The 125,758-nt window shown below is 41.1% G+C and overlaps 3 protein-coding genes across 4 annotated transcripts in view; 1 reads left to right on the forward strand and 2 right to left on the reverse strand.

Annotated features, from left to right (window-relative positions):
• Positions 1-5,506, forward strand: part of LOC140200070 (dicarboxylate carrier UCP2-like) — a 17,057-nt gene extending 11,551 nt beyond the window's left edge. Inside the window, exons 5-8 of the mRNA XM_072262799.1 lie at positions 485-682; positions 2,953-3,054; positions 4,357-4,537; positions 4,982-5,506. Coding sequence (XP_072118900.1) covers positions 485-682; positions 2,953-3,054; positions 4,357-4,537; positions 4,982-5,096 — 596 coding nt within the window. The 3' untranslated portion in view covers positions 5,097-5,506. The remainder of the gene's footprint in view (positions 1-484; positions 683-2,952; positions 3,055-4,356; positions 4,538-4,981) is intronic.
• Positions 5,507-12,261: 6,755 nt separating this feature from the next.
• On the reverse strand, positions 12,262-67,485 carry dnajb13 (DnaJ heat shock protein family (Hsp40) member B13). Of its 2 annotated transcripts, XR_011886554.1 has the most exons (9): positions 67,349-67,485; positions 64,338-64,441; positions 58,925-59,086; positions 42,557-42,711; positions 35,792-35,905; positions 26,454-26,567; positions 22,403-22,479; positions 16,898-17,421; positions 12,262-13,327 (listed from the first exon to the last, which is right to left on the reverse strand). XR_011886554.1 is itself a non-coding variant. In XM_072262800.1 (8 exons), the coding sequence occupies exons 1-8, from the start codon at positions 67,414-67,416 to the stop codon at positions 17,268-17,270; spliced, it is 948 nt and encodes a 315-aa protein (XP_072118901.1). In that variant the 5' UTR covers positions 67,417-67,485; the 3' UTR covers positions 15,812-17,267. The 2 variants fall into 2 exon arrangements, 1 of the variants encoding a protein (XP_072118901.1); XM_072262800.1 differs by lacking the exon at positions 12,262-13,327 and having other exon boundaries at positions 15,812-17,421.
• A 12,829-nt stretch (positions 67,486-80,314) lies between these two features.
• Positions 80,315-113,246, reverse strand: LOC140200072 (proteasomal ATPase-associated factor 1-like). The gene is made up of 12 exons (XM_072262802.1): positions 113,185-113,246; positions 113,031-113,071; positions 106,656-106,759; positions 106,455-106,544; positions 101,727-101,825; positions 100,856-101,006; positions 96,012-96,206; positions 88,917-89,008; positions 87,370-87,485; positions 85,972-86,054; positions 81,071-81,153; positions 80,315-80,782 (listed from the first exon to the last, which is right to left on the reverse strand). Exons 1-12 carry the CDS (start codon positions 113,232-113,234, stop codon positions 80,705-80,707), a joined length of 1,182 nt encoding a protein of 393 aa, XP_072118903.1. The 5' UTR covers positions 113,235-113,246; the 3' UTR covers positions 80,315-80,704.
• Between the last annotated feature and the right edge of the window lie 12,512 nt (positions 113,247-125,758).

The following is a 125,758-nucleotide window of genomic DNA, read 5'->3' on the forward strand; positions in this document are numbered from 1 at the left end:
CAGTATTTCTTTATTTGATCACCAGAAGGGGGGAGAAAACCAGAACTGTGGAGATGAGAGATTCTGCAGATGATGGAAATCCAGAGTAACACACCAAATACTGAAGGAACTCAGCAGGCCAGGCAGTATCTATGGAGAGGAATACAGAGCCAACTTTTCTGGCCAAGGCCCTTCATCTCCGCATGAAACACTTTCATTTTATTCCTTTCCAAAGATGCTGCCTGACCAGAACTGAGTCTGAACAGTGACTCAGACTGATTCTAAAATTGGAATAAATTGGTTTATCGTCATATGTACTGAGGGACAGCAGTGTTCATAAAGATGCTACAGTGAGGGTCACCATATTGCCAGTAATTGACAATGCTGATCAAATAAATGTACTTGCATTTTAAAATTTAGTATGCTTTAATCTACCTACGTAAAGCACAGTACAGGTTCTTGGTCCTCCAGTGACTAGTGTTTAATATGCGGATGATTACTCTAGATGTTGGCATTGGTAGCCGCCTGCTTGCTGGCTGCACTACAGGAGCCATGGCTGTGGCATTTGCCCAGCCGACCGATGTGGTGAAAGTGAGGTTTCAAGCACAAGCAAGTATATCTGGTCCAAACAGACGATACAATGGAACCATTGAAGCCTACAAGACCATCGCCAAAGAGGAAGGAATTCGGGGGCTATGGAAGGGTTTGTACTTTTATTTGGAGTTGCATTGAATTGTGTTTGATCCAAGACTCTTAAGTTGTTAGCTTACAGAATTGTAATTTGATTAATAAACTTGAAAATCTTTGCACGAGAGTAGACAGTGGGTGACATGCTGCCATTTTAATTGAAATTGAAATGTGCTGCTTAATTGGTTTTAGTGAAACACCATTTTGTAAGATGGTCAAGTGATTGAAGAGTGGATTTTTTTGGGTGGTTTTTTGAATCCTGTTGTAGCTATTTGTGAATCTGTTTCTATAATCGGCACAACTTTTCCAAGTGTAATATAAAGTTTAATTTAATATGCATGTCATCATACAGCCCTGAGATTCATTTTATTGCAATTAAAATTTAATCCAATAACCATAATAGAATCAATGGAAGACCACACGAAAGGACGGACAGACAACCAGTGTACAAAAGATGACAAATTGTGCAAACACAAAGAAGAAATATTGAGAACTTGAGACAAAAGAGTCTTTGAAAATGAGTCCCTAGGTTGCGGAAACAGTTCATTAATGGGGCGAGTGAAGTTATCCCTTGGTTCAAGAGCCCGATGGTTGAGGGGTAATAACTGTTCCAGAACCTGGTGCTGGCAGCCTTGATACTCCTGCACCGCCTTCCTGAAGGCAGCACTGTAAAGAAATCATGACCTGGGTAATGGGTGTCCATGATGGATGCTGCTTTCCTGTTACAATGCTCCATGTAGATGTGCTCAAAGGGGGAGGGGAGGGCTTTACCTGTGATGGCCTGGGCCAAATCCACTACTTTTTGCAGGAACAGGAACAGAACCTACACATGAAGTAGCTGAAATGAAAAGATTCCTACAACATTTTACAGACAATAAGACAATGGGGCAGAATTGGGCTTTTCAGCCTATTGAGTTTGCTCTGGGATTCCATGGCTGACTATTATCCCTCTCAACCCCATTCTGTGCCTTCTCCTCATTCCCATAGTAGCTTGTCCTCCACAGCTATTGGTAGCAACAGATTCACCATTCTCTGGATCCTCCTCCTCCTTTGTTCTCAGGGCATCCTTCTATCCTGTCTGCACCCACTATGGGAACATCTTCTCCAGAGCTGCTCCATCTAGGCCTTTTCAATATTCGATAGGGTATTTGCATTTAAGATGTGAATTGTTGATAACTGGCAGTAAGAGTCAAATTGGATCCTGTTCAAGGCTATGGCTCCTCATAATTTCTGTAAACCTTAGAGTACAGATTTGGAGCTAACTTTCAAGTTTTTAAAGAACATTTCCCATAGTATTATTGTCCCATCTAAATTTATGACAAGATCCACCTCCTGGGATTACACATCACTACATAATGGAGAGGGTTCAAAGGAGGTTCATGAGAATTATTCCAGGATTGAAAGGATTAATGTATGAGGAGCATTTGATGGCTCTGGGCCTATATTTGCTGAAGTTTAGAAGAATGAGGGGAATCTCATTGAAACCTTTAGGATATTGAAAGGTCTAGGTAGGGTAGAACAGAAGATATTTCCTATAATGGGGGTGTTTTGGACCAAAGGGCCAGCTTCAGAATAGAAGGGTGTCCCTTTAGTATAGATAAGGAAACATCATGTGAACTAAATGAGTTGCAAATTCTACATTGTGCACCAGTTCAGGATAAATTTCTTGAGGTGCCTCAGGAAAACCGTCCTTTGCTCTCAATGTTCCTGAGCTCTGGCAAGTGGGTCGTGAATCTGTGGAATTCATTACCACAGGTGGCCATAGAAGCCAAGTCATTGAGCATATTTAATTTGGATGTTGATAGTTCCTTGATAAGTAAAGGCATCAAAGGGAGAAGGCTAGAGAATGGGGTTGGGAGAAAATATCAACCATGATGAAAAGGTGGAGCAGACTCAATGGGCTGAGTGGCCAAATTCTGATCCTTTGTCTTATGACCTCTGTTTGGGTATGAGCTATCATTGTGAATTACTATCACTACATTTTGAATTATTTAAGAATTACAGGAAAATCAAATTATTTACACCCACAAAATTTCATTCTTGTAAAATCTTGTGATCTAATTGAGGACATTTAAAAGAAGCACACAGTTTGAGAACCTTTAACTTTTGTATGACTTGTCTAACATTAGAAATGTTCCCCATTAATGTTTTGTTCAAATTCATCTTTCTATTCCTACTTTCTGCCAGCCCCGTGAGAAAAGTAGAGTTTAGCTGCTAAAATAGGATATTTGTGCAGATGAAGAGAGAAACTACATGGATAATTAACATTACACGTTACTTCCTTAGGTACTCTACCAAATATTGCCCGTAATGCCATTGTGAACTGCACAGAACTTGTGACATACGATCTGATCAAGGATCTGTTGATAAAGAATGGTCTTTTGACTGGTAAGTGATGGGTGATTTGTTCTTGAATGAAAATTTGTACATTAGAATATGAAAAAATTACTGAATTTTCAAGGCCAAGGAGAAACTTTAAATTGGTAAAGAGTCTAATCAATTCCAGGAAAAAGAGATAATAAGCTTTTCTTGCATGTAATTTGCATTGAAATTGCCCTCTAAAGACTACATAAATTGTAAAGGACTCAATTTATTTCTATTATTAGAATTGATATGGGAGCATTCTCAACTAGCTCCAGTTCAGTGGATGTAGAACGTATGTAAACATTGTGGTTTTCCTATATTGGAGGTATAATTAAAAATGAGTAAATAGAAAGAAGCCCAGATTACTATGTCTGTATTGGTTTTGCCATTAACTCCACCCTTGCAAATGTGTAACCGGGCTTTCTAGGCTCTACTCACTTGGGTTTCCAGTCAGCAAGCACACAATTCTATGCTTCATTTCAAGGAGTCTCACTCCACCACTTATTTCTTCCATGTTGCTTTACACCCTACTCTTGCATCACATTACTCTACATCCAGATGAGAAGTACTGACAACTAATTTCCAGAATGACCATAATTAGAACATAGAATAGTACAGCACAGTACAGGCCCTTCGGCCCACAATGTTGTGCCGACCCTCAAACCCTGCCTCCCATATAAGCCCCCACCTTAAATTCCTCCATATACCTGTCTAGTAGTCTCTTAAACTTCACTAGTGTATCTGCCTCCGCCACTGACTCAGGCGGTGCTTTCCACGCACCAACCACTGAGTTTTAAAAACAAACGTTCCTCTAATATCCCCCTTGAACTTCCCACCCCTTACCTTAAAGCCATGTCCTCTTGTATTGAGCAGTGGTGCCCTGGGGAAGAGGTGCTGGCTATCCACTCTATCTATTCCTCTTATTATCTTGTATACCTCTATCATGTCTCCTCTCATCCTCCTCCTCTCCAAAGAGTAAAGCCCTAGCTCCCTTAATCTCTGATCATAATCCATACTCTCTAAACCAAGGCAGCATCCTGGTAAATCTCTGTACCCTTTCCAATGCTTCCACATCCTTCCTATAGTGAGGCGAACAGAACTGGACACAGTAAGTATCTTTAAAATGAATGTTGTATTGTGATTATAAAAAGTATCAATTGTTATGATGATCATTGAAAATAACTTGCTGATTTTTTAAAATTTTTTTTTATATAAAGGGGTTTGGCATACTATTTTGTGAAATATTTTGACATAAGCTCGAGTCCCAACAATCCAGGTCATCCTGATATTAGTGCAGGAACCAATGTTTTAATGTCTCTCTTACAGATAACCTTCCGTGTCACTTCTCTTCTGCTATTGGTGCTGGATTCTGCACAACTCTTATTGCTTCACCTGTTGATGTAGTGAAGACAAGATACATGAACTCTGCCCCTGGCCAGTACAACAGTGCCTTAAACTGTGCAGTTACCATGTTTACGAAAGAAGGTTTCACAGCTTTCTATAAAGGGTGAGTGCTTGTGTCTGGAATTTCCAATACTGCAAATATTATCTTGCAGCTGCAATGAAGAGAACCTTATTTTTAAAAAAACACAACAACAAATTTAAACGTCTTCAGTATTTTGCTTTTTGTGTTGCTGGTATTTCAATTGTTTGTGTTCTTTGGGAAGATGCACACTCGTGAGATTAAAAACTGGGACGGCATGAAGTGGAGGGTGGCTATATGGACCAATCATCTTGAAACCTGAGTTCGTTCTTCAGTTACTTCCCATTTTGTGGTTGGGAAAATTGCATGACTTCATCTGAATCCCATATCATAGCAACCATAGCAAATTTTTGCAAAGGTCACAGTGTCATTTTGAAACACATTTTAATAACTTGCTATATGTCATTGTAATGTGACACTCTTCAGAGTCAGCTGACTCTATAATCTTGTGTAATTGTTTCCTTTCAGATTTATGCCGTCATTTCTACGCCTGGGTTCATGGAACATAGTGATGTTTATTACTTATGAACAGCTGAAACGAGCTATGATGGTTGCCACACTTTCTAGAGAATCTTCTCTGTAAACAAAAATGCATAGTCTTTGCTTGAAATAATTTTAAATCTAACATTCTGTTGTGATATTTATTATTCTGGATTTTCCATATTGTAAGGCACTGTCTATTTCATTCCTTTAAGGAGCTACTTAAAGCTTGCTTTACAAGGGACCATGTACACTATGGAATTGTCTCAACTGTTATTTATCTCCTCCACTACTAACTAACTAAGAAACATTGATTTGTTGCATTATGTAACCTGGGTAGATTGGAAGAAATCAATTTTATTAATAAACTTTTTTATTAAAAATTGTGTAGCAATAGGAAAATTTGTGGTTTAAAAAGTATTAGGTACAAGATTTGGAATGCAAATCATTTTATTAAATGTCTTTTTTTACAAAATTAGATCTCTGAACTTCCGTTAAATCAATAAAGCTAACTCATGTTTAAAATGTGTTTTTTTTTAAATGGATTTGAGGTTTGAGTCTTCGATTTGAAGCTTGGTAGAGGTCAATTTCAAGATGCGCATCTCCTTTCACTGAGCGGTGTCTCCTGAAATATGGATCTTTGTATCAGGAAATGGTGCTGTGGCAGGCCAAGTTGGTAAAGGTCCTTTCCTGGATATAGTGCCTATAAAACACATTCACCCATTCCTTAGAAGTTTTTATGTTTCATTGTTTTACAACAGTGACTCACGTGGATTTAACTTGACTTTTTTGACAGATCAACAGAAAAAGATTCCTTTGTCAATGTGAAAATAGATCTCTATGAAGTGATCCAAATTAATTACAAATTAAAAACAATAATTGATTGCTTAAGTATTCACCCCAAAAGTTTTTGAAAAGAGCAAGTCAGGATCTGGATACAAGAAAATTTCCCTGTCATTGAATATCCCTGAATAAGTACAGTTAAGCCAATCATGAGTTGTAAAGAATATGGCACAATTGTAAATCTGCCTAGTTTAGGCTGTCCTTAAACTGAATCTTCGTCTAAGAAGAGGACTAGGGAGGGAAGCCACCAAGAGACCTCTGACAACTCTAGAGGAATTACAAGCTGCAGTGGCTGAAATGGGAGAGACTGCACATAAAACAACTGTTACCTGGGTGCTTCACCAGTTGCAGCTTTATAGGAGAGAGACAAAGCCACTGTAAGAGAGGGAGCCTCACATGAAATCTCAACTAGAGTTTGCCAGAAGGCATGTGGGAGACTCTGAAGTCAGCTGGAAGAAGGTTCTATGGTCTGATGAAACCAAAATTGTGCTTTTTGACCATCAGATGAAATGTCATGTTTGGCGTAAACTAAACACAGCACATCAAAAATACACAGCATGGTGGTGGAAGCATCATGCTATGCAGCAGGCCCTGGAAGGCTTGTGAAGGTAGAGGGTAAAATGAATGCAGCAAAATACAGAAATCCTGTAGGGAAAAACTGATGCAGTCTCCAAAAGAGCTGCAACTTGGGTGATCTGTTTCCCAGCAAGGCAATGACCACAGGCATAAAGCTACACAGGAATAGCTTGAAAACAACAAAGTTAATGATCTGGTGTGGCCAAGTCAAAATCCAGACCTCAATCCAATTGAGAATTTGTGGCTGGACTTGAAAAAAGGTTATTTTTTCACAATCCCCATGCAATCTGACAGAGTTTGAGCAGTTTTGTGAAGAAGAATGGGGAAAATTTGCAGTGCCCAGATGTGCAAAGCTGAGAGACCTATTTGTAGACTCAATCAAGGCTGTAATTGCTGCCAAAGGTGCATCTACTAAATACTGACTTGAAGGTGGTGAGTAATTATGCAATCAATTATTTTGTTTTATATTTGTAATTAATTTAGATCACTTTGTAGAGATTTGTTTTCACTTTGACACAAGTCTTTTTCTGTTGATCAGTGTCAAAAAAGTCAAATTAATTCTATTGTGATTCAATATGTAAAACAAACTTACAAGGGTGGTGAATACTTTTTATAGGCACTGTATTTTCTGGCATGCACATTAATGAAGGAGTCAATGACTTGGAGATCCGTCTCCAAGTGCAACTGTTATCTGCAAGCTGTAGCTTAATGACCTTGGATTGGGAGTAGAGTTGATGGTTGGAACATTGCCCATTTCTCCTGTAAATGGCCTCCATTCCAATGAAAAACTCTTGGAGGTGGTAAAATATTCCATTAAGCAAGATTAAAAAGAACTATATCAGGGTTGTTTGTGGTGGGGTTTGGTCTCTTGGACCTTGTTAGTTTTAAATATAGTTTGTATATTATGGCCAGATCTAAGTATTTAAACAGTGGTGGATAACTCTTACCAGAGCCAGTTGTGGTCTGAGGTAGGCTAGACATGATCACATTGAATGGCAAAGTAGGCTTGAGGGCTTGTCTGTTCCTGCTCCTTCCTATGCCTCCATTTAACTTATCTAGAAAGTGGTTACAATCTGAAACTGTAAATGGCACTGAGTAATTTCAATGCTAATAAATCATTTATCCATCTGTACATGGGATGAACTGAAGAGATGGTACTGTACTGTATGCATTTTAATATGCCTTTATAACCATGGAAATAATCAGTGTCATCCTTAAATTATTCCAGGCCAACAAAAAACAAACAGTGAGAACAGCCTTGCTGAAAGAAAATCAATTAGATAAACTCTGAAGTTCAATAATGCTTCCTTTGATTGTTCACAGTTGAAAACAGTAAACTACCAGCTCCAGTCTGTGATTGATTAAATTTTCACTTGGTGCACAAAAAGGATCTAACTGGGTACGGAAATAAAAACCAGAATCATGAGCCACATCTATTGCCATAAAAACCCAGCATGGGGCATCATTGGACAATTCCTGCCAATTGTTTGGTTTAAAAACTCAAAGGCCATAAAGAATCTCAAATCAAATGGGCAGAAATACTGAAAGAATTCAACAAGTGCAGCAACATAAAAATGAACTATTGATGGTTCAGGTTGAATAACCCGTTTTGTTTTTGTTCCACACAGGCTGCTGAACTGGCTAAAATCTTCCAGCATTACTGATTTTACTTCTTGCTTCAAATTCCAGCATCTGCAGTCACATTTCCAATGTACATTTTTTCTAGAATTTCACCAGTTATGAGAAGACTGAATAAATCTGTTCTTGATATATTTAATGATTTTGATTGGATGCTGATTTACTTCAAAAAATTTTTACTCTTTGATTTGAACCATAAGTTTCTTTTCAGTAGAAAATGCACATTTGTCAATCTGCATAAGTTGCTGGTCTGACCGGAACTCCACGGATCAATACAGAACAGCAAAATTGTGCTCACCCTGTAACCTAACCCTTCCCTCCCATATAGCTCTCCCAATTTTGTTTTCATGTATGTGCCTGTCTAGGTTTCTTAAATATCCCTAATGTACTTGCCTCTACCATCACCCCAGCAGTGTGTTCCATGCCTTCTGTTGGGAGAGGTGGACATAAGGGGTGTGTGTGTGTGGCCTGAGATCTCTTCCCTCCTTTGACCCCCAACCCCCATCACCAGTACTTTCCTTCCAATACCTTTAAGATATTACCCTGAGTATTAACTAGTTCTACCCTGGGCAAAAGTTTCTGGCTATCCACTCTGTGCCTCTCATACACCTCTAGCAGGTGACCTTCCATCCTCCTCTCCAAAGAGAAAAGCACTAAACAAGAACTAACTGAAATTGCACCTACTGTTAGGGAAATTTGGTATCAATTTGTCTTGAATATTAATTGGAGATTTTGTATGAATTGCTGTACTGGTAGGGCTGCTAGTGTGCAAGGATGTTATGCAAGCTGATTTGGCAGATTGTAATGTCAGTTAATGTATAGTGATTATTATACAACATTAGCAGACCTCAATACAGTTGAAGCCTTATGTTCATATATGGAGAATTTCATTTTCAGCACCACTTGAACCAACTTAACTTTTTAAAAAGATATAAATTATTGCCAGTTTTCTAATGATTAAAACAAAGGAGAGTTCATTCCGGAAGCAATATTTGGTCTTTGCAAAACTATTACAATGCATTATAGTATGGTCTGACATCAAACTGCAGCAAATCCCTGTTGGTCCAAACTTTGGAGCTTTGGTAGCCATTCTTCTTGGTCTTCAATACAGCAAAGATGCTGAGATGAGGGTTTGCAGACTGTTAGGAAAAAGACAACTAACAGCCTACCCTACAGCCATCTCAGTTTGTTAACACTTCAAATGGCTTTATGCATAACAGCTGTTCTTCGAACAGTTTCTACACAGACTTAAGTGAGCATCAATACTTGAAAGCAAAAAGAAACTAGATACTGGAGATCTGAAATAAAAACACCAGAGATACTCAGGTCTGATGGTATCCTTTATTTTACTACTGCAGGAGATTTTGTGTGAGATGACAGTGCACCTCTGCCACTTGTAGTAGTCCGTTACTGAGGCAGAACAGTGTCAACAATGGCAGAAATGATTTGGGGCCATTAATTTGTATTTACTGTAAGTCTCAAACGGCTGGTGCCCGGATCATTAGCACTACTTTGCAATTTGTAACACACCACTGTATTAGGAGAAAATTTGGATTAATCTTTTTTTTCCTCCTGAAAGTAAACAGTGGGCAGGATGAATGTGTGGATGAGTGCAGGCCCTTGGATAGTGCAAAGACCCAATGACTCGTTTTTGCAGTGTCAATTAAATTTAAAGGGATTACATCCTTGAGTGGTCTGTCACCAAATCTGGAAGATTACAGTAGTTGTCTGATGTCTGGAATGTGTTACAACTGTGTGAGCTTTAATAATCTTGTATCTTTCAATAGTCTTCAATTGCCATACATCTTTGAGCCACGTTGGCAGGAAAAAGGCCTAGCCTCCAACATCTTTGGTTCTTGACTCTGTACCAAAGTTTGCGGGCAACCAGAAAATATTCAATCAATGAAAGGCACTTGCAAGCTAACCAAGCAGACCATCGGTGTTCTAAAACAACACTACTGTTGTTGACAGTGCCGCAAGGCTTTACAAAGGCATAGTTTATTGTATCTTCCATAACCCATGATAAATGCAGGCTCATCCTTGCCAGCAGCTGTGGATCAAAAGAAGGAAAGGAGTAAAACTCAGCAGTCTTACTGGCTGAGCAGATTTTAGTTTCAATAAATAGAGTCCTAATCCCTCATTCCATTGGTTCCTGTTTTAACTACTTCTGTTGTGAATTATTGTAATAGTAGTTAAGGAACACAAATTAAAAATCTAAATTACATTTATACATTGAACTATGATGAAATCTGTGTGATTTTTAATTTAATCATTCCTTTAATGCTTGTGATCCACACAACTTTATCAATCTTAAAGCTCACACGTTCTGGAGTATAGCATGGCAGCTGGAAAGCTACTGTTATGCAGTGAAAGAGGTGACCTTGAACCATAAAATTCATCCTCTGACAACACTCTCACCATGAGCCCTGGCTGTGTTAATTGGCTGGCTAAAAGATCATAGGAAAGGCAGAGGGGTAGGGGTGGGAGTTTAAAGATAATGTTTTGGGAATGGACAGCAATCTCGTAGATCTAAGTGCGTACCTCAGGCTGCCTCTGGAACACAGGTTGCAAGACTGCTAGCTTCTCCAATCCCCAAATCCAAACCTTGATTAGCATGTTAAATGGCTTCTGCCAGTGATGCAAAAGAAATTGAGACTTTGATCATCAGGTACTACATGATGGTTGTGTCTGCAAATTTTGAACTTGATGTGAAGGATTGTGAAGGATGGAATCCCATCCTTCTGCGTGTGCCAATGGCCATTTGATTACTAACTTAATTGGTTTTGCACAAAATTGTGGGCCAGAGGGTCTTCTTGTGCTGTACTGTTCTATGGTATTTGGTTATTAGTCTATTGTTGTCACACGTACTGAGGTATAGTAAAACACTTTGTTCTACGTGGCATTTATATCAATAATTTCAAAACACAAGTAGATAAGGTAGCACAAGGGAAACAGTAACAAAACGCAGAAGACGTTACAGTCACAGAGAAAGTGAAGTGCAGGTAGATAAAAAGATGCAAGTGCCAAGAAGAAGTATATTGTGAGGTTAAGAGATCATCTTCCTCACAGAGGAGATCTGTTCAATAGTCTTGTAACAGCAGGATAGAAACTCTCTTTTACTGCATCCAGAGTGTGTGCCTTTGAGAACATATCAGGCATATCCAAACCAAAAACTGTGCATGAACCAATAATCATAGTCTGCTGAGAGCTAGATCTGTGGCTTTCAAGACTAGTGATTCAGAACTATATGAGAAGTCTCGGTACAAAATGGCAGAAGGCCATTTTTAGAGCAAACGTCAATTCTCTTTGAAATTAGAGGTGGAATTAGTTGCATATCAGCTCTGGCAGGGTCTGCAGGCCTGGTGAAACCTAACAGCATAAATGGCAGTGATGCTTCACTCCCAGACGAGCTCAGTGCTTTTTATGCTCACTTTGAAAGGGAAAATAATACACCTGAGCGAATCGCTGCAGCTTCTGGTGACTCTGTCACCTCTGTCTCGGAGCCCAACATCAGAACATCTTTCAAGAGGGTGAACCCTCACAAGGCGCCAGGCCTGATAGTGTACCTAGTAGGGCATTGAAAACCTGTGCCAGCTAACAGGCAGGAGTGTTCTAAGGACATCTTTAGTCTCTCACTGCTGCAGGCAGAGGTTTCCATCTGCTTCAAAAGGGCTACAGACATACCAGTACCCAACAAGAGCAGGGTGAGCTGCCTCAATGGTGATCACCCAGTTACACCCATATCTACTGTGATGAAGCGCTTTGAGAGGTTGGTCATGGCCAAGATCAACTCCTGCCTAAGCAAGGACCTGGACCCACTGCAATTTGCCTATGATCACAACAGGTCTACAGCAAATGCAATCTCACTGGCTTTCCACTGGGCCATGGATCACTAGACAATTACAATTCCCGTGTCAGGCTGTTGTTTGATTACAGCTCAGTGTTCAACACAATCATACTCCCTCTACTAATCAACAATCTCTAAAACCTGGGCCCCTAGCTTCTTTTGCAACTGGATCCTTGACTTCTTCATTAGGTCCACGGTCATTGCAGATTGGAAATAACATCTCTTCCTCACTGACAATCGACATTGGCGTGCCTCAAGAATGCATGCTTAGCCCACTGCTCCACCCTCTACACCCATGAACATGTGGCTAGGCACATCTCAAATGCCATCTGTAAAATTGTTAGCAGAATTTCAGATGATGACGGGGAGGCATACAGGAGTGAGACAGGTCAGCTAGCTGAGTGATATCGCAAAAACAACCTTGCACTCAATGTCAGTAAGACCAAGGAATTGATTGTGGACCTCAGGAAGGGGAAGTTGAAGGTGCACACATTGGTCCTCATCAAGGTGAACAGTTTCAAATTCCTGGGATTCAACTTATCTGAAGATCTATCCTGGGCCCAATATTTTGATGCAATTAATTACAAGGAAGGCACAGCAATGGCTATATTCCATAAGGAGTTAGAGGAGATTTGGTATGTCACTAAAGACTCACAGATTTCTACAGATGTACTGTGGAGAGCATTCTAACTGGATGCACCATCTGGGATGGAGAGGCCATTGCAAAGGATTGGAAAGAGCTGCAGAAAGCTGCCTGCTCCATCATGGACCCCAGCTTCCCCAACATCCAGAACATCTTCAAAAGGCACTGCTTCAAAAAGGTAGCATCCGTCATTAAGGGCCCGCATCACCCAGGGTATGCCCTCTTCTCATTGCCACCATCAAAGAGGTGGTACAGGAGCCTGAAGACACACACTTAACGCTTTAGGTATAGCTTCTTCCTCCCTGCCTTAGATTTCTGAATGGACGTTGATCCCATGTACACTATCTCACTAACTTTCTTTTTTTGCACTAATTTATTTTTTATATATAGACAGTGGATTCCGGTTAACTGGGACAAATAGGGACGAGTATATCCTGGCCCAGTTAAGCAGCTGCCCCAATTAGCTGATGTTTTCACAGAAATAGTTAAAAAAGGTATAAAAAAGATAAACTACCATTTAATTGAGTAACAATTTATGTGTTTAAATGAAATACAGAACAAATTAGAACACTGAATACTACTACAGCACTATAAAACTGTGTATTAATTTGTTCCCTATAGTTATTGAGGGAGGAATTTTCGCCAGTTGCATCCTCCAAATCTTCATTTTCATTGTAACATTCAGGATGGCTGTTGATACCTTTAAATTCTTTATAGCTGAAGTAGTGAAATCATTTCATTTTCACCAGTGGCCGTTTCTGGCATCTCTAAGCCTGAATGCTTGGAACTGTAGATTGGAGACGAAAATAGCATACAATAAACTACATTAGGCCTCACTGACGTCTTATACAATTTCAACATAACATCCCAACTTCTGTACTCAGTACATTGATTTATGAAGGCCAACATGCCAAAAGCTTTCTTTATGACTCTATCAACCTGTGATGCCACTTTCAAGGAATTATGGATCTGTATTCCAAGATCCCCCTGTTCTACCGCACTCCTCAGAGCCCTACCATTCACTGTGTAAGACCTATCCTGGTTGGTCCTCCCAAAGTGGAATACCTTACACTCATCTACATTAAATTCCATCTTCCATTTCTCAGCCCATTTTTCCAGCAGGTCTAGATGCTGCTGCAAACTTTGATAGTCTTCCTTGCTATTCACTACATCCCCAATCTTGGTGTCATCCACCAATCTGGTGATCCAGTTTAACGGTTTGTCATCCAGATTGTTGATATAGAGTGGATGACAAACAACAACAGACTCAGCACCGATCCCTGTGCCACACCACTAGTCACAGCCCTCTAGTCAGAGAGGCAACCATCTACAACCACTCCTATGCTTCATTTGCGAGCCAATGTCTAATCTAATTTACTATCTCATCTTGAATGCAAAGCAACTGGACCTTCTTGACCTACCTCCAATGAGGAGCCTTGCTGAAGTCCACATAGACAGCATTCACTGCCTTGCGTTCATCAACTTTCCTGATAACCCTATAAGATTGGTTAGACATAACTTACTACACACAAAGCCATGTTGACTATCCTTAATCATTGCCTGTGTATACGAATATCTGGACCCTTAGAAAACCTTCCAATAATTTTCCCACTATTAATGTTAGGTTCACTGGCCTATAATTTCCTGGCTTATCCTTAGAGCCTTTCTTAAACAATGGAATAACATTAACTATCCTCCAATCCTCAGGCACCTCATCCATGGCAAAGGATGTTTTAAATAACTCTGCTAGGGCCCTGCAATTTTTGCACTAGCTTACCACAGCGACCAAGGGAACACATTATCAGGCCCTGGGGTTTATCTACCCTAATTTACATCAAGACAGCAAATACCTTCTCCTCTGTAGTCTGTATAGGGTCCATGAACTCAGTTTTGATCTACGGACTTGGTATTTGTCTCTTGAGTAAATACAGATGCAAAATATCCATTAAGATCTCTCCCATCTTTCAACCCTATGCATAGATTACCACTCTAATCTTCCAGAGGACCAATTTTGTCCCTTGCTATCCTTTTGCTCTTACTATATCTGCAGAAGCCCTTAGCATCCTGCTTCATGTTGCCTGCTTGAGCAACCACTTGTCTTGCTTTGCCCTCCTGATTTCCTTCATAAGTATTCTCTCACATTTCTTATACTTCGCAAGTACCTCATTTGTTTCTTCCTACCTTTACCTGCTATGGACCTCCTTCTTTTTCTTAACCAGGGCCTCAATATCTCTCAAAAACCAAGTTTCCATAAACTTGTTATCCTCACCTTTTATTCTGACAGGAACATACAAACTTTATACTCTCAAAATTTCACTTTAGAAGGCCTCCCACTTACCAAGTACACCTTTGCCAGAAAACAACCTATTCCAATTAACACTTGCCAGATTCTTAATGATACCATCAAAATTGTCCTTTCTCCAATTTAGAATCCCAACCCGAGGACCAGACCTATCCTTTTCCATAATTACCTTGAATAAATGGCATTACAATCACTAGGTACAAAGTGTTCCCCTATACAAACTACCTTGCTCTGTTTCATTCCTGAATAGGAGATCTGGTATTGCACCCTCTCTAGCTGGGACTTCTATGTACTGGTTAAGGAAACTTTCCTGAACACATTTGACAAACTTCCCCATCCAGCCCTTTTACAGTATGGGAGTCCCAGTTCAATATGCGGAAAGTTGAAATCACCTACTATCACAGCCTTATGTTTCCTGCAACAGTCTGTGATCTCCCTACAAATTTGCTCCTCTAAATCCTGCAGACTGTTGGGTGGTCAATAATACAATCTCATTAACATGGTCATACCTTTCTTATTTCTCAGCTCTACCCATAAAGCCTCTCCAGATGAGCTCTCTGGTCTGTCCTGATTGAGCACTGCTGTGATATTTTCCCTGACTAGTAATGTCACCCCTCCCCTTTTAATCCCACCTGCTTTATCATGTCAAAAATAATACAACCCTGGAACCCTGAGCTGCCAATCCTGCTCCTCCTGCAACCAAGTCTCACTAATGGCTAAGATGCCACAAATTCCATGTGCTGATCCATGCTCTAAGCTCATCCACCTTTCCTGCAATATTCCTTGCATTCAAATATATGCAGCTCAGAATATTAGTCCCACCATGCTTAACCTTTTGATTTCTGACCTTGTACATGACTTAACAACATCTTTCTCCACAAACATTCTGCTATCTGTTCTAGCACTCTGGTTCCCATCCCCCTGCAACTCTAGTGCATATCCCACCCCCACCCCCACCCCCTGCTCCCATCCGTGCAGCACTAACAAACCTTCCTGCTAGGATATTAGTCCCCCTCCAGTTCAGGTGCAAACTGATCTTTCTGTACAGATCCCACCTTTCCTGGAAGAGAGCCCACTGAACTCAAAATTAGAAGGCTTCCCTCTTGCACCAACTCCTTAGTCAAGTGTTAAACTGTATGATCTTCCTATTTCTGGCCTCACTAGCACATGGCATGGGTAGCAATCCTGAGATCAAACCCTGGAGGTCCCATCCTTAAACTTTGCACCTAACCTCCTAAAGTCACTTTGGAAGTCCTTGTCACCCATCCTACCAATATCATTGGTACCAACGTCAACTACAGCCTTTGGTTGCTCAACCTCCTTGGACTTGATCTGAAGTTTCTCTGACCCTGGCACCCAGGAGGTAACAAACCATCTGGGAATCTCATTCTCATCCACAGTACCTCCTTTCTGTTCCTCTAACCAATGTATCCCCTATCACTCCAGCTCACCTCTTTCCTTCCCTTCCCTTCAGAGCCACAGATCCAGACTCAGTGGCAGAGACACGCTCGCTGCGACTTCTCCCTGGTTCGCTCCTCCAACAGTATCCAAAGCAATATACTAATTATTGAAGGGAATGGCCACAGGGGTACTCTGCACATTCTGCCTCATCCCTTTCCTTCTCCTGACAGTCGCTCAGGTACCTGTCTCCTACAACTTAGGGTTTCATCCAAGACTTCACCTGAATTCTCTGCACTGGAATTAGCAATTGCTCCCTCTGCAGAATTGACATTTGGACCACTTGTGACTGGTGACTCACTGCTGTATATCCCACTTCTAACTAACTACAAAAGTTTCAGTTTCTAAGTCTGTGCATGTGTGAGGTCAAGTCCAGGATGTCTTCAGCTTTATTCATTTACGTAGACACTGATCCCTGGTCAAGTGACAATCTCAAAAGACTTAAGGACAAGAAAGATAGGTCAAGGATGGTGATAGTGGTTGGGCTGGTGTGAAAGGGGTTAGAAACATGAGATACACAAGGTGTAGTCTGTAAATCAGAAGAAATTGTGTTATATGGGCAAAATGGGGATTGAGAGAAAATTATTATGAGCCTACCATCGTTTTCAATGGCCACTGAAGAGGTCATAATGATCAGTCTCTTCTCAGAAGAACGAGCACTTTCCAACAAGATCCAATGAAATATTCACTGAACATGAGCACATTGTCAATTCATCCAAAGGCATGCAGTATGAAATGTGCTTTGCAATCCTCAGTTATTTGACATTATTACTTGGAGGAAAAATTTACAAACTATAAACAAATAGGAAACTTTGTTTTGGTAATAATTTTGCTTAAAATTTATAAATACACATTGTAATTTAGTGGTATAATATAATTATTCATCTACATATCAATACTTAAGAATGGATAAACATTTCTCCCTGTACTGACATGCAAATAACTGTTCTTCTTGCCATGTTGACCTTTAAACTTGCAATGCTCGATTAATCAGTTTCTTCTTTGCCGGTGTGAGTTTATCTGGAAATTTGATATCAAACTGGATGATGAGATTTCCTTTTTTTAATGGATCTTTGGATAAAGGCATTCCTTCTCCTGGGACTACCTTGGTGTATTTAGGACTGTGGGAAGAAAAAAGATGAGTTACCAGAAACAGAGTACATTTTCTATAAGTTCAAGAGCAGAGTCCACAGTTCTATACAAAAATCTACTAAATATTAAATTTGGAAATGGGGGTAATTATAAGAGATGTCTCTTTCTTAAGTTGGGTGGTTAAATTTAAAATATTTATTGCTAATTCCTTACAACAAGGGCTGATTCAGTTTTTTTGGATGTTTTGTCAGCATAAATGCAAAATAATTTTGCCAACACAGGAAATAACTAATAAGGATTCCAATATGGATTAGTGCTTCTTCTGAGAGCTAGTTAGAGATGCTGGTGCAGGTACTGTATTGTTGTTACTGTATTTAGAGATCCATCATTCCTTGAAAGGGGTGTCACAGGTAGACAGGGTCATAAGGAAAGCTTTTGGCACATTGGCTTCCATAAATCAAAGTACTGAATACGGGATTCAGGTGTTATGTTGAAATTGTATAAGACGTTGGCAAGGCCTAATTTTGAGTATTGTGTGCAGTTTTAGAGTTATAGGCTCATAGAAAGTACATCACAGAAACAGGCCCTTTGGCCCATCTAGTCCTCGCCAACTATTCTAGCTGCCTACACCCATCAACCTGCTCCGGAACTATAGCCTTCCATTCCCATCTACAGTGGAGCAACTCTGTAGAATTTGCTACATCTCTGCATAAATATGACCTAAAATGTGATCAGATCTTCATGCAAGTCCTAAACCTAAAGAGAACCCAATTAAATAAATAACACAAAAAACATTACACTTGTTCATTTACTTATTGAGAGAAATGATCCAATATCATATGTGTTTGTTGGAAAAAGTATGTGAACCTCTGGGGTAATGCTTTCTACAAAAGCTATTTGGAGTCAGGTGTCCCAATCAATGAGATGAGTTTGGAGGTATGAGTTGTAGAGGTGCCCTGCCCTATAAAAAAGACACACAAAGTCAGGTTACTGCCAGAGCACTGCTCTTCTCAAGAGAGATCTGTTTATGTGCATCATGCCTCAAAACAACTTTCAGAAGATTTTAGAAGAATTGTAGAGATCCATGAAGCTGGAAAAGGCTACAAGAGCATTTCTAAAGACCTGAGTGTTCATCAGTCCACAGTAAGAGAAATTGTCTACAAATGGAAGTAGTTCAGTACTGTTGCTACTCTGCTAGGAGCAGGTGCCTTGCAAAGATCACACCAAGAGCACAAGGTGCAATGCTGAAGGAGGTGAAAAAGAACCCAGGGCAGCAGCAAAAGACCTGCAGAAATCTCTAGAACTTGCTAAAGTCTCTGTTCATGTTTCCACTATAAGAAAAACACTGGACAAGAATGGTGTTCATGGAAGGACACCACAGAGGAAACCACTGCTCTCCAAAAACACATTGCTGCACGTCTCAAGTTTGCAAAAGACCACCTAGATATTCCACAATGCTTCTGGTTCAATGTTCTGTGGACAGATGAGACAAAAATTGAACTTTTTGGCAGAAATAAGGAAATGGCTGAGGCTTTGAATGACTATTTTGTATTGGTCTTCATGGTGGAGGACGTATCTAACATGCCAAAGAGAGATGCTATGAATGTAATGGGATGTGAAGACCTCAATACAAAAGTTACCACTAAAGAGATAGTGCTGAGCAAACTTGTGGGCCTAAAGATAGACAAGCTCCCTGGTCCTGATGGAATACATCCCAGGGTACTGAAAGAAATGGCAGAAATTATAGTGGTGATGATTTACCAAAATTCTCTGGACTCTGGGCAGGTCCCAGCGGATTGGAAGATGGCGAATGTCACACCACTGTTCAAAAAAGGATGTAGGCGAAAGGCAGGTAACTATCGCTCAGTTAGTTTAACATCTGTAGTTGGGAAAATGCTTGAAGCTACCATTAATGGAGAATGGTTAGACATGACCTACCATGCATGAAGCCGTGCTGATATCCTTAATCAGTCCATGTCTATCCAAATACTTATATATCTGATCCCTTAGAATACCTTCCAATAACTTTCCCACTACTGATATCAGGCTCACTGGCCTATAATTTCCTAGTTTATTTTTACAGCCTTTCTTAAACAGCGGAACAACATTATCTATTCTCCAATTCTCTGGTACCTCATCTACCTACAGCAAAGATGCAAATAAAATTGAAAGTCTGCAGGGAAAATTTACAAGGATGTTGCTGGGACTTCAGGACCCAAATTGAATAGGTTAGGGCTTTAATCCCTAGAGTGTAGAAGAATGAGGGTAGATTTGATAGAGGTATACAAAATCATAAGGGGTATATAAAGGGTAAATGCAAGCAGGCTTTTTCAACTGGGGTTGGGTGAGACTAGAACGATAGGTCATAGCTTCAGGGTGAAAGGTGAAATTTTAAGAGGAACATGAGGGGAAACTTCTTCACTCAGAGAGTGGTGAGAGTGTGGAATGAGCTGCAAGCACAAGCGATGGATGTGGTGTGATTTCAACACTTAAGAGACATTTGGTTAAGTATATGGATGAGAGGGGTACGGAGGGCTCTGGTCCAGTGCAAATTGATGGGACTAGGCAGACTAATGGTACGGCATGGGCTGAGGGGTCTGTATCTGTGCTGTAATTTTCTATGAGTAGTCATCAACAAGTGTAGGAGGAAACTCCAGTGCTGAGGTATGTAGTTGGCATTCAGCATTGGAGACTGCTTGAAGTGATAATACTGGAAAGAATGCAATCCAGACTATGCCACTAAAGACCAGAGACAGTTTTTAGGATTTGAGCAGAGGAATAACATATGTAAAGAAGTAGAAATGTTAGAGAGAGAAGTAGTACCACAGTAGAGAGCAGCAGGCTAAGAAATATTACGAACAATATGAAGATTGGCTCAGAATGTTTGTATAAAAACATGCAAAGTGTAGATAATAAACTGTGGTGTAAATGGACATGAGACAATGAAGTAAAAATGATTAGGGCAGGGTGCTTAATATTTGGATACATTTTCAATAAGTATATGTAAACAATAATGGGAGGTGCGAGGCAGAATCCATTTATTAGAGCTGAAAAGCAAATATGATCATGCCACAAGCACCATTCTGACATTAAGCCTTCAAACATTAAGAGAAGAGAGGGGGAGTGGGGCGGGGGTAGAGAGAAAAGCAAATTTGTAAGGTGGTTATACAGATGTACAAAACTATGGAGTGGTAAATCTGAGGGTCAAGAGCCAATGTTACAGTAAAGAGAAAGGACTTTCCAAAATATAGAACTTTCTTGGTCAGTATGTTGTTGGAAGGAGGAGGAGGAATAGGGCCAAAAACAACTCTTGGGTAAGAGCGAACATCATAAGTTTTAGAATGATGATGGAGAATGGCAAGGAACAATCTGAAGCTGAATTCAAACTGACTGAGAGCTAAATTCAATGGGATGAGAGTGAATCTAGCCAAGAAAGGAAAGAAGGAAAAACCAGCACAGAAAAAATAGGAAAGGAAATGTGGGAGAAGATGCTCCAAGTAGAGTATACAGACATTTCTACTGGAGAGAAAGGGAACTAAAGCCAGGCCTACTAGCATTACAATTGTGAAATGCCTCTTCAAGAAAGGGCATGCTATAGTTACTGCATATTACTATAGTTATAATAATCATGGAAAAGATTAAAAGATAGGTTTGAGGCAAGCCATCACAGTTTTGTAAAAGACAGTTCACATTTGACTAATCAAGTTAAATATGTTGACAAATTAATATGGAAGAATGATGATTGAATGGTGTAGATGTTTAATACATTGATTTTCAAAACCATTTAAAAGAGAAGCACATAAAAGGCTAGTTATCAAAATTGAGCCCTATGGAATAAAATGGTCAGCATCAGCTTTAATAAGCAATTAGTTTATTAAATTGGGTCTCATCAGCAAGAACAATGAGTCAGCATACAGAGAGGAGGTGCAGCGGCTAACAGACTGGTGCAGAGCAACAAAACAAAAGAGATGGTTGTCGACTTCAGGAGGACACGGAGCCACCACTCTCTGCTGAACATCAACGACTCCTCCGTAGGGATCGTTAAGAGCACCAAATTTCTTGGTGTTCACCTGGCAGAGAATCTCACTTGGTCCCTCAACACCAGCTCCATAGCAAAGAAAGCCCAGCAGCGTCTCTACTTTCTGCAAAGGCTGAGAAAAGTCCATCTCCCACCCCCCCATCCTCACTACATTCTACAGAGGTTGTACTGAGAGCATCCTGAGCAGCTGCATCACTGCCTGGTTCAGAAATTGCACCATCTCGGATCGCAAGACCCTGCAGCGGATAGTGAGGTCAGTTGAGAAGGTCATCAGGGTCTCTCTTCCCGCCATTACAGACATTTACACCACACACTGCATCCATAAAGCAAACAGCATTATGAAGGACCCCACGCACCCCTCATACAAACTCTTCTCCCTCCTGCCATCTGGCAAAAGGCACCGAAATATTCGGGCTCTCACAACCAGATTATGCAACAGTTTCTTCCCCCAAGCCATCAGACTCCTCAATACCCAGAGCCTGGACTGACACCAACCTACTGCCCTCTACTGTGCATATTGTCTTGTTTATTATTTATTGTAATGCCTGCACTGTTTTGTGCACTTTATGCAGTCCTGGGTAGGTCTGTAGTCTAGTGTAGTTTTTGTATTGTTCATGTCGCACCATGGTCCTTAAAAACTTTGTCTCGTTTTTACTGTGTACTGTACCAGCAGTTATGATCGAAATAACAATAAAAAGTGACTTGACTTGACTTGACTAGTTTAAGGGCAGGAAACTGTGTGTTAGGGTAAATGTCAATTTTCAGATTGGAGATTCATATGCAATGGTGTTCCCCAAGGGTCCAGTTAGCCTATTTTGATAAATGGGATTGACTTGCAAATTGAAATACAATGAAATTTCAAAATTGAGGTGCAGTAAACAGTCTGAAGGGCACCAATCAATTGCAACAATAAACAGATTGGCAAGAAAAGACATACAATTGGCCAACAATTAAACAGAGTAAATACTTACTGGACAATGTCATTGACTGGAATGCTGAGAAACCTGTCATCTAGAGTCTCAATTTCCACAGTGTAACCTGTTAAAGCCTAAAATCCAAATTTACCAAGAATTATTATGATTTATGAATTGCACAAAAGCTCAAATCATAAAAATATGTATTATTCAACTGTTGATATATTCATTGGTAAATTAAAAATTTTCTCTTTTTTATGAATTGAAGTTGTTTTACCTGTTGGAGCATCAGAATCGGGGTTATTATCACTGCCTTATATGACATGGCATTTGTTGCTTTGCTGTAGCAGTACAGTACAGACATAAAATTACTATCAATTACAAAATAAATAAATGGTGCAAATAAAAGAATAATGAGATAGCGTTGTTGGGTTCGTGGACCATTCAGAAATCTGAAGGCAGAGGGGGAGGAGCTGATCCTATAACGCTGAGCGTGGGTCCTCAGGCTCCCACACTCCCTGTGGTAGTAACGTGAAGGCGGTACATCCCAGATGGTGGGAGCCCTTCATGATGGACGCTGCCTTCTTAGGGCACCACCTCTTGAAGATGTTCTTGACAGTGGAGATGGTTACGCTCATAGAATCTACAACCTTCTACAGCCTCTTGCGATTCTGTGAATTGGAGCCTCCATACCGGGCTTTAATACAACCATTTAGAATGGTCTCCACATGCATTTACATGAAATTTGCAGGAGTCTTTGGTATAATAACAAATTGCTTTAAACTACTAACATTGTAGAGCCACTGAATTGCCTTCTTTGTGATTACGTCAATGTGCTGGGCACAGGACAGCTCCTCCGAGATGTTGTCACTCAGGAGACTTGTTCACCCTTTCCACCGTTGACCCCTGAATGTGGAATGGTGCATGCTCTCTTGACTTCCCCTTCCTGAAGTCCACAATCTTGTCTTCCTGACATTGAGTGCGAGGTTGATCTTGCACAAAACCAGCTGATCTACCTCACTCCTGTAAGCTTCCTCGTGGTCTTCTGAGATTTTGCCAAGAACAGTGGAGTCCTCTGCAAATTTACAGATGGTACTTGAGCTGTGCTTAGCCACACAGTCATGAGCGTAGAGCAGCAGGCTCCCTGAAATGTGCCTGTGTTGACTGTTAGTGAGGACAAGTTATCTATACTGACAGTAGTCTCATGTACTGTTCCATGGACAGTATAGCTTCTTGATCTATGCCTCATCAGTAAAAACCGGCAGATATTTAACAGTAGTGGCCGCAGCTGAACTTGATCCTGTTCTCATATAACATTTATAGATCCCTGATTTCTAGAAGGATTGCAAGGCAAGTATCAGGGAGCTCTGATTTTTTTTTTGCTCTCTTCGCTAATCTAGGGCCATTTGCATTAAAATTATATAAATACATAAAAGTATTTCTGTAAATGTAATGATTCATTCAGCAGTGGTAGAATACCTGGTTTGTTCTTCCATTGTGCTTCTCACATGGGGACCTCTAGCTCTCAGTCAGATTATTAATAGAAGCAGATCAAATGCACCATCCCAGCACCAAATTAAGAGTTCAAATCAATCCATTTATCTCATAGATATTCCATTCATTTGACAAAGCACATATAAATTTAAAATTTTACATTGGACTTTTTAAAAATAGAATTCTAAGTAGTTTCAAAGAACTTACATTTCTTAAAATAGGATATAAAAGAGCATCATTAATAATTCATAATCTATAGAGAATCAGGAAAATCCAATCTCCAATTTGCTGATGCTGGTCTTTACTAAGCTAGTGAACTTCAAACATGATTGATAATGGGAGATTTCAGTTGACCTCAGTGTCTTAAAGTGAAGAGAGTTTTGTTGAGCAAAGGAAAATACCAGCCAGGATTTTTGACATGACCAATATTTTATAATCCCATGTTGGGCCACATAAAGAGAAAACACTGGAACTAATTAACAGGTCTGGTGGCTTCTGTGAAAAAGGATTATTACTTCAGATTCACGCAAACACGAGGAAATCTGCAGATGCTGGAAATTCAAGCAACACACACAAAATACTGGTGGAACGCAGCAGGCCAGGCAGCATCCACAGGAGGAGGTACAGTCGACGTTTTGGGCCGATAGAAAATTTGTGGGCAGAACTGAAAAAGTGTGTGTGAGCAAGGAGGCCTACAAACCTGACTCAGTTACAGCAGTTCTGTCTGGAGGCATGGAACAAAATTCCAGCAACATACTGTGAGAAGCTTGTGGAAGGCTATCCAAATGTTTAACCCAAGTTAATCAATTTAAAGGCAATTCTACCAAATACTAACAAAGTGTATGTAAACTTCAGATCCACTGGGAAAGTGATGAAAGAAATAAAAGCTGAAATAAATCATTCTCTCTACTATTATTCTGACATTTCACATTCCTAAAATAAAGTAGTGATCCTAACTGACCTAAGGCAGTGAATGTTTTCTAGGATTAAATGTCAGGAATTGTGAAAAACTGAGCTTAAATGTATTTGGCTAAAATGTATGTAAACTTCTGACTTCAACTGTATGTCAATTGATATGTTAATGCCCAGGAATTTAAAGCTGCAACTTGAGTTAGTTGGGGCCTAGACTCACTCAGCCAGGTAGCAGAGTGAGTTTGATCCTTATCTTGAATCTTCAGTCACAGCTTCCTGATTATTACTCTATGTCATCAGAAGGAACTGGGTGGTGATGTCACCAGTAATTTCTTGTGAGGAAAATGTATGTGTCATGGGGATTCTTGGCCATACCACCATGACTTTTCTTGGTTTTACAGGTGTCCCATATCAAGTTCCAACTGTTCAAACAGTTTTTATTTCAGGTATAGAAATTACAGTACAATTGTAGATGGACACCAACCCTATTTCTCATGGACTACACTACTTCAATAGGACAGTTGTAGCTATGAGGCCTGGAGGCTGTTGGGCTTGCAGAGCTATAATAATTAATCGCAGCTATGAGAACTGCACAGAAGCAAGTGAAATGAGTGACCAAGATGGAGCATAATCTGGCTCATTAGGTCTGGTGTTTGTATTACTGAACAAAGTCAATGAGTTTCCATATGATTAACCTAAAGCTTTCTGAAGATCACAAAATACCCATCTGATATGAATTCCATCACCAACTTTCTAATATCTTCAAAATATTGAATCAAGTTGGAAAAATGGGACATACTCTTTTAGAAGCTGTATCAGAATTCCCAAATGATTTTTTTCTGAATGTCATCATAAGTACCCACTAACACTTTTTAGTACCCTCCAAGAGGATCACAACCTTGTCCTGGTTTCAAGGCTTGCATTCTCAATGACCCAGACAGCAATGCTGGCCAGAGACAGAGCCTTATGCTTCAGCCCTTGGTAGGGTCATCCGTGCCAAAAAGGTCAAAATGTAGAGGCCAGACTAAGAGTGGTTCATCAGTAATTCAGATCCAGGGGTTCCACTCAGGGCTAACAACACTGACTGGTCAAACAAAACTGTAACGGAAGCAGCAACGAAGAATCAAGACCTTCATTGCTGCCCTAAACGCCAGGAGTGCAATAAGTAAGTACGTACTTACTAGTACAGGCCAAAATCAAATTATTGGTTTAATTTTAATATTTGTCAGGTTGTCATTAGGAAAGTTTGAACAGGTAGGTTAGTATCTGCTGGAGTTTAAACAGCAAGAAGGGATTTAATTGAAAAGTTAAGTACCTGATAGGTCTGGACAGGAAGAATGTGCAGAAAATGTTTACTCTTGAAGCTTTTGAAGCTCAAGGTGACAGTTTTTTTTCTTTCTGGTGGTCATGATAATTTGGAACTATCTTCCTTAAAGGGCAGTGGAAGCAAAGTTTTTGGATATTTTTAAGGCAGATATATAGGCTGTTGAAAAGCACGGAGGTGAAGGCAGACTGAGTTGAACGTGTGATTAGTCATAATGACTCTGGCATGAAGAATTGTGTGGCTTTCATCTGATCCTAATTTTTTACGTTCCTGGTTTTGTTTGTGCTTTTATACTTTGGCAGAGTAGACTCAGAGGGCCAAATGGTGTAATTCTGCTCCAATGTCTAATGGTCTTACATACCTACAGCTTGCACATACCTTTGCCAACTCTATAGGAGCATTGTAAATGAGATCATTTTTGTCACGGCAGAACCATGGGTGTGGTTTCTCTTTCACAACAAATATTATGTCTGACGGAATATTATTTGGACCCTGCATGAAACAAAAGTAATAAATCTCATTAACGATTGCGAATTAGCAGTTAAATTTCTTAGTACTTACAAGCATCATTCAAGGAATCATTGTTTATAACTTTTAACAATTAAAGTAGACATATTTTATATTATCATATAACCAACTTAGAAACATGGGTCACTGAGGCAAATAACATTGACGTTTGATTGCCAGAATATAAGAGAATCAGAATAAGAATCAGGTTTAATCTCACTGGCAGATGTTATGAAATTTGTTTTATGCCAGAAGTACAGTGCAATACACAATAAAATGCTATATATTACAATAAGAATTATTATATACAAAATAAGCTGTTCCCAGATTTGGAACCTGACCCGGATCTGGGCCATACCCTCCAAATATCCGGACCTGCCTCTCGGTTTTTTTGCACTACCTTACTTTCCATTTTCTATTTATGAGAGCGGGAAGCGCAGAATCAAATATCGCTGTGATGATTGTACGTTCTAGTATCAATTGTTTGGCGACAATAAAGTATAAAGTAGTGTAGAAAGAAAGCAAAATAAAGAAAAAAATAGTGAGGTAGTTTACATGGATTCATTGTCCATTCAGAATTCTGATGACAGAGGGGAAGAAGCTGTTCCTAAAACATTGAGTGTGTGTCTTCAGGCTCCTGTACCTCCTCTTAGATGGTAGCAATGAGAAGAGGGCATATCTTGGGTGATGAGGGTCCTTAATGATGGATGTTGACTTTTTGATGCAGCGCCTTTTGAAGTGTCCTCAATGTTAGGGAGGCTCGTGCCCATGATGGAGCTCCCAATACAGCCTCCTTTACATTGGTGAGAACCATCGTAAATTGGGGGACTGCTTCCTCGAGCACTTCCGCTTCATCCACCACAAGCAGAACTTCCCGGTGGCCAAATATTTGAAATTTGACACGATGGTCCATGGTCTCCTCTTGTGCCCAGATGAGGTCAGCCTCAGGGTAGGGGAGGAACACCTTACATTCTGTCTGGGTAGCCTCCAACCTGATGATATGAATATCGATTTCTCCCTCTGCTTAAAAAAAAATCCCCCCCATTCCTCTATTCCCCACTCTGACTGTTGTTTTAGCTCTTCTCATCTGCCTATCACTTCCCACTGGGTCCTCTCCTCCTTCCCTTTTTCCTATTGTCCACTTTCCCCTCGTATCAGATTCTTTCTTCTCTAGCCCTTGACTTTTCCCATCCACCTGGCTTCACCCATCACCTTCTAGCTAGTCTCCATCCCCTCCATCCCCAACCTTTTTATTCTGCTATCTTCCCCTTCCTTCTCAGTCCTGAAGATGGGTCTCGGCCCAATGGGTGCTCCTGACATGCTGAGTTCCTCCAGCATTTTGTGTGATGCTTTTGGAGTTGGACGAGTTTGCAAATTCCTGCAGCTCTTGCCAATCCTTGGTAGTGATATGGATGTAACCTTCCAGTGATATAGATGGATATTGATATGGGCTTGCACAGCATCTCTGATGGTAATGTTCCACAAACCATGTAATATGTTTCATGAGGAAATCTGCAGACGCTGGAATTTCAAGCAACGCACACAAAAAATGCTGGTGAACGCAGCAGGCCAGGCAGCATCTATAGGAAGAGATACAGTCGACGTTTCGGGTCAAGACCCTTCGTCAGGACTAACTGAAAGAAGAGATAGTAAGAGATTTGAAAGTGGGAGGGGGAGATCCGAAAAGATAGGAGGAGACAGGAGGGGGAGGGATGGAGCTAAGAGCTGGAAAGTTGATTGACGAAAGGGATATGAGGCTGGAGAAGGGAGTAATACGTTTGATGTTTTTACTGTTACTGTTGGCTTTTTGCCTTCTTAAATGATTCCACTTAAAAGTAGCTAAAACTATTAGGCCAGATTTTCCAAAGTGAAGATCACTGTCTGTACTTGGTGCTTGATTTCCTTTAACTTATATTTGGAATCTAGAAGGAAGACCTTGGTGCCTTAATCAGTTCTGCAAGTGAGCGGCAAGATCTGAATGAAAGAAGACACCTGTAAATTGGTCAAGATTCAAGTTATTTATCACTTGTACATCAAAACACACAGTGAATTGCTGTGTTCGTGTTAACAACTAACACACTCGAGGGTGTGCTGTGGGCAGCCTGCAGATGGCACCACCCATTCCAATGCCAACATAGCATGCCCATAATGCTTGGCAGAACAACACAAAACACAACAAAACAGAACATAACAAGCAACAAAACAACAACAGCAAAGCAAGTCCCATTCCTCCCTCCCATACACACACGAACACAGTCCTCCAATCCCAGGACAGGCTGTCTTCAGACTCAAGTGGATTCGGACTAAGACACAGAGATACGCAGATTCGGGCTCCAGCCAAAGGGCCTCGGTCTCCAGACCGTTAATTTCGACTCTCAAGCCTCAGTCCTCGGTATCAATCCCAGGACCCGCTAATCATCCAATGAACTCTGGTCTCACTGATTCACAAACCCAAAGGATCATTGGACCCCATGCCTCCTGTCCACATGGAACATTGACTGCATAATCTGCTGACAACTCACTGGCCCTGGGAGGAGCATCCACCACCCTTGTCCATGCTGGTCTGCCAGCTCGACATCCGACCACAGATGACCCACATCTACATTGCTGACCTTCGAACAAGGAGCAGAGGTTTAGACTCCAGCCTGACCTCTAATTCCCCCCATGTTCCTGTTCCTAAACCCTAAGCTGATTCTTAACTCCTCTCCAAAAAAGAACCAAAAAAATAACAATTCTATCTGAGCTGCGACCTTGTTGGAGATCACAGCTCAGCGCCATCTTGGAAAGCCAGGCAGAAGCCGAGCATCTAGACTATCTCAGAAATGCTACTGTTATGTTTTGTAGCTCCAAACATTAAACTAATCAAAAGAAGATAAACAAGGGAGCCCGACAGATGGATGTAAACTTAGTTCTTTTAAATTTTTGGAGAGGCGCGCTAATGGCATGGTGCCATGGTGATGTGTGCCATTAGTGTACTTTTACATATAACACATAATGAATTAAACTGCAAAGAATCCTTAATCAGACAATAAATTTACAATGTTACTGAAATATTAAATACACAACACTCCTCCCTAACTCAATATAGAATATACCTCAACTTTTTTATATATGTACAGTATACACAGTGTACTATATACAAGGAGAAGGCAGAAGAATGCGGTTAAGGGAGATAATGAATCAGCCACGATGGAATGATGAAGCAGACTCAATGGGCCAAATGGCCTAATTCAGGTTTTGTGGTCTTATCTTCTAACTGAATTACTCATACCTATTCTGCCATTCAATGCTCACTAAACTTTATTTCAATTCCATCCATGTATCCATTCCCCTTAATAACTTTGTCTAACAAAAAACTTAAACAGTCTCAGAGTTAAAATTACTAATTGATTTAATGTGTGCTACTCTTTTTTTTTGCACTATTTGAATCCTCAGTTATTGTATGATTCATCTGAAATGGTTAAGGCAATGGTAGAGCATGAAAATTACTTACTTAATATTTCTGATGGTGGCAAGCCAGTCATCATAAACACACTCTAAAATTCTGCCTAGGTTATTGCAGGCCTGGAACTGAGAGCCCCTGTCTCTCATCATCAGCATAAACTGAAGTGAAATAGAGTCAGTGAAGGATACTGGCATGTGATGAATGGGTTATGACTGCTGCCAGGAAATTGGGCAGACAGTTCCAAGTTCGGTGAACCAGCTGGATGTTGAGGGAATTGAATCTTCATTCACTTTCAGTTCATACTGAAACTGATCTTGCTGGTTGGGGCCGAGGATTCAGCGGCATGCAGTGCAATCTATAACTCTCCACATCCGGGAAAAGTCCTCTATAGGTAACGCCAGGGCTCTCATTTTTCACCTCACTGAATTCACAGGGAGAATTGTTTAGCTTTGCTTTCTAGAGTAGAAAGCTTTGGTTACCTCCCTGACACAGCAGTGGAGTGAAAACTGAGCTGTAAATGACATCACCTGCTGCAGCCTGAGATTGTGGAATTAGCATTAGATCCCACACTAATGAGGGGAAAGGAGAAAACTGATAGAGATCACAAAAGAGAAAGGAAAGAAAAATAAGCAAAAATGCAAAATTTATTTAAAAAGATGTATGTTAAATATTACAATGCCTTGATGTAGCATAAGAAAAAGGAAACCATGAGTTGCAGTTGGCCATGAATTCCAGCTAACACATCAGATGAATATGAATGTAAGGTTCCTTGCAACTCAGTCACATGACTGGCTAGCTGAGTGCCTACTAAGGATGAATATCAATAAGAGCCTCAAGTTTGAGGCAGATGTAACTGGCATTAGAGTTAGCTGACACTTTAAATAACTATGTTAGGAATGGATAACTTCCCTTAAGGCTGCAAAATCACTCTGTTCATTTTCACTGCATTCTAATCTGTGGAAAAAAATATATATGATCTATCTCATACACAACAGATCAACCTGTGAACAGACGTTTAAAGTATAAGCAGGCATGTATTTTCAAGTTTAAAAAATTGTAAATATAAGTTGATTAAATCTGGTGTACTGTTCTGCAGCCCTTATTTAGTGTTGTTACTGAGCAATCAGCATAAAGCTAGAAATAAAATCAGTGACTTGATTGCACCCATTTTTTGTGAGAATGTATGAATAGGGAGAGGCACTCAGTTCAAATCTTTATTGTTATTCAGTATGAGCATGGTTGATTTGCCCAGCCCTTATATATTCTCTTCTTTGTCATTTCATTAAAGCTCTCAATTTCTTATCCTTAAAGAAACTAACTCTTCCTTTTTAAATAGCTCCAATGATCTCTCTTTGGATTAGAGTGTTCCAGAGATTCAGCAGTCTCTGCAAGAAGTTCTTTTGCACTTTGTCTTTAAATGATCACACCTTAATCATGGAAATATGCCTCCTTGTTTGAGACTCTCACTAATGGAAACATTTCAACATCTGCATTATCTTATGTCATCAGGATCTTATATACCTCAATATGGGTCACCTCTCATTTTTCTAAACCCCAAAGAATATCAATTCAATTTATTTTGCTGTTTATGAAAGAACAATCCTCCCTTCCCAGGAACTAGCCTAGTGCATCTCTTTTGAAATTGTAACAAAACTTCCCAATTTCTAAACTCCAACCCTCTTGCAATAAATGCCAACATGGCTTCCTAATGAATTGCTGCACCTTTCTGCCAACCTTTTGCAATTCATTCACAAGAACACCTAGAGCACTTTGTACTTTGCTCATCTGTAATCTTCCCCCATTAGCTAATAGTCTTACCAAAGTGCATGATCTGACATTTTCCCACATTAGACTCCATTTGCCAAGTTTTCACCCACTTACTCAACATCCTGTTGCAGAGTTTAAATATTCTCATTGTAAAATGCCCTCTCACCTATTTCTGTGTCATTGGCAAACTTACACTTTGCTCTTCTTTCACGTCTTTACTGTAAGTTGTAAATAAATGAGTGAATAATGAAACTGGTCCTTGGGTCACTTCAATAGTTATGTCTTTCCAACTCTCCCTAACCAATGGTCAATCCATGCTAACACAATTCCCCAAATACCATATGCTGTTCTCTCGTGCCACAGCCTTTCATGTACTAGCTTGTCAAGTGTCCTCTGATAGCTATTGGCTTTACTTTGTGCATGTGTGTGTGGTTGTGTGTGGGTGGGGGGGTTACATCCTCAAAGAACTCAAGCAACTTTGTAAAAATATAATTTACTTTTCATAAAACCATGTGGATGATATCAACCTTCATGAAATGACAAGCCATTTCTTCTTTAATTATAGACCCAGTACCTTGCTAATAACAGACATTAAACTAGCGGTCCTATTTTTGTCTCACTCTTTTCATGAACATTGGAGTCACGTTTGCAGTTTTCAATCTACTGATACTTCCCCGGAATTTTGAATAACTTCAACAAATCCTTGGAACCATTTCCTTCGTACCCCTCAGGTGCAGGCCATTGTGAACTGGGAGCTTGTCTGTCCATTAGTTTTTCCAAAGCAGATGACCCCTTTATGAACTGGGTGTTGCATTTCTAGAAACGGTCTGTAATGCAGTTTTCTCATAACATTTTATCTTTTTCACAAAAATTCCATGAGAGTGAATTTTATTCAGCATTTCAAGTTTTTGGTTAATAATTTTGTGAATGCTATAAGAGCAATTTCATTTTTTGAATGGCCATAATGAAGGGGGCTGTTTGTACCATGAACCTTGCAATAGTGATTTTACAAGTTCCTCAGTACTGTTTTAAACTAGGCCATCAGATATCTTTGGGATATTTCTGGAGTCTTCTACTGTGAAGACTGATGTAAATTCTTAATTTAACTTATCTGTTAGTTCCTTTTTTCCTGTTATTAATTTCCAAGTCTCACTCTCTAAGGGTTGCACACTAACTCAGTCAACCACTTATTTTCTGCAATAATTTTAGTACTGTCATTGGCAACATAGGATCCAGAACCATAGACAACAAAATAGCTTTTTAATTTTCCTTCTCTCCTAGCACCTTGTGAAACCTGCTACAACCATCCTAACTGGTACATGACTTCATTGCACTTAAGCCCGAGTTAAGCCTTGGATATTGACCTCTTATACACCATTTACAAGCTAAACACTGAATTGACAAAATAAGATCTTCATGCCTAAATATAGCTCAGAATTCTTGTAGGCAAAAATTAAAAGATCTACTTCTTTCCTGGGCGTAGAATTTTTAATATAACTCACAACTATATTTGGCGATCTCAAAGTATTGGCAGGCAGGAAAGGAATAACTGTCAACTACAGGCTAAAAATCTTTAAAAATAATTTGCCATTTGCTGCTTTCTCAAAAGCCAGATAGCTTTAAGAAAACAAGTTTTAAAAAAAATAATAATAGTTCTACCTTCTAGTGTCAGGTTATAACATGCTAATACTGCTGCTTCATGCAGGTAGTCATTGGATCAGCAAAGTACAACTGATAGAAATTTAGGTAGATTACATCATTATCATCTCAATCTTTTCCAATATTATACACTCAGTGGCCACTTTATTAGGTACACCCACTTGTTAATGCAAGTATCTAATCAGCCAATCATATAGCTGGTTCCTTAAGGTTGTTATAACCAGGGGTTGTGATGGGGGAAACAAACTCCCACTACCTATTAAATGCTCCCAATAGTATGTGCCTCAAATAGCTTCTGATAACCATGATCAGCTCCTGGCCTTCACACGTGGCTTAGCTACAAAGCCTGGTGGAACCATTTCTACTGACAGGAGAAGGGGCAAAGGCAGGTTAGTGGTGCCTTACTTGAAAAAGGATATACTGGCTTTGGAGATAGCACAGAGGAGGTTCACCAGGTAGAAGCCAGAAATGGGGGGGTTAGACTATGAGGAAAGATTGAGCCATCTGGAACTGAACTTGGTGGGATTCAGAAGAATGAGAAGAGATCTTATAGAAACATATAAAATTATGAAAGGGATAGAAAAGACAGGCAGGAAAGTTGTTTCCACTGGTAGGTGAGACTAGAACTAGGGGACACAGCCTCAAGATTTGGCAGAGTAGATTTAGGACAGAGATGGGGAGGAACTACTTTTCCCAGAGAGTGGTGAATCTGTGGAATTCTCTGCATAATAAAGCAGTGGAGGCTACCTCAGTAAATATATTTAAGACCAGGTTGGATAGAAGTTTGCATAGTTTGGGAATTAAGGGTTATGGGGAAAAGGTAGGTAGGTAGGTGGAGATGAGTCCATGGCCAGATCAGCCATGATTCTATTGAATGGCAGAGCAGGCTCGACAGACCAGATGGCCGACTCCTGCTCATATTTCTTGTGTTATTAACACTAGTCGCTTTGGGAAGATGGGGCTTGTCAACCATGGTTGGCAGCTCATTGAGAACAGGAAAACTCTGATCTAAAACCTCTACAGTCTTGCGACTATACCCTCTCATGGGAAGGCTTTAGGAATAAACCCTGAGGGAAAAATCCAGAGCTTGAGTTCCTAAGGCAGTCCGTTGAGGTCAACATTGACAGGCAACTGCTATGACAATGCTGGTACCAAACTGTACCAGTCTCTGCCGTTCCTTTGGGTTCTTTAGATGCGTGAAAAGGGAGAGCTTGCTCCATGGGAAACAGCTTGCTCTCCATATTGTAGTGACCAAGCTTGTGTATCTAGACAACTAGGATGCAACACCCGTGGTCAACCCTAACCAACGGAGGCCTCCCTCAATCATGTGGCAGTAACTCGATACATAAAAGCATGCAGACATGGGCAAGAGGTTCAGTTGTTCACTCAAACATCAGAATTGAGGAAAAATATGATCTACCTAAATTTGACCATGGAATGATTATTGATGCCAGATGGGGCGATTTGAGTATCTCAGAAACCACAGATCTCCTGGGATTTTCACGCACAACAGTCTTTCGAGTTTACAGAGAACAGCGTGATAAAGAAAAGTCATCCAGTGAGGGCTTAAATACCTTGTTAATGATGGAAGTCAGTGGAGAATGGCCAGGTTGGTTCAAGCTGACAGGAAAGGTGACAGTAACTCAAATAACCACATATTACAACAGTGGTGTGCTGAAAAGCATCTCTGAATGCACAGTGTCAAATCTTGAACTGGATGGGCAACAGCAGCAGAAGACCATGATGATAAACCTCCTGTACTTAATAAAGTGGCCACTGAGTGTTTGTGGTTGCTGGGAAAGGGATAGAATTTAAATGTGTTGAAATTAATTTTCAGTGCAGCTTTAAAAATATAATAAATAAACCAAAAATCTATTCCTAATCTTGAGAAAGGGAATGCTGTAAAGTGGGAAGAATTTCTGAAAGACGTTTCCTCGGATCATGCATAAAGCTAGCACTGTTCTTTCAACGTGGTTCTCCAGCCAGAAGTTAGCCTGCTTAACAGTTTAGACTTTCAATTGTGTAAAGAATATTCTGAATGAAGTAGGTTGCTATGGATGTGAGCTACTGGAAGGAGACTGTGGCGTCTAATACACAATTTAAGAGGTTAGGTTTCAATGATGTGAGTTCATGAAAGAGGAGAGGGATGTAGTGCATGCCTTTTCAGTAAAATCTTCCCTCTCCTTTCTATACCCGCATTATATCTGGAAGTGGGGTGAAGGGGAGGGGCGGATGGAAATGGATTGGGTATCAAGACTCGGTCTTTAAAGTTTCAAGATCTTATTCCAATTTGCTTTTCCTAGCCAGCAATTTTTATTTTCAATTACACTCCAAGTACCTGGTCTCCTTCATTTGGGAATGTGATTTTGGTTCCTGACAACCAGCCTGGTTTAACTTGAATGGTTAGAATCTTATCCTTAATGCTTGAAGTGTGACCATCTTCATTCATAACCTGTTTAATGATAACAAACAGAATGAATTGTAATTTAACATAAAATTATTAAAATAAAATTCTAATCAATTCAGTTAGAAAGTAAATGTGCCCAGACCTACATAAAAAATCAACTTATTTATGGAGGAAATGGTTAAGTGTTTAAGATTTTATGCTGTGTTTCTGCATGTTAAGACACTTATTCCTTCACTGAATGTGAGCGTCATTGGCAAAGCCAACACTTAACCCCTTTCCCTTCCAAACTTGAGAAGATAGTGGCAACCAAAGTTTTTTTTTTGTGTGTTACAGATTGTGTAGTGATGATCTAGCAACAACAAAGGTACACTGATAGATTTCTAAACCAGGATAACATGTGACTACAACGGAGGTCATAGGTAATGCTGCTCCCATGTAGCCCTACTTCTAGGCAATAGAAGTTATATTTTCGAAAAATGCTACTGAAGGATCCTTGCAAATTTCTGAAATGTATTTTGCATTGCACTTGTCATTTGTCAGTACACAATAAACAATCTTGAATCTTGAATATGGTGTGGTTTGCAGTGAAGGCCCATCAGTGGTGGAGGGGTTGAATGTTTAGGGTAGTAATAGGGTGCCAATCATGCAGGTTGCTTTCATGTGGATGGTGTTGCATGGAAACTTGTAAATGGTGAAAAAGCTTTGAAGAATCAGGTTAGGAATCACTCACCGTAAATAACCCATTCTCTGACAAAGTATTATGTCACAGGTTTTTAATGTTGTTATAATCACATTTTTGGAGACCACCTAGAGTGTTGATGTTAGCAAAATTGGCAATGGAAATGCTGTTAGATGCCAAGGAAGGAATTATACACTTTGTTGGTGGATTTTTTTATATTCAGGTTTTGGATGTTGGCATCACTAGTAATGCCAACTCCTTGCTCATCCTTACTTGTCCTTGAAATAATGGTAGTGAGCTGCTGCCTTAAACTCCTCTTGAGTATGAGTTTAGATGGGGAGTTCCATCATTTAGACCTAGTATGAATGAATACCTAAGATAATTCCAAGCACGATGATATACAATTTGGAGAGGAACTGCAGGTGGTGGTGCTTACGTGCACATGCTGCTCTTGCTGATAGAAATCAAGCTTGGAACCTGCCGTCAGATAAGCTTCCACGAGTAACTGGAGTGCATTTTGGATTGTTATACACAGCGGCCATAATGCATCAATGGTGGAGGGAATGAGTGTTTAAGGTGGTAGATGGGAAAAACAAAATGTGTGAAGTTGTCATTACTTGGGAGCTGGTACTTGGGGAAACTGAAAGGTCTGAAGGTAGTAAATCACCTAGACCAGATGATATACATCCCAGGGTTTTGAAAGAGACTTTGGAGGCATTAGTAGTGATCTTTCAAAAATCGATTGATTCTGGCATGGTTCCAGAGGAATGGAAAATTGCAAATGTCACTCCACTCTTCAAGAAGGGAGAGAGGCAGAAGAAAGGATATAGGCCAGTTAGTCTGACCTCAGTGGTTAGGAGGATGTTGGAGTCAATTGTTAAGGATACTCGAAACTCGGGGTACTTCGAAACACATGATAAAATAGGCTGAAGTCAGCATGGTTTCCTCAAGCGAAAATCTTGCCTGACAAATCTGTTGGAATTCTTTGAAGAAATAACAGGTAGGACAGACAAAGGAGAATCGGTGGATATGGTGTACTTGTACTTGCAGAAGGCCTTTGAAAAGGTGCCACACATGAGGCTGTTTAACAAGGTAAGAGCCCATAGTATTACAGGAAGGAGACTAGCATGGATAGCTTGTTGGCTGATTGGCAGGAGGCAAAGAGTGGGAATAAAGGGAACCTTTTCTGGTTGGCTGCCACTGAGTAGTGGTGTTCCACAGGGCATTGCTTTGAGGAAGTAGAGAGGTTACAGAAGGACTTAGACAGATTAGGAGAATGGGTGAAGAAGTGACAGATAGAATAGTGTCGGGAAGTGTATGATCATGCACTTTGTCAGAAGAAATGAAAAGATTAACTATTTTCTAAATGGAGAGAAAGTACAAAAAACTGAGGTGCAAAGAGACTTGGGAGTCCATGTGCAGAATTCCCTAAAGGTTAATTTGCAGGTTGAGTCAGTGGTGAGTAGGGCAAATTCGATGTTAGCATTCTTTTTGAGAGGATTAGAATATAAAAGCAAAGATGTAATGCCGAGGCTTTATAAAGCAGTGTTAAGCCATCACTTGGAGTATTGTGAGTAGTTTTGGGCCCCTTATCTAAGAAAGAATGTGCTAATACTGGAGACAGTTCAAAGGAGCTTCATGAAAATGATTTTGGGATGGAAAGGCTTGTCATATGAGCGTTTGATGGCGCTGGGCCTCTACTCACTGGGATTCAGAAGAATGAAGGGTGACCTCATTGAAACCTGTCGAATGTTGAAAGACCTCCACAGAGTGAAATTGGAGAGGATGTTTCCTATGGTGGGAGAGTTTAAGATCAGAGGGCACAGCCTCAAAACAGAAGGGCATCCTACTACAACAGAGATGAGGAGGAATTTCTTTAGCCAGAGAGAGGTGGAGAGTCAGCTTTGGCGGCCTAGTCATCGGCTATACTTAAGGTAGATGTTGATAGATTCTTGAGTAGTCAGGACATGAAAGGATACAGGGAGAAGGCAGGAGATTGGGGCTGAGAGGGATTAGCCATGATGAAATGGCAGAGCAGCCATGATGAAATGGCGGCGCAGCCTCAATGGATCAAGTGGCCTCATTCTGCTCCACTATCTTATTTCCTTATGGAAGGATGAGAAATTTTATCTTTTTTATGGACAGGAGCTATCTGGGGAATTTTCCACATTGTCATGTTGATGTGACTATTGTAGTTGTATTGAAAGAATCTGGCTACAGGCACAAATCCTCACCACTACAGCCAAAATGTTAATGAGGCAAACAGCTTTTGGAGTATTCAATGCATGCAGCTGTTTCATGATCTTGAACAGACTGAACTAAATTGGCTGAAGATTGGCATCCAAGATGGGTGGAACCTTGGAAAATGGCCAAGATGGATCACTCACTCATGGATGAGGAGTGTTACAAACATTTCAAGCTCATCTTTTGCTTTCTGTGTGCAGCTCTGTGATTATTCAGAACAAGAATGTTCATCGATCTTCATCTTTTCATTAGATCTGTAATGTTGCTTCTACAGTTAAGCATGCACGTAGTTTATGCTGTAGTTTTTCTTGATTGACACCTTCGGGTGATCCTGGCATGCTCTTACAATCACCATGGTTGGTGTGTAATGATGGAGTGAGGATTATGTTGGTTTATGAACTCATACAAGAACATGAAACAATAAGAGAATGTAACAGCAAAAGGCCATAGAACCTCAAATCTGTTCTATTAATCAATATCATGATTGATCCTCTGTCTTGTGCAATATGCCACCTATCATCTTATTCTCATAAAAGTTGCTGGTGAATGCAGCAGGCCAGGCAGCATCTCTAGGAAGAGGTGCAGTCGACGTTTCAGGCCAAGACCCTTTGCCAGTCCTGACGAAGGGTCTCGGCCTGAAATGTCGACTGCACCTCTTCCTACAGATGCTGCCTGGCCTGCTGCGTCACCAGCAACTTTTATGTGTGTTGCTTGAATTTCCAGCATCTGCAGAATTCCTGTTGTTATCATCTTATTCTGTTGCATTGCAGCATTTTGGTAAAACTATCTTGGTAGTTCAAAGGTGAGGAGGCTGATAATAGGGCAAAATTGCAGTCAACAGGATGAGCTGCAATGTAAAAGGTGGACAAAATCAAAAAGGGTAAATACAGGACTAAAGATGTTATATTTGAATGTGCACAGTGTATGCAATAAGGTAGATGAACTTGTAGCACAGTTACAGATTGCCACTTATGATGTTCTAGGCATCACTGAATCGTGGCTGAAAGAAGATTATAGCAGGGAGCTTAATGTCCAAGGATACACATTGTATCGAAAGGACAGGCAGGAAGGCAGAGGGGTGGCATTATTCTGTTTGTGAAAAATGAAATCAAATCATTAGAAGGAGGTAACATAAGGTCGGAAGGCATTGAATCATTGTGGATAAAGTTAAGGAAATGCAAGGGTAAAAAGACCCAGATGGGAGTTATACACAGACCCCCAAACAGTAGTAAGGATGTGGTCTACAAATTACAACAGCAGATAGAAAATGTCAAAAAGGCAATGTTACAATGGTCATGGGGGATTTCAATATGCAGGTAGATTGGGAATATCAGGTTGGTGCTGTATTTGAAGAGGGAGAAATTTCTAGAATGTCTATGAGATGGCTTTTTAGAGCAGCTCATGGTTGAGCCCACTAGGGGATCAGCTATTCTGGACTGGGTGTTCGGCAATGAACGGGAATTGATTGGAGAGTTTAAGGTAAAAGATCTTGTAGTGGAAAATAATCATAATATGATCACATTCACCCTGAAATTTGAGAAGGAGAAACTGAAGTCAGATGTATCAGTATTACAGTGGAGTAAAGGGAATTACAGAGGTAAGAGAGAGGAATTGACCAGAATTGAATGGAAAACAACAGTGGCAGGGATGATGGCAGAGCAGCAATACCTGGAATTTCTGGAAGCAATTTGGAAAACACAAGATATATACATATCAAAAAGAAAGAAGTATTCTAAAAGCAAGATGACTCAATTGTGGCTAACAAGAGAAATCAAAGCCACCATTATATAGGCCAATTAGTCTGACCTCAGTGGTTGGGAAGATGTTGGAATCGATTGTTAAGGATATAGTTTCTGGGTACTTGAAAGCATATGTCATCAGCATTGTTTCCTCAAGGGAAAATCTTGCCTGAGAAATCTGTTGGAATTCTTTGAAGAAATAACAAGCAGGAGAGACAAAGGAGAGTCAGTTGATTTTGTGTATTTGAATTTTCAGAAGGCCTTTGATAAGGCGCCACACACAAGGCTGCTTAAAACATTGTGAGTCCACGGTATGGCAGGAAGGATTCTAGCAAGGATAAAACAATGTCAGATTGTCAGGAGGCAAAGAGTGGGAATAAGCAGAGCCTTTTTCTGGTTGGCTGCTGGTGACTGGTGGTGTTCCTTAGGGGTCTGTGTTGGGACCGTTTCTTTTTACATTATAGGGTAATGATTTGGATGATGGAATTGATGTCTTTGTTGCAAAGTTTGCAGACAATACGAAGATAGGTGGAGGGGCAGGTAGGTTTGAAGAAGTAGAGAGGCTACAGAAGGACTTAAGGCAGATTAGGATAATGGGCAAAGAAGTGGCAGATGGAATACAATGTCAGGAAGTGTATAGTCAAGCACTTCAGAAGAAGAAATGAAAAGGTTAACTATGTTCTAAATGCAGAGAAAATACACAAAAAAAAAAATGAGGCACAAAGGTATTTGGGATTCCTTGTGCAGGATTCCCTGAAGGTTAATTTGCAGGTTGAGTCTGTGGTGAGGAAGGCAAATGCAATGTTAGCATTCATTTCAAGAGTGTTAGAATATAAAAGCAAGGATGTAATTCTGAGACTTTATAAAGCACTAGTGAGGCCTCACTTGGAGTATTGTGAGCAGTTTTGGGCCCCCTATCTTGGAAAGATTGTGCTGAAATTGGAGAGGGTTCAAAGGAGGTTCACAAAAAAAATTCCAAGATTGAACGGTTTGTGATATGAAGAGCGTTTGACAGCTCTGGGCCTGTATTCATTAGAATTCAGAAGAATGAGGGGTCACCTCATTGAAACCTATCGAACGGTGAAAGGCCCTGGTAGAGTGGATGTGGAGAAGATTTTTCAAGGAGTTTAGGACCAGAGGATATAGCCTCAGAACAGAGGGGCGTCCTTTTAGAACAGAGATGAGGAGGAATTTCTTTAGGTGGAAAGTGGTGAATCTGTGGAATATGTTATCTCATTCAGCTATGGAGGCCAAGTCTTTATGTATATTTATGGCAGAGGTTGATAGATTTTTGATTAGTCAGGGCATGAAGGAATACGGGGAGAAGGCAGGAGATTGGGGCTGAGAGGAAAATTGGATCAGTGATGATGAAATGGCAGAGCAGACTTGATGGGCCAAATTACCTAGTTCTGTTCCTATATCTTATGGTATTATGTCAGGATTCATATTCATATCTCTAGATGATTAGTCCAAGCTCTTAAATGAACAGAAACATTGTTACCATTTTTTTAAAATCAAACAAGCTTTTCCAGAAATATTTTCAGTCTGTTTACCAAGGCTGAAAAAGTCACTAGATGCTTATAGGCATAGGGATAGGAAGGATCTTTGAAGATGGGCTACACCTGGGGACAACTTGAAAGACTGGCCCAGGATAGAGGACTCTAGTAGGATATTGTCGATGATTTATGCCGCTGGAGAGGTGACAGGCTTAAGAAAAAGGGGAGGCCATAGTTTCTCCTTGGAATAGACAGCTTACATGTTGCCATAGCTATTTTGTTTTCACTGGAAGTAATAGTTCTAACTAGATAATGAAAAGTACAATATGTACTTTATACATCTCATTTCTGGTATGAATTAAAGGAAACAAAATCCAAAGACTTAGTGAATTAAGTATAACCCATTTCAAAACTTACCTGCAATATCTGAAGTTAAATTTCATCAATGCTGAGGTTATTGAACACAACTGTGTCAATAGATGACAGTCCCATAAATTTTCAATGATCATGCTAATTCAATGAATTAAGAGTACTGTACCCTGCGTGAGATTTTGATCTTTTTCAAACATCCATGATACAAATCTTCCAAAGATAAATGCAACTCCCGTTCAATAGGAGGATCCTGTTTCTTAACTCCACGTCCTCGTAATCCTCCAAATCCCAGATTTATCTCTGCTTTCGTGTCAAAAAAATCTGCAATGAAAGTAAAGTGTGGAATGTGGACATGTGGAACTGAAACAGAGAACCATAGGTGCTTATTTTAATAAACACACATAAAAGTTGCTGGTGAACGCAGCAGGCCAGGCAGCATCTCTAGGAAGAGGTGCAGTTGACGTTTCAGGCCGAGACCCTTCGTCAGGACTAACTGAAGGGAGTAAGGGATTTGAAAGTTGGAGGGGGAGGGTGAGATCCAAAATGATAGGAGAAGACAGGAGGGGGAGGGATGGAGCCAAGAGCTGGACAGGTGACTGGCAAAAGGGATATGAGAGGATCATGGGACAGGAGGTCCGGAAAGAAAGACAAGGAGAGGGGGGGACCCAGAGGATGGGCAAGGGGTATATTCAGAGGGACAGAGGGAGAAAAAGGAGAGTGAGAGAAAGAATGTGTGTATAAAAATAAGTAACAGATGGGGTACGACGGGGAGGTGGGGCATTAGCAGAAGTTAGAGAAGTCGATGTTCATGCCATCAGGTTGGAGGCTACCCAGACGAAATATAAGGTGTTGTTCCTCCAACCTGAGTGTGGCTTCATCTTTACAGTAGAGGAGGCCGTGGATAGACATGTCAGAATGGGAATGGGATGTGGAATTAAAATGTGTGGCCACTGGGAGATCCCGCTTTCTCTGGCGGACAGAGCGTAGGTGTTCAGCAAAGCGGTCTCCCAGTCTGCGTCGGGTCTCGCCAATATATAAAAGGCCACATCGGGAGCACCGGACGCAGTATATCACCCCAGCCGACTCACAGGTGAAGTGTTGCCTCACCTGGAAGGACTGTTTGGGGCCCTGAATGGTGGTAAGGGAGGAAGTGTAAGGGCATGTGTAGCACTTGTTCCGCTTACACGGTTTGTTGTTTGTTGTTGTTGTGCTTACTTTAATTTTGTGTTTCTGCCCAGCAACAAAGTGGGAAGAATGTCTGGGAAAATGACAACACTTGTCACATGTTTTTATTGTATAATGAAAGCCATCCTAATTGTGAAAAAACATGGCACCATAAAGAATATTTTTGTACTAATACGCTGCATTCTGTCAGTAAATCTTCACTAATTCAATTCACTTGCTCTTCACTTAAAAATGTTTGGATATTACCAGATATTTACAGTACTCCAAACAACTGTTTCCTTAGTGGAGTTTTTTCCAGCACCTCTGAAAATCTAAAGGATTTATTTTTGAATCATAGAGTTATAGAGATTAATAGCACAATAAAATATATATTACTCATGGAATCCATGCTCATCAAAATGAACTTGCCTTCCTAATCACACTTCCAGTGTCACATTCATAGCCTACTAGATTACATCTCATCAAGTACTTCTTAAGTCAACGCAAGTTTCTGCTCTTACCACCATGAGCTCCAGACCCTTATTATTCGAGGACTGAATGAATTTTTTCCTCAATAATGATCTTACTCCTCTATTAATAACCATAAATCTAAGCCCTCTTGTTATTTTCCCTGGTCATAGAATTTTACAACACAGAGACAGGTCCTTTAGTCTACCATATCCATGCTGAGCAACAATTACCCATCTGTACTAATCCCATTCACTAAGTCTGATGAGAAGAGGTTGAGTAAGCTAGGGCTTTTTCTTTGGACAGAAGGATGACTAAAGGTGACTTGATCGTGGTATACATGATGAAAAAAGGCACAGATAGAGTGGACAGCCAGAGACATTTTCCCAGGGCAGAAATGGCTAATACGAGGGAGCATAGCTTTAAAGTTTTTTGGAGGAAAGAATAGAGGGGAATGTCAGAGGTAGGTCTGCAGTATGCACTGCTAGAGGTGGTGTAGAAGCAGATACATTAGGGACATTTAAAAGATTCTTAGATAGACATATAAATGAAAGAAAATAGAGAACTATGTAGGAGGGAAAGGTTATATTGATCTTAGAGTAGGTTAAAGGGTCAGCACAACATCGTGGACTGAAGGGCCTGTACTGTGCTGTAATGTTCTTTGTTCTATATTCATTTGGCCTGTATCTTTCCATACCTTGGTGATTCAAGTGCTTGTCCAAATACCTAAAATAAGTTAAGTCTTAATCTGCAAGACTTACAGTCATGTACAATTTATGTGGACATACTGATATTTCTACAACCTCCATGTTTAAATTAGAAAATATTTGATTTTAAATATTCATATTAAATCCAATATTGCCAATTCCAGACTCTGTAGTTTAGGGCATAAAACAAATTGTTTATTTTTGATGTATTAAACCTTCTAGCTAAGAATCTAGCATGATTTCCCTTGGTTCCAATATTACTAGGACCATTAGTGGATAAGGTTCCACTGCCCATTCCCATTCTGACATGTTAGTCCATGGACTACTCTACTGCCACAATGAAGCCACTGTCAAATTGGAAAAACAACACCCTATATTCCTATTGGTTAGTCTCAACCTGACAGCATGAACATCAATTTCTCTAACTTCTGGTAATTTCTGCCCCCTTCTCCTTCTCTCTTTTTCCATTCCCCATTCCGTTTCCCCTCTTCCTCTTCTCCTCACCTCCCACTGGCGCCCCTCTTTCTTCCTTTCTCCTGTGGTCTACTCTCCATTCCCATCAGATTCCTTCTTCTTCAGCACTTTACCTCTTCAACCTAACACCTCCCACCTTATTTCATCCCCCTCCCCCAATCCACCTTCACCCTCAACTGGCTTCATGCATCACCTCCACACACACAAAATGCTGGAGAAACTCAGCAAGCCGGGCAGCATCTATGGAAAAAAGTACAGTTGACGTTCCAGCCTGAGAATCTTCGGCAGGACTGAGGAAGCATTTTGTGTGTGTTGCTTAGATTTCCGGCATCTGCAGATTTTCCATTGTTTGTTCACGTATCACCTTCCAGCTTTTCTTCTCCTCCCACTACCTTCTTATTCTAGCTTCTCTTTTCCTTTCCAGTCCTGATGAAGAGTGCCCACATCTAGTGAGGATGATTAACTACCATAAACCTGATAGCAGTTTTCCTGGTGGCTCAGCCTGAAATACTGACTTTTGATTGATGTTGCCTGCCCTGCAAGATTCCTCCAGCATTGTGTGTGTGTGTGTGTGTGTGTGTGTGTGTGTGTGTTACTCTGGATCTGCAGGATCTCCTGTGTTATTATTAGGGGATAGAATCTTGGAGAATACTCTTAAATGAATGCTTCCTAGGAAAGTGCAAAACTTAGGATCCCCTCGGGATGGTTGGTGCAAAAGACAAAGGAGATGGTGCCACCTGCTTCTAATGTTTATAGTGGTTAACAATGTGGTAGTTGATGGGTAATCCATTATGAAAAAGCAGACAATCAAGCAGAACAGAGAGTCCATATGATATGTTGCCAAGGTGAAGGACATCTCAAACTAGTTTGATCTGATATCAGAGCGAGGGAAAGAGCCAATTATTGTTATATTTGTTGGAACAAATAGTGCACAAAAGCACGAGGAGTAACATTTTAAAAAGAGGCATTATTATTTACATCTTAGTCTGTTTTCACTCTGATTTTATGGAATCCAGGGTTACCTGTGACATGACAACAGATGTGGCAAGAAAGGCCCGAAGGTGCAGATGGGTGAGTGGTTTATGAGGCAATGTTTAGAAAGGTCTCTTGTGTATATCCAACCCACGGTTCTCAATACTATCCCAAATGATTCCTCTCCATTTCAAGGACCAGGGATTTCCATGAGTCACTGAGATAAATCTAATCTTATCTTATGTTATCTATGTTGCTTTTTTTTCCAAGGAAGTTTTGACCACACCCTTGAATCCTTGCCTCCATTTGCCTGTTAATTACTCTCCATTGACAGAGCTTGGAATAGAATACCTGTTTCAGGAATCAGGTGTTGGGCCTGCCCAATGTGGCAGAGTGTAATTAGTGCCATAAGGCTGCAATTATAATCTCTATATTATTACTCAATTCATGTGCAACTTGGCATGGGATAAACAGATTATGAAGGAGGATGTATAGCTGAAGGAACTGTATAGGAAAGGTTTCCATTCTATGGGAAATGGGTACCACTACTGGGACAGCAAGAACTGGGCCATGAACTAGAACTGGCCAATTTCATCTGAATTATCCAACTTCCAAGAAGAAGTAATATGTTTAAATTAGAAATAGGCTACGCAAACGTGAAGTGGGTTATTCACAGTTGTTACGTGCCCATTTTTGCCTGAAAAGAGTATTAATGAGGAAAACGATGTATATTTTTCTATCATGTAAACAAAATTTTTAACCAGTTTTATGGTAGTTAATCATTCTCACTAGATGTGGGCAACACTTGGAAAGCTTGCTTTTGTCCAATCCTTTTTGCCAGGATAGAGCCTCAGAGAGGGTAACATCCAGGAACTTGAAGCCTCCTGGGTCCTAGGAGCCTCCAACTTCCTCCCAACCCGACCTTCTCCTCTGGTGCCAACAACTCTCTTTCCCTCTCTAATGCCAGCTCTAATCCTTGCTGTGTTTTCACCATACCCTCTGACTATCCCTCTCTGAGCTGAAATGTTCTGTCCTCAGTAAGGGGCTTACTTTTGTCTACCTTCGCCCGCACCTCAGTGAGTTTCATGCCCACTATGATGCTGAGCTCTTCTTCCATCACACCCGTTTCTGAGCTCACTTCTTTGGCAAGAATTCCACGCACTGCACCAATGACCCTTATTCCCACCTCCAACCTTCCTCCTCTTCTTAGATACCCTGCTCTGGTTCTTTTTAACTCAAATTGCTGCTGAGACATCAACCGTCTCAACTTCAGCATTCCTTTCTCATCTTCAAACCTTACCCCTTCTGAGTTCACTGACCTCTTACTCTCTCCACACCAATCTCGACCTTACATCAAACCCACAGACAAAGGAAGTGCTGTTATATTGTAGAGAACTGACCCCTACTTTGCTGAGTCCAGGTGGCAACTCTCTGACACATCCTCATATCTACCCCTTGAAGAGGACCCCACTCTGACCATCAGTAAACTGTCTCTGACAGCATTACTGACTTCATCAACTCTGGAGAACTCCCTTTCACTGCCACCAAACTCAAAGTTTCCTTTACCTCCTTCTGCTCGCTTCTACCTCCTACCCAAGATCCACAAACCTGACTGTCTGGGTATGCCCATTGTCTCTGCTGCTCATCCCCCAGTGAACTCATGTCGTCCTACCTCAACTCCATTCTATCCCACTTGGTTCAGTACCTTCCCACCTACACCTCAATCTCCTCAGTAACGTTCAATTCCCTGGGCTTGACCGCTTTATTTTCACCATAGATGTCCAGTCTCTATACACTTACCCCATCAAGAAGGCCTTAAAGCTCCTTACTTCTTTCTCAATAAGAGAACCAACCAGTTCTCCTCTACCACCACCCTCCTCCATCTGGCAGAATTGATTCTCAGCCTCAACAACTTCTCCTTCAGCTCCTCCCACTTTCTCCAGACTCGAGGGGTAGCCGTGGGCACCCGCATAGTCCCCATCAATGCCTGCCTTTTCGTTGCCTACGCAGAACAGTCCATATTTCAAGCTTTCCCCAGTAATGCTCTCCAACTCTTCCTCTGCTACATTGATGATTGCATTGGTGCTGCTTCACGCACCCACACTCAGCTCGCAAATTTCATCAACTTTGCCTCCAACTTCCACCCTGCCCTTAAATTCACTTGGTCCATTTCAGACACCTTCCCCCCCTTTCTCGATCTCTCTGTCTCCCTCTCTGGAGCCAAACTATCAACCGAAATACTTTATAATCCTTTCAATTCCCACGGTTATCTTGTCTATATTTCTTCCCACACTGTATCCTGTAAAAATGCTACTCACTTTTCTTAGGTCCTTCGTCTCCACCTCATCTGTTCCCAGGATACAGCCTTCCATTCCAGGGCATCAAATATGTCCTCCTTCATCAAAGAAAGGTGTTTCCCTTCCTTCATTATTGATGCCACCCTCACCTGCATCTCCTCCATTTCCTGAACATCTACTCTCACCCGATCTTCCTGCTGACTTAACAGTGATCCTCTTATTCTTCCCTATCAGCCATGAGCCTCTGCACACAGCACATCATTCTGTGCAACTTCCATTATCTCCAAAGGGATCCTACCACCAGGTATATTTTTATTCTCCCCCCCCCCCCCCCCACCATATCTCTACTTTCTGCAGGGATCACTCTCCGTGATTCCCTTGTCCATTTGTCCCTCCCCATTAATCTCCCTTCCAGCACTCATTGCTGCAAGCAGTCAACGTACTACACCTGCCCATTCACCTCCTCCATCACCTCTACTTGGTGCCCCAAACAGCCCTTCACCTGTGAGTCTGCTGGGGTCATCTACTGGGTTTGGTGCTCCCAATACAGCCTCCTCTACATTGGTGAGACCCGTCATAAACTGAGGGACCGCTTCATGGAGCGCCTCCACTCCATCTGCCAAAAGTGGAACTTCCCAGTGACCAAACATTTTAATTCCCATTTACATTCCCATTCCTGTTCCAACATGTCAGTCCATGGCCTCCTCTTTAACCATGATGAGGTGGAGCAGCACCTTAAACCTGAAGGCATGAATAATGATTTCTCCTTCTGGTAAAAAAAAATCCCTCCCCCTCCCCTCTTCTTCCATTCCCCACTCTGGCCTCTTACTTCTCATCTATCACCTCCATCTGGATCACCACCTCCTTCCCTTTCTTTTAAGGTCCACTCTCGTCTCCTACCAGATCCTTCCTCTCCAGCCATTTACTTTTCCTACCCAACTGGCTTCACTTCACCAATCACCTTCTAGCTATCCTCCTTCCCCTCCTCCCACCTTTCTTAATTCTGGCATCCCCCCCCCCCACCTTCCTTTCTAATTCTGAAAAATGGTCTTGGCCTGAAATATCAACTCTTTATTTATTTCCATATACGCTGTGTGACCTGCTGAGAGTTGATTCTAGCAATGACCAACCTCTCAAAGCACTTCATCACAGTAGATGTGAGTGCTACAGGGAGGCAGTCATTGAATTAGCTTACCATGGCAAGGTGATGTCTTTAATGGATGGTGATTTGAATTTGCATCTAATAATAACTGCACAATTTTGTTCTTCAGGAATATACTTGGACACTTTAGAGAGAACGAAAAGAATTAAAGGAATGGATAATTGGCAAAGATGGAAGAATAAAGTAAGGTTTTTAGAAGTTTTTAAAGCAGAAACTACAGTGGTTTGGAAATTTGTAGCTTCAGTCTTCTCATTGTTCCCTATGCAAAACATTGACCAATTCTCATATTCAGAAGCAATCGCACTACAAAGGTTCACTACTGCCTTCAGAGTGCCAAAATTGCCTTTAATCATCTGAGGAAAAGTATATTTGATGGTCTCCTTTCAAGCACTGACAACATTATAGGAAAATTCATCAAATCCATGGTTAGATAAGGGAACCACTGTTGATGTTCTCTATCAGGCTGACATTGCCAGCATTGCCCTAGACCTGCAGAGCACATCATTTGCATTTCAATGTCAGTCTGCTGAAAAATGCTGTCCCTTAAGAATCCCATCACTGTCAGAGAATTGTAGGTGGGTAGAAAGGGCAATTCTCAGAACTCCATGTAAAAGTATAACATCCCCTCCTACTGGTAGGACTCCCCAGTTCATCAGCGCTCACAATGAAGATACAACATTCAGATGATGTTGGATCCAACTGTTTAGCTGAATTTTTTTGCAGTTTAACAATTCATTATCCACTTGTATTTTAAGTAATTCTTGTACGCGTATAACAACTTAATATGCTTTTAGTGGTTATACAAAGTATAATTCTGGAAAGCTCTGGAAGTTTCTTTGTTCTGCATTATTTGAATAAGTGCTTTCTACAAATCTTATCTACAAATTTTAATGGCATTTCCCTTATCTCTGCAGTATAAAAATAGCTGACCGTAGGGCAATGCCATTCTAAATCTCAGTTCTTTTGTCTCTTTGCTCAACAGGCCTCTATCACTGTCCATTTAAAATTTTCCTTTGTTCTATTAATGCTTAATAAAATGATTGAGAAACAACGAATTTTGTGTCTCTTTCCTGATTTCAGAAAGAACCTTGAATTGAAACGTCAGAATTCAACAATGGCATTTTGAATCTTACATCCAGTAGTAGAAGCCATATAAAAGGTACAAGGAATGCATCACCTCCCAATCTACACATCCACCTGCCCCGTTAAGTACCTTCTATTCCACCTTCAGGAGTGTCTATTGGTCCCATATTAACTTTATTGGCTATCTCAGAAACTGCAGAGCTGGACTGGACAGTCAGTCCTGAGGGACTGCTTAATCAGGTGTGAAAGAAACATTGATTTTAATGGTGTTTTACACCTTGACATCAAGAATCTAAGTCTTTCAAACACCTTCTGTAATGTTAAGAACTCTGCTGTATATATCAAATGAATGCCAACTGTGGTTGAAGACATGGATACATGAATTTCTCTAAATAGTTCTAAGTGCTCCTTTTTTGGTTATTTTATAGCAGCATCTGAGATTTCTAATGGTTCCAATCAAGGTTCAGTTAAAATGTATATAGAAAATTCATCATCCATTAAAATGTAACTACTTTTACTAAAATTATTTTATCACATGTCAACTGGGGCTACAGTAGGCCAGCACTGAAATGGTTCATCTGAGTTGCAACAGAGTTCTACACTTTATCTCGAAATAAAATAAAGTAATTTGGGTCATATGAAAGGACTTGTAAGCAGAACAGTCATCGTTTGTTTTTAATTTTGAAATTTTTAATTTTATTAGTTAAGCTTGGTAATCTTCAGAACACGCTGTGCCAGATTTTGCTAGACAGCTAATGGTGTTCCAGTAACGCAAATTATCAACAGTTCACTAAGCAACCAGAAACTTGAAATGTGTAAGGCATGCCCTGTGAATTGTCAATCCCAACAAATTTTAATTAATTTTCCATAACTTTGTAGAAGTACCATCTCTAATTTGCTCCACGATTTGCCTGAATTGTAGCACCTGCACGATAATTATACTTTAAATTCACCATAGGTATGTTTAGTCACTAACATTGTAAGCATGATATTTGTACAAAAGTAAGTTTCATTAAAAATATGAAACCAACATGATAATTGTTTAGAATTGCAAATCAATCTACCCAACTCACAAAATGAATAAACATGTAATCTCTTATTTGATACATTCTTTCAAAATATGACTATTTTGATATAAAAATATTTTCATTTTTAACAAATGTCACTTTTTATATCCTTTCTATTACTTTGATGTTTGATTCTAGGTTGGATTTTGCCACATTTTTTTTGTCAACCTTTCAATTCTTCCACAATCTATTTCTTCCTAGTTAAATCTCAATGGTTAAAAATATGCACTACTAGTCTCATTGTTTAGATTCCATTAAATAATGTATTCACTATATATTGTCAGCTTATTTTTCCAGTAATGCAATTTTTTAAAAGTTTAACTAAATGGATATAAGGCAAAATACTTCCCTCTAGTAAAATCTGAGCTGAAAAATTGATGTCAATAATAAATATTAATTATTATTAAATAATTTAAGTAATAAATAATTTAAATATGCATTTAGCAGCAGCACTTTTAAGCTGCAGGAGCTCTGATAAATTAGAAAGTCTCTTATCAAGCTGATGGATACATTATTACACCTGGCCAAAACTGATTTTCTGTCCATAATTTCTATGTAACAATTCTTGTGCACTTTTCTAAAAAGAGAAATTGCCTTGCTTTTACTTGGAGAAGCTGCCTCAGTTTAATTCCTCTTTACACAGTCTTTACCCAGTCTTTTTTTATTGAGTCAATTACCATCCAACCATCCCTGCTACCTCCAAATCATGGTAACAGTTTTACCAAACTTTTTTTTTATATTAATGAATGAAAAGTGAAATGTATTTTGCAGTTAGTAAGTAATTTAGTAAGGTAAAGCTTAAAAGACAAAGTTAAGTTGTGGATAACGCTGGATGTTAAGATGTTGGTAATGCTGGACGCTATCAGGAGCAGTGATTTACAAAGTGTATAAAAGAGAGGGGCATACTTACGCTGGGTGATGTACTAACTCCAATATAAAGGACAATGGCTGGTCATATCACAGGTTAATAGTAACAATAAGTTGTTATAAGTTAAGGTTTCCTAATAATGGAATGCTGTCTAAGTTGCATGCCATCTTGGTCAATGTCTCCCATCCACTAAATAATGTACTGGGTGGGCACAGGAGTACATTCAGCCAGAGACTCATTCCACCGAGATGCAGCACAGAGCGTCATAGGAAGTCATTCCTGCCTGTGGCCATCAAACTTTACAACTCCTCCCTTGGAGGATCAGACACCCTGAGCCGATAGGCTGGTCCTAGACTTATTTCATAATTTACCGGCATAATTTACATATTACCATTTAACTATTTATGGTTCTATTACTATATTATTTATGGTGCAACTGTAACGAAAACCAATTTCCCCCTGGGATCAATAAAGTATGACTATGACTAATACATAATTCACTAATTCTGATGGTGACCATTTGTGTTCTGCCGCTATATTTGAAGTCTGTCATAAAGAAATGTTATAAGAACTTAAGAACATATTAACCTTTAAATTATGTATTTGTATCAGATTTGGCTGGCCTAAAACAACAATATGTAGAACATATTTATAGAGTTTTCTTACAACCCAGGAGGCCTACCGAGTCTACGTACACTTTTACAGCATCCCTCTCAGTCCTATCACCCGATGTATTTTCTTATCGCTGTTCACATAGTCATCAGCTTTTCCCATTCTGCTGTTATCCACCTACACACAAAATAATCTAGAGTAGCCAATCTTTGAGGTTGAGAAGAAACCAGAGTGCTGAAGGAAGCCCTCATGATTACAGAGAGAATGTACAAGTTCGACACAGATAGCACAGGTCAGGACCAAAGATGGGTCACTGAATCAGTGAAACGGTAGCACTACGGCTGGGCTTCTGTACCACCCCCAATGATGACTTATCAGAGTCTATTTACCATTGTAAACTGCCACGTCAACATTTCCTGCAAATCATCTGTCACCTTGTAGTTACAGAAGGTGGCCACAAGGTAGCCCTATAAAGGCACTTCATAAGGTGCACCTTCAGATCCAACATCAATATTCCATAACCTGCAAATGCTCAACAACTGACTGTGAATAACATTACTGCCACACTGCTATTATACCATTAAAGTACTGCCTTTAAGTTAGAAATACTGGACTGGAATTGTTCCAATTCCACCCTCACTCCTTCTGAACGCTCTGCTCTCCACTCCCTCCACACCAATCCTAACCTTACTATAAAACCCGCCGATAAGGGGGTTGCCGTTGTAGGCTGGTGTACTGGCCACTACCTTGCCGAGGCACAGCGCCAACTCGCTGATACCTCCTCTTATTTACCCCTTGATCGTGACTCCACTAAGGAGCATCAGGCCATTGTCTCTCACACCATCACTGACTTTATCAGCTCTGGGGATCTCCCATCCACTGCCACCAACCTCACAGTCCCCACACCCCACACTTCCTGTTTCTACCTCCTACCCAAGATCCACAAACCTGCCTGTCCAGGTAGACCCATTGTTTCAGCTTGCTCCTGCCCCAACAAACTTATTTCTGCATACCTCGACACTGTTTTATCCCCCCTTGTTCAATTCCTTCCCACCTATGTTCATGACACTTCTCACGCTCTGAATTTTTTCAATGATTTTAAGTTCCCTGGCCCCACCGCTTTATTTTCATCATGGATGTCCAATCCCCATATACCTTCATCCCCCACCAGGAAGGTCTCAAAGCTCTCTGCTTCTTTTTGTATTCCGGACCTAACCAGTTCCCCTCTACCACCACTCTCCTCTGTCTAGCGGAATTAGTCCTTACCCTTAATAATTTCTCCTTTGGCACCTCCCACTTCCTCCAAACTAAAGGTGTAGCCATGGGCACCCGTATGGGCCCCAGCTATGCCTGCCTTTTTGTTGGCTTTGTGGACAATCCATGTTCCAAGCCAATACTAGTATCTGTCCCCCACTTTTCCTTCACTACATCGACAACTGCATTGGTGCTGCTTCCTGCATGCATGCTGAGCTAGTTGACTTCATTAACTTTGCCTCCAACTTTCACCCTGCCCTCAAATTTACCTGGTCCATTTCCAACACCTCCCTCCCCTTTCTTGATCTTTCTGTCTCTATCTCTGGAGACAGCTTATCTACTGATGTCTACTATAAGCCTACTGACTCTCACAGCTACCTGGACTACTCCTCTTCCCACCTTATCTCTTGCAAAAATGCTATTCCCTTCTTGCAATTCCTCCGTCTCCGCCGCATCTGCTCTCAGGATGAGGCTTTTCATTCCAGGACAAAGGAGATGTCTTTCTTTTTTAAAGAAAGGGGCATCCCTTCCTCCACCATCAACTCTGCTCTCAAACGCATCTCCCCCATTTCACGCACATCTACTCTCACCCCATCCTCCCACCACCCCACTAGGAATAGGGTTCCCCTTGCCCTCACCTACCACCCCACCAGCCTCGGGGTCCAACATATTATTCTCCGTAACTTCCGCCACCTCCAACGGGATCCCACCACTAAGCACATCTTTCCCTCACCCCCTCTTTCTGCTTTCCACAGGGATCGCTCCCTAGGCGACTCCTTTGTCCATTCGTGCCCCCCCCATCCCTTCCCACTGATCTCCCTCCCGGCACTTATCCTTGTGAGCAGAACAAGTGCTACACATGCCCTTACACTTCCTCCCTCACCACCATTCAGGGCCCCAAACAGTCCTTCCAGGTGAGGCGACACTTCACCTGTGAGTCGGATGGTGTGATATACTGCATCCGGTGCTCCCATTGCGGCCTTCTATATATCGGCGAGACCCAACGCAGACTGGGAGACTATTTCACTGAACACCTACGCTCTGTCCGCCAGAGAAAGCAGGATCTCCCAGTGGCCACACATTTTAATTCGATGTCCCATTCCTATTTTGATATGTCCATCCATGGCCTCCTCTATTGTCAAGATGAAGCCACACTCAGGTTGAAGGAACAACACCTTATATTCCATCTGGGTAGCTTCCAACCTGATGGCATGAACATTGACTTCTCTAACATCCGTTAATGCCCCTCCTCCCCTTCTTAGCCCATCCCATATTTATTTATTTTTTTTTATATTTTCCCCTTTCTTTCTTTCTCTCTTTTTCTCCCTCTGTCCCTCTCACTCTATCTTCCTGTGGTGCTCCCCTTCCCCTTTTTCTCCCTAGGCCTCCCGTCCCATGATCCCCTCCTCTCTCCAGCCTTGTATCCCTTTTGCCGATCAATTTTCCAGTTCTTAGCCCCAGCCCTCCCCCTCCCACTTTCTAATCTCTTACTATCTCTTTCTTCAGTTAGTCCTAACGAAGGGCCTCGGCCCGAAACGTCGACTGTACCTCTTCCTATAGATGCTGCCTGGCCTGCTGCGTTCCACCAGCATTTTGTGCGTGTTGCTGGTAGTATGAATGCCAGCTTTGGGTCAGTGGTTGTACTGATTTTTCTGAGTCAAAAAGTTATTAATTCATCCTATTCTTGAAACTTCAGTAAGGGCTACAGTATCAGCAGACCCTCTTTTGAATTTATTGTGAAGCTGAGACCCTACCTGCTTTTTTTTAGGTATGTATAAAAGGTCCCAGTACTCAACTATGTCTCAAGGTTTGGAAAAGTTGAGAGAGAAATTCTCAGGCCTGTGATACAAAGGGCCTTGCTGTGAAGAATCAAACCAGAAGGATTACTTTAGTTAAGCCAACACTGTTTTAGTTCAGGATTAGAATTCAATGATAAGAGGTATAGATCAAGTGGACAGTCAGAGATATTTTCCCAGTGCAGAAATGGCTAATACAAGGGGGCATAATTTTAAGGTGATTGGAGGAAAGTATAGTGGGGATGTCAGGGGTAAGTTTTTTTTTACATAGAGAGTGGTGCATGCATTGAAAACGCTGCCAGCATACTGGTAGAGGCAGGGGCATTTAAGGAACTCTTAGGTAGGCATATGGGTGATAGAAAAATGGAGGGCTATGTTGGGGGTCAGGGTTAGATTGATCTTGGCATATATTAAAAGGCTGGCACAACATCATGGACTGAAGGATCTGTAATGTGCTGAAATGTTCTATGTTCTAAGTTGGCTCATTGCTGATAGCAAGGTCTATTAAAGTTCTATACTAATAATGATATTGTATCAAAAGACAAGTAAGAAATAAAACAGCATTTTTGTCATATCTTGCATGATATTAAATGATCTGGTTTCAAAAAGAAGGTTGATAGTCAGTGAGCTAATATCAGGGAGTAATATTGTCCCTTTTGTTATTAATTAATATATTTATCTGAAGTAAAAAGAGAGTAGCTCTCTATCTATGGCCTTCTGCACCGCTAGAAAGTGGTTTACAGCAAACTTAATTTAAGAACAGCACTTCATTTTCCATGGCAGTGTTCCAGATTCGATACTGAATTTTGCAATTTAATGAAGTTCAAATTTAATTGTCATTTAACAATACACATGAAAACAGTCAAACGAAACAGCATTCCTAGGTGCAAAACACAGTACCCATAGTCACACACTGCACATACAGCACATATAATTACAATAGTACTAAAACATGCAGTCACAAAAATAGTAAGTCCCTGAATATCATGGCCTGTAGATTGATGGTACATGGGATGTTGTCCTGGAGCCACGTTTCTGCAAGAACAAGTACGCAGCAGTTCCTCATCACATGCTGGTACAGGCACAGGCGAACACAATGTAGTTGTCTTCCACCAAGCGAACACCAGAGAGCAGCACTGATGGGAGGTGCCAGCCTCCAGCCCAGCCATGCCACACCACCTCTGGCATTTCCTCCCCTGGGCAGCTGCAATAGGTGAACCCATGGCATGAGGGTCTGGTCTGCACAACAACCTATGCCATCGGTCTCTCCAATGTGCGAGACTTGGCAGTATTCTACATTACCAATGTCCAGCAGAGTCTTGGATCACCAGAAAAATGTCCAAGACAATCATTTGCACCATTTGTTGGACTGTGCACTACCTCTGCATACTGTTTCCTCCTTAGGTGGCTATATCAGGCAACATGGTACACACCGTCTAGTTCCACTGCTATCGAGCAACTCACTGAAGGGATATACCTGAAGTACTTGATGTACTTAATATCCAGCAGTGCCTTGCAATCATAAAAAAAAATGGTAAAGGACGAACAATTACACTTTTGTTTGGACCCCGAGAGGCTGCTACAACCGAGTGCGCTACCATCTTACCAGAATTCAGGTAACTCCTTTCTGTCTGCATCTGAACTGGCATATTCCGCTGCAGGCTATCAGTCTGTAATATTGACAAGTTTCTGCGCTCTCCACTAGCTTGACCTGACCTGCTTCGTATTTCGAATTGCTCTGCATTTCACTGCATTTACACTCCTTTGCCTGTATTCTAACTTCCCTCTCTAACCTATCAACTAGATAAGAGCTTATCCCAAAAGCAACATTAGCCTAATCTTGTCATTGTTACTTCCATTATCATATATATCTCTCTCCTCTGCTCTGCAACTTAAAACTAATGCGTTTTCCCATTTCTGACAAGTCTTCGACCTGAAGTGTTATCTCTGTTCATCCTTCCATCAATGCCTTCAGACCTGTAGAGTGCTTCCAGAATTTTCTGATTTTTAAAGCAACTATTTTTAATTATTCTATTCAAGACCCACGTTGTTTTATTTGCCCAGTAGTATTATGTATCTGATCTTTAAATTTACTTGAAGACTGAGCTTGGTTTTTCTCTCCAAAGAAGCCTACTGTACATTTCCATAATTTCCCCTTTTTATTTCTGACTTTCATTATCCACTGTATTTTGCTTTCATAAACATATGGGTAAGATTGTTGCAGGAATGCTCAAATGGAAAAGGGAAATAGACTGATATAAGGTAACTTATTATCCAGCATATTAAAATAACAAATTAGAAGTCAAGGATGTAGTGATCAAGTTACACAGTACCCTGAAAACCACATATAATTCTAGTTGTTGAGTCACAACGGAGGCATTCAAGACTTGAGGCTGTCCTCTGTGGTCTATTGTCAACATCTGAGACATGAAGAATTTCTGGAGAAATATACTTTAGCATTTGTTTTCACAGATTGGCAGTCTTTGGCATTATTTTCCAGCTGGCATGTGTAAACAGGCAGGTTGTTCATGACCCAACAGATAGAAACAACGTTATGCTCTGAGTTAATATCACTTTTCACATTGTTATTAAAATATTTCACAGAAATACCTGCAAATGGATTATCTCCACCAAAGAAATCTCTGAAGATTTTGTTGGCATTGCCGTGAAAGGTATATCCTGTTGTCCAAGCTCCTGTTTCACCAAATTCAGAAGGAATGCCTCCCTTCAAGCCCTCTTCACCAAATTTGTCATAAGTAGCTTTTTTCCTTACTGGAAAAAAAGGATATGAAGAGATTTGTTATGTCAATAAAAACACTCAAAAACTTCTATAGATGTACCATGGAGAGCATTCTGACAGGCTGCATCACTGTATGGTATGGGGGAGGGGGTTACTGCACAGGACCAAAAGAAGCTGCAGAGGGTTGTAAATTTAGTCGGCTCCATCTTGGGTACAAGCCTACAAAGTACCCAGGACATCTTCAGGGAGCAGTGTCTTAGAAAGGCAGCATCCATTATTAAGGACCTCAGCACCCAGGGCATACCCTTTTCTCACTGTTACCATCAGGTAGGAGGTACAGAAGCCTGAAGGCACATACTCAGCGATTCAGGAACAGCTTCTTCCTCTCTGCCATCAGATTCCTGAATGGACGTTGAATCTTTGGACACTACCTCACTTTTTTAGTATATATTATTTCTTTTTGCATGGTTTTTAATCTATTCAAGATATGTATACTGTAATTGATTTATTTATTTATTATCTTTTTCTTCTTCTACAAAGTATGCATTGAACTGTGGCTGCTAAGTTAGCAAATTTCACGACACATGCCAGTGATAATAAACCTGATTCCGATATTTCTCAGTTTATTTGGATTTCTAAGTACCAAAAAAAAGCTTAAAATTCCAATGGAATTATTTATAAGATTCCATTTTAGCTTAACCATGGTGGTGAGTTACCCATGTAGACAGAATTTGATCCATATCCTGGTGTTTCCACAAATGAACCACATTAATGTATTTTCACTTAATAGATATCTGTAATTATCAAGATTATTGTTCAAAGGCAGAGCTTAGACATCAACTAAAAGTTATGGTTTAGAAGATGGTATTTAAGTTAGACTGCAATAGGGCTAAAAATTCTGTAACAATTAAGCTTTCAAAGATAAAAACACATTAATTTTATGCAAACACGAGGAAATCTGTAGATGCTGGAATTTCAAGCAACACACATAAAAAATGTTGGTGAACGCAGCAGGCCAGGCAGCATCTATAGGAAGAGGTACAGTCGACGTTTTGGGCCGAGACCCTTCGTTAGGACAAACTGAAAGAAGAAATAGTAAGAGATTTGAAAGTGGGAGGGGGAGGGGGAATCCAAAATGATAGGAGAAGACAGGAGGGGAAGCGATGGAGCCAAGAGCTGGACAGGTGATTGGCAAAAGGGATATGAGAGGATCATGGGACGGGAGGCCTAGGGAGAAAGAAAGGGGGAGGGGCGAAGCCCAGAGGATGGGCAAGGAGTATAGTGAGAGGGACTGAGGGAGAAAAAGGAGAGGGAGAAAAAAATAATAAATAAATAACGGATGGGGTACGAAGAGGAGGTGGGGCATTAACAGAAGTTAGAGAAGTCAATGTTCATGCCAATTAATTTTATTTTAGGAGATTCTTATGACATTGCAGCAATTATTGGGGTTAAGGGCTGGTCACAAAACCGTGCAACTCGACTATGAAAACTTTTCCAGCAAATTCCAGATTTGTAAGGAAGAAATTGCTGCTATTATCAAGCTTGTGTTCTTATGACCTGAGTCATTAATTTTTTCTTTTTCCACAGACGTTGCCTGACTTTCTGAGTTTTTCCAGCATTTTCTGTACTTATTTCAGATTGCACATCTGCAATTTTTCTGATTTTCATTTAAATTTAGGATGCTGGGTCTTTGTCAGCCTAAGATGGGCATGCGTGTAGCCTTTGCCAATATTGACAGCACCTACAGGAGATATTATCACCTGTAGCATCTATCACCAAGGGATATTCAGGATATGCTCTCTTCTCACTACTACCACCAGGCAATGGGTACAGATCCTAAAGTCCCATACCACCATGTTCAGGAAGAGCTACTTTCATACAAGTTCTTGAACAGACCAATAAATCCCTAATCACATCTCAGCTACAGAACATTACAAACAACAGGAATTCTGCAGATGCTGGAAATTCAAGCAACACACATCAAAGTTGCTGGTGAGATGCTGCCTGGCCTGCTGCATTCACCAGCAACTTTGATGTGCGTTGACAGAAGATTACAAACTACCTTTTGCACTACCATTGACTTGTCTCTGTGTCATTAAGACTAATGACTCATTTTGCAGGCTTATTTCTCTTCACTGCTTGTTATAATTTATATTCTGTGTGTTGTCTGCATATACAGTCTTGTGATGTTATTCATTGTATCTGTATGTCACCAAATTACATACATGACAATAAATAATTGATTTGTCTTGACCAACTAGGGCCATTAACTTGCAGCAACAAAGCAGACAAGTCAAAAATTCTAAAACAAGAGAAGATCTGCAGGTGCTGGAAATCCTGATGAAGGGTTTCGGCCCGATATGTCGACTGTTTACTCTTTTCCACAGATGCTGCCTGGCCTTCTGAGCTTGTTGCTAAGTCAGAAATTCTTATCAAGGCCCGAGCAGCACAGACATTTTAAAGATGAAAACATAATTCTTGGTTACTTGAGGCTCCTCTATTAACTTCATGCACCCAATTTTATGAACGATCTCACTATTACTGGATTGAACCAATTTTTCTGAACAAGTCAGGGGAGACAAATCTGTAATACCTTCATTTCATTAAAAATAAATAACTTCCCCAAAGCTATTAGACATTTGAAACTAGATTTCTTTTTACAATTTGCAGAGCAAACAGCTCTTTCAATGAGTATTCTTTTGTTTATTCTTGGAATGTATCTATTGTTGATAATATGAGCTTTATTGCCCATTCTTAGATTACTAGTGTGGGCCATTTTCAATAGATGCTTTCCTTGTTTATTTTTGGCAATGGGCTTGAAAAAACTGAGTATTTTTCAAAAAATAGTTAAGAAAGTGTTACATATAGCATGGGACTGTAGTCTCATGCTGCCTAGACTTGGTAAAAACGAGAAGTTTATTTTTATAAAAGAATAGTAATCTTTTGCTGCCTTTTTATAAAATTCCACCACCCTCACAGCTATTTCCATTGATACAAACTTACATTTTCACTGGCTGTTAAATATGACTCCTGATTGTCAAAAGTGCATGGAGGGATCTGAACACATTTCAGACATTTGCATTACCAAGTTAGTAACACAACCATTTAATTACTTTTTGTAATAATGTCTACAATATTAAGCATTAATGTACATGACACCCAAATCTAACCCCACAACATCACTAAACTCTGCCTCAGTTTATGAAGTCTGCATGGTGCCTTTATAGACACACCAATGGAATGTTCTATCACCCGTGTGTCCTAATTTGTTGAATTTTCTGCAAGTTTCACCTTGAAATCTATATTGGTCTGGTGTATGTGAGCCCCTGCCACAATGGTAATACAATTTGTTCAGCCAGGCAGGTTTTTGCTTAGATGTTGCAATCTTGTTCATGCTCACTTTCATTCCTGACCGCAATTCAATTGCATCTCCAGCTGCTGTTTCATTTCAACTGTTCTTTTAAATGTGTGTAGTACTTCAGTTAAAAGCCGTTTCTGAATGCTCTCTTGTAAGATTCCACAAACTAAACAATCTCTCAGTACATCATTAAGCCCATTACTGAACTGACAATGCTCAGAAAATCTCTTCAATTCAGCCACATAAATGGACTATCCTTCCATTTGATTCTGCTTATGAAACCTAAAGTGCTCTGCAATCAATAATGGTTTCGTTTATAAAGGTTCCTGCATTACATTCAGCAAAGCTCACTTCGGCTGGTTTGGTTGCAGCAGTCAAACATCTAAGCAAACTGTATGCTTTTCCACCTATCGCACTCAGCAAAACCTGCACTCGTTTCTCATTGGTTATTTCATTTCCTTCAAAATGCTGCTCAATTTGTTCAGTATACATCAACTAGTTATCCGTTGTGCAATTAAATGCATCTATCTTTCCAATGTAGGCAGCCATTTCTGTTTCTTTTTTTAATTTATTATTATCAGTGTTTTATGAACCTGTGAATTTCATGTTTTATGCCTTTTTTAAAAAAAACTTGAAAGTCTTTCATCCCTTACAAGATAAAAAGTGCTGTGCTTTTTTAAAAAAAAAAATCAAATGTCTTTTTCTCCCCTTTGAAGAAAAACATGCAACGCTTCATCTCGGGTTCATTTTAAAACTTCCTTGTCAATCCTGTTATGTTTTGTAATTCCAAAACATAAAACTAATTGAAAGAAGAACACAGGAACCAGGGATAACTCATGTATTTTAGTTTGCCTTTAGTGAGGTGCATACTTATGACATGTGGTGTAATGATATATTCCACTCACATACTTTGACATATAATCTGTAATAAATTATGTAACCAAACAAAGAATGCTTAATCAAACAATATATTTACAATATTACTGAAATACTAAATACACTACAGATATTCTTTTTCTGAGCATGAATATTCCATGATTATATTTTTCCACTGTTACTTTACTCATCGCTTTATATACCGTGTTAGCACAGGAAAATGGGAAATGAAACAACATGTGGGACTGTGTACCTCTTTCTGTTTCTATTTCTTATCTTTTTATGGGCTCCAGTTCACTCCTGGACAAGGAATAATTGTGCAGGCAACAAGGACTCCCACATTTTGCTTAAGTGATCAAAAAAGAACTGAAAATAACTGCAGACAAGCAGTCTACTAGATTGTGAACAAAGAAAATTGGGCATTTGACCTTGCTGTTCCATAAAATGTCAGAGACAAGCATTTTCAGTCAATCAAGGTAGAGTGGAGTTCTTCTACTGGGCTTTAGTTTCTTCTGATAACCACATGTTAACCATAGAGTAATTCAAGTTGCAGAAGACAGAAACTTCATTTCTTTTAAAAATAAATATAAACTGCACAGCTATGACAATGATTATGTATGAATAGGAACATAGAATACATCTTTCTATAAAATATTCAAAACATCACTCCTTTAAATATTGTTCAAAAAATGCATGAATACTGAAATGCTCCTCCATTATGAAGTACATTTTCATAATGAAAAACTGCATGGAAAATTTTTCCACGCTGAATTAAAAAGATGCTTTAATCATTTAACTGCCTTTTATTACATGCAAAACATTTGGGTGAAGATTTTATTAACCAGAATATTGGAGTTTAGTACTGGTTTAAATTGTATTCTAAAACTACAAAAGTATTGACTTCAATTAATCTGCATTTCAATATAAAATCAATGATCACTATTTTTATGAATAGTCTGGTTAGATATATGACATAGTATTAATATAGTTAAGCTAATCATGAGGTTTGCAAATGGAAGCTATGAAACTATAAAAGTCTCTATACTCACAATCACTCAGAACATCATAGGCTTCTGCAATCTGTAAGAACTTTTCATCTGCACAGGGATCTGTAGTTTTGTCTGGATGATACTTTAGGGCTAATTTTCTGTACCTAAAATGACAGATATACATCCTCAACAAAATATGGTAAAAGTCTCACTTTCCATCCATTTTCTGTTGAAGCCTAAGCATACAAATATAAACCTCTTCATAGCTTAGTGAAATACTGTGTGCTCATGCCAACCAAAATTTACATAAAATTATTTCCAAAATATAGAGCCCATAGCACTGCTTCTCAGTGACAAAATATGTTAATTCCCTTTTTGTTTACAGAAGGCTGAATTTTCAAATCTGTTAGTATCACACGTCATCATTCTATTTTGTTTTCTTTGGAAAGCAAAATCTTCATTTTTAATGTAGCAAGAAGTATTATGGAAGCACAGTATTACACTAGCTTTGTATGACTGAACCTGGAAATGTGGACATTTTCTTTGGGAAAAAATATACTAAAGCATATTGAACGTGGACTTCAAGATTCAAGATTGTTTATTGCTGCTCTTCAGTACACAAATGTAAAGAACAAAATTGTTGTTACTCCAGATAAATGCAGCATAAAATACACAATAAGCATAAAAAACAATCAAAGTACAAAAAACAATAAATATGAATATAAAAGCAGTCCTATAAAACAATATACAGGTAACAGTTATATTCATAGATTGACTCTATGTCCATAAAGTGGCGCTAAGTGATGAATATGTGTTGATGGTGGGGGTGGTCTCTCTATTGCCCATTACGTCGCTGGCATTTAGGTCACCAGTGAAGATCCTCCATCTCTGGCAGTGTTCAGGGCTTCCTTCATCATGTTGATAGCTCAGTTTTCACTGTCAGTCATGCAAGTTCCGGGTAGAGACTCGGGAATAGCGTCGGTCGCACTCAGATGTGGAAGGATTCTTCATTGCTGTTTCCGTAACAGTTTTGTTCTACTCTTCAGGATTGTCAGTCCTGAGCTGAAAACCCGAACCTGCAGGATGATGGACCACTCTTAGTCTGGCCTCTACTCTTTGACTTGTTTGGCATGGGTGACCCTACCAAGAGTCAAAGCATAAAGCCCTGACTCCACCTACCATAGCTATTGAGGCATACAAGCCTCTAAACCCTACAACACGGTTGTGGTCCTGGAAGGGTCAGGGTGCTAGGCTGGGTTAATAGGTAGAGGTGTTGATTGGCTTGACTATTGACAGATTTAAGGTATTTTAAATGGAAGTGAACAATGAATATAATATTTTGTAGAGGGATCTGAAAGCAAAAGTGCATGAAGCCTAAAGCCTGATTTATACTTCTGCGTTAACTCGACGCAGTAGCCTACGCAAGTGACTTATGCGCGTTGTGAGCATTTATACTTGTGCGTTGGTGTGTCTGCATCACTCTGTAATTCGCACATTCACGCATGCACACACACCTGCCCGTGCAAGGCTTCATGGTCATGGTAGTCTTTCTCGGGGTAAACAAGTTTAAAGCCAGCGTCTTTTTTCGTAAAAGCGAAATGTGTCCTCCATAATTTCGGAGGTCTGTAAAGCTTTATGGAAAGCATTGCAGCCAGAGTTCCTTCCCTGCCCTTCAGTCGCCCAATGGGAAGCTACTGCAGTGTAGGAGGAAATGCGATGCTACCAAGCGGACCAATCACAGCTGTTGCGTTCCGTGTTGCCGCGATGCGTAGTTACATTTTGGGAGAGGTGCACATCAGGCTCTAGAGTAGGGATCCATGTCGGCTCTGCGCAGGGTTTGCGGCGACGCCGTACTTACGGCGTTGCGTTGATGCAGAAGTATAAATTAGGCTTAAGACCGTAAAGATTGGAGAATGGTGCATTCTTGGGTGAGTCTACCCACAAACATGTAAAACAGGAAAGCAATTCATATTGCCTTGCACAATTCAATGGATAAAAAATGAATAGAATGAATCACAAAAGAAATCAGTAATGTCCACCATCGCTCAATATATTCAATGAGTATAGACAAAGGAGCTGTACAGCACATCTCAATAAAGATAAATATTGAGCCAGCTTCCAGTTGCTTCATCTGAACTGTGGAGAACACATTGTCAAAGCCTTACAAGATCAATGAAAATAATGGAATGGGCCTCCCATGGGCCTTACAGTGTTTCATAGACTTGGTTAACACCAGTACGTGCACTATGGATTCCTTAAGAAGGCAAAATACTGTCTGCACCTTGCTGAGCGTTTTCCTGGGTCTCTAGAACAACCGTACCCACATATACCATGGCAACCATCAACACACATGACCCTTCAGTTCACATAACACTACTTTTGGAGTGATGAGCGGCAATTCTGAGACTAATGTGCCAGTAGCAGAGAAAATATTGATTTTCATCAACATCGTTTACATATAGATGACACTCCAGAAACATTGTGAAATGTTGGTGGCTGCCATGGACATTTGTCAAATGTACTATTTGGTCAAAACGTGCACCGCAATATTAGCTTGAATTTAATTAGTCATTAAAGAAACTTGTGCATATTACAAAATGTGTGCACTTAAATGGGATATTGAGGGCAAGCAGATATTGGTGGAGGAGCTCCTGAATAATTTTTCAACACACACACCATAGGTCCTCAGTTATTGTCTGGATATGCAAAGGTACCTTCATGCAAGATAAGATAAAAAAAAAAGGAGCAAGGCAAAAGAAATACTAAATAAATGCATATTTTTAAGAACCTGTGTTATGCTAATTTTTGTGGTTGTTACTCTTTAAAATTCATCTTTCACACCCCTTCAGAATATCCCACCGCTCTCCACAGCCAAAGAAGTACTTCAGAATTGCTGTCAGTTTTTTATATAATATGTACAACATTTTAAAGTCCAATGGTCGATAATATTATAATCAGCAAGCAGCTTTTGGAGGGAAAGAACTGGCCATACACTTTCGTTCCATCTTGAAACATCTCAGGAGCTTCTACACAGTTGTTGAACAAACCCATACGTTTTATTTTAAACTCACGCTTTTTTAATATCCGCGTCTGTTGCATTTCTAATAATGCCCAGGATGCTGTAGTAATCCTGACCCATCTTCGCTCTTTAGCAGTTTTTACACTTGAATGATGTTGGCTTTCTCACTTCTGTTTGCTTCCCGGCGGACCTCCGTTGCTGCGGCAACGGGTTGACCTGAAAGATGACTACGTGATATCGGAACCATGGTAACCGATACAAGACCTTCTGGGAATTGTAGTGCTCTACAAGGCCATTCTTATTAATCTTTTTCTCTGTCAGTTTTATCTGTTCTTAATATTTTATGAAATATTTTATAAAATTTGTTAGCAAACAATTAAGTTAATGTTTCATTATTTTGGTTACGTTTAAAAATGCCTCCTTCAGGTACTTGACTTCTTCAAATACTCAGCATTCTACAAATTCTGCATTCTAACATCTAAAACAAAGGTCTTTTTAAAAATTTTGATCCAGCTTTGATATTGATTCTGAAAGTTAATTTGGTTTTCTTCAGTTTGTGTGTTAAAATGTGCGGATCCTATGCAATAATCAAATGGTTCAGTGACTAAAAGCAATATGAATACAATAAAATGGTGGGGTGGGGTGGGTGAGCGGGTCCATCAGCTTCCATGGAAAGAGAAAATAAAGAGTTAACTGTTTCAGATCAGAGGCTCCTTAAAAAAACACAGAATACTTAGTTGTTCCATTGCAATTTTTTAAAATTTTCATCCTGCCATTTAGGTAGGGTCTTGACTATAGTGTAGCCTACAAGATTGAGCAACAAACACAAATTGCCGGGGGACCTCAGCAGGCCAGGCAGCATCTGTGGAGTGAAATGACTAGTCAACATTTCAAACTGAGATTCTTCATCAAGACTGGAAAGGAAGGGAGCAGAAGCCAGTATAAAAAGGAAGGGGGAGGGGGAGGAGCTCAGTCTGGCTGGAAATAGGTGAAAGGGGGAATATAGGTGGGTGGGGGGGGGGTGAGTGAAAGGTAATGACGTGAGAAGCTAGGAGGCGATAGGTGCAAGAAACAAATGGCTGAAGAAGGAATCTGATGGGGAGGACATACGGAATAAAGGAAAGGTGGTGGGGAATTAGAGAGCTAATGTGCAGGACATGAGGGTGAGGGAGAGGATGAGAAGTGGTGAGGGGGCCACGGGAATGGAGGAAAAAAGTCATGGGTGGAGAGGAAAGCAGATGGGTGTGGTTTTTAGAAATTAGAGGAATTGATGATGGAGGCTACCAAGATGGAATATGAGGCATTTCTCCTCCAACTTGTGTCTGGCTTCATTCTGGCTGTTGACAGACATGTTGGTGTGGGAATGGGAAGTGGAATTATGGAATTGAAAAGGGTGCCCATCAAGACATCCTGGTCTATGCAGCAGATGGAGTAAAGATACTTTCTCCCACCCTCATGAACTCTCATCACCTCCCTCCCATCACTGTCCTCCCAGTCTTGACTATTCAGAAAAAAAAAAAGAAAATGCACCCAGAGATACAGTACATGGAAGTCTTGTAAACTTGGCAGAGGAATCACACCGCCACTGGTCTATCACTTTCCTATCCTGTCAGACTCCAACCCTTCAGTGGCTAATTCTGCAGATCCTGCAGTGACCACATTAGAATTCTCAGAGGTAGAAGAGCAATTTCCACCTCAAATTAAACACCACATTCAAGAAAAAAACTGCCCTTTTTATTCAATTAATATCATATAGTGCAGCTGGCAGATTTAAGGAGAATAATCTTCACTGTGAACAATTGAATAACTAATTTTGGTGTTTGTATAAAGCTCTTCATAATTACCTTTCTAATTTGGTTTAGTATGCAAACAAATTGAATTGTTAGGGCCCAATATTTTATCACCCTCTGGTGCCTCATTCAGTAACAATTGTGTGGATATATCTTTGACTGACAGGGAGGAAGGATGACACCATAACAGGACCAATTGATTATGGGATAATGTTCCCGATTTATCATTAACAACCTTGTTTTCCTGCCGGTTTTGCAAAGAGCAAAAGTAAAACACTTTCTAGTCTTCCTACTCTATTTTCTTTATCTTCCATTTTCCAAAATTTTGGAACTTTCTCTGCTGTGCCGATATTCTGGGCTTCTTCAAAACTGTAAGTGTGCTTTCAGCAGGTCAGCCCTCCCCCTTCAGTGCATCAACATGACATCTTCAACACTGAAAGGACAACTGTCCTGGACCCACCATATAAATATAATTGCATGGAAAGGACAACAATGCCTCTACTTCCTCAGGAGTCTGCAAAGATTCGGCATAGCATCAAAAACCTTGGCCCGGAACGTCAACTGTACCTCTTCCTAGAGATGCTGCCTGGCCTGCTGTGTTCACCAGCAACTTTCGTGTGTGTGTTGCCAACTTCTATAGGTGTGTGGTGGAAAGTGTGCTGACTGGCTGCATTACAGCCTGGCACAATGCCCTTGAGCAGAAAATCCTACAAAACGTCGTGGATTCGGCCCAGTACGTCACGGGTAAGACCCTCCCAACCATTGAAACCATCTACGTACATGAAATGTTGCAGTAGGAAAGCAGCATCTATTGTCAAAGACCCTCACCACCCAGACCATGCTCTTTTCTTGCTGGTGCCACCAGGTGCCTCAGGACTCACACCACTAGGTTCAAGAACAGTTTCCACCCGTCAACCATCTGACTCTTGAACAGAGGGGGATAGCTACACTCATTTAAGGACTCTCTTATCTTGTTATTTCATGCTCGTTATTTATTGCTATATATTTGTATTTGCACTTGTGCAGTTTGTTGTCCATTGATCCCATTTACAGTTACTGTCCTATAGATTTGCTAAGTATGCCCGCAAAAAAAAGAATCTCAGGGTTGTATGTGGTGGCATGTACGTACTCTGATAGTAAGTTTTACTTTGACTTTCGTGTGTGACTTGACTAATCACTGAGTAATCTCTTACAATACACATAGGAAACAATTTTACATACAAGTTTGAGACATTGTACACCTTGCATCAAGCCTGCTTTTGAAGTCATTTGAGTGAATCTACGAAGCAGCTTTGCAAGTCAACTTTGTTGCTGATGGATAGCATATGACAAAGAATGATTGTTTGCTTTGCGTCAGTCTCTTTGTAAAAACAGTACCTGCACACAGCAATAGGTTAGAAACAGGCCCTACAGCCCACTACATCTGTGCTGGCCATCAAATATCCATCTATGCAAAACTGATTTTCCAAGATTTGGTCCGTACCCCTCCATCCCTTTATGATTCAAATGCTTCTCTAGAATCTTCTTTAAGTGTCTCTCCCTCCACCTCAGGTGGTACTTTCCAGATTCAAAATATTGTCTGAGTAAAAACAAAATCCTTAGTTTCTTCTGAATCTTTTATCTCTTACCTTAAACCTATAATCTCTAATTCTGATGGCATCTACTGATTTAGAGTATTTACAGGAATTTGTAATGAATATACAGTACAGTTGTCTTGCTATAAGAACATGTTGCGTACCTGGACATCAAATGGAGAACTTCCACCTTTCGATGTTGGAGTTCTTACAAAGAAAATCACAGCTGTGGCGAATGGAGCTGGTACAGCAACCCAGAATAATTTACATTCTATTTCGTTTTAATGGAACTGGCACACAGCAAATGGTTACCATGTTTGAAGAAACATTATTCTAAATCTTTCTAATTAAAACCTAATTTCTTTAATCCCTTTAGGAAAAAGGACTGTAATTACTATGCAGAAATTAGTGAAACGTTGCTCCCTAGTTGCTAGATACAATACTTAAAATATTGCACCACTTTAGTCAGAGTGTTAGAGAATCATAGGATTGTAGAGCACAGAAATGAGACGATTAGCCCACCATAACCATGCCAAACCTTTTGGCCACATTAGATTCGTATATTTCTATGATCTGCCTATTCAAGTGCCTGCCTTAATGTCCCCTGGTGATTGTATCTGATTCTACCATCTCTTCTGCCAGAGAAATCCAGATATCAATCACTCTATGCACAAAATAACTCTTAAATCTTCTTTAAAGTTCTTTCCTCTCAATTTAGACCTATACCTTCTTCTTTTTGATGTCATTACCATGCCATCTAGGCCTCCTATAATTTCATATCTCTAACAAGACACTCCTCAGCCTCCTTCACTCCATGGAAAGCAATCACAAACTACCCAGTCTTTCCCAATCTTTAAAGTCCTCCAATCCAGGCAGTGTCCCAGTGAATCTCCTCTGAACTTGGTCTATTGCAACCCATCCTTTCTAGTGTGGTGACCAGAACTGCACACAGTGCTCCAAGTGCAGTCTACATCTGTGGACAGAGGAATAAGGGGTGTTAGCTACAATTGCTAAGTTCAGTATTAATTCCCCAGGACTACAGTGTTACCCAGGTGGGAAGTAATATACTGTAGATGCTGGAATCTGAAGCAAAAACAATTGGTCAAGTAGCATTCACGGAGACAAAGGGATGGTCTATTGCATTCAAAATGCTGAAGGAACTCAGTATGTCAGGAAGCATTTTGAGTTTTGCTCAAGATTTCAAGCATTTGAGAATTTCTTGTGTCTATTGCATTCAATGCTCACAATACAGCCTCCTCTACATTAGCAAGCCCAGCTTAGACGAGGTAACTGTTTTGCAGAGCACGTACCCTCTCTCTGCAACGGCAAGATTGTGCTTCCATGTCTTAGTCGTTTAATTTGCCTTTTCCATTCACGCCGATCTTCCTGGGGGAAGGGGAAGGAGTAGGAGCAGGCAGGTGATAGGCGATTCCAGATGAGATGAGGAAGGTAGGTAGATGGGGGAGGGGAGAAATGTGAGTGATCTGAGAAGCTGCAGGTGATAAGTGGAAGAGGTAAGATATCAAGATCAAGATTGTTTAATGTCATTTCCAGTATACAAGTGTAAAGGAGAAATAATTAATTGTTACTCAGGATCCAACGCAGCACACCAAAAAAAACATGATAAGATAAAGAGTACAATAATAATCCTCCCTCAATGTCCAAAATACAAAAGAGCTTATTGTGGATTACAGGAGGAACAGAGACAAGCTCGCCCCAATCAACGTCAATGGGACTGCAGTTGAGAGGGTGAGTAGTTTCAAGTTCCTCAGTATACACATCACTGAAGATCTCACCTGGACTGTACACACTGACTTTGTGGCAAAAAAAGCACAACAGCGTCTCTTCCACCTCAGGCGACTGAAGAAGTTCATCATGAGCCCCCAAAACCTCAAGAACTTCTACAGGGGCACCTTTAAGAGCATCCTGACTGGCTGGATCATCGCCTGGTATGGGAACTGCACCAACCTTGATCGCTGGTCACTGCAGAGAGTGGTACGGACAGCCCAGTGCATCTGTGGATGTGAATGTCCCTCCATTGAGGACATTTACAGCAGCAGGTGCATAAAGGAGGCCTGGAAGACCATCGGGGACATTAGTCACCCCAACCATAAACTGTTCCAGCTGCTCCCATCTGGCAAATGCTACTGCAGCATTAAAGCCAGGACCAACAGGATGTGGGACAGCTTCTTTCTACAAGCCATTAGACTTCTAAATTCCCATGAATGTACATTATGACAAAGTGATAACTCAGATATTTTTACTCCCTCATGTTGTGGGATGCATTCAATAAATTCAAATAAATAACAATAAATATAAATATATGAGATTTTATATATAGATAGATAGATAGATAGATAGATAAATATATACACACACAGTGGCATGCAGAAGTTTGGGCACCCCTGGTCAAAATTTCTGTTACTGTGAATAGTTAAGTGAGTAGAAGATGAACTGATCTCTAAAAGTCATAAAGTTAAAGATGAAACATTCTTTTCAACATTTTAAGGAAGATTAGTGTATTATTTTTGTTTTTTACAATTTTAGAATGAAAAAAGGAAAGGAGCACCATGCAAAAGTTTGGACACCCCAAGAGATTTGAGCTCTCAGATAACTTTTACCAAGGTCTCAGACCTTAAATAGCTCGTTAGGGCTATGGCTTGTTCACAATCATCATTAGGAAAGCAACACTCACAACACGCTGGAAGAACTCAGCAGGTCGGGCACCATCCGTGGAAATGATCAACCAATGTTTCGGGCCAGAACCCCATCATTGGGAAAGGCCAGGTGATGCAAATTTCAAAGCTTTATAAATACCCTGACTCCTCAGACCTTGTCCCAACAACCAGCAGCCATGGGCTCCTCTAAGCAGCTGCCTAGCACTCTGAAAATTAAAATAAATGATGCCCATAAAGTAGGAGAAGGCTATAAGAAGATAGCAAAGCGTTTTCAGGTAACCGTTTCCTCAGTTCATAATGTAATTAAAAAATGGCAGTTAACATGAACAGTGGAGGTCAAGTTGAGGTCTGGAAGACCAAGAAAACTTTCCGAGAGAACTGCTCATAGGTTTGCTAGAAAGGCAAATCAAAACCCCCGTTTCACTGCAAAAGACCTTCAGGAAGATTTAGCAGACTCTGGAGTGGTGGTGCACTGTTCTACTGTGCAGCGACACCTGCACAAATATGACCTTCATGGAAGAGTCATCAGAATAAAACCTTTCCTGCATCCTCACCTCAAAGTTCAGCGTCAGAAGTTTGCAAAGGAACATCTAAACAAGCCTGATGCATTTTGAAAACAAGTCCTGTGGACTGATGAAGTTAAAATAGAACTTTTTGGCCGCAATGAGCAAAGGTATGTTTGGAGAAAGAAGGGTGCAGAATTTCATGAAAAGAACCCCCCTCCAACTGTTAAGCACAAGGATGGATCAATCATGCTTTGGGCTTGTGTTGCAGCCAGTGGCACAGGGAACACTTCACTGGTAGAGGGAAGAATGAATTCAATTAAATACCAGCAAATTCTGGAAGCAAACATCACACCGTCTGTAAAAAAAGCTGAAGATGAAAAGAGGATGGCTTCTACAACAGGATAATGATCCTAAACACACCTCAAAATCCACAATGGATTTCAAGAGGTGGAAGCTGAAGGTTTTGCCATGGCCCTCACAGTTCCCCTGACCCAAACATCATCGAAAATCTGTGGATAGACCTCAAAAGAGCAGTGCATGTAAGACGGCCCAAGAATCTCACAGAACTAGAAGCCTTTTGCAAGGAAGAATGGGTGAAGATCCCCCAAACAAGAATTGAAAGACCCTTAGCTGGCTACAGAAAGCGTTTACGAGCTGAGATACTTACCAAAGGGGGTGTTACTGAGTACTGACAATGCAAGGTGCCCAAACTTTTGCTTCCAGACCTTTTCCTTTCTTGTTATTTTGAAACTGTAAAAGATGGAAATAAAAAAGTAATCTTGCTTAAAATATTAAAGAAATATGTCATCTTTAATTTTATGCCTCTTGGAAATCAGGTCATCTTTTACTCGCTTGGCTATTCACAGTAACAGAAATTTTGACCCAGGTGCCCAAACTTTTGCATGGTGCTCCTTTCCTTTTTTTCACTCTAAAATTGTATAAAACAAAAATAATACACTTATCTTGCTTAAAAATGTTGAAAAGAATGTTTCATCTTTAACTTCATGACTTTTGGAGATCAGTTCATCTTATACTCACTTAACTATTCACAGTAACAGAAATTTTGACTGGGGGTGCCCAAACTTTTACATGCCACTGTGTGTGTGTGTGTGTGTGTGGTGATGGGGGCTGTGGAGGTGTTGATCAGCCTTTCTGCTTGGGGAAAGTAACTTTTTGAGTCTGAAATGGAGGTCTTGCTGTGGATGCTATGTAGCCTCCTCCCTGATGGGAGTGGGACAAACAATCCATAAGCAGGGTGGGTGTGATCCTTCATACTACTGGCCCTTTTCTTGATGCTGGATAAGCCGGTGATTCATTGGGCATTTTCGACTATCCTTTCCAGAGCTTTCCTGTCTGCCAGTGTGCAATGATGCTGCATGTTAAAATGCTCTCTTCTGTGCATCTGCAGAATGACCTGAGTGTTGATGTGCATAGTTCAGCTCTCTTCAGCCACCTCAAAAAGTAGAGGCATTGGTGAGCTGTGCTGATTGTGTGGAATGTGTTTATGCAAGGTGTGCACCTCCAGGAGCTTGCAATTCCTCGCAGCTTCCACCGCTGTGCCTTCAATGTAGAGGGGTGCAAGTTCTCCTAAATCTGATAACCATCTCCTTTGTCTCATTCATGTTGAAGAAGAGGTTATTTGCGGTGGCACCAGGTCGAAGCTCTTCTACCTCCCTTCTGTAGAAGTCTCATCATTGTGGGTGATGAATCCCACAATTGTCATGTCGTTTGCAAACTTGACAACATGATTTGATTGTGCAGTCATGTATGAGCACAGTGTACAGCAATAGGCTCAGCACACAGCCCTAGGGACACCCATGGTGAGGATGATGGAAAGGGAGGAGTGGTTGTGCATTCTGACTATCTGAGGTCTGTTGGTTAGGGAGCCCAACACCCAGTTGCACAGTGGTGTACTTAGACTGAGGAATAGGAGTTTGTTCACCAAGTTCTGTGGGAGAGTAGTATTGAACGACAAACTGAAATCCAGACTCAGCATTCTGACATAAGTGTCCTTGTTTTCTAGGTGAATGACAGATGCTATGGTATCTGTCACAGAGGAGTTTCTTCATGAGTTTCCAGTGTTACAGGAATGGAGTTTTTGATATATGCCATTACCAGCCATTCATGACGATTGTACAAGCCACATACAATCATCATTATCAGCCATTCATACAAGTACCTCGGGTCAAGAATGTTGAGTTCGGAGAAGGACATAAAGATACGGAAGGCACTGGCATGGAGGGCTATGAACGACAAGAAGGAAATCTGGAAATCGAACCTGACCAGAGGGCTTAAAAAGAGGATTTTCATAGCAGTCATAGAGTCCATTCTCACGTACGGATGCGAGACGTGGACACTCACCAAGACTATGCGAAAGTCTCTAGATGGTTGCTATACACAAATGCTCCGGATGGCTCCTGACGTGAGTTGGCAACAGCACATGATGAACGTCGAGCTCTATAACAACCTACCGATGCTCACCACGAAAATCGAGGTGAGAAGACTGCAACTAGTGGGGCACTGTCTACGCCGCCCCGAGCTACCTGCCAGCCTAGTCATCATATGGGAGCCCAAGCATGGGATGAACCCCGAGCGCCCTCCAAAGACTATGGTCAACACGCTCCTAGAAGACAGCAGCACGGCTAATGTAGATGAACTGAACACACTGATGAGGGAGAGGGAGAAGTAGAGAGTCCGTCATCGTGCCCGATGCCGGCCCCCTAGGCCTGAGTCAACATAGTAGTAGTAGTAGCAGCATGACGATTGGCATCAGTGCCATCGGGTGGTAGTCATTTGTTCTGAAGGTGTAGAGTTTTTTGGCACAGGGATGATGGTGGCTGATTTGAAGCATGTGGAGACACCAGCCTGAGTAAATGAAGTGTTGAAGATGTCTGAAGACGTCAGTGAGCTGGTGTGAAACTCCCTGCGTATTCGGACTGGGATGTTGTCTGGCCTGGCCACCTTATTGGGTTTGATTCTCTGCAGGGTCCTCACATCAGTTGCTGCTCACCTGGGAGCAGTGTAGCCTTCATGGACAGCATTGTGTTCTATGCCTTCAAGTGTGCAGAAAGTTGTTTAGAGCAGGGAGGCGTCCTTTGTACAGTAGATGCTGTTTTTACTTGTGTAGTCAGTAATGCCCTTGATGCCCAGCCACATATGCCAGGGTTTGTTCCTGAAGTTTTTTGTATGTTGGTGGTCCTTGCCCTGTTGATCCCCAAGGTGAGGTTTCTCCTGGCTGCTCTGAGGCTGAAAAAAGGACTGAAGACAGAATCTTGTAGGAGCGGACACTGGACAAAGAATCAGGAGAAGGTGGGTAGAACAGAGGGAGGTGATGGGCAGGGGAGAAGAGAAGCCCATCAGAATGAGGGAATACAAAAAGGAGGAAAGGAGACAGAGGGAAATTGTTACCAGAAGTTAGAGAAATTAATGTTCATGCTTTCAGGTTGGAGACTACCGAGATGGAATATGAGGTGCATCTGGCCTCATCATGGAAGTATAGAAGACAGATATATTAGTGTGGGAATGGGGACTGGAACTGAAATAGGTGGCTACCAGGAGATCCTGGCTATTGTACTGAACAGAGCAAAGGTATTCAATCTACAATGGGACTCAGTGATGTAGAGGCCACACTGTAAGCATTGGATGAAGGGTCTTGGTCCTAAACATTGGCTGTTTATTTCACTCCATAGATGCTGCCGGACCAGCTCAGTTCCTCCAGCATTTTGCCTGTGTTGCTCAAGATTTCCAGTATCTGCAGGATCTCTTCTGTCACCAGCGTAGATTTAACAGGCCAAATGCCATCTTCTAAGTCCAAAGGAAGTATGAAAGATTATGACATATAAAGTACAGGGAAGCTCAGCATTGCCTTCAGATTGAACTTCTTCAACGTGGTCGCCTACTCTGTATATGGCTTCTCCAGTGTCGAAGAGACCACAGTGTGAATACTGAACGCAATGCACTAAATGTGAACCAGTAGCTGCGGGTAGATGAGTTGACACCTCAAGGAAAAGGAAAACTCTGATCTCAAACCTCTACTGCCTTGCAGCTATACCCATTTACGAGGAAGGCTTTGGGAGTAAACCCAGAGGGAAAAACCCGGAACTGGAGTCCCTAAGGCAGTCCTACATTGACTGGCAACTCCTGTGATGCTGCTGGTACCAAACTGTATCAATCTCCGCCATTCCTTTGGGTTCATCAGTTGCGTGGGGAGGGAGAGCTTGCCACATGGGCAGCTTGCTCTCCGTATTGTACTGCCCAGGCTTGCGTGTCTAGACAGCTAGGACGCAATATTCATGACCAATTCTAACTGACAGTCAGAGGTATTACAAATGATAAAATTGCATAGTGAAGTGTCTTGGTAAAGGGAATAGTTGGTGGAATAAAACAAAAAATTCTGGATATACTCAACAGGTCAGACAGTATCTGGACAGGGGGTCTAGGTCCATAGGTGCCTCAAAGTTGCTGTGCAAGTTGATAGGGTGGTTAAGAATGGGTATGATACAGTGGCCTACATTAGTCGGGAGATTGAGTTCAAGAGCCACAAGGTAATGTTGCAGCTCTATAAAGCTGGTTGGACCACACTTGAAATATTGTCACCTCATTCATTATATGAAGGATGTGGAAGCTTTAAAGAGGGTAGAGGAGATTTATCAGGATTCATCCTGGATTACAGAACATGTCTTACAAGGCATGCTTGATTGAACTGGGGTGTTTCTCTTTGGAGTAGAGGAGAATGCAAGGTGACTTGATAGAGATATACATGATGATATGAGGCATAGATAGAGTGGACAGCTAGCACCTTTTTACCAGGGAGGAAATGGCTAATAAAGGGGAGATATTTTTAAGGTGATTGTAGGAAAGTATAGGAGGGATGACAGAGGAAAGTTTTTTTTTACATTGAGAGTGATCGGTGCATGGAATGCATTGCTAAGGGTGGTGGTAGGGGAATAAATGTTAGGGAGATTTAAAAGACTCTTAGATAGGCACATAGATGAAAGAAAAATAGAGGGTTATGTGGAAGGGATGGGTTACATTGATATTAGGGAAGGCTGAAGGGCCTGTACTGTGTTTACTGTTCTGTTTTATCTGTGGAAAGAGAAACAAGTTAACAGTAACTCTGTCTTTATTTCAGATTTCCAGCATTGTCATTTTCTTGATTTCCATTTATGAATGGTTTGTGGAGTTGATAGAGTAGATATTAATCCAAATGTTCAGTATTTATCTTTAAATCAATATAGATAAATGAAAAACATCACCTTATTTTTAATTTAATCTTCTGGGTTTTTATTTTTTAATCCTAATTAGCAATAAGTGGCCTTCCTAAGCTGCTGCCATCCTTGGGGCAAATATACCCCCACTGTACTGTTTGGTTGGAAATTCCAATAGTCACAATGACTATGAAAGAACACAATATATTTCCAAGTCCACAGCATACAACCTAGACCATAGACCGTAAAACATAGGAGCTGAATTCAGCTATTTGGTTCCATTGAGTCTGCTCCACCATTTGATCATTTCTGATTTATTATCCCTCTTAACCCTTTTCTCCTGCCTTCTCTCCATATCCTCTGATACCCCTACTAATCAAGTACACTTCAACCTCTGCTTTAAATATACCCAATGACTTGCCCTCCACAGCCATTTATGGCAATGAATTCCACAGATTCCCCATCCTCTGATGATAGAAATTCCTCCTCATTGCTGTTCTGAAGGGATGTCCTTTTATTTTGAGGCAGTACCCTCTGGTCCTGGACGGTATAGATGTTTCCACTAATGGAAACATCCTCTCCGAGTCCACTCTATCTAGGCCTTTCAAGGGGAAACTTGAAGGGGAACATGCAGTGATAAGGTTGCCGTGGAACTACCACCCTGGTTCTTTCAGTTAACAGATGTCACAGGTTTGAGAGATGCCCTGAAGAACCCTTTTGAGATGACCTGCAATGCATTTTGTACAAACGTTTGTAAATGCTGTGCACTGTCCAACAGGGAAAGGCAAGGCACATAACACATTCCTGTTTCCTATACTGTTGGCCATGAAGAAAACCAGAATTCATTTTATTACTGTTTTTTATTTAGAGATACAGTACTGTGACAGGTCTTTCTTGCCAAATGAGCTCACGCTGCCCAATTACACCCATGTAACCAATTAACCTACTAACCTGTATGTCTTTGAAATGTGGGAGGAAACCAGAGTACCTGGAAGAAACATGTGGTCATGGGGAGAACATTACGAACTCCTTACAGACATTGGCAGAATTGAACCCGGGCTGCTGACACTTACACTAACCACTATGCTATCACGCTGCCTGCATTTATTTGAAATGTCTAAAGCTATAAGAGGATTGGGGAATTGCTTGTATAATCAGCAAATTATGGGTGACCCGCAAGACATAATCACAGGTCAAAATTAAAAATACCGAGAAATGTATAAAAGAAATCCTAGCCAACTTAAAATTTTAGCATGACAAGAAATTATTTTTTAAAAAAGTGGAAACAAAAGTGTGTTTATTGTCTTAGATACTTTTCACAAACTGCATTGAACTAAACTCCATTATGTATTCAAAGAACTCAATTTAATAGAGACTATGATTTTATCATACGATTAAAAATCACACTAAATAATGCAATGTAATTACCACAAAGCAGCTGCTTCATTTATTTTTTTTCTGTGTAATTTGTCTTCTATTTGCTGATGCAGGCAATATACAGCAAATCACAGAGACTGTATTATAATCTACAGAGCTAAGCTCTGAATTGTTTTTAACTAAAAAGAAGTTTTGTTCCATAAAAACAGTAGATGAAAGACTAAGTGAGACTGCAGTTATCTACTGCACTCTCCCACGAACAATGCTTTAAAGAGTTCAGAAATTCTGTAGTTGGTACTTCCGAACAACACTGTCCCTGGAGCATGTGTAGGCAAACTTTTCCCTCACAACAACCTGAAATGAGATGAATACAGGTTAGGGCACTGAGCAATGGGTCAGCAAATGGAAAACGTTCTAGCACAAATTTTCGTGTAAACAAGAACTTCTGAGACATTTATAATTCTTAATGCTGTGCATAAAGTGATATATTATTGATTACAGTGTGGGATTCAACTGATTACATTTTCCAACCATTCATAATCATGAATGGAAAATCTAGCTCACAAATTAATTTTTTATGATATTCAAGCCTACAACAACTAAGCACAGCCAAACACGATAAGCCACCATTACTTTAGTTACCTGATATATGGGGTCACAGTCAGGCCCTGTAAATTCAATGACATAATCTTGATCCTGCTGAATAATATAACAACTTCCATCACCTGAAAGAATAAGGCAGTTTTAAATGAGTTATTTTCAAATATTTGGCTGTAGTTTAGGTCTGCAACAGTTTCAGCAGAATTCACTGATTACTATGAACCCATTTTCTTCTAAACAAAGTAAAAATATTTCGACACACACCAAATGCTGGAGGAACTTAGCAAGCCACGCAGCATCTATGGAAAAGAATACAGTCGATGTTTTGGGTCGAGACCCTTTATGAGTCCTGATAGAGGGTCTCAGTCTGAAACATCAACAGTTTACTCTTTTCCATAGATGCTGCCTGGCCTGCTGAGTTCTCCCAGCATTTGATGTGTGTTGCTTGGATTTCCAGCATCTGCAGATTTTCTCTTGTTTGCGAAAAATATTTTAATTCCAATTCTCGTGAAAATTTGTTTTCTCCATTAAATATGCTAATTTCTGTCTGGGGCACAGATTCCCTGTTGCAAGGAATATTCTGGCATTTCACCTAAGCAATTTTTAAAAAGTGAATTAAGTCTAATAATTGAGTGTCAATAAACTTTAGAAGTTGAGAGGGTTTGCATGGGTGTAAGACTAACTGCACAAAATTTCAGTCCTCAGCAAAAATATATAGAATATATATGAATCCTGGAAGATCACACTTGTCTTCCCCCCCTCCCAATTTCTACAGTTTTATTATGATTTCCCAAGAAGCAGAATGCATGAAATTTTCTCCAGTGAAATGACTAAAGTCACTGTGTTTTTCTGTAATAAATAGATTTTTGAACTTCGGGGAACCATAGATTACGAAAATCAGAAAACATAGTCACCTGAGACAAAATAGTAAATCAGCCATGATCTTTTGAAAGGCAAAACATGAATGATGGATTAATGAGCAGTTTAACATTTGGTGCAGTGTGGATGTCATTAGCAACACCAGCATTTATTGTCAATTCCTCATGTCACTTCAGTTAAGTGGCTGAGTAAATAATTTCACAGGGTAGCTAACAGTCAACCACCTTGATGGTTCTGGGATCACAAACAGACCACTCCAGGTAGGGGCAGCAGGTTCCACATCAATGGGACCAGTGAACCAGGAAGGTTTTTAACAACAGCCTGGTAGCTTCACGGTCACCATTACTCGTAATAGTTTATTATTTATTTACTTCAGCTTAGGTAGGTGAACATTTTGGGAATAGTGTCCACAACTCATTATGTCATAAGATGGTTGTAAGAATAAAATCAAATCTTGCAGGAAGATTTTAAATTGGGACAAAATAGGACAGGACAAGGTAGGAGCTAAGAGCCATTGATTGGAGCAGGTACTGTTGGACAAGTTCATGTCTGACATGTGGGAGCTATTTAAGGACAGCTAATCAGAGTTCAGGTATAGAATTCCTGAATTCCTGAGGAGGAATTTCTTTAGCCAGAGAGTGGTGAATCTGTGGAATTTGTTGTCACAGGCAGCTGTGGAGGCCAACTCTTAAGGCAGAGGTTGATAGATCCTTGATTTTTCAGGGCATTAGGGATATGGAGAGAAGGCAGGAGATTGGGGCTGAGAGGAAAATTGAATCAGCCATGATGAAATGGCAGAGTAGACTTGATGAGCCAAATTCTGTTCCTGTATCTTATGGTCTTAAGTCCCCAGGGCCTGATGGCATAAATCCCAGAATAGTAAATGAAGAAGTTGGGACATTACTGGGACTTGTACAAAGATCTTTGTGACTTCACTTGTAGCAAGTAAGGTTCCAAAGGACTGGCAAGTAGCAAATGTTTCATCTTTGTTCAAAAAAGGAAATTGGCTAATAATTACCTAGATAATCCTGTGAGCCTCACATCAGTGAAAAGGAAGCTCTTGGAGAAGATACTCAAGGATGGTATTTATGCACATTTGGGAAGACACAGCTTCCTTAGGGACAGTCTGCATAGCTTTGTGCAGGGCAGGTCATGCCTTAACAAACTTGACCGAGTTTTTTTAAGGGATGACAAAGGAGCTTGATGAGAGTAAAGCTGTGGATATTATCTACACAGACTTTAGTGTAACGCCCTGATAAAGGTTTCACTGCTAACGTAATGGTCTTTCTGTAGAAGCAGAGTTTGGATTATGGTTAGAGATAACAGGTGCTTTGGAATGTGAGCCATCAAATTAGGGGAGCGAGTTTTCTTTTTGTGTGCCTGACTCCGGTGTGAGCTGGGGTCTTTGTTTGGCAGGAGATGAAGAGAGAAGATGCTGGAGAGAACCAGTTGTAGGATTCAACCCAGTGGGGGACTGTGATTTGATGGAGCAAGGTGTGGAGGTCTACTGAGGTTCGGTGAATATGACTTTTGGAAGAGTTGAGCTCCAACTGGTGCACACTTGACAATTTAATTATAATGGGCCCTTTATGTTTTTTTCTTTACCAACCCTTGAGTTAAGTTAGCTGTCTGTTATCTCTTGGCACCAAGTTGTAACAGCATAGCAAATTACATAGCATTCACACAAACCAGGGTTTGGGGAGGAGAACCATCCTGATCTCACAGATGCGGTGGGACCGGAGTGTGTATTCCCTAGACGTACACAGCCCAAGGAAACCAGGGTTTAGTTATTATCCTTCACCCATCAGGTCTTTGAACCAGAGGAGATAATTTCATTCAACTTCACTCCTCCCTTCAAGAAATGTTCCCACAAAGACTCCCTTTCAAGGACTTTTCATCTCATGTTTTTATTATTTCTCTTTTCATTATTTTCTTTTTATACTTGCACAGCTTATTGTCTTTTGAACATTGGTTGTTTGTCCATCCTCCTAGGTCAGCGGTCCCCAACCACCGGGCTGCGGACCGGTACCGGGCCGCAAAGCATGTGCCACTGGGCCGCGAGAAAACGATATGATTTGGCGATATGAGTCAGCTGCACCTTTCTTCATTCCCTGTCATGGCCACTGTTGATTTTGAATGTACGCGCGGTCATTACCCGCACGTCATCCATGTCAGTGCGGGAAGGAGACCAACTCCTCGAGCTTGCAAATGACGACGGGCTGAGAAGTATGTTTGACATAACATCTCTGCCGGCATTCTGGATCAAAGTCAAGGCTAAATATCATGAGGTAGCCACGAAAGCACTGAAAACGTTGCTTCCATTTCCAACATTTTGCTGCGAAGCGGAGTTTTCTGCAATGAATGCAATGAAAACTAAATTGCGGAATAGACTGGACATCAGGAACCCCCTTCGAGTATCGCTGTCTCCCATCACCGTTCGATAGGACCGTCTCGTTGCAGGGAAACAAGCCCAGGGCTCCCACTGATTCAACGATATTGGTGTGTTGCAATGATTTTATATGTTCATACGGGGAAAATATGTGCTGTGTGTTTAATATCCAAAGGTTACTTAAAATGTTATGATGCTATTGATTATAAGTGACTCATATAACCATAAAGCAATTACAGCACGGAAACAGGCCATCTCGGCCCTGCTAGTCCGTGCCAAACGCTACTCTCACATAGTCCCACCGACCCGCACTCAGCCCATAACCCTCCATTCCTTTCCTGCCCATATACCTATCCAATTTTTCTTTAAATGATAATATCGAACCTGCCTCTACCACTTCTGCTGGAAGTTCATTCAACACTTACTTCAAGCCCCTGTCCTCCCCTGATAATTGACTTATCACTATATTCATGCGAGGAAAATATGCGCTGTGCTTAATATTAAATTCGTTGGAAAAACCCTTTTAGAAACGAAATTGATTGTATTAGACACTTATCACCTATATTCTGTTCGTGATTAACAGCCCCCCGAACAGAATCGCCAAAAACGATTTTTAGAAAAAAATCGTCAGGTACATGCATGCACCAGTTGCGCATGCGTACACAGGTGCCCGCTAAAGGCTTCATGGTCATTGTAGTCTTTCTGGGGTAAACACAACGTATTTGACTGCTACTCTTGTCCGTTGGCAACCCTACCACCGCGCCCCCCCCCCCCACTGCCCCCGGGTCGGCCGGTCCGCAAGAATATTGTCAATATTATCAATATATCCGCAGTGCAAAAGAGGTTGGGGACCCCTGTCCTAGGTGCAGTTTTTCACTGATTTTATTGCATTTTTCACGTATTTACTGTGAATGCCTGCAAGAAAATGAAACTCAGGGTTGTATATGGTGACATACATGTTCTTTGAACTTCGCCTGTGTTGGTGGAGGTGTTAAGTGTAAGAGTAAGGAAGTCACATTGTAGCTCTATAACACATTAGTCGGATTGCACCTGTTGAATTGTGTGCAGTTCTGGCCGCCCCATTACAGAAAGGATGCAGATAGGTTTTACCTGATGCTGCCTGGTTTAGAGGGTATCAGCTTAAAAGGAAAGCTTCGACAAACTTAGCTTGTTCTCCTTCAAAGCATCAGAGGCTCAGGCATGACCAGATGAAGGCTTTAAATGTTTTAAGGCCATCGATAGGGTAGACAGTCGGAATCTTTTATCCAGAGTAGAAATATCAAACACCAGAGGACACGTTTTTACAGCCGGGGGAAGGGGGTAAATTTACAGGAGGCATGAGGGACGAGTTTTGTTTCTTGTACACAGAGAATGGTAGATGCCTAGAAGGTTACCACAGGTAGTAGTGGAATCAGGCAACCTGGTGGAGTTTAAGAGGCTGAATGAAGGGATTAAGGAAATAGATGATAAACGGAAGGAGGAGATTCAGTATGTTGGCATCAAAACTCAACACAACATTGTGGGCTGAATGGCTGACCAGTGCTGTAATATTCTATGCTCTATGTTTAAATTCTCCAGCTGGCATCTCCAGGTCATTAAGTTACTGGATACCAGACCAATAAGTTAAACACCATACTCCCGTACAATGTATTTAGAGAAACAAATGTAGCCTTACTGTGGCTAGCCATAAAGCCTTCTCTACAGGGCAACAAGGAAAGGACTGGAGCACCTGATCGATGGATAACCTGTACGGGTGTTCTGTAAAGACAAAGTAAATTGAAAGCTAAAATGCAAACTAAACATAGATCAGGACAATGTGGCATATTCTAGCAATTTTTTTTGTATATAAAGTTACACATTTAAATTTTTGCTAAATTCCATTTCTGAGCCCCGTTGTTCAAAAAGGTTTATATTATCTCTCATTTCTTTGGGAACTGTTCCTCTCTTCATCCAATTCATAAAGTTATCCCTGAAAAATAATCACACTCTCATTTTATCTGTCCTGATTGCAACCTTTCCAACTCCAGATCCATCTCCACTGCAATTCACAGTTCACTTTTCATTTTTCTCACATCCCTCAGGATAGTTAAAGAGAATGAATGATACTACTGTACTACTCATACAGTGATCTGCAGCTTTAACCCACTTTCTTTGCAGCATTTAATGTGGTTGTTCACACAAATCTCCTTCAAACTCTCTGCTCTCCAGATCCATGTCATTGTATGGTAGTTCTTTATCTTTGCTCTGCAATGGCAGTAAAGCTTCTGTCATAATCACTCTTTATTTCCTTTTTCTGCATTACGTTCAGTTTTTTTAAACCACATCACTCTTCTCCATATTGCATCAGATGCTGTCGTACTTTTTTCAATTCCCTTCTCTTCTCCTTACCTGCCTATAACTCCCCTCTGGTGCCCATCTTCCTTCCCGTTCTCCTATGATCCACTTCCTTCTCCTCTCCTATCAGATGATTTTTCTTCAGCCCTTTACCCCTTCCACCTACCACTTCCCTTTTTACTTCCTCCTCCCTCTCCCACCCACCCACCTTCCCCTTCACACTCCTTCCCCTTCCCCCACTTCCTTACTCTGGCTACATCCCCCTTCCTTTCCAGCCGTGATGATGGATCTCAGCCTGAAACGTCCACTGTTTGTTTATTTCCACAGATGCTGCCTGACCTGCTGAGTTCCTCCAGTGTTTTGTGTGTGTTACTCTGGATTTCCAGCTTCTGCAGATTTTCTCTTGTGCTTGTGGTGCTATTGGAACTGCACATCTGATTTAGTTTCATCTTTAAAATTCTCTTAGTATGTGTTTGACCAGTCCTTCTAGTGGGTGTTTTTTAGTTAGCAACATTTTCTTATAGAAGAGCATTCTGCATTTTATTTAATTGCAGATAGCTTTCTTGATATTTTCAGATTTTACAGGCAATTGTATAAAAAATAATACAAAAAGGATTGTGACTTTTCATGCACACTTTGTGATTTACTGTAATTAACAATAAAGAATTTGAAGCTAATGAAAGGGAACCACAGATCAAACACCAGTTTAACTTACTGTGGTGTTGTGCAGTTTACCTACCTTGTGTTTCGGATGTCCAGTTGATAAATGTTACCATCGTGTGTGCCTGCAAGGACATTCGTACTTGAAAAGAAAGTACAACAGTTGAAGGCATCGGATCCCTCAAACATAAATATCTGGAAATTCAACATAAAGAATGACATCAGATCTGTCTGCACTTTTTATGATCACAATTATTAACAAAAATTATTAACACTTTGAGCCACTACTCTCAGATTTTTAAAAAAATGCCTAGAGAATAAATGTTACTATGGCACCCAGCATCAGTTTAAAAGCAAAGCCATTTTCAACATCATGAAACTGTTGCACAAAAAGCAAAATATCTTTCTCCCCCCTCTCTTTTCCTTTTTTTAATCAATTGTTGACCATTCAGTTCTACTTCCCACGTATTAAATAAATTTGGAATAAGAAGCTGTAACTGGTAATGGCAACCATGAAACTATCATATTTTGCAACACCATTCATAGAACCACTTACTTCAGAAAATGGTATATTTATCCATCTGAAACAGTCACATTTCTTTCAGTGTCTATGGAGAGGAACAAACATTCGACGCTTTGGGACCTGAACAGAACAGTCCTGATGAAGGGTCTCAGCGCAAAATGTTGACTCTTCATTCCTAGCCACAGATACTACCCGATTTGGTGAGTTCCTACAGCATTTGTGTTTGTTCTTCTGGATTTCCAGCATCCACAGAATCTCGTGTTTACATTTCATTTCATCCTGCATGTATCCTTCTTTTCTTTTCAGCTCCCTGCCCACTTCTGCTGAAATCCACAGAAGACCTTTCATCCTTCTCATAGCACCAAGAAAATTCTAACCAAATGACATTAAAGACCGCTGCTAATCATTTTTGTGATTTGGAGCTTAAATCACTCATCTAATTTGCATTTGATGTGATTAATAGCACCATCCTCCTTCCTAGTCTCCATTGTTCAGCTCCACAGGACAGCCCATGCCTGCTTTCTTTGACACTTTTTGAGCGCTTTTGCCAGTAATGGCTTGTCTGTTCCCTATCACATTTTCACCAAAGGATCCATTTTATTCACTTTCTTCAGTAACATTGCCTGTCCAGGAATAGTAACAAATTTCTCTTTGTGCTGCCATTGGTGATCTTCACTTTTTGTTGATTGGGAGAAGTTGGATTTTAACCCTGCATCCTAATGACTGGCAAAGTCACAGAACTCCATCTCTACAATAATGCTACTTTCATTTCAAGTCTGTTTCTGTTGCATGTATCCTGTTCAACATTGACTTACCATTCAGATTTCTAAGGATGTATTTTGATTCCTGCTCCCAAGGCATAGTACATTTGAAATCTTCATCTTTGCTGTTAAATCCCTCCATTGTTATCCCATCACCTCCTAAAAATTCCACTTTCTGCACTTTTCCCCTTCCTGTGTTTCACCACTGGTAGTAAATTTATGAACCCTCTACCTGGGCCGCTCTCTCCTGGTAGTTACTGTGTGTAAATTAGCTGGTAGTTCCTGCAATTACGACATTTCAAGATAAGAATATCATAACTGAAAACAATAAAATACACTTACTGGTTCTCTGCTGAGCAGTCCAATGCTTTGCAATTTTCTATCTTCACGAGCTAGAAGTAACAATTTTCCCTCAGTTCCTATTTCACGTTCACCTGGTAAGAACACAATCTATTTTAAAAAAAGTGCTGCAGGGGAATATTACATTGAACATAAGTGCATCTAATTAATATAAATGCTAGAGATTTTTTGTTTAAAATTTCTCACTATGATCCAGTGCTGTCTGACTTTATAGCATTCTCTTTATAACAAACATAAATGATCTTCCAGAAACAATGGGGGACATAGTATTTTGTGAAGGGACGATGCACTGCTGGTTGTTTTCCATAGCTTTATACACTTTGGAAGAGTTCGAAGGAACTGGAGGGTAGCTAATGTAACTCCAATATGAAAAGGAGGCTAAGAGGAGCAATAGGCCAATTAGTTTGACATTAGTAACAGGAAATAGAGTCCATAATAAAGAAATAATAGGAGAGAACTTATAAAACAGTGATAGCATCAAAGTCAAAATGGATTTATGAAAGGGAAACTGTGCTTAACAATTTTTTTGGAAGTTTTTGAGATTGTAACTAACAGAATGGTGGAGGGAGAGGAAGTGAATATAAGACAAGACCATAAGACCATAAGACAAAGGAGCAGAAGTAGGCCATTTGGCCCATCGAGTCTGCTCCGCCATTTTATCATGAGCTGATCCATTTTATCCTATTTAGTCCCACTGCCCCGCCTTCTCACCATAACCTTTGATGCCCTGGCTACTCAGATACCTATCAATCTCTGCCTTAAATACACCCAATGACTTGACCTCCACTGCTGCCCGTGGCAACAAATTCCATAGATTCACCACCCTCTGACTAAAAAAACTTCTTCGCATTTCTGTTCTGAAAGGGCGCCCTTCAATCCTGAAGTCATGCCCTCTCGTACTAGACTCCCCCATCATGGGAAACAACTTTGCCACATCCACTCTGTCCATGCCTTTTAACATTCGAAATGTTTCTATGAGGTCTCCCCTCATTCTTCTAAACTCCAAGGAATACAGTCCAAGAGCGGACAAACATTCCTCATATGTTAACCCTCTCATTCCCGGAATCATTCTAGTGAATCTTCTCTGTACCCTCTCCAACGTCAGCACATCCTTTCTTAAATAAGGAGACCAAAACTGCCCACAGTACTCCAAGTGAGGTCTCACCAGCGCCTTATAGAGCCTCAACATCACATCCCTGCTCCTATACTCTATTCCTCTAGAAATGAATGCCAACATTGCATTCGCCTCCTTCGCTACTGATTCAACCTGGAGGTTAACTTTAAGGGAATCCTGTACGAGGACTCCCAAGTCCCATTGCATCTCAGAACTTTGAATTCTTTCCCCATTTAAATAATAGTCTGCCCGTTTATTTTTTCTGCCAAAGTGCATAACCATACACTTTCCAACATTGTACTTCATTTGTCACTTCTCTGCCCATTCTTCCAATCTATCCAAGTCTCTCTGCAGACTCTCCGTTTCCTCAGCACTACCGGCCCCTCCACCTATCTTCGTATCGTCAGCAAACTTAGCCACAAAGCCATCTATTCCATAATCCAGATCATTGATGTACAATGTAAAAAGAAGCGGCCCCAACACTGATCCCTGTGGAACACCACTGGTAACCGGCAGCCAACCAGAATAGGATCCCTTTATTCCCACTCTCTGTTTCCTGCCAATCAGCCAACGCTCTATCCACATATGTAACTTTCCCGTAATTCCATGGGCTCTTATCTTGTTAAGTAGCCTCATGCGTGGCACCTTGTCAAACGCCTTCTGAAAATCCAAATACACAACATCCACTGCATCTCCCTTGTCTAGCCTACTGGTAATTTCCTCAAAAAATTGTAATAGGTTTGTCAGGCAGGATTTTCCTTTAAGGAATCCATGCTGAGTTCTGCCTATCTTGTCATATGCCTCCAGGTACTCTGTAACCTCAAGCAACACACATCAAAGTTGCTGGTGAACGCAGCAGGCCAAGCAGCATCTGTAGGAAGAGGTGCAGTCGACGTTTCAGGCCGAGACCCTTCGTCAGGACTAACTGAAGGAAGAGTGAGTAAGGGACTTTTGAAAGATCATCGCTAATGCCTCCGCAATCTCCACAGCTACTTCCTTCAGAACACGAGGGTGCATTCCATCTGGTCCAGGAGATTTATCGACCTTTAGCCTATTCAGCTTCCTGAGTACTTTCTCTGTCATAATTGTGACTGTGCACACTTCTCTTCCCTGCCACCCTTGAGTGTCCGGTATCCTGCTGTCTTCCTCAGTGAAGACTAATGCAAAATATGATGTATATGAACTTTCAGAAGCCTTTCAATAAGGCCCTAATAAAAGATTACCATATAAATTAAAGCACAAAGGATGGGAGTAAGATGCTAACATGAACAGAGAATTGTACGGTGGACATGAAACAAAGAAGAAATAAATGGGTCTTTTTCAAAGTTTCAGGCTTGTAGGATACACAAGTACCACAGTGATAAGTACTAGGATAACAGGCATTCACAATACGTAATTTTGGTTTTGAAGAGGGAATTAGATATAATTTAGTTAAGCTTGCAAGTAACACAAAGCTTGGTGGGAATGCAAACAAGTTCCAGTATGATTTGGCCAAGTTAAGTGAGTAGGCATATATATGGCAGATGCAATATTTTAAGGATAAATCAGGTTATTCACTTTGGTACTTAAAAAACAGGAAATCAGACTATTATCTGAATGACAACTGACTGGGAAAGGGAAAGGTGTAGTGAGACTACCCAAGCTCCTGAAAGTAGGTATGAAGGTGCAGCAGACAGTTAAGATATTTTGACCTTCATAGTAAGCAGATATACAGTATATAGGAATATGGGTGTATAACTGCAATTATACAAGGTCCTGGTGAGACCAATCTTGAGTACTGGGTGCAATTTTGGTCTGGTCTGAAGAAGAATGTTCATGGTATGGAGGGGAATTGCAGCAAAGTTTCACTAGACTGCCAGTATAGCAAGGCTGACATACGAGAAGAGTTTGATGAAGCACAACAACCTGTATGTATTTAGATTACAGTATAACTACAAGATGCTTCAAAGGAATAGTTATTTGAAAATGGTTGTGAGCCAAGGCAGTCAATAAGTAGTGCCACTGTCTAGTTACATATGTGTTTCTTAATAGAAGGAAATAAAGAAAGGGGAGTGGGAGGGGAGAACACATAGAAAACCTACAGCACAATACAGGCCCTTTGGCTAACAATGCTATGCTGAACATGTACTTACTTTAGAAATTACCTAGGGTTACTTATACCCCTCTATTTTTCTAAGCTTCATGTACCTATCCAGGAGACTCTTAAAAGATCCTATTGTATCCACCTCCACCACCGACGCTGGCAGCCCATTCCATACACTCATCACTCTCTGAATAAAAAGTTTACTCCTGACATCTCCTCTGTACCTACTTCCAAGCACCTTAAAACTGTGCCCTCTCATGCTAGCCATTTCAGCCCTGGGAAAAAGCCTCTGACTATCCACATGATCAATGCTTATCAGCTTATACACCCCTATCAGGGCACCTCTCATCCGCCATTGCTCTAAGGAGAAAAGGCAAAGCTCACTCAATCTACTCTCATAAGGCATGCTCCCCAATCCAGGCAATATCCCTGTAAATCTCCTCTGCAACCTTTATATAGTTTCCACATCCTTCCTGTAGTGAGGTGACCAGAACTGAGCACAGTACTCCAAGTGGGGACTGACCAGGGTCCTATGCAGCTGTAACATTACCTCTCGGCTCGTGAACTCAATCCCACGGTTGATGAAGGCCAATACACCGTATGCCTTCTTAACCACAGAGTTAACCTGTGTAGCAGCTTTGAGTGTCCTATGGACTCGGACCCAAAGATCCCTCTGATCCTCCACACTGCCAAGAGTCTTACCATTAATACTATATTCTGCCATCATACTTGACCTACCAAAATGAGCCACCTCACATTTATCTGTGTTCTGCCACTTCTCAGCCCAGTTTTGCATCCCATTGATGTCCCACTGTAACCTCTGACAGCCTTCCACAATATCCACAACTCCCCCAACCTTTGTGTCATCAGCAAATTTACTAACCATTCCCTCCACTTCCTCATCCAGGGCATTTATAAAAATCACAAAGGGAAGGTGTCCCAGAACAGATCCCTGAGGCACACCACTGGTCACAGACCTCCATGCAGAATATGACCCGTCTACAACCACTCTTTGTCTTCTGTGGGCAAGCTAATTCTGGATCCACAAAGCAATGTCCCCTTGGATCCCATGCCTCCTTACTTTCTCAATAAGCCTTGCATGGGGTACCTTACCAAATGCCTTGCTGAAATCCATATACACTACATCTACTGCTCTACCTTCATCAATGTGTTTAGCCACATCCTCAAAAAGTCCAATCAAGCTCGTAAGGCACGGCCTGCCTTTGACAAAGCCATGCTGACTTTTCCTAATCATATTATGCCTCTCCAAATATTTATAAATCCTGCCTCTCAGGATCTTTTCCATCAACTTACCAACAAGGTGGTAGGAAAAGAGGGTGGTTAGCAGGTGGGCGATGAAAGAAGAGATGGAGAAGAGGAGGGGTGGGGTGATGGAAAGGAGACTATGGGGTAAGGAGTTTCAGAGTTAACATCAAACCAGTTGAAGGCAAGTAATGTAATTCTAATCTTTACAATACTAAATCTTCCATTGCACTGATGATAGCCATGCTACAGTCTTTATGAATTTTGGTTCAGCTCAGAAAAGTATGATTTATTAGTTAGTAAAAGCTGGTATCAGAAATTATCTGGCAAGTGTGGATTGGGACAGGCTGTCTTCTGGCAAAGGTGTACTTGGAAAGCGAGAGGCCTTCAAAAATGAAATTTTGAGAGTATAAAGCTTGTATGTGCTCGTCAGAATAAAAGGTAAAGATAACAAATGTAGGGAACCTTGGTTTTCAGGAGATATTGAGGCCCTGGTAAAGAGGAAAAAGGAGGTGCGTAGCAGGTATAGGCAAGTAGGAACAAATGAGGTGCTTATGGAGTATAAGAAGTACAAGAGAACATAAGAAATAAATTAAGAAGGCATGAAGCTGCTCTAGCAGACAAGGTGAAAGAGAATCCTAAAGAATTCTACAGGTATGTTAAGAGCAAAAGGATTGCATGGGACAAAATTGGTTCTCTGGAAGACCAGAATGGTAATCCAAGTGTGGAGCCAAAACAGATAGGGGAGATCTTAAATGTATTCTTTGCATCTGTATTTACTCGGGAGATGAATGCAGAGCTTATACAGGTGAAGCAAAGCGACATCAACTTCATGGACCCTCTATAGATTACAGAGGAGGAGGTGTTGGCTACCCTGAGTCAAATCAGTGTGGATAAGTCCCCAGGACCTGACAAGGTGTTCCCTCAGATTCTACAGGAGGCGTGCAGAAATTGCCAGGGCCCTAGTAGAGATATTTAAAACATCCTTAGTGACAGGTGAAGTATGAGAGGATTGGAGGATATCCAGTGTTGTTCCACTGTTTAAAAAAAGGCTCTAAACAGAAACCAAGAAATTATAGGCTAGTGAGTCTGACAACAGTTGTGGGAAAGTTGTTGGAAGGTATAAATATTTGGATAGATACGGACTGATTAAGGATAGTTAGCATGGCTTCATGCGTGGTAGGTCATGTCTAACAAATCTTTTAAAGAAGTTAGCAGGAAAGTGGATGAAGATAAGGCAATGAATATTGTCTACATGGACCTTAATAAGGCAATTGACAAGGTCCCACATGGAAGGCTGATCAAGAGGGTTCAATTGCTTGGCATCCAGGATGAGGTAGTAAATTGGATTAGACATTGGCTTTGTGGGAAAAGCCAGAAATTGGTAGTAGAGGATTGCCTCTCTCACTGGAGGCCTGTGAATAACGGTGCGCCGCAGGGATTGGTGATGGGTCCTTTGTTGTTTGTCATACATATCAATGATCTGGATGATCATGTGGTTAATTAGATCAGCAAATTTGCAGATGACACCAAGATTGGAGGTATAGTGAATAGTGAAGAAAACTATCATGGCTTGCAAAAGGATCTGCATCAGCTGGAAAATGGGCTGAAAAATGGCAGATGGAATTTAATGCAGACAAGTGTGAGGTTTTTCACTTTGGTAGGACCAACCACGGTAGATCATACACAGTGAATGGTAGGGCACTGAGGAATGTGATAGAACAAAGGGATCTGGGAATACAGGTACATAATTTTGTTGAAAGTGGCATCACAGGTAGGTAGGGTTGTAAAGAAAGCTTTTGGCACAATGGCTTTCATAAATCAATGTACTGAGTACAGAAGATGGGATGTTATGTTGAAGTTGTACAAGACGTTGGGGAGGCCTAATTTGAGTATTGCGTGCTGCTTTGGTCACCTACCTACAGGAAAGATGTAAATAATTTTGAAAGAGTGCAGAGAAATTTTACAAGGATGTTGTCTGGTCTGAAGGACTTGAGTTATAAGGAAAGATTGAATGGGAGAGTACTGTATTCTTTAGAACGTAGAAGATTGAGAGGAGATTTGATAAAGATATACAAATTTATGAGGGGTAGAGATAGGGTAAATGCAAACAGCCTTTTTCTACTGCTGGGTTGACTACAACCAGAAGTGATGGCTTAAGGGTGAAAGGTGAAAAGTTTAAGGGGAACTTGAGAGGAAACTTCTTCACTTAGAGGGTCATGAGAGTGTGAAATGAGCTACCAGCACCTGGTCCATGCGAGCTTAATTTCAACATTTAAGAGAAATTTGGATAGGCACATGGGTAGTAGGGATATGGAGCGCTATGGACCAGGTGAAGGTCAATGGGAATAGGTTGTTTAAACGTTTTGGCATGGACCAGATGGGCCTGTTTTTGTGCTGTACTTCTCTACGACCCTAAAACTAATAATCTCTCCTCTAACCAAATCAATGCTTTCCAGAAGTAGTTATTACATCTTCACCTTTGCCTTATTATATGGTTTGATGTGCAACTGGACACTAAAACAAGGACTTTACTGGCCTCTGTACTTCAATAATTTACAAAATAAACTCAAACTTTAAGGGAACTTGCAAAAGTATATCTGAAAAGTTTACTTACTTATTTGATGCTTAGGAGAACCCAAATTCAATGTGTTTTCAGCAATCCCAACTGAGCATCCATTAATTGGAGTCTCACAGTCTGTTAGAACTGCAAGACAGGTGGACATGCCACAGTCCCATAACCTTGCTGTTCCATCCCTAGAGGCTGAGATAACATTTCTTCCACGTTCTACAATTGCTGTATCAAGAATACCTGTTTAAAAGGAAACACGCCATGAACAAGCATCTTTCTCTCAATTCATACAATCTGCAAACGAAAGTACTTTAAGAATTGAGTAACTGATTCAATTTTTAGGAGCAAAAATAACGTGAGAAACTTCTCATCTCCTCCAACAGAATTTTAAAGTTGAAATTACCTGCAGTTAGTAACTCCTTTCTTTTTTTTTTTGGTTTTTATCAGTTTTTACAGCCATAAGTAAAAACCTGTTTTTGAACGGGATTGAGAACAAACACATGGAGAAAACAAAACACAACTGCTAGAGGAACTCAACAAGTCAGGCAGCTTCTCTGGAAACCAAAGGATAGTTAATGTTTTGGGTTCAGACCATGCATTGAGACTGGCAGTGCATAGATTCAAAATTCAAGGTTGTGTAATATCAATTCCAGTACAGAAGTGTAAAAGTGACAAAATAATTGTTACTCCAGATCCGATACATCACCAAAAAAACACAATAAATATAAAGAAATAAGATAACCTACAAAAACCTCCCGGGAGGGGGGAGAAGATAGCGGCACATCGACAGCGCACGCGGCCACTTCAGTGATGAATATCTGTTATGTCAAGTAGGGGACTGTGCACAATTCTGATTTGATGGAGACAGATGTGAGAGCACAGCGGAACATCTGGAAAACTTCTGAAATGACTGCTTTGGTACCGCTGTTACTGAGTGGTAACCAGAATCTCTGGAGCTGAAGGCCTCAAAATCCCCAGCTTTGTGTGTTTCAGCAGTCGGGGAGAGGTTGAAGGCGCTCAGCAGAGGATGGCACTCAGGAGGCTGTATCGGAGAGGCTGCTCGGAAGCTCGGAGTTTTCAGACGGATGGACTCAGGGTCGGCTGCTTCCAAGGTATCGGCAAGTTGATGGTGCCTGGAGGTTTATGGCAGGGAGCTTCTCCCTTTTGCCGCCTGCTATCGGGGACTCGGGAGTCGATCAACTCGGGACTTCGAGAACTTTTTTTTTTTTTACTGTGCCTATGGTCTGTTCTTCATCAAATTATGGTATTGCTTTGCACTGCTGTAACTATATGTTATAATTATGTGGTTTTGTCAGTGTTAGTCTTTGGTCTGTCTTGTTTTCTGTGCTATCACTCCGGAGCAACATTGTATCATTTCTTAATGCATGTATGCATTTCTAAATGACAATAAACGAGGACTGAGTGTTCTCATAATCTAGATTATTTGTATGTCCATAAAGTGACATTAGACTGTACATCAGGTGACTCTGATAAAGTAGTGGTGGTGGTGGGGGGGAGGGGTGTTGACTAGCCTTACTGCTTGGGGGAAAGTAACTGTTCCTGAGCCTGGCCTGCTGTGTTCCACCAGCATTTTTTAATGTGTGTTTCTGAGTCTGATGGTCCTGGCAAGGATGCTACACAGCCTTCTCCCTGATGGCAATGGGATAAACAATCCATGAGCAGGGTGGGGGGGGGGGGGAGGTTCCTTCATGATGTTACTGACTCTTTTTCGGGAGGGGGGTGGTGTCAGGGTGTCAGCTGTTGTCGGTTACATTTTGAGTCATTTCAACAGCCGATATAAGGAGATGAGAGATAGGAGTGAGTCAGGAGCTGGTAGGTGCAAGGAGAAATCATGTGAGGAGGATGCAGGGTAGATAGATCCAGTGGGGCAGGCGCAGGTACAGGTAGAAAACTAAAACTTTTCACTATAAAACTTTGGGTTCAATTCACTCATTCAGGTGCCTTGCCGTTCGGCATGGGCGATCATGTCTCTCCATCCATCACGGTCCCTGACCCTCCGAATTGTAGTTGTTGCCTCCCCTGTTTCTAACCATGATGTTATTCCATCTGTCATTTTCATTCTCTGTCTATCTCTGCTTCTTTTTCCTTCCAGCTTTCCAGTTGTAACTAAATATTCTAATGTCTCTCTTCGCATGATGTGTCCAAAGAATTTTGATTGCTGTTTTCTGATTTTTTTTTAAGTAATGTACGTTTTGTTTTTGTTCTCTGTAGAACTTCTTCGTTGGTTATCCTGTCCGTATATGATATGCATAGCATTCTTCTGAGGAACCACACCTCTGCTGCATTGATTCTTTTTTCCATTGCACTTGTGATGGTCCATGACTCACAGCCTCACATCAATATAGGAAGGATGTAGCAGCTGAGGGTTCTAAGGCAGATGTCAATTGCTATTTTCTTGTTTGTTAGGATATTTCTCATTTCTGTAAATGCTGGTTTTGTCATTGCTATTCTTACTTTTATGTCTGTTTCATATTTGCCATCAGATGTTACCCATGACCCAAGGTGCTTGAAGTTGTGAACTTAACAATTAACAAAACAAATGAATGCACAATTGAGACACCTTGTTAAAGAAATATTTACATTGCCTTAAAACATTAAGTGCAATGAATTATTGTGTTTTATTTTGGCAAACACAGAATAGCGGCGGTATATCTCCAACAATGCCACTCATCGGTGTACAAAGGTGGCAAGATTTGCTCATTGTTGCAAACAGAAAAGAATGACTGCAGATGATAGGGCAGAACTGCAAAGCAGTAAGGATGACTCTTACAGTTTTCTTCGTTTAACTCTTTTTGGCATTTCTCTCTCCAGTTCGGGTACTTTCAAAGTTTTACAGTTAGCAACTTTCATTTTGCTTTCAGAAAACACAAAAGATAACTCTAACAGTTATTCATAAGCCAAAGCCCTTAATGGGTTTGTTTCATTATTTATTGATCTGTTTCAGAGCAGCTTTAATTTTTTTTAATTTTACTTATTTTATGTAGAGATACAGTGCAGAACAGGCCCTTCCAGCACAATGAGCCATGTTGCCCAGTAACCCACCCACCCAGCAACATACCGGCATTTGATAAGGTACCCCATGCAAGGCTTATAGGCATTTGATAAGGTAACACATGCAAGGTAAGAGGCATGGGATCCAAGGGGACATTGCTTTGTGGATCCAGAACTGGCTTGCCCACAGAAGGCAAAGAGTGGTTGTAGATGGGTCATATTCTGCATGGAGGCCAGTAACCAGTGGAGTGCCTCAGGGATCTGTTTTGGGACCCCTACTCATCATGATTTTTATAAATGACTTGGATGAGGAAGTGGAGGGATGGGTTAGTAAGTTTGCTGATGACACAAAGGTTGGGGGTGTTGTGCATAGTGTGGAGGGCTGTCAGAGGTTATAGTGGGACATTGATAGGATGCAAAACTGGGCTGAGAAGTGGCTGATGGAGTTCAACCCAGATAAGTGTGAAGTGGTTCATTTTGGTAGGTCAAATATGATGGCAGAATATAGCATTAATGGTAAGACTCTTGGCAGTGTGGAGGATTAGAGGGATCTTGGAGTCTGAGTCCATAGGACACTCAAAGCTGCTACGCAGGTTGACTCTGTGGTTAAGAAGGCATACAGTGCATTGGACCTCATCAACCGTGGGATTGAGTTTAGGAGCCGAGAAGTAATGTTGCAGCTATATAGGACCCTGGTCAGACCCCACTTGGAGTACTGTGCTCAATTCTGGTTGCCTCACTACAGGAAGGATGTTGAAACCATCGAAAGGGTGCAGAGGAGATTTACAAGGATGTTGCCTGGATTGGGGAGCATGCCTTATGAGAATAGATTGAGTGAACTCAGCCTTTCTTTTTGGACCGACGAAGGATGAGAGGTGACCTGACAGAGGAGTACAAGATAATGAGAGGCATTGATCATGTGGATAGTCAGGGCTTTTTCCCGGGGCTCAGATGGCTAGCACGAGAGGGCACAGTTTTAAGATGCTTGGAAGTAGGTACAGAGGTGACGTCAGGAGCAAGTTTTTTTACGCAGAGTGGTGAGTGTGTGGAATGGGCTGTTGGCGGTAGTGGTGGAGGTGGAAACAATAGGGTCTTTTAAGAGACTCCTGGAGCTTAGAAAAATAGAGGGCTATGGGTAAGCCTAGGTAGTTCTAAGGTAAGGACATGTTCGGCACAGCTTTGTGAGCCAAAGGGCCTGTATTGTGCTGTAGGTTTTCCATGTTTCTATTTAACCCTAGCCTAATCACAGGACAATTTTACAATGACCAATTACCTACTAACCAGTACGTCTTTGGATTGTGCATGAACTGGAGCATCCGGAAGAAATCCACGTGGTCAAAGGAAGAATGTACAAAGTCCTTACAAATGACACCGGAACTGAACTCCGAACTCCAACGCCCCGAGCTGTAAGAGTGTACCTCTAACTGCTACACTATTATGGAGTCTTAACTTTGGGGAGGTCAACATAAAAAAAAAACAAAGATAATTGCAATAAAATTAGAGGACGTTGGGAAATACTTAGCAGGCCAGGCATTAGCTGAGATATAGGGTTGATGCTTTAGGTCAAAGACACACAGATGCTGCTATAACTAGCAAATTTTCCCCCTATTTTCTATTTATATTTTAGTTTCTATCAATAGCTTTTTAAAAAAATTTCAAGGATACCTGAAATATGGTTAACCATATTGTTTTCAACATGTAGAATATTTTACTCAAGAATTTAAACACTGTATATCTTCATGGAGCCAATTAATTCAACAATCTAGACTTGTAGTGATGTTTGCAATAATCTGTCTGGAATGTTTTCTTCAGAATCCATTTTCGTCAATTGTTTGCCCTTCCATTTGTACAGAAAGCTTGTTATCAACTCTACGTACCTCCTTTGTGCCCACTTAAAGTTACAGAACAACTTCCATCTTCGACAGACCAGATCTTTAACTGAGCATCCATTCCTCCACTTAGAACGACAACACCAGATGGAAAAAATCTACAAGTGTTCACATCATATATGTGGCCAACCAGTTCTCTCTAGAAATTAACATTTATAAATGATTAGAATTGCAAATATTATTTTGAATTTCAAATTCTTTCTTTGAATCATGAGTAGTATTACTTGCAAGACATCAACTTCTCATGATTTATTGATATTTTTGTAATGATTACATTTTAATACTCCAGATCTTTGGTATAGATATGTAACTGATGAAGCATCTGGCCCTGCATTCACGCTACAAACTGGAACAAACACAACAAAATGTAACCAAATTACCTGCACAATAGGGATCAACTTAACAAACTTTATTACCTACATCAGAATGATCATATGAAAATAATCTTACACCAAGGTTTCATTACAACAGTTAGAAATCGATTCAGCATCGATTTCCTCACTTATAAGGTTACTGGAAATTTTTGATGGCATTATGGCTTCATGATCTCACCTGGTTAACTGCAGTTGACTATTCAAAGTAAAAATTATGAGGTAGAAAATCTCTTAAAAGTCCTTTCAGTTAAAAACAATGCACATTCAGCTTACTATGATGTTTTAATGCAATTCAAAAGTCAACTCACAGTAATAAGGTCAATCAGTCACTAAGGAAACGGCTTAAGACAGTCTTTGACCCAAAGAATATTTATCACTTAGACCAGCAGCAGGCAAATGTAAAGAAGTGGAAAACTGATACTTTCGTGAATTTACAGTAAATTCTTTCTTACTAAAAGCTGAAAAGGAATTAAATAGGCACTAACCCTCATTTCACCATTGTTGGCCTGCCAGACTCTCATGGTTCCATCTGTACTGCAGGATACCCCCAGACCCCCACCACTGGATATATCCATGCTGGTTATCTAGATGCAAGGTTAGAAGGATTAATGTTGTGCTTAAATCTAACAAAATACACAATATTTTTGAAACACACATAAGGCATGACAAAAAGCAGTTTAAACAAACTGCAAAATCAGATTTCCACAGCCACTCTCAATTTAATTTATAACTCTTAACATTTGTAACATTACAATTTTATAACATACACAACTAATTGAAATTATTTAATAGAAACTATGAATGCACATCAATTAAACTTTCTATTCACTTGGATTAGCGGTCTTAGCCATAGTACTGGAGTAGGGTGGCAGAGGGTAAGAGGATGGACAGGTGGGAAAAAAACAAAGCAACAAATACCTCTGCCTTGACTTCAAATTAGTTTTGTTGCTTATGAGTCCAAGTATACACTCAATGGCCACTTAATTAGGTACACCTGCTTGTTAATGCAAATACTGGCCAATCATGTGGAAACAACTCAATGCATAAAAGCATGCAGACATGGTCATGAGATTCAGTTGCTGTTCAGACCAAACATCAGAATGGCAAGAAATGTGATCGAAGTGACTTTGGCCATGGAATGATTGTAGGTGCCAGATGGGGTGATTTGAGATCATTACGAACTCCCACAGCCTCCAGTGATTCTGTGATTTCAGTCTCTGAGTGCGACATGCGAGCATCCTTCCGAAGAAATAATCCATGTAAAGCATCAGCCCAGGTGGGATACCTGGTCAAGTACTAAAGACCTGTGCTGAGTGTTCATTGAGATCTTTAACCTCTCGCTATAGCAATCTGAGGTACCCACTTGCTTTAAGTAGGCTTCAATTATACCAATGACTCAGAAGAACGCAGTAACCTGCCTCAATGACTACTGTCCAGTATTTTGAGAGGTTGGAGATGAAACACATCAACTCTGCCCAGAGCGACTTGGATCCACTCCAATTTGCTTAACAGCACCAAAGGTCCACAGCAGATGCCATTTCAATGGCTCTTCACTCAACCCCAGAACATCTAGACAGCAAAGGTACATAAATCAAGATGCTCTTTATCGACTACAGCTCGGCATTCAATATTATCTTTCCCCTCAAAACTAATCAATAAGCTTCAAGGCCTTGGCCTCAATACCTCCTTGTGCTTTACAGTTATGACTGTGTGGCTAAGCACAGATCCAATGCCATATTTAAATATGCTGATGACACCACTGTTGTAGACCGAGTCAAAAGTGGTGACAATTCACTATATCAGAGGGAAGACTGAAAACCTAGCTGAGTGATGCTATAACAACAACCTCTCACTCAATGTCAACAAGACCAAGAGCTGATTATTGACTTCAGGAGAAGGAAACCAGGGGTCTATGTCCTCATCATGAGATCAGAGGGAGAGATTTTAAATTCCTCCATGTTATCATTTGAGTAGTCAGAGGACCTCTTCTGGGCCCTGCACATAAAAGCAATTACAAAGAAAGCACAGCAGTGCCTCTACTTCCCTGGGAGTTTGCAAAGATTGAGCATGACATCCATAACTTTGACTAAATTCTATGAATATGTGCTGGAGAGTATATTGACAATGTCACATCACAGACTGGTATGGAACACCAATACCCTTGAATGGAAAATCCTGCAACGAGTAGTGGATGGTAAAGCTCTCCCCACTATTGTGCACAGCTGCATGGAGCATTGTCACAGGAAAGCAGCATCCACTATCGGGAACCCCCACCACTCTGGTCATGCTTTCGTCTTGCTGCTGCCATCAGGAAGAATGTACAGGAGCTTCAGGGCCCACACTACCAGATTCAAGAACAGTAATTACCTCTCAACCATCAGGCTCCTGACCCAGAGGGGATAATTTCATTCAAATTCACTTGCCCAATCAGTGAACTGTTCCCACAACCTATGGACTCACTTTCAAGAACTCTTTATCTCAAGTTCTCGATATTTATTTCTGCTCATCGTTATTATTTCCTTTTTTCCCTCTTTTTAGTTTTTTGTCTTTTGCACCCTAGTTGTATGTCCTGTTGGTACAGTCTTTCATTGATTCTATTAAGGTTACTGGATTTATAGAGTATGCCTCCAAGAAAATGTATCTCAGGGTTGTATATGGTGACATATATGTACTTTGATAATAAAGTTACTTTAAATTTTGAATTTTATCTCAGAAACTGCTGATCTCCTGGGACTTTCACACACAATGGTCTCTAGAATTTACAGAGAATGATGCAAAAAACAAAAACCATTGAGTGAGTGGAAGTTCTATGGCCAGTCTAGTTCAAGCTGACAGGAGGTGACAGTGACTCAGATAACCACATAATACTACAGCAGTGTGCAGAAGAGCACCTCTGAATGCACAACACATCAGACTTTGCAGTGGATGGGCTACAGCAGCAGACCACAAACATACAGAAATACAGTCAGTGGCCAACTTAGGTACAGGTGGTGCCTAACAAAGTGTCAATTGAGTGTTCATTCTGCCACAAAATACAGCAAGATTTCCAGCGGTGGTAGGTTATGAGCACTTTTTGCTCCCTTCACCTGATATTAGAAAACGTGGAGGAAATATGACTGGGTTGGTACACATGAGATGGTACCAAGCCACAAAGAAAACCTAGAAATCTATATCCAATGATATAATTACAAAGTTGGGACAGACCCACAGCAAAATAATTGGTATATGGTTTAGGCAGAATGGCTATAACATATAAAACACCAATATAGTGGAAAGTGATATACTTCACAGGCAAGGGGGAAAAATTTCAGGAAGGATGGAAGTCAGGGTGAATTAAAAATCTCCTTTCAATGTTTTAAAATTACTTAGCTGTAGCTTTATGTGGAGAAAGTTTATGTAATTGCAAATCTCATCATAATTATGAAGGACTCTGTGGTTTGATGTTTAATATTCTGTGTGCTATATACTCATTATTTTGCTGTTTTCACAATTTGTTTCTTTTTGGCTCATTGGGTGCTTGATGTTTTCTTTGAACAGGTTCCATGCTGTTTCTTTGTTTTGTGGTTGTCTTCGGGAAGACTAATCTCAGGGTTGTATACTGCATAGTCATATATATAGGCACCTGTTAGTCTCGTGAGACCATGGGTTTGCGCCTTGGAAGGTTTCCAGGGCGCAGGCCTGAGCAAGGTTGTATGGAAGACCGGCAGCTGCCTATGCTGCAAGTCTCCCCTCTCCACGCCACCGATGTTGTCCAAGGGAAGGGCATTAGGACCCATACAGCTTGGCACCGGTGTCGTTGCAGAGCAATGCGTGGTTAAGTGCCTTGCTCAAGGGCACAACATGCTGCCTTGGCCAAGGCTCGAACTAGCGTTCTTCAGATCACTAGACGAACACCTTAACCACTTGGCCAAGCGCCAACACACATACTTTGCATACATACTTTGATAACAAATGCACTTTGCACTTCAATTATTTAAAAAAATTATATTTTATTAACACTTTTCAGTAGCTGCTATGTATTATTTTGTTTTTGGAACCTCCTCTCTTCTTGCAAGAAGTGGGAATTCACTTTCAGGCCCACGCAATAAAATAGTGATTAAATTGTAGAGCCACCTCTCTAAAATGCAATTAGTAGCTTGGCACTGGAAAAAATAACTAAATTAATATGAACTAATGAGTGTTACAATAGATAAATAAAACATAAAATTTGGTGCAGTAACACCATTAGTTGAGAGTACATTCCCATTAGTATAGTTTTAACAGTTTTGTTGAGGAACTTCTTTACCCTAGAGTTGTGGCAGATGAAAGATCTCAAAAATTGTGTCACATTAGCCAAATACTGAAATAACCTCACTTTCTATTACACACGAATAAGATATCTACTACATTCAAGCCTTATTGGGCATGAATGTCAAAAAAGGGTTTGTGAACTATTGTTGTAACAATTAGTAGAAAAGGTACAAAACAATCTTTTGGTGGATAAATGAAACCACAATAATCCACTATCTGACGATTTGGAAGTGCCAATAGCTCAGTATCTGGCTCACCAACTGATAATTCCCATGCTCCCTGACATACAGGAGGTCCAGTTCGCATGCCCTCTTTCACTCAAAAGGTCTCAAAGTTCAAAGTTCTCTGTCATTCACCAGGGTCCCAGTTCCTGCGCTTTCTTTAAACTCCATCTGGTTTTATTTCCTGTACTCCTTTTAAAATCACTAAGTTTTATCCCCCCTGCTCCCTTGAGCTCACTGAAAAATGTGTTATTTGACTATACAATGCCTAAAAAACAGTTAATTAAAAGTATGTTGGGTTATTAATTGAAATAACATCAATTAGTCCGGAACTACCAAAGTAAGCCAGATTACCAAAGCTTTACTATATTTCAGTCTCCAAAAAACTTAAATGTTAAACTAATTATATGTTATTAGTCCCATTAATCCTTTTCCTCAGGTACTTCAGAATTCTCGATCTTAAAAAAAACCACAGCCGGTGCAAACACTGTAGGAACAAGAGGTGCTCAACAAAAAAATTAACATGTTCCATTCACTCTCATGTATTACACAAAATTACTATGAGATTTTTTAAGTATGTAATTTTTCAAATGAACATCAGTCAAAATAGGCTCAAAGTAAAGACTGTTTTTGTCCTAGGAAGAGCACTGAAATCCTTCAGTTTATGCAACTGGGTAGAATCTCAGAAAAGTATGAACTTACACTCTTGGTGTGTATTCTAGAAAAGACTGCATAAGGCATGAGAAATTTTGAGGCTGTATTCCCATCTGGACAGGAAATTAAAATACTTTTCTGCAAGGGAAGAAAACAGAGTTTTAAAATTGGAGTGATTCACAGTTTGAAGCACTTCATTTTCACCAATGGTAATATGAAAGAAAATGATTTTAAAGAAAAGGATCTCACCTTTGTAACTTCAATTACTTCAAATCCTTCCGAAGCTGTGACTACTGGAATGCCATCCTTGCCAACCCCTTGGCACTTTATATAGCCATATAAAGTAGCTGCTCCTAAATGATCAAAAATGGACATTACCTAATAATTACATAACCCTTCAATGTAATTAGAAGTCTAATTAGTAATTAGAAATGTAATTTGCAAATAAACTTTCCAACAATTGTCTGACATTTCAATCTTTTTGATGAGATATTAAACCGTTATTGTTTACTGTCTGAAAAGATGACAGCATTTTGAAAATTGAGATCTTTCTGGTACAATGGGTAATGCTCATCTCTGAAACCCTATCACCTTATTATATACACATTACAAACCATATTCCCCACATTAAAACAATAAATAAGAAAATACTTCATTTGTTTATTGTTGTTTGACTGTACATATATGCAACCAAACGAAACAACATTCCTCTAGACCAGGGTGCACCCACAAGACATCTATCACACACAGCACATAAACCAAAATATTACAATAAATTATAATTCAAAATGCATGTAATATGCAGCATAGGTAAACAGTACAGTTACTAGCTCACTGTCTCAGTGATGAGACCTTACGGTGACAGGGTATTCATTAGTCTCACAGGCTGAGGGAACAAGCTGTTACCCAGTCTAGCAGTCCTAGTCCTGATGCTTTTGTACGTTCTTCCTGATGGTAGTGGGTCAAAGAGATTGCAGGATGGCTGGCAGGTATCCTCAGCAATGCTGCAGACCCTTCATCCGCAACCTCCCCAGCAAATGTCACAAATAAGGGGGAGGGAGACCCAATGATCCTCTTGGCGGTTTTTACTATCCTCTGTAGGGTCCTGTGGTCTGATGTCTTGCAGCTTTGATACCACACAATGATGCCCCCATTCAGGACACTCTAGATCAGGGTTTCCCAACCTTTTTACTGCCAAGGATTCTACCTTTAACTGAGAGGTCCGTAGACCCCAGGTTGGGAACCCCTGCTCTAGATGGTGCTCCTATAGAAAGCTATTAGAATGGAGGTGGAGGCCTTGCACACCTCAATCTTCTCAGACGCTGTTGTGCCTCCTTGACTAGTGAGAAGGTGTTGTGGGTCAAGGTTAGATCGTCCATTATAAGCACACCAAGGAACTTTGTTCTCTTCACTCTTACCATGGCAGAGTCATTGATTTGCAATGGAGAGTGGTTGACCTCTGCCTTCCTGAAGACCACAATCATCTCTTTGGTCCATAATGAGATTCCAGTTGGTGTTCCTGCACCATTCGAGAAGCCGCTCTACCTCCTCTCTGTATGTTGATTATCATCGTTGCTGATGAGGCTAACCACTGTAGTATCACTAGTGAACTACATGATGCTCCACAAATGTTGGTATAAAATTGTTACTATTGTTGAGTGTCACTGCATCACGGCGACCCTATGGTAACTGTCCATAGGGTTTTCATGGCAAGATACGGAAATAGATTACCAGGCCTTCCTTCCACACAGATACTGCTGCTGCCAGGTTGGGCCCCAGCCGGATTTGAACTCAGGACCATCCGCCTCCAATGCTGATACCACTACACCACCGGCCCGTCTAATAAACCAGGTCTAATACATTCTCTCCTCTGGTTGCAAAGTTGACATGCTGGTAGAACTTTAGCAGGACTATTACTAAGTTAGCATGTTTGAAGTTACCAGCAACAATGAAGATACCATCAGGGTGAGGGGCTTCAAGGTTGCAGATGGCTCCGTAGAGCTCCTGCAGCACTAGCATGTACAGTTGAAGTCAGAAGTTTACATACACCTTAGCCAAATACATTTAAACTCAGTTTTTCACAATTCCTGACATTTAATCCTAGAAAACATTCCCTATCTTAGGTCAGTTAGGATCACTACTTTATTTTAAGAATGTGAAATGTCAGAATAATAGTAGAGAGAATGATTTATTTCAGCTTTTATTTCTTTCATCACTTTCCCAGTGAGTCAGACATTTACATACACTTTGTTAGTATTTGGTAGCATTGCCTTTAAGTTGTTTAACTTGAATCAAATGTTTTGGGTAGCCTTCCACAAGCTTCTCACAGTAAGCTGCTGGAATTTTGTTCCATTCCTCCAGACAGAACTGGTGTAACTGAGTCAGGTTTGTAGGCGTCCTTGTTTTCACATGCTTTTTCAGTTCTGCCCACAAATTTTCTATCAGATTGAGGTCAAAAAATGATGTCAAGACTGACTCATCCTAGGGAGCAATTTCCAAACGCCTGAAGGTACCACGTTCATCTGTACAAACAATAGTACACAAGTATAAACACCATGGGACCATGCAGCCATCATACCACTCAGGAAGGAGATGCATTCTGTCTCCTAGAGATGAACGTACTTTGGCGCGAAAAGTGCAAATCAATCCCAGAACAACAGCAAAGGACCTTGTGAAGACGCTGGAGGAAACAGGTAGACAAGTATCTATACCCACAGTAAAACGAGCCCTATAGCGACATAACCTGAAAGGCTGCTCAGCAAGGAAGAAGCCACTGGCTGATAACAGAGGAGTCAAAAGTGAAAAGAAAATTAAAATAAGAAAGGTTAAGAGACTATGTGGGCCAGCTGGTGGCGTAGCAGCATCAGCGCCGGACTTCGGAGTGAAGGCTCCCGAGTTCGAATCCAGCCGGTTCTGTTGCACGCTTTCCATCCGTGCTGGGTTGAGCGTCGAGCTAGCAACTCAGCCTCGTAAAAATAAGAAAGCCTGCTTAAATAACGCCGTCATGACGGCATCCCGATGACTCCACTCGGAGTTAAGGGCTAAAAAAAAAAGAGACTATGTGAGAAAGACTAAATGTCAAAATAAATAGTTCTGTAGGGATACAAACAGAACAAAAATAGGAATATGCATGTACAATGTACTAAAAGAGTATTTTGTATCCGTATTCACCAGGGAAAAGGGAGCTTCCAAAGTACAAAATGCAAGAAACAGTTGAGAAACTTAAGACTTTAAGAATTTACAGCACAGAGATATCAGAAATATTGATTGAACTTCAGCAGGCAAGGGATCTTGAGGAAAATAGAGGAGAAGAGCATGAGAGCATTGACCATTATCTTCTAGAGCTCATTAAGTGGTGCCAAAGTATTAGAGGATAGCAAGGGAATGTTATTCCCTTATTCAAAAAAGGACAAGGAAAATCCAAATCAGAATCAGATTTATTATCACTGGCATATGCCGTGAAATTTGTTAACTTAGCCCAGCTATTGCAGGCCTGTCAGTTTCATCTTGGTAGTAGGAAATTTTTTAGAAACATTGAATTGGCACAAGGAGGAAAGAGGATTAATTAAACAAACCAGCATGGATTTGGAGGATAAAGGAGTCGAAATGGATTCCCACATAGCTTTGGGTAAGGTGCCAAAATCTAAGCATGTGGATAAAATAAAAAGGAGACTGTGATAGCCCGGGTACTAAGCTGACTAAGTAACAGGCAACAAAACGTTGTGATGAATAGTTGTTTTGCAAAAGGGAGATAAATGAAAAGCAATGTTCTCAGTGTTACTGCCATTGCTGTTTTTGTTAGTGACCCAGACTTGGGGTGACAGCGGCAATATTTAGATGCAGAGTAGTTTATTGTCATGATGCAGCAAAGATCCTCACTCATGTGAAGCTCACAATGTAAAGTGAACGTGATAAAAATAAACAGAACAAAAAGCACAGTGATGAGCACAAATCAAAGGAATGGTGCACAGCATAACAATGCAAACTCAAGGTCAGCAAGGAGAATGCTAAAGTACCAGTAATGGAAGAGGTAGCATTATGGGTATGTGGCAGCAGATCTGAGAAGGGGGTGTGAGACAGGTGATTGTTTCAGAAGTCTGATAGCTATGGAAACGAAGCTGTTCCTGAGTCTGATCATTTGGGCTTTCAATTTCCTTTACATTTGCAGAATGACATAACTTGGCAGCATCGTGAACTGCAAAGACCATATAGATTGATTACAGTAGGATATAAAGAAGCAGATGTATGGCAGATGAAGTTTAATGCAGGAAAAAAATGAGGTGATGAATTTCAGTAAGAAGAATGAGGAGGCGCAATACAGAATAAGAGAAGAGGATACTGCACTAAAAGAAAGAATTAAAACATAAGAAACATATTCTTTTTATGCGCAGTACTTTGTTGGAATCTAAAATGCACTTCTTAAAAAATGTGGTGGTGGCTATTTCCGTTGCAGCCTTCGAGATGAAACTAGATAAGTATATGATAGAGAAACAAACTGACATGCAATGAAGGAAGGGTATGATTTGCTCTGGTGGGAGCTCTGGTCTGACAAGATGAATGAATGGCTTTCATCCAAGCCATAACCAATTTATGGCTTTATTATTTTGCTCTGGTGAAGGTAAGAACATCGATATTGTTCTGAATGTTGGGAATACACTTTTCAATTCCTCAAATAGGAGCTTGGGACCGATAATACCTACCTAAGCCACTCAACAGGTCAGCAAAATATTAATTTAATCTTGCCAAAGCACTGACCTCCTAAAAATGCAACATTCCAAACTGACACTAACATCTTAAGTATATAGTTTAGTTTTATTTTAATAGATACACAAAGGATAAAAATATGCTCTTATATAGAACCTTCAGTGTAGAACATCTTCCTGGACTCAAGCGAAGGAAATATTGGACTAAGTGACTAAAGCACGGATGAAGTGGTATCTTAAAGAGAAGAGAAAGATGAAGAGTATTTGAAAACCTGTAGCTTAAATACGGGGGGGGGGGGGGGGGGGGGTTGGGATTGCTAAAAGTCAGACAAACTGAAATGCAGAAGAACAAGAGACCAGAATCACAAAAACAGAAAATTTGAAGGATCACACATCAAAGTTGCTTGAATTTCCAGCATCTGCAGAATTCCTCAAATTTGAAGGATGCTGTAGAAATGGAGGTTACAGAGAAAGGGAAGATAAGACCATGAAAGGATTAGGGCAGGAAGATGAAATGTTTAAATCCGAACCGCAGGGTATAGCCAATATGGGTTATATAGGGTAAGGAGCAGTGGATGCCTAGGAAGGTGGCAAACATAATGGATGCAAGCAAAAAAGGTTGGAACATGGAAGTTTAATGCAAGTTAAGAAAACATAGCACACAACAAGCCAGTTTTGACTTTTCTGAACTGTATAGACAATAGAGAAAAAGGACGAAAGATCAGAAGAGCCCAATTAAGAGTCAAGGCCAACACAGACAAGATGGGCTAAACTATCTCCTCTTATGGGATGTTCCCATGATGATCGATTATTCTATTTACTACAGAATATTTGTGTCATGATTAGGAAAAGCAATAAGCAGAGAATATTTTTCAACCTGAAGACAACATATAAGTGAAACTTACTGCCTGAAAGCAAAAAACCTGATTATCTCTGAAACCTATTTGGAGAAACACATTAATGTGCTATAACCCACAAGTATATGCTGGAAGGTGGAAATAGGCTGAGTAAATGTTCCCCATCAGCTACACATGCAGGAGGGTCACAGTTACTTCTTTATGCCTTCATTTTCTTTCTATTTCCATATGTAAAAGGATTAGGATTCTGGCAAATGCTGGAATCGGAAACAACGAACAAACTGCTGGAAGAACTCTGTAGGTCAAGCAGTGTCTGAGGAGGCAAAAGAATGGTCAGCACTTCAGGTTGAGACCCTGCGTCAAAATCTCACCTCTTTATACTGTTTTCCCTCTACCTCTCATCATGCATGAGATATAGAGAGAAGATGGCCATAAGACACAGGAGTAGAATTTGGCCATTCAGACCATCAGGTTTGCTCTCTCATTCTATCATGGCTGATTTATTATCGGTCCACCCCCCCAAAACCCTATTCTCCTGCCTCCTTCCAGTACAAGGAGATGGGGGAAGTGAGACCGGCAGGTAGGTGGAACTAGCTGAGGTGGAGGTGAAGGTGGAGGTGGAGGTGGGGGGGAGGGATCATGGGCAAATGGAGTTGGAGCAAGAGAAGTAATTTTTTGAGACAGAGGCTGGTGAGAAGAGTGAAAGAAAAATAAGCAGATGAAGCCAAGTAGGGAGGCAGCAAGGCAGCAAATGGACACATAAGATTATGATTAAAATTATGGCTGTCATGCAGAATAATTCAGTGACTGTTTTATAATTCTGTTTAGCCATGAGGCAAAACCTATCTGTCCAGACCTCAGCAAAATCTTCAGAGCACAAGCGGGAAAAGGTCTGCACTTGATTAGAAAAAGTGACAGGTTCTGGAAGGCAAATTTTTATTACTTATTCTACCAGTCATACTGTTTCGAAAGGAGTTGGAGGCGATTGCAAGCCAGTGGAGTGTTCACAAAATAGAGTCTTGATCTATATTTTAATCCACATTGAGCTCTGCCTCAGTGCTTACCGGGAATTTTACAGGAAACCCAAGCTTCCCTCTCATTCTCCCTGTTAGGACAAAAACCGAAAACTCAATTAAAATCCTGTCGGCAGAGAGAGGAGTCTGCGTCGCCATAAAGGAACTCATTGATAATCTGGTATCAATTCTACTCTAGAATTACCACAAGGCCCGTGCCCAGTCGCTCTGGATGAAGATCCGACCTCCTGCCATGACGATGCCACACTGCCGTAAACCGCAGCGTGTGTCGCAAACGCCCCGTGCTATTCTCCCCACCCCCCCTCTGCTAAAAGTGGGCATCTGCAAGTTGCGTTATGTTACGGTACTGAATCTATTTACGTTCAGGGCAAGCTACAGAGTTAGTAAAACTGACGCTTTATATTTAAGGCTGCGTTGTAAATACACTTTATTTTTAAGAACAATATTTTATAGGGAGTTTACTTTTATAAAATATTAGTTTCAACCCTGCTATATTAACATTACTGGCACTCTGCGTTCATTATTTCCCTTCCATCTGCCAATCATCCCTCCTTTCCTGGTTGCACTTATCGCTTGCCAACTCTTGCTAGCCACCCATTCCCGTCATCTCTTCAGACTGGCAATCTCCTCCTTTGTTTTTCATTTGTGGGGACAGTTCAGTGATGGGGTAAGTGAAGTTACTCCCTTTTGTTCAAGAGCCAGATGGTTGAGGGGTAATAGCTATTCCTGAACTTGGTGGCATGGGTCCTGAAGTTCCTGTACCTCCTTCAGATGGCAGCAGCAAGAAGAAAGCATGGCCTGGATGATGGGGGTCTTTGATGATGGATGCTGCTTTCCTAAGACAGTGGCTCCATGTAAATGTGCTCTGTGGTGGGGAGAGCTTTACCTGTAAGAGTCTGGACTATTCCCATTACTTTTTGTAGGCCTTTCCATACAAGGGCATTGGTGTTTCCATACAGCAGCCAGTCAATGTACTCTCTGCCACACATCTATTGAAGTTTGTCAAATTTTGTGGTTGACATGCAATGCCAAATATTGGCAAACTTCTAAGAATGTAGAGGCAAGTGTAAGCAGGAGCAGTATCCTGGGATGACTGTGTCGAAACCGAACAGTGCTGTGGAGGCAGGCACTCTCTGGACACTAAACGGTACTAACCTGATACGTGGTGCCCGGACATACACGCGGCTTCCCACGGGATGGTACATCTACTATCCAGGATACGTAGTACTGTACATACCTCCTTAATAGTCTGGATCACCACACTGCCCATGAGGGTTGGCTGCAGAAATGTTCTGGATAATTGTCTTTCCCCTGTATGGTACGGCCAGGCTATCCCAGGAACTGATATCTGTGCTGGAGACGCTGGACAACATGATGGCCACAGGGCTCAAGCATACAAAGGATGCACTGACCAAAGTGTCAGCTGAGATGGTGGCCATTTGGGTAATGGCCTTGCAAAATCAGAAGGCCTTGGACTACCTGCTTGCAGAGATAGGTGATACCTGTGGTGTGATTGGTCAGGAGTGCTGCACCTAAATCCCAGATGAATCTGGGAACATTACTCACCTGGCTGATCATATCCAGCAGTCCATAAATAAGATCAGGAAAGAAAGGGGACAGCTCCATAACTACTACTCCCCAGGGAAAGTTGGTGGTCCTTTGGAGCATTGGAAGGCTGGTGGACTATTAATTTACTGGTGGGTTGATAATCCTGGGTATTATTATGTTATGTTTTGTTGTACTATAGTGGGGTATCCACAGGGGTTAATCTAGCCTGCTGGTTAAGTGTCATGGTGTTGTCTTACAAGGATTGGTATGTTGCAGTAAGTGTCTAACATACCCTCTCATCAAAAGCCACTCCCCCGCCGGAGGTGGGGATTGGCCCATGTAAAGAGCAAAGCAGTTTCACCTGCCTCCTGCGGTGTAGCTGATGATATCACGGCACTGATAGATGTTAAATCCAGCACACAGTAACTACGCAGCCTCTTTTCAGACTCTGGATGGCTGTGGACCAGGTTGTCAAGAGTGCCACTGAACCAGTAAACGGGGGGGGAGAGGGGGGGGAGCGGGGGGGGAGAGGGGGGGGAGAGGGGGGGAGAGGGGGGGGAGAGGGGGGGGGAGAGAGGGGGGAGAGGGGGAGAGGGGGGAGAGGGGGGGGGAGGGGGAGGGGGGGGGGGGGGGAGGGGGAGAGGGGGGGGAGGGGGAGAGGGGGGAGAGGGGGGGGAGGGGGAGAGGGGGGGGAGGGGGAGAGGGGGGGGAGGGGGAGAGGGGGGGGAGGGGGAGAGGGGGGGGGAGGGGGAGAGGGGGGGGGGAGGGGGAGAGGGGGGGGGGGAGGGGGAGAGGGGGGGAGGGGGGGAGGGGGGGAGGGGGAGAGGGGGGGGAGGGGGAGAGAGGGGGGGGAGGGGGAGAGGGGGGGGGAGGGGGGGAGGGGGAGAGGGGGGGGAGGGGGGGAGGGGGGGGAGGGGGGGGGGAGGGGGAGAGAGGGGGAGGGGGGGGGGGTGGGGGAGAGAGGGGGGAGGGGGGGGGGGAGGGGGAGAGAGGGGGGAGGGGGGGGAGGGGGGGAGGGGGGGGAGGGGGGGGGGAGAGGGGAGGGGGAGAGGGGGGGGGGAGGGGGAGAGGGGGGGGGGGAGGGGAGAGGGGGGGGGAGGGGGAGAGGGGGGGGGAGGGGGAGAGGGGGGGGGGAGGGGGAGAGGGGGGGGGGAGGGGGGAGAGGGGAGGGGAGAGGGGGGGAGGGGGAGAGGGGGGGGGGGAGAGGGGGGGGGAGGGGGAGAGGGGAGGGGGAGGGGAGAGGGGAGGGGGGAGGAGGGGGGGGGAGGGGGGGGGAGAGGGGGGGGAGAGGGGGGGAGAGGGGGGGAGGGGGAGGGGGAGGGGGGGGGGAGAGGGAGGGGGAGGGGGAGGGGGAGGGGGGAGGGGGGAGGGGGAGGGGGAGGGGGAGGGGGAGGGGGGTGTGCTGCAGTAAAGAGGGCCCAGGTGCACAACTTAGGTAAGTATTTGCAGTTGTGTGTATGTTTAGTGTCTGTTTGCTTTTACCACTTTGGGCCTTCAGTTCAGATAAGTATTTGCAACCAAGTTTAGCTTGAAGGGTTTACTGAATGTTTAGTGTCTGTCTTGTCTTGTAAATAATAAATAGCTAGCCTACTTACCAATAGGAAATCTCTTCTGTCCCCACTCACCAAACCCGGTTTCATACAATTGGCTTCACACCAATTATTGTACTTCGAAGAAAGCAAAAGGTCCACCCTGTGCCAGGTGTGATATTGGAGGCAAACTCAACAGAGGCATTTGAAGGGCTCTTAGAAAGGCACATGAATGTGCAGAGAATAGAGGGATATGCTTCTTGTGTGGGACAAAGGATTCGTTTAATTAGGCATTTAATTACTAATTTATTTAGATTGGCACAGCAGCATGGACCAAAAGGCCTGTTCCTGTGGTGAACTGTTCTATGTGTTATCTCCTCTTACAGCAAATAAGAGACAGTGGTTCAGCCTCGTCAAGTGGATAGTGCTTCAAATGTGAATGATGTGTATGTCTTCACTCCTGTATCCTAAAGGATTAACTGAGAATCTGTTACCAAATGAGCCATATTTGGGACACGAGAGACCACAGATGCTGGAGCCTGGAGCAAAAATCAAGCTGCAGAAAGAGCTTAACAAGTTAGGCAGCATCTGTGGAGGGAAATGGACAGTTGCCCTCAACAGATGCTGACTGATCTACTGAATTCTTCCAGTAGCATTTTATGAGCCACATCTGAGGTTAGAGGAGAAATGTTGATCAGGAATTCTTTTGGACTAATCAAACATAGAAATGCTGATGTACTGCAGTGGAGGTAATACTGTGAATGTCTGGTTAGAAAAGGTGGGGTGGTGTGGTGTTAAGAATGGGAATGTTATGGTGCAGCTACTAAGTAAATTAATAGTTTGGTCCATTTTGAATATGATTTAAAGGAAGGGTTAAAATGTAAGTTAAAAACCAAGCCATAAACCTTGAGAAATTGTAACCAAGCAACAAGTTGGCTAAAAATTCGAAAACAGCTTCTGCGAAAAAAAACATACCCCCACCCACCTCCCAAAGAAAGAAAACTGACCAATAGAAAGTCGACATCTACAACTATGGACAACCCCCCAAAAAAACCTGGTGATTGCTCCAATTCGTTTCAAGGCTATTTATATTCCAACCTAGACTAAACAATATCCAAACGAGATTCAATTCTCATATATCAAAAATACAGTATTTAAAAATACGAAAGGAAATTAGTTACAAAGGTTTACCAAAAGTAAAAGATACAATTATTCAACAGAAAGACATTAAACATTTAATCTTATATCTTCATGGAAAAACAGATTAAGCAGTTAGCCTTCAAATTTAAAAAATTTTTGTGCTTCAGCATTCAAACGAAACCATTCAAAGGATCCATCTTTAATGAGATTCTCAGTCAAACTGGGTAGCCAAGGGATGGGTTAAAACCCTTGTTAAAAAAATTCCAACAAAGCTTGTTTAAACTTAGCACATTCCTGCATAACCTCAAGCAAAAATCTTCGAGAATCTTAATATTCCACCATATAACCAATCATGCCCCTTCGATGGGATTTGCGAATTAAAAGTTCCTCATTTAATCTTGTCTTCATGTAAGGAGGAACTAAACAGTTAGCCTTCGGATTTTAAAAACCTTTGTGCTTCAACAGTCGAGTGGAACCATTCGAAAGATCCGTCTGTAAGTGTGATTCTGAGTCAGGCTGGGTAGCGAAGGGAAGGCTTAAAACCCTTATTAAAAAGCTCAGACATAACTTCTTTGAACTTAACACGTTCCTGCATAACCTCAGGTGAATCTTCGACAATTTTAATCTTGTGACCATTATAATCAATCATGCCTCTTCAACGAGTTTTGTGAATTAAGAGTTCCTTTGTTTTAAATTCCTGAAAATAAATTATTACTGATCTTGGTCTCTGACCCTTAGGAGGTCTAAACGCAGGAGATCTGTGAACTCGATCGATCATAGGCACAGATGTCAAAATCTCTGGAAATAATTCTTGCAAAAAGTTTGCAAAAAAACTCCATAGGATGATTACCTTCCAATAATTCTTCGAGACTCAGAACCCATAGGTTGTTTCTTCTACTTCTATTTTCTAGGTTGATAATCTTCTGTCTTAACTTTTCGTTGAACTTCGATTGCTTTTCACTAAGTTTTTGCAATTCATCCACTTCCGTTTCCAGAGATGACAACATTTCTTCATTATTTTTTATACGTTTATCGTGTTCATTAAGAGTTTGTTGAATAGAATCCAATCTACTATCTATTTGTTTAAATTCAGAGCTGAATTGTTGAAACTTCTCAGAGGCTTCTCATGTATGACTTTGCAGCAAATCCATAATGGAATCCAAAGAAGCAGGGGAATTATCCTTTTCAGTACCTCTGGCCCTCCTTGTATCCATAATGAAAGAATATCACACTTAAAAAAGAAGTTTCAAGACAGGTTGGAAATAGCAAGATAATTAGAGTTGGAGCAACGGCAGATTGCTGTTACTCCATCAGCCACCACCAGAAAATCTCAAGTTGCATTTTCAAGAAGAACATTAATTTGCATGCTGTCCATGGAAAAATCTGATAATGATAATCATAGTCATACTTTATTGATTCTGGGGGAAATTGGTTTTTGTTACAGTTGCACCATAAATAATTAAATAGTAATAAAACCATAAATAGTTAAATAGTAATATGTAAATTATGCCAGGAAATAAGTCCAGAACCAGCCTATTGGCTCAAGGTGTCTGACCCTCCAAGGGAGGAGTTGTAAAATTTGATGGCCACAGGGAGGAATGACTTCCTATGACGCTCTGTGTTGCATCTCGGTGGAATGAGTCTCTGGCTGAATGTACTCCTGTGCCCAACCAGTACATTATGTAGTGGATGGAAGACAATTGTCCAAGATGGCATGCAGCTTGGACAGCATCCTCTTTTCAGACACCACCATCAGAGAGTCCAGTTCCATCCCCACAACATCACTGGCCTTACGAATGAGTTTGCTGATTCTGTTGGTGTCTGCTACCCTCAGCCTGCTGCCCCAGCAAACAACAGCAAACATGATCGCACTGGCCACCACAGACTCGTAGAACATCCTCAGCATCGTCCGGCAGATGTTAAAGGACCTCAGTCTGCTCAGGAAGTAGAGACGGCTCTGACCCTTCTTGTAGACAGCCTCAGTGTTCTTTGACCAGTCCAGTTTATTGTCAATTTGTATCCCCAGGTATTTGTAATCCTCCACCATGTCCACACTGACTCCCTGGATGGAAACAGGGGTCACTGGTACCTTAGCTCTCCTCAGGTCTACCACCAGCTCCTTAGTCTTTTTCACATTAAGCTGCAGATAATTCTGCTCACACCATGTGACAAAGTTTCCTACCGTAGTCCTGTACTCAACCTCATCTCCCTTGCTGATGCATCCAACTATGGCAGAGTCATCAGAAAACTTCTGAAGATGACAAAACTCTGTGCAGTAGTTGAACTCCGAGGTGTAAATGGTGAAAAGAAAGGTAGACAAGACAGTCCCCTGTGGAGCCCCAGTGCTGCTGATCACTCTGTCGGACACACAGTGTTGCAAGCACACGTACTGTGGTCTGCCAGTCAGGTAATCAAAAATCCATGACACCAGGAAAGCATCCACCTGCATCACTGTCAGCTCCCCCCGCAGCAGAGCAGGGTGGATGGTGTTGAACGCACTGGAGAAGTCAAAAAACATGACCCTCACAGTGCTCGCTGGCTTGTCCAGGTGGGCGTAGACATGGTTCAGCAGGTAGACGATGGCATCCTCAACTCCTAGTCAGGGCTGGTAGGTGAACTGGAGGGGATCTAAGTGTGGCCTAACCATAGGCTGGAGCAGCTCCAGAACAAGTCTTTCCAGGGTCTTCATGATCTGGGAGGTCAATGCCACCGGTCTGTAGTCATTGAGGCCGCTGGGGCGCGGCGTCTTTGGCACAGGGACGAGGCAGGATGTCTTCCACAGCACAGGAACCCTCCGGAGCCTCAGGGAGTGACACAGAACAGTCTTGAGATTTACAATGTGAAAACTAACAATAGACAAGAAATATGGTTTGCACCAGAAGTGAACAGCAAATTAATTAAAATGGAATTGGACACTGGCTTGGCTGTTGCAGTCATTCCACAAAATGAGTTTGAACGACATTTTAAAGATACCAAATTGAAGCATGTCGATATCCATCTGAGAACTTATACCGGAGAAAAGATACAGCCTGTGAGACTGACATCTGTAACAATGAAATATAACAACCGACAAGCACATTGGACTTGTATGTGGTAAACACGGAAGGGCCAGCATTGAGGGGCTGTGATTTGCTGAGAGAACTATAACTTGACTGGCACATCTCCTGCAATTAAGTCAACTGAAAGCAAATTAAGAAAGGTACTCAATGATGCCACAACAGTGTTCAGGTATGGTATTGGAAAGCCCAAACATATTGAGGGTAAAATAGAGTTAAATGAAAATTCCACACTCAAGTTTCACAAAGCCCATCCAGTTCCTTATACCATCTGTGATAAAGTAGCCAGTGAGCTAGATGGCAGGAATTCTTTTCAGGGTTGAGTGGAGCCCATGGGCAATGCCAGTGGTTCCAGTGGCCAAGAAGAATGGGTCTGTCGGGATCTGTGGTGATTTTAAGATCACCATTAACCCAGTACTGAAAGTAGATCAATACCCTCTGCCCAGTATAGAAGATATCTTTGCAAACCTTTCCAGAGAGAAACGCTTCAGAGAAGTGGACTTAGCTGAGGCCTTCCTACAGATGGAGGTGGAAGAAGAGTCCACAGTGTTTTAAAGTTCAAAGTAAATTTATTATCAAAGTACATATATGTCACCATATAAAACCCTAAGATTGATTTTTGTGCAGGCATTCTCAACAAATATATAGAAAAATAACCATAACAGAATCAATGAAAAACCACACACCAACCTGTGAGTTCAACCAGTGTGCAAAAAGACAACAAACTACAAAAACAAAAAAAAGGAATAAAAATAATAATAAATAAATAAATAAACAATAAAATATTGAAAACATGAGATGAAGAATTCTTAAAAGTGAGTCCATAAGTTGTGGGAACATTTCAATGGTGGGGCAAGTGAAATTGAGTGAAGTTATCCCCTTGAGTTTAAGATCCTGATGGCTGAGGGGTAACAGCTGTTCCCAAACATGGTGGTGGCAGTCCTGAGGCTCCTGTACCTTCTTCCTGATGACAGCAGTGAGAAGAGAGCATGACCTGTGTGGTGGAGGTCCCTGATGACTGATGCTGCTTTCCAGTTACGGTGTTTTGTGTAGACGTGCTCAATGGTTGGGAGGGTTTGCCCATGATGAACTGGTCCGTATCCACTACTTTTTGTAGGATCTTCTGTTCAAGGGTTTTGGTGTTCCTATACCAGGCTGTGATACAGCCAGTCAAGATACTCTACACTACACATCAATATAAGTTCATCAAAGTTTTAATGTCTTCCCGAATCTTCGCCAACTCCTAAGGAAGCAGAGGTGCTACCGTGCTTTTTTTGTAATTGCAGTTACATTGCCCAGGACAGGTCCTCTGAAATAATAACACGGAGGAATTTAAAGCTGATGACCTTCTCCATCTCTGATCCTCCAATGGGGATTGGTGAACGGACCTCTGGTTTCCGTCTCTCTAAGTCAATGATCAGCTTCTTGGTCTTGCTGACATTAAGAAGTTGCTGTTTGCAACACTCTGCCAGATGTTCTACCTCCCATGGGCTGATTTATCACCACATTTGATTCAGCCAGTGTCAGTGGTGTCAGCAAACTGGAATATGGCATTGGAGCTGTACTTAGCCACGCTGTCATAAGTGTAAAGCGAATGGAGCAGATGGCTAAACACACAGCCTTGTGCTGCACCTGTGCTGATGGAGATCATGGAGGAAATGCTGTTGCCAACCCAAACTATCTGGGGTCAGTTTGAATTGGCAGCAACACTCACAAAAGGCTTCATCGCTATAATAGGCTTACTTTTAGAGTAGCATCTGCACCTGCGCTCTGGCAGAAAACCATGGACTGGGTGCTGCAAGGCTGCCCAGGCACTCCGTCTTACCTGGATGACATCATTGTTACCAGTAAGGATGACAAGGAGCATTTCCAAAATCTCAAAACAGTGAAAAATAGGTTATATTATGGGCTCAGAGCATGAGCATGTAACAAGTATCAGTTCTTTAAACCAAGCATCACTTACAGTAGTCACACCATTGACACGCAAGGATTACACAAGTGTGGTGAGAAAATTGAAACAGTGGTGGATGCCCCAAGGCCAAAAGGCATGTCACAGTTGTGGTCCTTTTTAGAATTGACAGAATTCTGTCAAAGCTGGCTACAGTGCTCCACCCCTTGAACTCGTTATTACAGATTCGTAAGAAATGGCAATGGACAAAGCAGTGTGAGGTGGTATTCCAAAAGGTAAAGGAAAAGGTGACATCAGACTCACATTGTAATCCACATCATCCAGTGAAACTTGCCTGTGACACCTCGAATTACAGTATAGGTGCAGTCATGTCACATGTTATGAGCGATGGAAATGAACACCCCATAGCCTTTTCATCATGTGTCATTACTGCTGCAGAGAAAAATTACGCACAGATTGACAGAGACGCCTTGAGTCTGGTTTGGAGTGTAAATCATTTCAACTAGAACCTGTATGGGAGAGGGTTTACCCTTATTACTGATCATCAACCACTAGTGTCCATTTTCAATTCACAGAAGGGTATGCCACCAACAGCAGCAGCACAACAACAGAGATGAGTTCTGTTTCTTGGAGGACACAATTACAAGATTGAATTCAAGATGACAACTAATACTGGAAATGTTGATGGATTGTCCTGTTTACCATTGGAAAATGAAATACCTGACAATTTACGAAAGAGGTCACTTCTCTTGATGTATTCTCCCTAAGCAAATCAAAAATCTCTCTATTACGGCAGAGATGATCTAAAGGGAAACCACACTGTCCGAGTGGTAACCCAAAACGTCTGGAATGTGCAGCAAAAACTAGTTATCCCATTTTCCCCCAGCACCAGGGATGAATGTGCCCTCGACAGGCATTGCCTTATGTAGGGATTGAGAGTTGTACCATCCAAGCTGAGAGCTAAGGTGTTGGAGGAGCTACATGTTGGTCATCTAGGCGTGTTCAAGACTTGTCTGATGGCTTGGGATAGATCAGCAGATTGAGCAGCTCACCAAGCATTGTTCAGGATGGCAACACGTCCATAAAATGCGCAGAGCAGAATCTCACTATCCCTGGGAATGGCTTGCATTGCTCTGGCAGCGGAATCGCGTGGATTTTGTCGGACCATTCTTGGGCACAAATTTCTTGGTAGTAGTGGATGCAGCTACAAGGTGACCTCCACTACGGCCTCACACACTGTTGATGTGTTGAGAAGCCTCTTCTCAAGGACTAGTGTCCCAGAGCACTGAGACAATTGACCCCAGTTTGTTGCTAGACAATCTCAGTGACTCCTGAAAATGAATGAATGGAATAAGACCTATTACATCTGCACAGTACCACAGTACAAATGGTTTAGTGAAAATGAAAGGTTTGTCCAGAGCCTAAAGAATGCAATGTCAACAGTACATACTGCACTGACACTGAACCAGAAGCTCACCAATTTCCTCCTTGCATTTCGCAATGCAGCACACTCCACAACCAACCACTCACCAGCTACGCTGTTCCTGGGTCATCCCTTGTGCTCACGCTTGGATTTCCTCAAACCCAATCACAGAAGGAGTATATATGACAAACAGCCGAAACAAATTGTGGGCTCCTCAAAACCAGAGAGGTTTGATGTTTCACACATGGACAAGCAGTCCTAGTGAGGGAGTATAACAGTGATCAAAAGTGAGCACTAGGAAAGATTAAGGCCAGAATTGGACCACTCTCTCAACAGTGGAGTTTGCATCTGATATCATCTGGGGATGAGGAGAGCAGAGTCAATTGCTGGAGAAGAAAGGTGTCCAGACCTGTCAGAACCACTTCCTGTAGTCCTAGAGTCATCTCCTACAAACACCACGAAGGAGGCCCCAAAACCTGAGATTGGTTCACACAACCACTCCCCACCCCACCCCCCACACTTCTTGTCAGAAAAGACAGAATCCCATAAGAATAAGAAATCCTCCACAGTGAGTGAATCTTTAGGCCTGAATAGGACAATTTAAAATTTACTATGCTATGGATGTTTATATTATAGTTATATTATACATATTGCTTATGTATTATATATATGTATGCAGTATACAGTACCGCATGACTAGAGAGCAATAAGTTACATAAGTTGTGATGTATTCTATACTGAGAGAGTTTATAGCTAAGCAGGGAGGTGTGTAGGGTATTTAATATTTCAGTCATTTTTGAGGAAGCATTCCTCATTATTTACATAATTCATTAAGAAGTTCATGTACAAATTACGTGAATGGCATACGTAACTGTTGCACCATGTCATAAGTGTGTGCCTCACTAAAGTGAAAACTAAATGTACGTGGCTCTGTATTTTTCTTTCAATTAGTTTTACATTTTGGAGTTACAAAACGCAACACAACAGACTTTCAGTACAGAGACACAGAACGAGCAATGGAGGGAAGGATAGAATAAAAGAAAAGTCCTCTGATAAGGTGGAAGGTAGGAGAGATTTAATGATAATAAATCAAAATGGAAACAAAAAAGATTGATGAGACAAGTTCACAAAAATGGATTGAAAGGTATAAATGATAAAATATCTATTTCATATAGTAATTGTAGATAAACATTTTGTGGTATGAGGCCACTTAATTGTAAAACTTGCTTTTTTTTAAACAAGGGAAAACAGAAGAGCAACAACAAATAGGAGGCAGCTACTGGCTCTTCAAGCCTGCTGCACTATTCGGTAAATTAATGGATTATCTTGTATTTCAGCTTCATTCTGCTGCATTAATACAACCTCTCTTTAGTTTTTTATTCCTTATTGGAATTTTTTTATATCTTGCAGTGTACTGCTGCTGCAAAACGTCAAATTTCACAACATACGTCAGTGATAAAAACCTGATGTTCATCTATCAATCTGTGTTTAATATACAGTTGGGAGTGTCAGAAACCTATGCAGCTCTCTGCTGCCATTTCAAAAATATCAAGACTAGGGGATAAGTATAAAGATTATAGCTCATCCAGCCAGAGAAAGTTGCTATAACTTCAATGTTTTCATTCCCCAAATGCTATTTGGAAATCTATTCTAAATTCTTCAGAGTTCTCTGAAGCCTAAATTTCCCTGTCAATTTAAATCATGTCTCCTTTTAAGCTCAGGGATATCTTTTCAGTTCTCCACCAGAATTGTAAGGGATTTTTGGCACTTTAATTACCACAGGCACTTCTGAAGCTGCTGCCTCTTGTGTTTTACATCTTATGCGCACTTGTTTTCACTTTAGGACTTCTTAGACAGATTTCTTAGTCCGTAGTCTTTGAGCTAATGCCGCTAAATCATGTTTCCCCCACACCCTCCAACCAGTAGAACAGCAGTTAGATGTGAAATACCCACATTAAACCTGTTTGGCATTTCAAAGTAGGCTTCTTTCTCTAGAGAAAATGCACTTGGCTGCTTGCAGAGTTGTACGGGAAAGCTATTTCCAAAAGACACAGGAAAATCTTGGCGAGGGTTGCAACTTGGGTAATTTACATATCAAACCACCGGCCTGGATCCACATACCATCTGTCTCATCTTCCCTTCTTTTTAACTCT

This window comes from Mobula birostris, chromosome 7, assembly GCF_030028105.1.
Source record: "Mobula birostris isolate sMobBir1 chromosome 7, sMobBir1.hap1, whole genome shotgun sequence".
Lineage (NCBI taxonomy): Eukaryota > Metazoa > Chordata > Chondrichthyes > Myliobatiformes > Myliobatidae > Mobula > Mobula birostris.

Coding starts and splice junctions, on each gene's coding strand:
- dnajb13 (XM_072262800.1), bottom strand. CDS start 67,416: ATGGGTCAGGATTACTACAGCATCCTGGGCATTATTAGAAATGCAACA. Junction 42,712..58,924: donor TGGAGATAATCCATTTGCAG/GTATTTCTGTGA, acceptor CTTTCATTGCAG/ATTTTTTTGACACGAAAGCA. Junction 26,568..35,791: donor TCCCAAATGAAGGAGACCAG/GTACTTGGAGTG, acceptor TGTTTCATGCAG/GGTCCAAATAATATTCCGTC.
- LOC140200072 (XM_072262802.1), bottom strand. CDS start 113,234: ATGGCAGGAGGTCGGATCTTCATCCAGAGCGACTGGGCACGGGCCTTG. Junction 106,760..113,030: donor GGTTTCCTGTAAAATTCCCG/GTAAGCACTGAG, acceptor TTGATCATTTAG/GAGCAGCTACTTTATATGGC. Junction 86,055..87,369: donor CTGGACATCCGAAACACAAG/GTAGGTAAACTG, acceptor TTGTCTTTACAG/AACACCCGTACAGGTTATCC.